The 112,608-nt window shown below is 36.5% G+C and overlaps 1 long non-coding RNA gene across 2 annotated transcripts; it reads right to left on the bottom strand.

The window, feature by feature from the left end:
- Nucleotides 1-27,848: 27,848 nt before the first annotated feature.
- LOC149783982 (uncharacterized) lies at nucleotides 27,849-105,042 on the bottom strand. 2 transcript variants are annotated; one of them, XR_016414091.1, is made up of 5 exons: nucleotides 104,854-105,042; nucleotides 37,975-38,043; nucleotides 30,431-30,574; nucleotides 28,869-28,979; nucleotides 27,849-28,183 (listed from the first exon to the last, which is right to left on the bottom strand). It is a non-coding gene; the product is annotated as an uncharacterized LOC149783982 (long non-coding RNA). The 2 variants fall into 2 exon arrangements; XR_016414090.1 differs by having other exon boundaries at nucleotides 27,849-28,979; nucleotides 104,854-105,040.
- Between the last annotated feature and the right edge of the window lie 7,566 nt (nucleotides 105,043-112,608).

Below are 112,608 nucleotides of genomic sequence, written 5' to 3'. Positions count from 1 at the left end.
ACCACCACCAAAAATGGAATTAAGTGTTTAAATTACAATTTCCTTTACATTAATAAAAGTAATTCATTAATTTATTAGTTAAATAACAATAGTGTACGCAAGAGCTGTGAAGTTATTAAATAGATGCGTGTGTCATTGTTTCATCCTCCAAATAAACTGGGTTCAAAGGTTCGATGCCTACATCATTATAACTTCCAGTAGTACATCAAAGTTCGGATCGCTTTTGAATCCACGATCGTACTCCTGCTCTCACATTTCTACCACTAGGTATTATTGTGTTTCGATCATCAGGAACTTTTGTACATTTACTCGTACAATTTTTCCATAGTGAATTCTGAGAAAATGCTTGTAAGGTTGTGTTAAGGGAAACACATGGGTCATCGTGAAATAAATATATATGGATTTCATAGACGTGCTGAGCGTTTTCTATATCCAAAACCACACCAAATAACATCCAAATTTCTTTCTTCCCTGCTTCTAGCACGTTGTAACCATTTCTATGCAAGTTATGCAATCAGTGCAAAACTATGGGGAGAATCGACAACTGATCAGAGGTTAATGTTAGGGAGTATGATGGCAAATTTGTTCATGGTCATGATTTTTTGGTGTACACTAATCCGCACGCTTTAGCGATGGTAAACACTTCCTTTACAGGATCTATATCTCCATGATCCAATAATAATTTTCAATATGTTCCACACCAGTGACGTAAACTATCCCAGTGGAATGGGTACATTAACATGTTTTACTGAAATTAGAACTGGTTGCAAGCCCGTGAATCGTACTAAGCGTAGATTGCATCTCGTTGCTCTGTGGGTATGTCATCATGGTTATAATATTAAGCATCATCAAATGCAGATGCACCATGTTTTGCTTCCCTTTGGTATTGAAAAGTGTGGAAAATAACCTTTGTCCGTATATGTAATTCCAAACATTGTAGGCTTTCATCTCAAAGGCATGTCCAGATAAATCGTTTAATCTTTAAACTTTACTTGTCCCACATTCGTGTAGATACATTTGGCTCCGTTCATGGAGACAGTGTGGGATTTGGCTGCCTGTTCTCATTAATATTTCAGAACAATTTACCTGCTGTATCACAAGAAACTGAACCATCCCGCATATCGACTACAGTCCCCGTAATGTTGGATGTCTACTTCGTTCCAATTGCCGTAGATAAGGTCTGCAATCAAGTTTTCATAATTGGCAAGAGTGGCAGGGTCCTCGTAAGATCTGTTCCGGTTCTCATGTGATCTTCATACAATTGGGACAATGGAAAAAGATAGGTTCGTGCATACAAATCTCGCAAGCACGATGAGCTATGCAGAAATTATGGATTATGCCAGGCTTTTTGCTGCGTTTAAAGTAAAAGAAAGATACAATAAACTTCTTTCTATTTCATGGTCTGCAAGTCTTTCACAAACTCTTTGTCGTATTTCTCGTTTTTCCATTCATGTTCAAAGACTGTGATCTTGTCACAGAAATGACAAGTTTTGTTTTCTCCTGGACAAACGTGTGCCTTGGAGTTATAAGTTCGAATGTCATATACACACATAGAGCGCAATCTCAATAATTAACAAGCAATTTTCTGCTCTTCGACCTGTTTCATGCTATTTTGCTTGTAACATGTTGAACCAACACAGTTTCGTTTGCAGGTAGAGTAATGGCTTCGACGTTTCCTTCATGCCTGATAGTTTGGACGTTAAACAAACCCAGAATCGCTCATCACGATGTATGTTTTGGTCTCGACTGCAAACTCATTTGTCACATTTTTTACAATAACAAGTATATCCGAGAAATCCAAATATACTAGTGATGGTCTTGAAATGGTCCTGGTGATGAGACATGTTAATGTTTTTGTATCTGGGAAAGCGGGGCCTCGAGACACTAGATCTCTCTGAGCCACCTGAGGATACACTTACAACATACAACGAGTAGCTAAGATGTCTTGCGATTTTGGCATTTCATGAATGCCACACGCAGTCTCTTTAGTATGACTGTTTGTGTTAATACAATATATGTTTCTTTTTGTTTTTGGCTCTGTATGATTGTCGAAGACTGGCATGCTCTTTTATATTCTGGGGTTTCGTTCTTGTCGGCATACATTCGCCCATAACGATTGTCCTGGTTACGCAGATTTCGTCTTGAGAGTTTCAGATATGGACGATACTACGTTTGGTACTGCTAATGTTCGTCACCAATAACACTTTTCTGTGCCCATAAGGTTAGGTGGTGAATGTGGAGTTAGCATTTACATCGATCATAGCAAACGCGTGACTGGATTGATGGACATGTAGAATTTTGTCGATGACCTTAGATAGTGTTAATTTCTTCTCATGCGCTAATCTCGATCCAGACTGGAGAGTTCAAAACTTTCGTGATGACTGGAAGGCATTGTTGTTTCAGTGTCAAAAATAATGTATCCCATAAATCGGTGACGAAACCTTGTACTTTATGGGGTGACATTTCATACTTGAACTATGTCAGTTTTACAGTATAGGTGTAACATGTGGTTCTAAATGCTTTTGAAGTGCGTTTTTGCGGCTCTCGAATCCGGTAATAACGTTATGGAGGTACCGAACGACTTTGTTTATTAGGTGAATCTTGACTCTTTTGTCTTGTACATACTTATTCTTTTGAGCTGAGACTACTACAGAACATAATTTTTAAAACTAAAATCGGCAGTGAGTACTAAACACGATAGTTACCATATTTACACTATTTCAATTTCGTATACATCATATTGATAACTGCAGCATGGATGAGATATGGATATGTTTGCGTGAATTTGAGAGAGCATGCTCCATGAAAAACAAATAACCTTTAAATGGTTTATAAGGACATGTGATGAATTTCCACCTTTAAAGTGCAATTTCAAAATATTGTATATTTTAACTGATTGGATGTTTCGTTTTCACTGAGCAAATGATTTTGGCCTCAAATTTGCTTAAGAGAAAATCGTAAACAAATGAGTAGAATAGCCAAGACCAAACATTTATTATGTTTAAACCATAATCGTTTGTCTCTCTATTTACCAGTTTCATGCACATATAATAATCGGCTGAAACTTTTTCTTCCGTTTTATACAAATGTAAGATTCATTTTCCGACAGTCTCCTAATAAAATAAAATGGCACATGCTAGAGCAAATTCATTAGTGAGATAGGATCATATCAAAACTAAGCAAAAGCTAAGACACTTCATTAAATATAGGCCATATATATATAGTTCCGGTCCTCATCTGGTCATCGATTGTGGTTGTAGTGATTGGCATTTGTCACTAATGACTTTGCTCTAACATGATGCAAGCAGCTCTACTATTAGGACATCTTTTTAACATTCTCATTTTCATTAATCAACTTCATCTGAAAAAGAGGATAACCATTTCATACTCACAAATATGAAGCAAGTCAGTTAAGGGGTACAACATATTCAACAGCCCAGATGAAATGGCTAAATTATGATATTAATGACGAATAGGTGTGTTATCCAAATAGCCAAATTGAGTTAATTTCCCGTATAATGAATTATTAAATTTCGTTGGTACTATTTTAAAAAGATAGTGAGTTAATATACATTTGCTTCATGTTTGTTGACGAGAGAACCGTATGTTTCTAGATTGAAAAACAGACATGAATATTGGAAAAAGACGAGAGCAAATGAGTTTTCTGTTTTATATATATATATATATATATATATATATATATATAGGAAAAGTAGACTTCTTGAAAATTGATTTTTTTATAGCTAAATAGGTTCAGTAAAGTTCGGTTGATGTTATGCTACACCTTTTGTGAGACATGTACAGTGTTTAAGTATTCTGCGGTAGCCAAAGCCAAGTGTGTAACTGTCCAAGTATTAAATGTTCTTCTAACTGTAAATTTTGTTGCTAATTATGCACATTTTGTCTTTGTCATAAAGTATCATTTTACAGCGTTGTCAAGGTCATGATGAATTATTTTGAGAAAGCGGGAAAGATAAACCAGTCTCACCGGTCCGATTTTAGCAATCGTCAGGGCTTTGTTCTAGATGTATTCAAAGTTTATATTTTCTTTTGTCATACAAATTCACTCACCTTACTAATTAATGATTTCTTAGCGTATGCAACCTGTTATTTTTCCTTTGTGTATTTAGTTGCTTTTTTCCCCTTGAGTTTATCTTCTATAATGTTGCTGTGTCTTTTGTGTTTCAAATTATGAGACTTAATTTTGTGTGTAATCTGGTGTTTTATGTGAAATGTGTAATCATTGTGCTGAAACAATTTTGTATGATTTCATTGATGGAAGGAACTGTTGAATAGAAACCCTCAATAACCTTATACTGGTTATAATTTTTTATGTGGCCTTGAAAAGATCTTATCGATATCTACTTTTCAGTAGATCGTATTATCAGTCAAAATTTAATACTGAAATGCAGTGATGTTTAACTTACTATCCCTGCCATGCATTGTGAAATTATAAGTCCACCTAGAATTTGCCATTCCATTGAAATCTCGATCAAAACACCAAACATGTTTCAGTTTGATCTGTCATTTGACATGTTTTCAAGTCCAAAGAGTTACGAACGCTTTAGGCCACTCGGGGCCCAAAATGAAATGAAATACCATGACTAAACAGGTCCAAACGCCATATGCAGTAAAATTTGACTTGTTCATAGCGACCTTAGGTAGGTTTCATTTTGAAAGTTTGAAACTTTTCAAGTTTTGTGTTTGATGGGCTTTGTTTGCAAAGCGATATAGTGCACTATGACTCAATATTTCAGCACTGAGAAATATAATGACTGACGGCGATTCCCAAAGTTTGAATGTGTAGTCTAACCTCTGGCATTGGTACTGAAATAAATGATGTGCTAACAAATATAACATTATAGCACCATCCCCTCCCCACCTCCGGCTGCATTATATTCCTCTATGTTTTTTCTCGGAGAAAGCATCCAGGGACGCGACGATTATTGTAATTTGTTCTTGTACCATTTACCGGTACCACAATCAGCTGTGCTATCCGTGTCATTACATTGCCATGATACGGTGGTGGACTCTATAAGAAGTAATAAAATAACAACGAAACGAAGAACACCGAAAGCAAAGTCAGACATAAACATGTATAATAATAAATTATATTACTTCCATACCCATGCCATTGTATGATAAATGAACCAGATGTTAATGATAATAATACTTATATTATTATCATTATTATCATTATTATTGTTATTAGTAGTAGTATTATTAGCTAACTGATAGCATAAGCACCATAAAAAGAACCAGAAAAAAATAATAAAAACAACAAATGTGATATGAATATTGGTATGGTTTTATGGTGTTTAACACCATTTTTCAGCACATGATAACTATACATGGCGGGGAATATTTGGTGGAGAAAGAACCCTGGAAGGCACATATAAAAACCAGGTTAGGACTTTAAACCACTCCTTCATCGGAGTCCTTATGAATGAAACATCATGCCATGATGACGACATCATAATATAATAGATTGTGTTTCCTACCATTACGTTAATCAATAGTCTGATAGTGCCGAGTTTCACAAGCGCAAATATCAGGAAATATCAGCTTTGAAAGTGTCTCTAACTAGATAACATACACTTTCCTCGACGAAAATTTCGAAAATGTGCATGCTATAACTTTAATGGAGTTCTGAGCTCTTACAGCAGCAGAGAGGGTGAACAGCCTCTAATTGACTTACTCTAAAATCGTAAAAATAAGCCTTCCTGAAAATCGCAAAAAAAATCGCAGTAAAGGATCGCGGCGGTGAAAGGTGGTGCCGAGAAAACACCCTCGTTGCTGATATCAATTAGTATAAAATTATAACAAATAATGCCACCAGCACATGGATACTACACTGCTAGATTAGATCGAGAACGACTAGAAGCAATTAAGAAATATCTTCCGTTGAGAGATGCTGTTAAAAAAAAATCTATAAGCGCGACAAGAAGCACAAGTTGAATTCGCAGAAAGTACAGAACAGTTGTTTAAACCTGTCACAATGGTTAATGAAAGAGTTGCAACGGCTACTGAATGTCTTCATCCATCAGTGAAACAAACTGCTGCTCAAGCTGAACAAATAGCAGCGAGAACTAAGAAAACAAAAAGGATTTTTACGAGAAATTCCATCAGTCAACGAAGAAATCGACAAATTTCTTGCTGAAATAAGTGATATCAAAGATAGCATACCAGAAACAGAAACAGAACAAGCAAGGACCAAAGTTGAAATAAAAAAGATAAATTTACGGACGAAAGTATTAACATCATAAAAAATTAAAAGCACAGATGCGTTAGCTGAGTTTGCTGTGCGAAGTTATGACAGTCGAGAAAAAGGTTTAAACTCCAAATATACCGATGATGTTGTAAGTCGTGACAACTTGTACAAATGGATATTTCTTATACACCGTGGAGTGCATCAGGCTAGAAACAGGGATACTAGAGATATTGCGTTTGTTGACGCAATATACAGATATATTTCACGGATGCAGCAACCACAATTACAACTTTGTTTACTACAACCACAACCTTCTCCACCGCAACAACAGAAAAAAAAAACAACCACCTTTTCGATCACAATCTAAAGAACAATTTTACGATGTACCTACTGGTAGCGGTTTTACTACAGTAAGTGGTGTTATTGCCTGTTCTAACAACATCCTCGATAAAGTGCAATGACTAGAAGTTCTCATAGGAGGGAAACGAGCCGGTAATAATTCTCCAGAAATAATCAGAAATAATCAATGAAGCAGCTGATATCTGTTGACGATTATTTCAAGGTGGTATCATAAACATCGATATTTAAAGGGAACTTCTTGATGAAATCGCGGACGGCTACTACAGCGATCAAACGAATAAATAACAAATAAGATGATCATACACAACTCTCACCGCAGGCCCGCGGTGGTCAGAATAATAAACTCACGATTACCTGTTTAAAGCAAGTATTACGGAGATGGACTCGGTAATGTTATCCAGGGATTTTTTGCAAGGATGGCTCCCAAAACAGCACCAATCGCGAAACAATTATCAATGAAAGCCATCGACGTTATTTATGAAAAAGCTGCTGGTGCGATCAGCAACGTTGCTGGTAAGGCGTTTTCGGCAATCAAAGACAGACTAGCACGATTAATACGTAAACGTCAAGGAGGTTCCCCGCAAGTGGTTTATCAACAACAAGTGAGATTACCAAGCAGCGAAGTCAGTAAAATAATAAATCAGGCTGCAAATCAAAAACTCACAGTTGGCTGGCGTACCCTCCGCTAAAGAAAGATAAAAAAATATAACTGCAAGTCTGATAGCAGGAAGTGTTCTTCGTGTTAGACGACAACAACTATAACAAAAATGTTCAAGCGCATATCCTACACAGCGTTTGAAGTAGATGCACAAATCCCCAAAGATGAGTCTGTGCGTGATTATCACTATTATTCTTATGATGCGCGTACACCAGACGCACATGGAAGAATTGAATTACAAGTTCAGGATACAAGTAGATATTTCCTACCCTCTGAGGCATTTATCGAGGCTGAAGGTAGACTCACAAAACCAGATGATACAGCATACGGAATTGGTGATCGAGTTAGTTTTGTTAACAATGATGTAATGACGCTATTTAACAGAGCTACATACTCGATTGATGGAAACGATATTGAATCGTGCCTTGAAAATGTCGATGTTGCCACGACGATACTTGGTCTTGCACGATACTCCAACGACTATAGGAAATCGGCTGGTCCAATAATGATGTTTGCAAAAGACACAACTGACTTCCCTAATGGTAATCAATATAATATAAGACGACAAGAAAGCACACTAACCCCACCGATGATGCAGATGTAGAGCCTGTGGTCATAAATGTTAGTCAAAAATTCAACTTTTGCTATACGTCAAGCAATGTTAAACGTCAGCGAGGAATTTTCATGCGCAATTGCACTCTCATATTTTTGGATTTTGCAGAGATTTTAGGTTATATTCGGCGCTAAGCACAGTGTAGTACTTGTCAGAAAACCCACTGGGAATGATGAAATATGGCATACTGCTGAAGTTGATGATGGTAAAGTAACACTAACAAAACTGTCATGTTGGACGTCAGTAATGACTCCATCGCTTGCTGAAGAACAGTGATTACTTTCTTTCATTAACACAGGTGGTAAATCGATGTTATCATGGTTTACAATGACCACAGATAGTGCCCATGTTAACGGCGCTGGTTTGTTCACGTTTCAAATAGCATCACAGCAGGAGCTGTTAGCACCACGACATACATTTGTTGCTCTTCAGGCAAACCACAAAGTAGGCATACAACAAGGAAATCCAATGGTATTTGACTCATTTGGAGGTTCTGAAATTGCATTGAGGATAAACGGACATCAAGAACCTTCTGAAGAAATATTGGTGGATTTGGAACACAATCATGTTGCACGTGCATACTATCGATTAATGTTGTATAAGGAACGTTTTCAAAACGTAGACACTGGTTTGCAAATATCTCAGCGCGATTTCACAACACTGTATCCGATCTAACGCTTTTCGTTGGAATATTTGGATTTATTCAGACAATCTGTCGTTGATGTACACTTCCGAGCTCGTGTAGCTCGAATACAAGCAACAGCAGCTGGTCCACCGGCTCTTCCTGGTGGTGCTAGATCAATCGCGGTCATACTCAGTGACAAAGCAATGTTGCTTGAAGGTGTTGGTGGTCGAATGAGAGTCATTGATGCACCAGTACAAAACATGTAACCGTGGAGCGATTTAAAAACACAACAATGATCATAAAATGTCATCATGCCATCATGACTCCTGGTCAGATTAAAAAGCTACAAACCGCATCAGAAACAAAACAGCAACCACAATAATGCCAAAGCACAACCAAATTACAGGCGGTGAAAACAAACAAATCCAAACATGGAATACGACTTGAACTTTTCCTCTGTGGCATCAAAGATATTGCTAAGACAGGCGGTATATTTACACTTCTCGCGGAAATATCAGCACTGATATCCACTGTAGCCCCAGCCATTGCAAAGCGGCCGCTTTGAGTTCTGTTGGAACCGGTGCTGGATTGGCATTAAAAAAAAGCAACGGGAAAGGGCTTAAGACTTCCGGTAACTCATCGAGGACAAGGTCTGAGACTTCCAGGAACACTTCATTGATTTCACCGTTGTCGAATTTAGATTTACTTGATGCTGCTTTTTATGAGCGACCAGTTACCAAAACAACCAAACAACACCGAAACTGGTATTATTAAGCTCAATAATTCCACCGGGGTTGGGATTCATTGGGTAGCATAGACAATTGATCCGGTGGAATTGTTTATTTTGATTCGTATGGGTTTGTTCCACTGCAGGAATTTGTGCACTATGTCTCTGCGTACAAAGTCGGGCACAGAGTGCCAATCTGGTACTCAACGGTACCATCACCAACATTAACCGATTCACCAATATGTGGCCGTGAAGCAATTGCTGTACTTGACGCTGTATTAAAGATGCCATCGTTGCCACCTTACAAGGTTGTATATAATTATACAAATCAACAGTTTGAGAAATCAATGATTTAGATCAAGGGATAAGAACATAATGGTAGTTATTTACGGAAGGTCCCGCGGCGATACTACTAAGAGCGAAAAAAAATTCGACAAAATATATATGTCAAATTACGCGACTAAAGACAAATTCGCTGATATTATGAACCTCTCTGGAGTTGACCAAGATGAAGTTGTTGTTTTTCAGGATAAAAACGGCGTTTCAAAAACGAGTAAAATCAAATAGAATGATATAATTCGTGGAGTTCTCGTTGCTACCAGGGATAACATTCCATTATTTGCTGACGGCGGTCGAATCAGAGACTCAAGTATATTCATATCGCAAATTAAAAATGAAATTGCAAGAAGTGTTGCTAATCGTTTGAAGAATAATTGTGACACAATGACAAGTGAACTCAGCATGAACGGAAATAAAATACTTAGATAACGTAGATGGTAAATTATCCATGTTGCGGGCCGAATATGATGTTCACGTAAATATGTTCATGAACACCCATATAAATTTTCAAAAACTCATTAAAATCGCAGACGATTTATTTGATACTCCGTTGAACGCTGACGTGAAACTCTCTGATATCAAGACGAATATTGAAATGATTAAAAAACACTAAAAGGTATCATAAGTGGAATTCCTGATATCGTGAACAAAACTAATCTGATTAAAATTCCTCACAAACAGATAACCAATATAGTATACACAGTGTCATCAGGATTCTCAACATGGTCACATCTAAATAATGCTATCAAACATACCGCGAAAGTTACTGGTGTGTACTGACTACTGTCTGTGTTCACCATTGCAAAATTTAGTATATACACCACATACCCTTGGCGTCATTCAACTGATAAGTTTTTCGGAGTTGTGTCTATTGTGTTTAATAGCGGAGACGAAAAAACATTGATACTGGAAGCAGCTGATAAGAAATTAACCGCAGCATCTCACATCTCACTGGTGGTGTTTGGAATTTGTTGCTGAAACACATCAAATGAAACTGTAAAATATAATGGGCATTTCAATCGACGTTCAAAAATTTAGATATGACCAAGTACGTGAATGACAAACAACGCTAAAAACCATAATTGACAAGTATACAACGAAAGTATAAACAAATACTGAAGACGCGCTGTTCACATTGATGTTATTGTGTACTCATTATATGCACTCACTGCTAGTACCGGTGTTGTATTATCAACGCTAACATCAGTGACAGCAGCTGCAGCTGTGACAATATGTGTTTCATCATCGGCAACCATCGCTGGGGTTTTTAATATTATCGCGAAAAATATATCCACGTGCATGAGCACAAAATTGCATGATTATGTTGTTAAATTACACACGGTAACAACAGCGTATGCTAAACTGTCGTGTCTGAAATCAAGCTTTAACGATATGATATATATCCGATTTTGAATTTGTTGTGATGCTTAAGATATACAATGAAGTCATCGATTTGGAAAATTGAAATTTAAATAAAGACAGAACTACATCATCATATAACGACAAAAACAACCCCAATGAAAACCACGATGATAACAGTAAACTCCATTAACCCTGAGTTCAATATTAATTTTTCCAACCGCGATTCCAGTAGCGGAGATAGCTCTGGCTCAGTTGCGATTATACTACAGTTGGCCCAATATTAAATTAGGCAATAGCTTATGATTCCTATGCATCTATACGTTTGATCTTCATTCTCTAGTTTTGTTGAACAAATGCCAGATGAATGCGGATGTAATAATTATTTGGCACAAGAGTCAAAGTGATAGAAGTAATATTTTCATTTTTATTAAACTATGCAAATTATATTGTGTTTAACTGAAATAGCCATAGCAAACACTTCTGATACATTGCACACATCTAGAAACTTACCATAGCCTGGACACTGAAGTGCAGTAGTGATGCATCTCTTAAATACATTTCTTAAGCAACGGTGTTTAAATTGAATGTATATTTGAAAACGTTGATTCATATGAGTTTCAATTAAGCACTCAAAGAAGTAAATGCAAGGCCATAAGAGCGTGCTTGCATTCCCTTTCATTAATATCATATATAATCATTCACATGGCAGAATAGTTTTATTTGCATCCTCCCACGCTTATGATACCCGATGTTATGACCTGTCATCACAGCTGTTTATTGGCTTGCAAATGTAATGGTTACCATCCTTGCAATGTTTTATACATACATCTGTAAACTTTTATCACAGCAATTTATTGTAGTTTCTCGATATGATGAATTGGAAAATAACCATGATATCTATTGTCTACGACTTTGGATTTAAACTTGCTGTCCTCGAGTAATCGTATCTCCTATACACCATCTTTGCTTCGTGTTTAGTAATGAGTAAAGAAAACAAATAAGACTAAACAAGATGTGTAGAGCAGTTAATGTATTTGTTGGATTTATTCCTTACACACATGGGTCTTTACAAGATGTCCACGTGTTTTCTAACTCTCGTTAGATCCATTATAAAACAGAAATTACTAAATATTTTCTTTTCTACAAGCAAAAAAAATGTATGCATCTTAGGTAATTTTAAAAGATTAATCCACTTACAAACAAAGAATAGTCTAATATCAACAGATCAATAGTTTGGTAAATAGCTAAATGTCAAATCCTTCTTTCCCTGTATAATTTTTCTATACATTTTACACTAAGACCAAATAGAGAAAAGCATACATGCACGCAATGTCAATACACTTTTGGTTTTCATAAAATGAATAATATCGCACGTGAAATATAAACTTGCATAAACTAGTAAACATACATTGCCTTAGTTTCCTAAATATCTAATATCAATAATCAATATTAAATGCAATTCATGTTCATGAAGATGTTGTTTCTTTTCATTGTCGTTCAGGTAGCCTTCACACATAAAAGATTAATAATATATGTGATCAAACATAATACATTTTTTATTTGCGTAATATTGAAATCAAAACACATGGAGCTTGTACATTAAACAAGTAAATTATATCATGGAATAGGCTTATGTCATTAACACTTATGCTAACTTTGAAAATAATGTTCAGTCAGCTTCATATTATGTCATTTTAACTGAGACTTAATAATGGTTATAAATGATCCTTCCTTTCCATATACGTTTACAAACGAGGATTGAAGCTAAATTACTTCCAGATATATTAAACATGACTTTAACAAATATATCTTCCTTACAAGAGCTGTTTCTAGTAGAATGTGCTAAATCATAATATTATATTTTTATCGGAATGTCTCTCTACATTAGTTATGGTGCCGGACAGAAGAACAGAATGGAGCTAGTTTGAACGCCATTGGAAAATAATCCCGAACTGGTGACCAATGTGTCCCTGGATAAGGCACGTATTCAAAGTACCGTTCTCAATGAATGACAATCATGTTTGCAACGATGTACAGACAACCAAATCAAACCATAATCAAAATGTATTCTTCCAAACATAAACACATTAATTATAATGAACCTGGGTTAAATATTAAGTAAATAAATAAATCACATGCAATCTACTTCTCACAAATTAAGTAACTCAGTGTTTTCAAATCAAGCAAATTCAGACACGTCAACATGTATATAGGCTAAACAGTATCAATAATTGATATGGTCTTTATATATGATGTGATGCTTCCTAACCTCAATTATAATAGGTCTAATATGAACAAACTCCTTCAATCAACACTAATTCAATCTTTATCATATAAAGAGCTTCAAGTCGTGTTAGCGTGAGTTAATGCTAGGAAAGATGGGTCAAGATTAATGATTTTGTTTACAGTTTTGATTTGATTGGCGAAACAAATGGCCAACATAATACGTGTGTTTTAAGTGTATATACACTATGTACCTATGACTGTGTAGATCTGTGTTTTGCACCATCTGAGAAATATCAATGTAATAAGAAAAGAATGAAATCTCAAACCTTTAGATATTATTAATGTCTCGCACGCACTAGTCTATTATAGTATGAATGCACATTTAGGCTGTGTGTCCTTGGATTTTAATGTTGGAGGGAATCAGATGTACTGCTGTTAATTTCACAGCCAGTATTGTAAGACAGTTTCCCTCTAACTTAAAACGATTTAGCATCACCCTTTCTGACGTATCGTACGAAATGAATGAAATTACAAAACCACACTACCGCCGACAAACATGCCTTTTAACAATTCAAGCGCACTGAATGCCCTAGTCATTACCGCCAAGGGGATATTATAGGTTCATTGAGAAGGTTTTATTAAATTCGTTTTGCGTATGTCTTGTTATCAAAAATGATTTTGATTTTGTTATCAAAAATGGACATATTTACATGTCTTTATTTTACGGCTCTTACTATTCAGGCTATTTTCATTAACTGAAAAAGAAGTGGCACATATATAATGCCACAAAATAAGCAAATTAATTAGAACAATGGAAACGTGTCATATTTTCTAATTAAGTTGCTCAATGGTGTTAAGTCCTGAGTTATACAAGCAAAATGTTGTATTTAGAGCTACTAGTTAATTTAGCTAATATTGATTAACGAATGATAGTGTTCTGAAGCTGACTGACTATTCCTTTGAGGGGTACGTCAAATCATGTATACGAAAAATATGACATTCTCACCAACCCCTGACAGTACCCATATATCGTTCAGGGTTTACAGCATACTGCTTTATATCTTGATATTGAACCTGATGAAATCATTTCTTAAGATTTTTTTATTGTGGTTGTTTAATTTTTTGTGCATTTACTTGAACTTGTTTTGTGAAAATCTAAAGGGATTTATTACAATAGAGTGTAGCATGCAGATTGGAAGTGATCCAACTTAAATTTGTTTCGTCATTGAATTTCTTACTTATATTCAGAATCCAAACTGACCAACACATTTTAACGTCGTACTTATCCCGTTCCTGACTGATATTAAACTTTTGTAAATGGTGTGGGTATATTTGTATTAACATAGTCTGTTTCTCACTAGTATGCATCTTCTTGTAGGATTTTATATGTTCTCATATTTAAAGAAATTACAATAGATGCAGTTTGTATATGCTGTTTAATTTGTAATAATTGTTTTTTATTTATTGAAATATTTGTTTTTGACATTTAAGGTTTAATAAATACTCCTTTACTTGGATATTAAATAGTCATTCAATGACGCCAACACATTGCCATAACAGACTCGAGTCAGTTAGCCATGCAAAACGTATAATGATCATACTTTTGAACAATATACAAATTACAATTATTTTTTTTCGTGTGCTATTTTCTTATTTGTTATTCATTGTATATATTTGATCAAATAATATTGTACAAATATCGAAACACAGAGATGGTACTGACTTAATAATTACAATAGGCTACACTAATTGAATTACCCTTTTCTTTCGAAAGACAGTGCATTTCAATTACTTCGGCTTGTACCATTCACACTGAGATGTTTGCGAATCTTCTAATGAATTATAGGGCTCGCTCAAAATTTTGACCACCTTGAATTAACTTATGCTGAAACACTTAGTTATCACTAGGCTCTATATTTTCTTTCATGAATCTTGCCACCATTGAAGTGAGTTCTCATGTTATAGCTTTTGTTTTCCGGGGGTGAGATATAACTGTGGACCAACTGTTAAGGATGTCATAGCATGAGAGTCAGGCGATAGGTGCCGCTAAATGAGTCATGGGCTCAATTCAATTTTATTGAACGTCAGTGGTAATAAAGTAAACACAATAATATATCAGCGGTTTGATTTGATAGTTATATATAAGGCATTCTTCTTCTACATACGTGACTAGAGTTTCCGTCATTGACTTGATATATCCTGTGTCCAGACCAGTCCCGCATATTCTTCCGCAGACAAAGAAATGTGAATATACATTTACTATTTAATGCATATTTATACAAATAAGAAATGTATGTTTATATTAAAACATTTAAATATAATTGTAATCGCAATGCTTGTACGTATCGGGCTTGGTTAAAACTAATGGAACCTATAATATGTCACGATTAGAAAAACGGATCAGTTTGCAAATAGTACGAAAGTTATATACATCGGTCAAGCCAAGGATCAACATTGGCTGCTACTATCTATACATGAGCTTGGTTATCATCAATATAAGGGAGTAAATATTATATGACTCTGCTCGCACAGTATTATCAAAGTAGGTGAAATAGTTCAAGTTTTGATAATTTAGAGGTAGGACTCCTTAGAAGAAGCCAATCTCAAATCTCGTTAAAGCGAGGCTTTCAAGATTTTATTAGAGACATATTATTTTAGTCACAAATACCAAGTGTTAGTCAGTATTGATACTGAGGATAACTATACTGTAGCTGCAACATATAGTGAGGGACGCTGAATTCATAAACAGCGAGCCCGTGACTCGGGCCTGTTTTCAATATGATGTTCATCTTTCCTAATCGCTAATTCTGAGCACACAATGTTTAGTCTTCTATTGTATTCGTTCTTTATCGTTTTCCTTAAAAAGATACAATATATATCCTAAATTTTGAAAAGATACAATGCGTCAGTTATAACAAATAAACTATGATTATTTGATGAAGGCTGATACCCTCGCGAATAAGAAAGAACAGAAATATTTGGTCTTGAAATTTCGGTCGTGTAGAGCATGCCTCTATACCTTAGAAATGCATTTAGAATCTCCCCATGAGAAGAGCTTCTAAAGTTTTGTATTTTGATCTAAGTTTCCTTCTATTATTTTCACGATTTTGCTCCGTGATCGTCTCGAAGTGTGCAATATACACAAATCATTACTTAATGCATACTAGGAAACGTGCAATATCTGCTCAAATATAGGGACGGAAAGCCTTGCCATTCTTTTAGGAGCTATAACAACCTCTTCCTTCCCAAATTAAAATGAAAAAATCACTTGCATTTGCTGGCAATCATAAGCATGGTGGCTTTGGACTTAGAAATTTGATGCATTAGGAGTCTACGTATTGAAAATAAAATTTAGCAAGTATCTAAATTGCTATCAGAAATAAGTTCCATCCAAGTTAATCTATTTGGAAAATCCTTAAGTATAATGTTCGTGTCATATATGAATCCTTTGTCTTAATATGTAGATTAGGATGCATACTCTAATGCAGACTCAGATTAGAGATATTACAATTACAGACTTCAGAGAGAGTTACAATTATATGTAACAGTTTTGTGGAATGTGGCTGGGCTACTCTTCAAACTGAAGAATATCCCTTTACTAAAATTGTTTATAATGAGTGTCACCTAGTTGTCTAAATGAGCTGCGTCTGTCAGGAATGGGAGAAACAATATATAATTTATCTACAAAACGTCAGAAGACTAAAATCCATATTTAAAATAATGAACAGAGAGACAAAGTTCTAAATATTGTATTTTGGTATCAAATACTTTCCTTGAAAATATCAGAAGGAAAAGCGATTGTTTGGTAGCACAGTTGTTTACTTACCTTTCATTTTTTCCATGTTTCGGAGCTTATTATTGCTTGTCACTTCATATTTATTTTCTCTGTTTCTCTCGCATAATTTAGCAAGTGTATTAAACACACGCCAACCTAGTATTGGTGGACAAACATAGTATATCTCAACCTCGGGCGAATAGGTAACAAAAGGAATGAAAATCATGTCAAATGATCACTTCTAGTTAGACATAACGTAAAAGCAGTGGTTTTAGGTCTGCACATCACTATAGAGATACACATCTTCCTCAGTGCAATCGGTTTTGCTGACTTAGTAAACTTTTTTATAGTTTTGATACTTTCAGACAATGTTGGATTAATTCATCTATCTTCACGAACACAATCTATTTTCTTTACTCCGTTTTCAACAGGATCTATGTTGGTCTTTACATATCTCATTATCAGACTGCTAATTAGTTTACAAGGAATCAGTGCACATACGAGGACGTAACATAGACCAATACATAAGTTTACTTCTTCACAGTATTAATTTCACGACAAACATTTATGCATTATAATTTCCAACAAAATATATAAAAATATATTTATCTTAATGTCCTCATGTTCTTTGATATGCCGCATAACCCACGAATTACTATCACATAAATAGTTTAGAATATATACCTGACGATAACACTGTTTCAATATTCAGGTGAAACTCTGAAATGTATATTATCGAAAGACTGTTTCAAATATAATTAAATATTACGTCATATATGCACCATGTAGAAACCTAAACGCGATAACATTATGTTTTATAGTAAGCTGGTTGTCACGTATCGGAGTTTGCGCCACAAAATCCTAATCCCGACGTGGAACCTTCCAATTGAGATCTCTTAACGCCGTAGTGGTCTTTAGCTAAGACAGTGTTTTATTATCATACACACGTTACAAGAGTCTAATGTTTCATTTGTGTGTGAATATTAGTGCCCAGATTACCGTAGGAAAATGTAAAATAGTACTTATTATCTCAAACTCCAGAAAACCATCGCCTTTTTCTTTTTGTATAAAGAAACCCACAAAGGCAGTGACGTTAGAGACATGGATTTTTGAAAGTCCTTATGTTGGTTAACGCCTGGAACAGTAGCGTGTGCGATAAGAAAAAGGAGCAAAATGTATATGAGTTTTGCATAATGTGGCATCAATTAGAACGACAAATACGGGACATATTCATGCAAAATATTGTGAATGGATGACCAAGTGTATCGTATAAGTCATTATTTATCAGGTGATACATGCAGTTAGGTTGTACGACTTAAACTCTATACACAGCACCTATCCGACAGTATATTAATCTCGGACTTGAAGTAACACCGTGACATACCTTTCAAGATGTTGTAAGTGGTCTTCAAGTTGCTTAAAGAAGGAAACATTTCGCCTTTTCCTTTGCAGCATGGCGAATCTGATGCAATTTCGCCGCCTTTGAGCTTATTTAATTCTCTCTTTGGCTTTTGTGAGATTAAATTATGGTATTTTGTCGCTTTAAATATGGCTAAACGTTTGAGAAGCCTAACTTTTATAGATATTTACTACGTGCACATGCAATATATATATATATATATATATATATATATATATATATATATATATATATATATATATATATATATAGTGTTTCATGTGCCCTAGAAATACGTATTTCTTAAATTGAATTTTTGTATTGATTTATAAGGTCACAAACAAGTATTATTTTATGATGCCATATTTGTTGTGTAGGTTTTAAATGAATAGGCTTTTCTGGCGCAAAATTGATGGCCTTTATACTGTTCCAAGCGGTCAAGATTTAATATGCCTTCACAGTATTTCCTTATGGCATTTAGGGCATAAATGCACCTCGACATGTGTGTCAAATTAACATATTGGGTATCTTAAAAATGAACAATCCCCCACCAAAAAAATAAAAAGACACTGGGACTTTACCCAATCAAAGAAAGTGCTAATTGTGCGCCTTAAGAGATGCATATCAGTTATATGTATAGCACATTCATAATGTGTACACGTTTTGAAAAGATTTGAAGTGATTGTTAGCAAATTTCATCTCATATTTGTTGTGTAGGTTTTAAATGAATAGGCTTTTCTGGCGCAAAATTGATGGCCTTTATACTGTTCCAAGCGGTCAAGATTTAATATGCTTTCACAGTATTTCCTTATGGTATTTAGGGCATTTCGGGGATCGGTGATAAATACGCATTAGGACGTGCAATTATGGTAACTATAGGGTTTTTTGTGTGTCTAAAGTGAATATTTATTAGATCATGTGTATGCAGAGATTTAGAACGTCACATATGAATATGTTTCTGTGACCGCCACATTTGGTATTTAAAAATCAAACCTATATACCGGACCTATATTCAATATTCTTTTTGGACAAACATTTGTCAACATTTTCTCTCGACATACATCGGTTCTACACAAGAGATTAATTGATGTGGATATCAGGTAATCCGCTATCCCAGCAGATTACATGATGCCCACATCAATTATGCTCAATATTATTTATTTTATATAACAATCATTATTAATACCAATTAATTTTTATATTGTTATTGGTCCATGTGAAGCCAGGCACAGGTAGGCGCTGCATAATGACCATTCCATAATTAATAGTACAATAATGTGGATTATGCACTTTTTTGGTTCATTTTGTAAGATTTGCAAAACTTTTATGATAACAAAAATATACCACTCGAATTCATTCTTGACCAATGAAAGCATACCAAAATCAGTTAAAAGCGTCGGTGTGACGCCTGTCATGTTTAACAAAATATCATATGATATGCGTGATATTCTGGCATGCAGGCCAGAATCTAAGCCATACGGTTAAATTGATAATAGTCTAGAATAGTCAGAAAGCATACTGATCGCAAAATATATATCATATTAGCTGCCCACATCTTTTAAAACTAAATTTCTTGTCATCATCTTCAGATGTTATACCTGATTTAACTAAAGCAAAGTTAAATGTTTCTTTCATTGTAAATTCATCCTCGCCACAATAACAACTACTAAATGATCATATATACTTCTTTCATAGGGGGTGCGTGGCCTGGGCTTGACGTCCCGCTTGCCAAAGGAAAGTGAAGCGTCTCTCATAGCCTCTCCTTCCCAGGTGTAGTGATCGCCGCAGGACCACTGTCTCGCTCTGCGGGGCGGGAGGTTACTTGCATATGGCCTTTCCTACACTATTGTGTCCACAGCAGCACCTTCACGTGGTGCCTCCTGTTTTAACAGAGCCTGCTGTGTGGAGCGACCGAGTACCCGGCAGTATAACTGGGTGGGCAGACTGGGCTCATTAGCCTTGGCAGGCAACCAGTCTAAGAGAAGGGAAACTCTGACTCCAAACCCGGGCAGATGAAGCTCGTTAGCCTTGTCAGGTAGTTCATCTAGGAGAAGGAAACTCTGATTCAAAACCAACCAAGTCCCATCCATTGGATTATGGCTCCACTGCCTTGTGGATACCTTCAGGAGAAGGAAAGGCTACGGGAGTAAACCCAGACAGAAAATCAGGAGTGGAGCCCCTAAGGCGGCTGGGGGTCGGCTACGACCTCCTTCCGGCAGCTCCTGCATCCAAACTGGTGCCAAATGTCATGCTCAGCATTCCTTTGGACCCCACCTGCAAGGACGAGAGGGGGATCCTGACGTCTGGGCAGCCCAGGATCTCCATACTCCACGCCCAGGCTTGCGCCCTGGAGAGGACACTCCAGTCTCGCTACTGAGTGAGGAAACAACACGGAAGCTGACAGTTTACGGGTTATAAGTCCCACCCGACTGGCGTAGGGAAGGGGCGCTAGGGGTCAGCTTTGACGGTGGGAGGGATCATCGTGTCCCACTGGCCAACTATCGCCCGCCTCAAGCCGGGCAGCCCCCGGTCAATAAGGTGTTGACCAGCCATCGTCTGCCTGCTCCAGTGGGTATCTGGAGCTCAGTGTGTTATTCAGCATGACAAGCAGACGGTAATTCCACACCAGACAAAATAAACAAGAAACCAAAAAAGAAGACTCCAGCTCTTCGATTTGCAAGCTGGAATGTGCGCACGATGTGTACAGGCATCTCCGACGACCTCAGAGAAGTGGACGACACCAGAAAGACGGCCATCATCGATAGAGAACTCACCAGACTAAATATCAGCATAGCTGCCCTCCAGGAAACCAGGCTCTCCTCTAGTGGCTCCCTCAGAGAGGAAAACTACACCTTCTTCTGGAAGGGTCGAGAACCTGAGGAGCCCGTCAGCACGGAGTGGGCTTTGCCATCAAAATCAATCTCCTGGCCTCGGTTGAACCTCCCACAGGGGGCACTGAGCGTCTCTTGTTCATCCGCCTCACCACTGCTTCAGGTCCTGTTAACATCATCAGTGTCTACGCCCCAACCCTCACGTCATCAGAAGACGTGAAGGATCAGTTCTATGGGCAGCTGGACGAACAGATCAAAGGATACCCCAAAAACGAACCACTATTCCTCCTGAGCGACTTTAATGCCAGAGTAGGTGCGGACCACGAGTCATGGCATACCTGCCTCGGATATCATGACACTGGAAAGACCAACCAAAACGGCCAGAGACTGCTGGAGCTATGCACCTACCATGGCCTGTGCATCACAAACACCTTCTTCAAGTGCAAGCCACAGCACAAAGTGTCATGGAAACACCCCAGATCTGATCACTGGTACCAACTCGACTTGGTCATCACCAGGCGCTCTGCCCTTAACAGCGTCCTCTCCACTAGAACCTACCACAGTGCAGACAGTGACTCCGACCATGCCCTTGTGAGCAGCAGAGTGCGACTACAGCCACACACGTTACACCGCTCAAAACCAAAAGGACGTCCTCGCATAAACACTGCGCAGATGTCAGTCCCTGCCAAGGTGGAGGAGTATGTGTCTGCCCTGAACAAGGCTCTCCAGGACCTGCCTGAGTATGACGCTACAGCCAAGTGGAACGCCATGAAGGGTGCCATCTACAGTACAGCTATGTCAACGTTTGGCAAGAAGAAACGACCCAGCCAGGACCGGTTCAATGCACACATGTCAAGGATGGAACCACAAATCGAGGAGAAACGAAAATCCTTCATAGCTTACAAAAAATGCCCTAATGAACAGACGCTTGCTGCTCTCAGAAGTGCCCGAAGTAAAACCCAACGCATTGCTAGACAGTGTGCGAACGAGTACTGGCAACAACTGTGTGAAGGGATCCAGCGCAGTGCCGAGTCCGGACACATCCAAGGTATGTACAGTGGCATCAAGAAGGCTCTAGGTCCTACAGTGAAAGGGGTCGCTCCCCTGAAATCCCTGACGGGAGAGAAGATCACAGACGGTGGGCAACAGATGGCCAGATGGGTGGAGCACTACTCAGAACTATATAACCGAGAAACGTCAGTCACTGATGCAGCCCTTAGCAGCATAAAGAATCTGCCCACCATGGAAGAACTTGACAAAGTGCTAACCTTAGAGGAGCTCAGCAAAGCAATCGACTGCCTTCCAAACGACAAAGCACCAGGTAGTGACAGTATCCCGCCCGAAGCTATCAAACGTGGAAAACCAGCATTGATTAAACCACTGCACGAGCTACTTTGCCGTTGCTGGGAGGAAGGAGTAGTCCCCCAAGACATGCGTGATGCCACAATTGTGACCCTTTACAAAAACAAGGGCGACCGCAGGGACTGTAATAATTACAGAGGGAACTCGCTCTTGAGTATTGTTGGTAAAGTGTACGCCCGCATCATACTCAACAGGCTGCAGTTGCTGGCAGACCGTGTGTACCTGGAATCACAGTGCGGCTTCAGAGCAGGCAGGTCGACGACAGACATGATCTTCTCCCTACGACAACTCCAAGAGAAGAGCAGAGAGCAAGGTCAACCACTCTACATGATGTTCATCGACCTCACCAAGGCCTTTGACTTGATCAGCAGGAAGGGCCTTTTTGAACTTCTGAGTAAGATCGGTTGCCCCCCCCCCCCCCAAAAAAAAAAAACTCCTCAGCATGATAATCTCTTTCCATGCAGATATGAAGGGAACAGTCCTGTATGATGGATCCTCCTCAACTTCCTTCCCAATTAACAGTGGTGTGAAGCAGGGCTGCGTGCTGGCACCAACACTTTTTGGGATCTTCTTCTCCCTGCTCCTGTCCTACGCCTTCGACACGTCCACGGATGGCATATATCTACACACCAGGTCCGACGGGAGGCTGTTCAACCTGGCACGACTGCGCTCAAAGACCAAAGTGAGAGCTGTGCTCATCAGGGAGATGCTTTTTGCAGACGACGCAGCTCTTGTGGCCCACACCGAGGAAGCCCTCCAGAGACTGGGAGACCGTTTTCCTGTTGCCTGCACGCAGTTTGGTCTCACCATCAGCTTGGAAAAAAACAAATGTTAGCGTGCAAGATACCACCATTGCCCCTTCAATCAAAATCAACGGTGTCACCCTGGAAGCAGTCAACAACTTTACCTACCTAGGGTCAACCATCAGCAACACTCGATTGATATGGAGCTGGACAGAAGGCTTGGAAAGGCAAACACCATCATGGCTCGATTAACAAAGAGTGTTTGGGAAAACAACGCGCTGACAGAGCACACCAAGGTTCGAGTCTACCAGGCCTGCGTTCTCAGCACCCTTCTATATGGAAGTGAGACCTGGAGTACCTACATGAGGCAAGAACGCCGGCTCAACTCCTTCCATATACGGTGCCTAAAACGCATCCTGAAAATCAGCTGGCAAGACCGTGTTCCACACAGCGAGATCCTGCAGCGTGCAAGTACTCCCAGCATGTACTCCCTGCTAATTAAACGCCGCCTTCGATGGCTGGGTCACGTCCGGCGCATGGAGGATGGAAGGCTGCCAAAGGACGTCTTATATGGACAGCTGGCCACTGGCATGAGAAGAGTCGGACGCCCCTCACTCCGTTTCAAAGATGTGTGCAAGAGGGACATGAAGGCATGCAACATTTCACCCGATGGCTGGGAAGAGCTGGCTGAGGACCGAGGCACCTGGAGACTGATGGTAAACAATGGCATATCAGTCGCTGATGCGAGGAGAGGCCAGTTGGCGGCAGAGAAACGTAAGAGAAAGAAGAACGCAACAGCAACCACAGTAACGCAGACTTCCCAGTATGCCTGCACCAACTGCTGTAGGGACTGTCACTCACGTATAGGCCTGCACAGCCACAGCAGACGATGGCAGCAGAGACAGACAACACCCCAAGGGCGCTATTCGCATGGTCTTTCGAGACCGAGTCGCCAATGATGATGATGATGATGATGATGACTTCTTTCATAGCTAACATATCAAACATTAGAATCGCAGTCAATTATTTTAATATTACGAAATTACATTATATTGTCTCAGATTTTGAACTGCCTTTTACAAGTTGTTAAAAGACATGTTTTCTCTCCGTCTTCGATAGCATGCAAGTTATATGTCGTATTATATTTTCCAGACAAATACATTATTAAATGGCCATCAGTTCCCCTGAGGATGTTTTAAAAGGTACAGGAACTATAGTTTTCTTAGAACCAATTTTGCTTGTAAATTACAATATGAATGAACCGAGACACGGCTAATACGGGTAATATGGGAGTTCTCCCGTATATTATCGCCATCTAGATTGTTGATGTACACCTGGCAGAAAGGTATACTTTATCAAAATCAATGTATCATTTTCAGTAATTTGTCTTGGCTCTGGCCTTTTTGTTAGTTTTCCTTACATTTCATTTCATCGAAGTAACAAAGAATTTTTCAAATAGAAATGCATTCCCGCAGGACAATAAAACATTTGCAACAATTCCATCACGTCGAGCACATTATATGAGTACCCAAATGGAGGTTGGCTGGTTACGTTATTGTTTAACAGAGTTAGGGAATAAAATGCCAGGGGTAGAATACTATATTCGTAACCATTCTAACGCATCGCACTACAATATATGCGTATCCGCAATGAAGTTGTTTGGTCACATACTATATTGTATGACCATTACTGGTTTGAACTTTTAAAGTCAATGTTTCAAAATCAAATCAGATACTATATTGTACTTTCATTTGATTATGGGGAGTTTTATATTGCATGATATTATATCCCTTCTTTGGTAACACAATATAAATGGGACCTTTATTATATACTTTACAATGAATAACTTTATTTTATAAAACAAATTTTTTTCTAACATCTCGAAGGCTTATATTAAATAAATACTTTTCCTCATATTTAATGTTTATTTATGCATGCAGTTAAATGTTACCGAACCTTAAAAAATATGTTCTCAACTTCTTATATTAACAGTAGATGAATAATCATTTTGCATTATTTAATTATTAATTTGTATAGGAAATCAGTGATGCCATCCATAAGTAGAGATGTATAATTTGTTTCTATTTTTTCCATAAACAAAGTTGCTGACCAATAATAGATGCTAAGTCCCTTGCACAGACTCCCAACACCAGAATCACCACTTGGCTAATAAAGATGTATAGAGAACAGGCAATACTAAAATATCAAGTATGTCTCGTATCAATTCACTCAATATAACGTGAAAACAGTGAGATAAGTAACTTTGTCAAACAGTTTTATTTAAGAAACACCAGTCAAGAATTCCACTTGTTCTCGTTCAGTCACATTCTCGCGTGGTTGCGAGGGAGTGTTGTCAAACGAGAGTGGATTTTAATATCTGATTTATATATCTGACAGATAGGAGCTTTGACGTTTAATGAATTATATTTTATTTAATACGTATCATATATTGTTTGAATCATCTTTCAACCACTGTGTGCATATTTGACCTACACATTATGCATTCCAATTAAAATACTGAATCATATGGACCCCAATTTATTTAGAAAATAATAGTTCGCTGAAAGAAAGGTGTTAATGATCTCATTTTCGCAGTAGACCCTAGTGATCAGCAGTGCAATCGCTTTGCTGTTCTAACGTGTCAATCAACGATATTTCCTTCCGCTTCACATGCATTTTATAAACGTTGACGACGTTATCGTGTCTCTCTTTGTTGTATCATGCGTGTACGTTAATGATTGCATTGATTATTTGCATATTTCAAAATGTTTTAGCAAGGAAAAGATATAAGTGCAAAACTGCGTTTATTGTTTAACTTTTTCAGACACGTCTAACCATTCTACACGACTAGTTCAATAAAATATATATTGTTGATTCATGAATATATATTATCACAAGCTGTTATGTGCAACACAAAGCAGCCAAAACTTTCTTGATGTCAGTTATTGATATTTTCTTTTCATGTTATCCGGACATTTGATGTACAGACAATGCTTATGTGATAATTATTGATTTTAAGTTGACACTTGTCTGCTAGCCTCCTTGAGTGTTGTTATCTGCACATACAATACTATTTCTACACGGCTTGAGCATGTTTTCAGTATTTAGGGGGTTTCACAACATTTGGTCAAGACAATACATTAGCACAATCGTACAGGTGTAAACTAAACTAAAATCACCCCATACCCGTTACTACAGTTGTTTAGGACATAACATTTTCACTAAATAATGATACATTCTACCCTGGAAGCATCTTATCGAAGAAAGTACCATGTATTAAGTGCATCCATATATATATATATATATATATATATATATATATATATATATATATATATATATATATATATATATATATATATATATATATATATATATATATATCCTGCTATTTATTTACTTTAAGGGGTAATACTTGTTTAAATTCATTATCATTACAATTACAAGAAGGTATCATACATTACCAACATATTACCTTTCTTGTTTTTGGTATTATTATGCACAGTGAATATCTAGTGTGCCGTGCTCTGGCAAGCTACTATAACCATTGCAATGTAGACACAGTACACACAGACGATACGAAATCTTAATCTCGCGACTCAGTTATTACGAACCGGATCTTTTACTGAGCGAGAAATGAATAACTCCACACATCATTGTAAAGTTGCACAAATGTTATTCTTGTATTAAGTAGGTGAGAAATCGTACTAACTTTTCCTGAGGAACAACGTTGGAAGTGGCCGCGTTAAGAAATACCGACATTTGCAAAAGTCATATATCGTGCACTTTGGCTATATAAGGGGTGATTTACTTCACTATAAGGACCTTCAAAAAACACTGTTTCTGTTCTATGACGGCCAGGGTCATGAACCTAATTTCTGTATATAGCTACATTTCGTACTATTCTAGCAAATGTATTCCCACAGCACACCGTAGATCGACTTATAAATGGTTTCCAAATAACCAAATTAAGATAAACCTTTGCATGGTCGATCAGAAAGACAGAAACACGAGAAAGCAGGTAACAAGTCATATAATCTATAAGCGACCCCTTTCGTTAATTGTCGCACCTATGTAAATTGTAACGAAACGCTGTTTAATTAAACAACATTGCACCCTGTGCAATATCGAAAGAGACATTGGTAAATGCTAGATTAAGAACAAAACAAGAAAAGGATATCAATCCAACAAAATATTTTACTTTTTCTCGGGTAGATTTGTGCATGACAATTAGGTAACCAAATCAGTTAAGACTGTTCAAAATGTATATCACAATTCCTTACATGTTTTACTATTCAGACATAATAGCATCAACTAAAAAAAATGTGCATATAATTTAATCAGTTACAAATTTAGAAATCAGGCTTATATATTCTATCAAACTTAAGGTGAAAATTAATCTAAATTAATATAAAGATAGCGCTTTTAAACCAATAGGACAAATATCCTCCTTAGCATTCTTACTTATACATATATATATATATATATATATATATATATATATATATATATATAGATAGATAGATAGATAGATATAGATATATATGCATATATATATATATATATATATATATATATATATATATATATATATATATATATATATATGCATTCGTGTATACATGTGTGTGTCGTTCACTGAATGCAATTTTAGTATGTCTCTGTAGGGCAATTTTGTTCTTATGGTTGAAAGTGACCTATATCTTTGACCTTGCACGTTCACATTGTAAACCTTTAATGTTACATGTTGCAAAGAAATCAAGCCATCTCATGAAGACTGTCAAACATAGTCTTATTAGTTACATATTTTGTTGGTGAGAATAATGATGCAAAGTAAGACGAAACTTATGGGGAAAGGCCCTTGCTTCAGGCTCGTATACGTCTTCTACTGACTAGGTATCACATCAAAGCTTGACTCTCTCCATCATCAAGCAGACCGACACCAATTCATACTAGAAAATATTTTAAAATATCAATAGGATTCGTTTGCATATTTTATATAGAATTTCTAGATTTCGAGTGACATTTATTATATTACAATTTGACTTGTATTGACTAACGTGGAAGTCAGATAAGTAACTAAGTCTGCAACAAAAACATTACAAGGAGGACCTAAGCTAATTCAATATAATGTATTGTCATTTTGATGTAGAAGCATTATTCAAGTAATGTTAAGAGACTTCAGAAGAGGACCTGATATTTTGTTTGATATCACCAAATAATACATTTATTAATGTTTTAATTTACATTGCATTATGGCGAATATAGTTAATTATTACAGTAGGTATGACGTATCCATGTTGATATGTCATTCATGTCACACCCACGTTATCATCATGGTTAACCATTTCAAAGGTTTATGTGAAAGTGTATGCTGGTAAGATATATGGTTAATGCTGATAAGCATTCTGTCGCATGAGAGACGGTAGGTTTCATGAAACATTTGTTGTCCTTCATATACAATTCTTGGGTTTCATTGTAGGTGTTAATTTAAATACATGTGCACTTATTTTATATTATCTCCTACCCTATGAAAGTTACTGCTGTTTTACAAACATGGCTCACTGGGTCTAAGCAATGGTGATTCTACAGCTGTAGATAGGTTTCAAGACTTGACCATTAACAAATGATTTTCACCTGCGTTTCATATAAATTTAATTAAACATCTGAGCAGCAGGGAAACCTCGCAGCACAATACAAACGCGTCCATATCCTGCACCCTTCATCGCAGTCTAGATTGTTGTCTTCCTGTACAAATACATTAATTAAAGGACAAATAAAAAGTAATTAAAAAACGCACTTAATTAATCATTTATTTCATTATTTGTAATTTAGTTAATGAATAATTATTTTCTTATTTTTAAAGGTTGATTAATGTTTTAGACGAATCTTCAAAAAAGAAATTACAAGAGAGCCAGTTTTCATGATGCATGTGAAATTATATTCAGAGAAACAAACGCATAAATTAAGTATATAATAAGCAAAGTGAAAATAGATAACACTAGGCCTCTACCTGTATATGTGCAAAGACGCAAAGAAACATGAATGATATGCGCTTTGCGTTGGGTAAAGCAAAAGTCCAAACCAAATACCATCTTTTCTTTTCTAAAATAATTATATTCATTTAGAATATAATTTCCCATATCTAAAATTCACCATTTGTTCGCGTTAGGTTATATGTGTGTGTGTGTGTGTGTGTGTGTGTGTGTGTGTGTGTGTGTGTGTATGAGTGTGTGAGCGTGTGTGTGTGTGCGATATCTCGGGTTCGAATCCCGGCCGAGTCATACCAAAGACTTATACAAATAGCACTTGCAGCTGCCTCGCTTGGGGCTCAGCATTAATATGCTAGTGTTATGACTGGCTGGCCTGGTGTCAGGATAATCAGACTATGTGAGACATCATGCTACAGTCCTAGATATCATTATAAACTGCCACATTGCAGACAAATAGCGATATGGCTAAACAAAGTTATATATATATATATATATATATATATATATATATATATATATATATATAAGTTTAAGCATGGTGAGATTATTATATCCCTTCTTGGGCTTGCATCATTTTTTTCGTGATTTTGTGTGTTTAGTCATTCACAATTTGGTTAGCGATATTAGGAGTAATTGTTGTAATTGTGTCGTATTAGCGGTGGTAATATTATAGTAGTAATGTTAGTAGCAATAGTAAGAGCACTAATAATATTGTAATAGTAATAGTAGAGTTATTAGTAGTAGAAATTGTATGATTAGCAGTTGTGGTATTAGTATTACTAGTATCAATATTAGCATTAAAAATTGTAGTGTTGCAGCAGCAATAGTGGTAGTATTTATTATTTAGTGAATGTAAAGATAGCAGTAGCGGTACCAGTTGTATGAGTAGCATTCTATTTTGCTATAGGAGTAGCAATTGGTCTAGCAGTTATTGCTATTTTTTATTATAGTATTTGTTCTTCTCATCGGGATCGATGCTTACAAAGACAGTTGCTAAGCAATTATGTTAGCAGAACGTATCTAATCTTTGATTGCAATGTATGTATCAAAATTATATATTCACGAAAGTCCCACCAGCTGATTTTTGTTTCATCTGCTTTCAAAATGACCTGGACTCAATTGACATAAGCAAGTTTATTGATTGATAAATATAACAGTACACGTTGCCGTTTCAATATTTCCGACCAAGAATATAAGTATACTTACACTAAAACTGCAGACACAGCATAACATGACCATGGTCGTCAATGGAAAACACAGGCAACACACCACCCACAATAAATAATGATACCATTTACATCCATCGTTCCTTGGTCGCGGTTGAATAACCACATTTCCATTGATTGGCTGCTGTTTCAAAGAAAATAATAAAATATGTTAGACATTTAGTTATAAATCATAATATTGCAAAGAGCTGTGTTCATATACTGTAATATGAATATATAATGTAATTCTTCTGTGTACCAATCATTTTAACCCGACTTCTGCAGCTAGCAAAAGTAAATTGACATAATATAAATCTAAACTTAATTATTGCCCATATCATTAATCAAGCCAAAGTGAAGTTTTCTGTTCTCAACAGTATCTAGATCAGAGGAAATGTTGTATATGTAGTAGCTGAACTTTGACAATGGACGAACAAAAGGGTTCTTTTTCCCTACCGTAACATCCCCAAATGGACAGCACAAATGATTAACTCCCATTAGCCATAATTTTGGAAACTGGGTTGGCGGATTGTAAAGGATAAGTTTTCACCATGTGACTTAGTGGTTTTCAGCTTCAGATATATTTTATTTGCATATGAAAATATATAGTATCAAGAAATATAACATCTGCCTTGATATGTATGGGTAGCAGTTGACTTTGTAGAGAGACCTTTATAAACGGTTCCTGTAAAGTTCACTCGTAGAAACGTCGCAGTGGTGAAAGCACGAACGTTTGTACGGCTGAGGAGTATAGGTAAAGTCATGGCACGCTTTCATTGTGTATTCGAAAGATAAAAGCAAGCGAAAATATACGGATCAAAGCTTAGAAGGAACAAGTATGACCTACGAGAGAGACAATCAGACACCGCACACCGAGTATATTTACAAAGACAATGACTTCCAATTGTACACCTTAATTCAGAACGCGAAGTACAAGGGCTCAGCCTGCTTGCAACGGATGTCGGTCAACGCATACTTGTTCATGTATCGCCCAAACTTGTTCTTGGAAAAACCAAAGGTATTTGCTGGGTCATCTTGTTAGCGGTTGAAACATAAACTTGCTGGCTCTGTATGTGTGTCTGCTAGGTGAATCTGTCACATAGTTTGCTTTTAAGTCACCTTGATAGGATCTTATGAAACCTTGCTTAGTTTTGCATTCATCTTAACTAATGTCACACACCTCCAGTATGATGTCTCTTCTATCGTTTTTGAAGTTTTTAAGTGTGTTACTGAGCTAAACCACTCCACATTAGCAAACAAAATAAATAAACTAATAGTCCCGCCGGGACTTTTATGGTTGAGTTTGCGCATGGAGGTGATACGTTTGGAAAGTACTTTTAAGCGCGTACTAAATTGCAACTTCGTCAAATCACATTTTTTTTTTCAGCACAAGCGAAGGTGTGAAAGTCAAAAGGCAATTTCTCCTCGGCATGATCGTCGTCTGGGCTTTTGACAGTCACCAAGTAGTACTCTTGCGTGTCTTAAAATATCTAAGCGGAGAGAGCCGTGAAGATAACTGCCTTTGTTGCATAATTATTGGTTCATCTGAAGTATACGACATGAAGGAAGCCAGTCCCTGCAAGGTGGTGCAGTAATGTTTCTATGCTATTGGAGCATGGTGGTGTGCATAGCTTTCGTATGTTGTTGTCTCATAAATGGTACTTAATTAATTCTTGTATAAGCGCTTGCACAGTCTTAAAGACGGCGCAGTCGCCAGTTACTGTTACGTAACAGAGAACATGATGTAGCATTCCCTAAATCTCTTCCAAATCGTTTCCAGTCTTTTCTAACAGGCACTGGAGTCACGCTGTAATATCTCAGTAACTGGATTCACATCCCACTCCTTCTTCTTTGCCAACTTACCACTCATGGGATGGTTTCATTTCTTCTAGCGGTTTACGCGGTGGTGAACCGACGTCAAAGCTGCCTGGTTTTCTTTAATTCATGGGATAACATTTACCCGAAGTCACCCAAGGAGAACATTTCGCCTAAATAACCTGTGTAGGTTCCTGAGGCCGTTTTTGTATTTATTAATGTCGCGTGTCCATAATATCTTGTCCATATTTATAATACTACCTCGTTCGTTCTTTTTAAATTAGTTTGCATGTGGTGAGACCGCTTACACATCACATGCACATCTAAAAATGTCATGGCCACTAAACCCAGAAGCTTACAGGTATCACTCACACATCAAGTGTGGATTGTAATGCTCCATGTCTGAAATATTGGCGCGTGCAGATACTCCGCATTTATTTTTGAATTAGCTGATCAGTTATAAGATCATTTTAGTCCATTTAGCTCAAGCTCAGTCACATTCAGCGCCGTTGTCATTCTTGCCCCAAGTCTAGTATAAGGCATGGTCTCGGCCACTTCCGAAATTCTCCTATGAGGCTGCCACGGGTGAGATGGCGCCAAACCTGTTAAATGTGGCTGGAAAGGTATGCTAATTAAAATGACATAATACCCTGGATTGCATTGTCAGCCATAAGTGGAAATTGAACACACGTGGCCTGGAACAAGTCACATGTGGTGGATTGGTCTCATATATATAAATAGATTGATATATATATATATATATATATATATATATATATATATATATATATATATATATATATATCAATCTATTTATCTATCTCTTGCTCTCTCTCTCTCTCTCTCTCTCTATATATATATATATATATATATATATATATATAAAGCTCATGATCCCTAGGTGACAGCTATTAGTGTTGTTCTTTATCGTTAATTTTCCGGATAGACCTGGTGACGAAATTGTTTTCAAATTTGTCAAGATAGATAAAATGGCATATGAACATTTAGCATTAGAGTTCCACATACGTGGATGGGACAGTCATTTCCCGACTGGATTGCAACCGCGGTATTGCCGATGCCAGTGCATAGAGCGGCATTATTCTTGTTATTCATTAGTCGGCTCTGTGTTTCATCTCCTTACCCGTCTTTCGGATATCTCATAAGCTCTACAGACATCGACATCCCAAATGCTCGACGTGTTTTGTTGACATTGATCTCTTTGATGTTGGTTTGGTCGAGGTTTTTGATACTGTACGGATGGAGTCAGCATGAACTCCGGTGTCTGAGCACATAATCAGTACAAATGTGCAGATAGCGATGCCGAAACCAAGGTTGTTACTAATTATTTGGAAAACTAACGTTAACGTCCAGAACATTTTCTTTATGTTACTGGGCTTAATACTTACGGTCGTGGCGATGTGCATTCACTTCATGTCAAGCACTAGGCAGATCGAGCAGACTAAGCTGTGTTTGTTTTATGGAGGCTGAGACATACTTCAGTTATTTCGTTGGATGAGTGGCACTGCTGTTCTCAATAAGTCAGCATAGCCACACACTTCTATTCCGTCTATCCCACAAGAACAAAACAGGGCTAAAGATGGATTTAGCATAGAAGCGATTATATTAGCCCCAGTGAGACCTAACGACCCCACGATGCTGTTTTATTTGTTTAGCGATGTTAGAATTTTTCGACTACTGCGCTTCCTGCATAACACGTGTAGTGCTTTTTTGAGCAGCACTTTGCCGTAGTCACATGTATGTCAAAGCCCACATTGCATACTTCCTATGTTGCCTTTTCTGTTTGGCATTTGTTCAAAACTCTGCACGGCCAACATTGTAATTATATTAAATTTAACATTGGTTCCAATCATGTTGTTACATCAAACAAGAGGATAATTTTACTGTAGTGGTCATAGGTGTCGACATTCTACCAAATATAGCTAGGTAAAGGCTTCCATAGATAACATATTCATGCAAGACTTTGAAAACGTTACAGTTGTTAATAACAGCAATGACACTAGCTCTTCTCTCCCTGTTGCAGAATTTGACGTTGTTAACCTCTATGGAAGTGACATTTTAAGGCTACTGTCTCAACATCAATGCCGAGCGAGTGCGATTTGCCACCGTTGTGGTACAATTTAGCCTGTTCTTCGTCACAAATATGTCAACTATTAGCATTAACGACACCACAGACTTTCCAGTCCACGATGGACAAAAATTTGATGTGCATGACAACATGAGAGCTCACCACCACTACAGAACCTTTAAAAGTTTATATCACGTTCCTCATAGAGGGGTTTTAAAAATGTAGCTGCAAAAAACTAGCTGTTCTATTTGCCAGTCATGACAATCTCCTTAAAATAATTTGCGACCTCGAAGACAAACTACGTGCCGAAATCGATGACAGGCGACGAACAGAGTGTTCTTGAAAGCATAGGTCTCAATCATACTTCCGTTACTTTTTCCTTATGTGTTGCGTTGTTGCTCTCCAAATCGTCACTGCAACGTTTAGAGCGCGCTCTTCCTTGCAAACTGATATCCAAGCGTCTGAAAATAAGGATACATATAACGAAATTAGAACACCAAGACATCATGACACTGACACTGAAAATACAGAATACATTTCAAATGAATAGTGTCAGCGGGAAACAATATAGACAGCTGAAACGAAGTGTACTGCTCTCATGCTCCGTTAATAAACATAGCAACTAACGCCAGCGTGCACCATTATATGTTGTATTGTGACTATCTTAACATGTTGCTAGGCAGAGCAAAATGTAATATACATAATAGCAAGTCCACTCTGTTGTGTGTCTAGCATATACCACTGATCTTGAAGAGGAGCTAGGGCATAATTTCACGCCGTAAAATCTGTGGAGTGCACATAAAGAAATCCAGACCTCTTCGGCAGTGAATGTCAAAGAACACTTTCGAGAATTTGAAGAAAATACAAATCAAACACATTATGTGTAGACTTTCAATGCCATTCACGTACAATTTGATGTCAAAACAAGACACCCATAATGTTAATGACTTCCGTTGGATCTTTAAGAAACCTATATAAATATATCTTTGTATAGCCAGCCAAGTTTGCTAAGTTGCTGACCAAACGACCAGCCGTGACTATGAAGTAGGTACGGGCCAAGTGTATATTTAGGAAGATAACTAAGTTTGAATAACTAAGTTTAAACTATCTGTTATAAGGAAATTATTTCCCTTGCTGAATAAGTAAATTCATTGCTCAAAATATACATGAATTCGAACCAGGCGGTATATTTAACTGAAATAGTATGTGTACCTACACAGGCACAAATACACACACTCCACGGTAACAATAAAAAGCCTAAATTGAAAGCGATCATGAAAAGAACGAGATAGAGTAAAACACTTCGATGCTTAACAGAACAAAAATATTGAAGAAAAAGAAACTAAAGTATAAAAAGGCCCTGGTGGAATGTGCTGTATGTCATTTCAACAGACCCTGAGAAATATACTTTTGATATAGCACAGTCACCAATAAGAATAATTCTCGGTTGTCCCGAAAACATTCCAAAGAACAAATGATCTTTTCGCATGAATATCTAAATGATCATGACATTGTCAGAATTACAACAACCATTCAAAATAGTTTAACCGGTAATGTCTACAGTGGTAGTTATAAAGGTGGAGATTTCCTTAAACGTAGCTGTTCAAGGCTCAATGTTGCTGTGTTTCCGTCATCTGTGGAACCAGGTAACGATTATTCCGGCGTTACCTGTTCATATTCCTTGTCGTAATAGTAAGTTGGCATTTATTCTTATCACCATTGTGGATCAAGAAAGACATATTTCTTTGCGGAGTACATTGACAATGCAACTGTACATTAAAATCGATGTAATATTTAAATAAAATGACAGCCGTGTGTGGATGTGTGATGCCACGCATGATAAAACCTCCAAAAATCCAATTTACATGACATGTTACTGAACTGGATATGTTTGTGACTTTTTTAAAGGTGCATAAAAGTATTCCCGGTCACCTCTTCGCACGCTAAATAGATTGATAAGACATTGCAATGCAAAGCGTTAAAAGTGTACAAAACAAAATGTACCAGCGATATAGGTTATATTAGTGCCGAATGTTATGCTATCATCCTGTACGACAACATTTTGTTGGAGGACGCGTCTGGTCGAATGAGGATCCTTGACCGCCATTGGAAACTATGAAAGTTGTTTCCAAATTAATATATTAATTTAGCCTGCCCATGTATGTACAGTAAGAATGTCTTGTCAGGAAGGTATGGTTGGTATTTCCGAAAACCAGCTGACGAAAATAAAACGCAACGATGCTTGCTCAGAGAGAGTTAACAGCAATTGTCCCTATGTGCATAACACCAATACCTTAATCGGCTTAATGCGGACAAAATAACACATCGTTAACATTAACATTATTTCAGCCAGAAATGATGCAAATAAGAAAGACCTGTGGAGACTTTACATTCATCGCACGAATGTCAACGTTGTTAGCGGCTGCTGCTCCAGAGATTACAATCATGGCTGTATTAGGGGCTGTCGAAACATCATTTGAAATGACCTTTTAAAATGTGGTCTGTGAACGAATCAAAATGGGAAAAGTTCTCGATTACTAGGAACAGCTCGCAGAATATCCTCAAACAAATGTTTTCGACTATCCAGCACATTTCACAGAAGATTAACGCTGTCACGCACAAACAAAACCCGTATCATAACCACGAATTGGGTAAAAAAAAATGAGAACTCGATGGATGAAACAAACATATTGTTGCTCAACTATGCCGTTATAAACGAGGCTTGACCATCTTGTTGCTGAATCATTGCATCAACTTGCGGAAAGCAAAACTTCCTCATGCACAGTACAGCAAACGAATATTTGTTTGTCATTAAAGTACGTTTAACAAATCAGATATGCTTGATATTTGTAAAGATCAAACTATTAAACGTAAAATGACTAACATGAACATTCAATATATTCTTGCAAGGCTACGAGGGGCTATCGCTGTAAACCTGACAGTAATTATTGAGTCGGATCATCGTTACTTATATCAAATCCAACGTCGATGAAAATACGGTATCGAAGTTAGAAAAGTCTGGAAAGAATAAATCAAAGATGATGATGATGACGATGATGCCTCAAATGAATTTGTGTTAAAATGTCGTGGCTCAAATTCAATTTATAGAAAAATAAATTAGTGATAACAAGATAACCAGACAAGTTACGAACAAATAACGGTGCACAACTACTTTCTAACTAGCCTATGCGTTTTCGAATATAAATGAGTCTTTGGTAAAAGCATATGCAAATCACAGACAAGCCAAACATAAAACACAAAAGCCACGAGGTAACAAAATTATACAAAACTATTTCTACAGGAATTAAAGCTTGAATATTTTGACTAATTGGCTTCATCTTCATCCTGATGCTCAAACATGTTTTAAATTGACCTTGATATCCATGAGCCATATTGTCATCCATTTTTGGGATGTATATTTGCAAAGCAGCAAATTATATTTCGGATATTTCATTCATTCATTAGTAGTTGCAGGCTATACCTATATTCCTTCCTTCTCTCTCTCTCTCTCTGTCTCTCTCTCTCTATCTCTCTCTCTCTCTCTGTCTGTCTCTCTGTCTCTCTCTCTCACTCTCTCTCTCTATATATATATATATAGATAGAGAGAGAGAGAGAGAGAGAGAGAGAGCAAACGCAGTATGTACCGTCGAAACTGGTAACTGGATCACAGTGAGGACCACGTTGGACATAGTGCAGTATGGTTGAGCCTAGATCTGAAATGATATGACTTAAAATTAGGAATAAAAAACAAGTGTCCTCATAGTCGGATCTACTCCGACATAGAGGAAGGTACAGGTCTCACTGATTAATTGTCACCAAACGATGTCTTGTTTATATTTTATATAACCAATATAACACAAGTTAAGTAACACTACATTCGCTTAAGCAACATATTAAACTAAACTTATAAAACACCATAAAAGAGATATAAAATATTATTTCATAAGTACTCACAGGAAATCCATTTGAAGGTACTCACTCGACTGATTCAACTGAATAATATATATATATATATATTCACATATCCGACCTTTAGGCGACAGCGTCTATATTGCAACCTTTCGGCGACATCGTTGTATACTGAATATGTGAGGGTCATGATTGTGCCTATATAGTGAATAATGTATAGAATACTGAAAGGAATATGAAAATACACGAGAAAGTGGTAAAATAAAATAAGTGACAAACATACATTTTTTTGTCACCCATTTACTGTCGCCGAAAGGTAAAACTATGTACGCTCATGCATAAAACCAACCTTTGGGCGACCGGTCGCCGAATGGTTCATGTTTCGCCCAAAGGTTTAGTATATATCTCGCTCAGGTATAATTTATATGTGTCACCTAACAGTATTATATACAGTGTATGCGTTAGACGGTCTGAATATCAGAGTTATGCTGTCGGCATCCATACAGTATTGCCTTATGTGATCACTTCTTGTAATCGGGCTACTGTTTTAGTATACTTATTAAACGGGACTGGAATAACTGGCCTTAATCCGGAATAGCATAATGGTTTTATTTCGGACTGTATAAAGTTTTAATCTTAAAGATAGGCATGGTTATTTAGATATGGATTCGATTTTGCAAATATTTTGTAGGAGAGATTGTTGTTTAATTTTTTAATTTTTTTACTGTATGTAGCAATCATTATGTACTTGAATTTCAGATGATTATACGTATTTTTATTATATGCTAGTCTGCGAATCAGTGGATTTTCCATTTAAAATATTTTTTCATAATTCACTGGAGTCAATTATGAATGGGGTCACGGGTGGCCGAGTGGTCTAATGCGCTCACCTTTATTATATCACTGTCACTACCCTCCGTCCGCATGGGTTCGAGTCTCGACTTTACATACAAGGGCATGCGAGAAAGCTTGCCAGTAGCTTCATGTGAGTCAGTGGTTCTTCCCGGGTTCTTCTTCCACAACAAATACTGGCCGCCATGTAGAGCCACATAAATTGGTGTTATACACATGCACATACCAACCAACCAACCAATCAAATTAAACTGGTTTTTTGTCCTAATGTAATCGATATACGCTGATAACAGTATGACCAAGAACAACGAAGAGTAAACATATCCACATATCACGGAGGTGTACCAGGATGGAATCCAGCAACTTACTTTTCATTTTTCATTTTTGATTATGTGTATTCAACGTTTGAGTTATGAAAGAGAACTATGTCATTAGTAAGCAGTGGCCTTAGCAAACGCGGGGCTGGATTTGGATTATTTTGGCGGGACCCCTGGATTTACGCGAGGGGCCTCCTGTGAGCACAGCCTTTGGAAATAACTTTTTAAACAAGTTTTATACAATATCGAACCTAACATTTCTTCCAGCGATTTAAAGTTACTCTCTCTCTATAGATATATTTTTAAAATTGACTAACGCACGGGGAACCTTGAATGTGGGGCCCAATTGGGCCACATCGGTCCAATCGCCCAAAAAGCAGGCTCTGTTACTACTACTATTTTCTGTACAATTATCAAGAAAAACACAGCAAAAAATAAATGATGATCAGCTGACATTATCCAGTAAGAGAGCTTCTTCTTCAATTTATTACATATTTTGCTAGCCAATACGTTCGAGCGGAACATAAAGTAAAACCGGCTTGAATTGAATGAATAACGGATATATTCCAGCCACAAAAAAATGAAAAAAATGAAATATATTCATTATTCACTCGAAAGAAGCAAATACCCTCTATCGATTAAAAGCATACCTTTATTTTATATCTATGATGGTAAATGGAGAAGCTCTCTGAACTATTTCCGAAATTGTGTGGCAAAAGTACAACCCAAAGGATATATACTATCTTTAAACAATTTACTGATAAAAAAATGATCTTTTTTAAAAGTTTGATGAAAGTTTTAGACTTGGCTGACTTCCATAGTTTTAAACATAGTCGTCACCGTCCAATTCATATATAGTTTTGCTATCAGTTACGAAAATACACCATAATAGTAAGCGAAAGATTGAATTTTATTTTTATCAGTACGTGTACTGATCGCAGCCGTTTCAGGCATACTGAAATACAGATTTGTATAATGCAGTCAAAACTGCAAAGAAATACAAGAAAACTGAATTATTCGACCGTTAATTTAGCTACGATTTACCTGTTACCAAGTAAAGCTGGGCAAGATTGGGTCAGAACCTGTTATCAATTAAACAACTCAGTTGTAGAAGACGAAGAATACAAAGCCATACTTAAAGTACTGTTAGAAACCTTTTTAAATAGGGAATATTGCAACCAAATGGAAGAGTTGGGGAGGAGAATTTAGAAGAAAATTAAACCAATAACCAAAACATTTTGTCAAGTCAAACAAATCCTAAGACGTGGAAGGCAAAGAGAATGCAATACAGTAATGAATATTTAAATGCAAAATGAAGAGGATACAATAAAAGTGATGAAAATACGAAGCTTTAAACGATTACAAATTAATTGACACAAAATAAGGGCAGGATAATTCTCCAATGTATATAATAAAGCAAGAAGGATGCAAATCATGGAAGAAATAAAAAAAGGAAATAACAGGCATATGGAAAATATAAAAAAGATAACGTTAACATAACTAAACCAACACACATAATGGAAGAAATATACAGCTTTTAAAAAGAACTAAACAGTACACAAATATATTACGGGGGTGGGGGGGGGTGATAGAAGAATACGCTGGGAATATAGAATTGTCGTAGATCCCACAGGACTCTAGGTCTCAATGCGAAAAACTGATAATATCAAATGAAATAATTGCAGCATTCAAGCAACTCCATAAAGGAGAATCAATTGGTTCGGGTGGCTTAACGACATATTTACATAAAATATCTCTTAATTCCAATATTAAAGATATGATATGTTAATATTCAATTAAATAATGAAATGACGTTCACGATGAAAGAAGGGGTAGAAACACTTATGCATTAGGGGAATGGAGATGTAAAAGACTTAACGAGTTGGATATCGATATCGTTTTTAAATACAGGCTATAAAATATGTAGTAAGATCCTTTCTAACAGAATTATAACATGTGTCGGAAACATAATTAACATTATATTCATAACAAAATTCTAACATTAAAAACAGAGATTGATTTTTTTGGAAACTAAAGGAGAGGAGGGGGCCTTGATCTTATATATCAAGAAAAGGCTTTTGACCAAATATAGTATAGTTACATAGATATAGTTTCTTATATATGCACGATGAAATTTAATATAGAACGTTCCGCAAGACAGGAATGTTCCTTATCGATGATATTATATGCAATAGCAATAGAAGCCCTCCGATTAAAAATACATAACAATAAAAATATAAAGAGAATTTAACTCCCAAATCTCAAAAAGGAATTAAAATGCTACAGCATGTTCGTGACTAATACAAATTTTGCATCCGATGCCTTCACCTTCAAACATTTAGAAAGGAATTTATGGACTTCGGGAAAACAATATAATCTAAAATTAATCATGCAACAAAACTGAAATTCTGTTAATAAGCAAGTGGCGGGGGAACAACCCTGGACTCGAACCAGAACTTGTAACGACACGTGTAATGGGTTTAGGAGTGACACGTGTGTGTGTGCAGGGGAAGGGGAATCTAAGAGTATACAAATTCAACACAATTGAGAAAAACTACGAACTTACAAATGTAGGCACATGCAAATTTGAATATAATTGACCGGATGCAGTCGCTCAGACATATGAATATTAACATATTGTATACGTTAATTAGGTAGATTTAAAGGACAGCATGATATTTACCTTGACAAAGAAATAATCCTGTCCATATAGGGAGGGAAGTTACATTACCTCCGCAGCGAAACCCATAAAGTAAAGATGGAGGGATGACTAAATAATCCAACATCTTGTACATTATAAATTAGAAAATATTTCACAAAACATTAAAAAAACAAATTAGATGAAAGGGAGTCTGTGTAAAAAAATATATATTTATTTGTGTATACGTTAAAACAAATGCATGGGATATACAGAAACAATAATATAACCAAATTAATAGAACCACCAACAAAAAATGAGATATATAAAAACTATAGTTCTTAAATATATAGTCAGATAAAAAAATATGGATTGAGGAAAAATATTTGTTTGGCTAACTGGAGATGTAGCATTTAGAAGATATTTTAAAAAATTACCAGGATATCACTTTTTGTAAAACAAAGTTTATACGCAAAAAAAGTAATTCGATGTTGAACTGAAAAACAAATAAAGAGAGATAGAAATTAACTGCAAAAAATAAAAACTCAGCATCGTACCTTTCAGATAGAAAGCCTACTATACACAACGGATAAAAATAGCAAACAGCTATACAAAGAAATACTAAACTGCATTACAGATGTCCTGATCAGATGTGGTAGAACATATTTTCCGATTTGAAAGAAGAAAACAAAAACAACACAACATAAAAACATATTTGTCTTTCTATATGTTCCGGCAGCCAATCAAGTAATTACTTTATTTATATTTATCTTCAAACTTCTTTTAAACTCTCTCCCCAAGTGTATTTATTTTTTTGATATTTTTTTTAATTCCCGTCCTAGGACGGGCAATCAACCTAGTCATATAAAAACACCCACATTTGCCTTTCTGTGAAATCCAGGCTGCCAAACAAGAGGTCGCGAGTTCGAAACGAGCGGCGGCATCACAATTATTTTAAAACTTTATTTGTATTTGTATATTTAAACTTTCTTTTAAAGTCGCTGATCCCAAAATATTTTTCTTTTTTTTATTCCCGTCCAAGGACGGGCAATTGACCTAGTAAATTAAAACCGAGTGGTCCTGTTCGCCGAAACACAGAAAGGGGGGGGGGGGAATGATGATAGGGGTTGGTGCATTACCAGAAAAGGCAGTCAGACATACCTCTTGCAGTAGAAGAGAGGGGTTATAAGATAGGAACTGCACGGCTTCCCCGCCAGTAATGGAAGGAAAGAAACATTCTGAATAACAATTTAACAACAAGAAAAGGAAAATCATGGGCTCAGGTACCGGAGTTGTCTAAGATGTTCGCCTTAAGATCACAAAATATTCTCATCTCGCTCGCTTCGGGTGACTCGAATTTCGGAGTCGAATTTAATAAAACATATCCGTCGTTAAGTTTACCAACGCGTCGAATCAGATAAACAATACTAACAACAACAACAACACAAACAAAGAAACAGAGTGCTTTAACATGCGTTAATGCTCGGGGTTCCTTTCTAATTGACTCTTGCATTATGTAAGAGAGAAACTTTTGTTACGTCAAAATACCATACCACTCAGACGTGATCTCCGATTTGTAACTTTGAAGAAATATAGAAATGGTATGAAGGGTTATCAGCAGAGTTTAGACATCATTGGAGGTAACCTCATTGTGTGTACATTTCATAATAATCAACCATTCTGAAGTTACGAATGATGTTGATTAGCACACTTGGCCAACGTGTTTCTTATGTTAAACACTACACCAATGTTAAGTCTATGACCAAAATATAATGGGGAGGTCGAAGTGGAGAGGGGGTGGGTGGGTGGGTGGTGGATTATATGTTCTATGCAAACTTTACTATAAAACAATTCAGTGGGTAAACTGGATGGACTTCCGTCAAAAGAGATTCAACTCAAACTCGGATAGAAGGTGATGGGGTTGGAAGGATTTTTGTTGTGTGTGTGTGTGTGGGGGGGGGGGGGAAACGTGATTATAAAAACCGATTATACCTAAACTCAATCCCTACTCGTACCTAATCACATTTCACTACACCCCAGCCAAGCCGGAGCAGACAAAAATGGCCATTTCACCAGTATCAAATATATCAGGATAAAACGTAATGAAATTATATGCAATGTTTGTCTAGATGTGCAGGTACTTCTATATAGAAATAATAACCATTGGATATGGTCACTAGGGAAGATATTTTGGAAATTATATTGTCTCTACCATCCGAAGATAATAGTCGTATCGACATGTTTCTTTCTAACACTGCTGACATTAACAACACTCATATATAGACTATTTCTTCGCTCATTAATCTTTTATTTCCTCCATTAAGAGATTTTGCATAAGGCATCGAGTTAGGTACATGACAAAAAAAGTTTAATAGTTACATAAAAGAATAGTTTCATGCATAAAAAATATACACAGCACCTCCACGCACAAAAAAAAAAAACAAAAACAATAAAAAAAAAAAAAAAAACAGACACAAGGCGTTTCCCATATAAATGTAGAAATGGGAGTGCACTTTTCAAACATACACAGGGGCCCCGAGTGGTCTAAAGCGCTAACCATTATGGATCACTGCAATACCACCTCTGTCTGAGTGGGTTCGAGTCTCGGGTTCCGCCAGTGTGGGTATGTAAGAAAGCTTACCAGCAGCATCTCGTGGGTCGGTGATTCTTTCCAGGGTTCTCCCGGGTTCTTCCTTTACCATTAATACTGTCCGCCATGTATAGCCTCTCTTGTGCTGAAAAATGGCGCTAAACCCTACAATAACAATAACAACAACAAACATATCCTGATGGTTTCCTTCATTTCGGCAATCGCTATGATGTAATACGACTATCTGCGAGTGACCCTGTATGCATTACCCCAAGGATCCGAAAAGTGAATCAATTCACTTATTAAAAAAGAACATTCAGCTGAAATTATTAGTATCATTTAAGATTGAATATATTATATATTTATAACAACAACATATTGTTGTTCTTGTTATTGCTACTCAGGTCAAAATTAAGAGTCATATTTTCAAACTTATCTGGCTTGTTAGGACTCATTGGTCTTAACATAAGTAACAGAAAGAAGCAAAACCAACACAAGAACAACGCGCTGAATGAAATACTACCTCTTCATTGGCCAACTGAAAATCAGTTATAAATAAATACAGGACATCAATTTATGTTAACCAATGAGAGGACAGTATTCCATTCAGCGTGATGTCACATATTAAGCGGGCGCGATCACGGCCATGTCGAGCAGTAGCGTGGGAAAATGATTTGACATTCCTTAATGGTATGATATTAAGTCAAACGTTTGATAGTGATACACGGTCGACTGCCTGAGCTAAATATCGGTACCACATTTATTAAGCTACGCAAATTGTAGCTTGAAATATCAACGTTTATTCTTAAATAGGTTGCACGAGCAAGGAGACAAGTGTCCTCCCTTGTAGTTATTATATAGTACATGTACGACAGGTCAATTGTAAGCAACGATATGAGCCCCTGTGGTGAAAACGAAATGTCCGGTTGCAACGATACTTTTGTCATCTTCATGCGCATGAACTGATTTATGCATACTGTACCCAACGAATCAGGTGTTACCACTTAAGTCTATACAAATACAAAATTTACATCAAAAGAACATTGCCATTTTCTTTCGCAAAAACGTTACATTTGAGTATTAATTATGGGCCATTAAAACTAATATACTCAATGCTATGGTCACCCATTTCTAGATTGGTCCACAGTTGTGCATATAATTAGTACCGCGAATCCAATATAGATGATACCGGCTAATCGACATAATATCAATTGGTATAAATTGAAGTTAAGTTTTATAGTGACTGTAAAGTATAGATCCAGTTTGGATCTAATTAGGTTTTACATGAACAAGAAAACGTCTTAGCAATTGTCTAAAAGCAGCTTTATGACTTTACTTTTAATTTTATGTAAACAATACTTTCATGTCTCTTGTAGTGAAAAGTTCGCAGATTAGGATGTGTGTGTGTGTGTGTGTGTGTGTGTGTGTGTGTGTGTGTGTGTGTGATTTGGATTTATAACGTAGCTTTAACAATTATTCAGTCATATCGGAACGATGTGTGGTGGTTTACAGTGATGTCTAGCACTGAGGAGTCATAAGGCAGACATGTAGCATGATGTCCCACCCAGTCACATTATCCTGACACTAGGCCGACCAGTCCTAACACTAACCTCGTAATGCTGAGCGTATAGCGAGGCAGCCGTTTGTACCATTTTTGTCTTTGATGTGACTCGGCCGGGGTTCGAACCCGCGACCTCCCGCATCCGAGGAGGACGCTCTAACCACTAGGCCACCGGAGCGGCCGCAGAGTAGGATGTACCAAACTGAGTCTTATAAGCTCGTTCTTCGTGAATCATGATATATTCGGTGCTACATCATAATGTCGGGTTTGCTTCATTACAAACAGAACTGGGGGCCCCGAGTGGCGGAGTGGTCTAAAGCGTTCTCCGTTACGGATCACTGCCATCTTACCTCTGTCTGCGTAGATTCGAGTCTCGGATTCAGCCAATGTGGGTATGTGAGAAAACTTGCCAGTAGCTTCTCGTGGGTCGGTGGTTCTTTCCGGGGTTTTCCCGGGTTCTGCCTCCACCATTAATACTGGCCGCCATGAATAGGCTATCGTGTGCTGAAAAATGGCGTTAAACACTACAACAACAACAACAACAACAAAAAGAACTTACTTAAAAAAAAAAAAAAAAAAAAACCAACGTGTCCCCACTAGCTTTCTTAATTGGGTTTTCTGAGGATTCAGCAGTTGTGTTTAATATTGGGTGGGGGTGGGATGAGGGGTGGATAAAGCTGAATTTGTAATCAGTTCGTGCGCATGATATCATATATGTATATTGTCTTGATTTATTCTCTGGTTCTTTTCGGCTTCATTAAATTATGGAAGGGTATATTTGCTTTGCTTTTAGACCTTTGTAGAAAAATACTAATCTATTTTTCAATCTACGTATTTATATTGGTTTCCAAGACAACTTATCCAATATAGAGGTCATGCTTCCTGGCATATGGTCATACTTGGATGTAACAAACCTGGCTGCTCGTTTTCCGTATTCTTTTCAATTTCATCTTCTAAACCCTGGGAATTGGGGTCCCGTACTGTACAAGCATATTCTAAAATAGGTCTTACTAAACCTTTGTTAGCGAGTTCTTTCGCATTTTATGGGCAAGATGACAAGATACGATACGTCTTTATTGACTTAAAGTTCGAGTTAAATTTGAAGGTTCCATAACAGATCACAAGTACTTGTGGGCTTTAAAGATTTTGTTTGATTGAAGTTTTCTAACATAATATTTTTGAGTAAATACGACATACTGGTTTTATGTCATTTCTTTCTTGTCAGTAAGCATATGTTGCATTGTTAAGTTGGAATCGCATGCCACATTTTCGAACCCATCGTCCAAGCTTTTTTAATGTCATTTGCAATATCTTAGTATCAGGCTCGGTTTTGATTAATCAGTAGCATATACAGTCATCTGCGAATAATCGAAGTTCTTAGTCAATTTCAATTAGGATGTCACTGCTGTTGCTAGGAGAAGAGTGCTGGTCAAAGTATTGTTCTTTGCGGTACTCTAAAACCTACGCTGTACTAGTATTATGCATATTTACTTTATATTGTTTGTTAGTTTTTAATTTTTATATTTCATTATATGCTATCGTAAAGTAACATTGCATATTGAACATAACCTTGTCCAAAATCAAGTTTATTTTCTACTTGACCTTAATTGTTTTATGTTTTTATTTTATTCGGTCAACAACTAATACGTAGTACAATATTCTCTATATGCATGGGTTATTATCAGGATTATTATTAATGGAAGCAAATATGTTTTTTTGGGTATGGGTCTATGTTATTCGCATTCCCCTACAATTTACCTGATATTGTCCAGGTTATATATTATAATTTTAGTACAGACTTTCTAATAATAAACAACATTTTCTTTTGTAATCATTCAGAACTTTATAGAAGGTTATTTTGCGTTAGGTCACGTTTGGTTTCTTCTTTATTTTCCCGTTTAATTGTGAACTGAGGTCAAGTAGGGGATTAGAAAATCTCGTCACTGGAAAAATTATTCGTTCGTGCCAAATAATTAAGTTTTATTATTGTTGTGTCCATTATAAATTTGGAATTTATTTCTTCAAATTATTTAAATCAATGATTATTTTCTCTGGAAATGCAGAGTGCTCACAAAAATAATATTCTTGGATAGAGGCATTCATTAGAATTTGCAGTGATTTAAAACCTGGAATTTTATTAGTGTTTCAATAAAAAGCTGCTGGCACATCAGCATGATACAGGCCATCCCATACAAATCAACTCCTTCAGCATTGAAGTTAACTTGGATTTCTACTAAGTTTATTCACAATTTTAAATTATTAGGACTTGTGTCTATAATTAAATGATTATTTTGGATTTAATTTGTAGTACCGTAAGTTCTTTTTTAATTTTCACTTTGTTCTCAAGGCATAGAAATTATTTGTTGAATTTTACAAAGCTTGTTGATTTTCACATTTTTTTGTTACTTGTTTTAAGTAGGTCCTAACCGGAAATCGCCTTGGACATTCGCCTTGGCCGAATATCCCGTTTTTCGGTACTATTCGGAAGTATTCGCCTCGGCAAATAGTACGCGCACAAATGGTTACACGTAAAATAATTCAATAAACATAGAACTTTTAAAAAAAAGTTTTTTAATACATAATAATTTAGTTAAAAATAAATTATAATTACACAAACAGTTAACATTCCATTGGACTTCATGAATCATGATTGATGATAATTTATTTAACTCAGTTTCCTTTAGTAATTTCACTAGCATTCCCCAGGTGGCGTAACTTTTCTGCTTCCGGTAAATATTTGAGTGTAGAGATTCCATTTGTAAAAATCTTAGCAAAATTTAATTATTATGTATTCAAAATAAAATTAATAAATAATAAATATACATATATTAAAATACTCATCGAAAAACGTCTACTCCGAAATTAAGTAGCAAGATTTGGAAATTTTTCACTATAAATGCTGTGGACGAATCGAAGGCAAATTGTGATGTCTGCAATGAAAGGCTAACACGAGCGGCAAAAATGCTCGTTTGTATGGAACTTCAGCTCTAATAAATCACCTTCGATCCTTCCATCACTCTTGACAATGACGAATACACCAGATCCACAGAAAGCCACAACAGAAAGAGAGATGATGAAGAAGATTTAAACAGGAAACACTCAAAGCAAGGTAACCTCGATTACTTTATAGAGAAAATGACACCATTGGGACAAAATGATCCATGCAAGCATGCAATAACTAAATCAATAGGAGAAATGATAGCAGTTGATATGCAACCGTTTTTTTGGGTTGAACATATTGGCTTCACTCGACACATGAAGGTGCTGGAACCACGATATAAGTTCCCTTCGGCCATGCACTTTTCTCGTACTATAATACCCGACATTTACTTGTCAGTGAAAGCCATCATTCAAGAAAGGGTTGACAACTACTACTTGGTTCGTGCCTGGATCTGGCAAATAGTACATCCAAATACTTGGATTCGGTACTCGGTGAAAATTATCTACTCGGTTAGGCCCTAGTTTTAAGAGCATAGACTTTCATCATCCGCTCCTGAAGTGTTTGAATGGTTTAAACCATATAGCAACCTTTTAAGTTCTAAACATGTCACTACTGTATCACTCGTTTTGCTACCTTTTGGAATATACAAGGCGAAGCCATATCACTATAGCCGTTAAAGCAATGAAGAATTGTGTGTTCATTGTATCGGTTTCTACTAGTCTGGTGTGTGACTTTGGTGAATGAATGTCATGTGCGTCTTGTTTTTCTCCATGTATTTCCTGCATATTTTAAAATCTAATGTTAGGCTTCCACTCATGTTTTTGATGTAGTTTTGTGAAATTTAAATTTTAAACACACACACACACACGCACACACACACACTCATTCAGCTCTTACCCGTTTCCATTTTGTTCTAAATTTTTCATTGCCGGCGAGTTCATATATGGGTCACCCTAGAGTCAGATGAGAAGTTTGTTTTAAAAATTATGCCATACTGTAGGTTCACATAAGAAGCACTCTAGAGCCAAACAGGAATTTAACATTGTGTGTTCCTGTAGCCAAACGGGAATTTTGGGAATGATAGTGTTTTTTTATTTTTTTTAAAAATTAAAATCTAATACGCCACATTTACAATCTAGCTACCCGTTTTGTTTGTACACGCGTCCCGTAATCCTGCAATCGCTTTTTGATCACTATCCAAAGACAAAGACTACAATCCAGCAATCTCAATAACACCAGATCTCCGCTGTCAAATGTGAAGATATAACGACGACCGTTTAAAGGTCATGTTCTGGTGACCTTTGAATTTGCCAATAGAAACGCAGCTTTAAAAAAATCTGACAGTGAAGCAATACGTTCCGTACACATTGTTATTCTTCATCCACACTGCTCAGTCTCCAAAAGCAACGATATAGGACTTCATCTAACTGGCTGATAAAATTAGCCATTATGGTAATAATATGTTACCAGAACACGATCCCTAAGTTGTCGCTGTCAGATCTTCACGTACAACAGTGGAGAGCTGATTTTAATCAATCCCGCAACTGCTTTTGGATCACTGTTCAAGCATACAATCCTACTATCCTGCGAAAAGTGTCTGAATGTTTATGCATACGTGCTATACTTACATACACACACAGTAGAGTAATAATAGAGGTTTTTGACTGATGTAGATCTATATTATTTTTTAATTTATTTTTATTCATGACTGAAAATGGCAGTGATTATCTTTAGTTGAAAATTCGCAAGTTCATAGGTTCTATATTACGATATTATAAATAGATGCTGACGCGCTTGTTTGCTGTTACTAATAATAAACTTAGTAAATCTATTGACATGTTTTGGGTTGTTTCCCACTGGACAGGTCGGTTAGATGGATTCATAGAAGAAATGTTATTTCCTATTTTATAGATTAGATCACGTGAACTTTTATTTTGAAATGTAAGATTAAGTAGTTAGATCTGCACCATGGGGTTTATTGAGACAAACAGTCGTATTAAGACTCTTGAAGGTTCATATAAGAGAACTGAGCAATCAAATTCATTCCTATTTTGGATTATAATTTCATACGTTAAAATGAGTTTGCAAACGAATTTTATGTTGTATTTAGCTATTATTTACGAAGAGAAACAGTTGTTTTGATTATTCAGTGGAATAGAACGGGTACATTATGTATTATTGCTAAAGAATAAAGACAGCTATTGAGAAAGTTTATTTCTTTGAGGTCAAGGTCATAGTCAGGTATCGAAAAAATAAATTTGCTGAGTCAAATAAATCCGGTCAGATTATATGGAGAATTATAAACTATTGATGTCAAAAGGTTATATATCACTTATTGGTGCTTGGGTCAATCCCATCCCAATAAAAAATATTAAGGGAAGCAGGAGCTTCTAGCAATATTTTATTATCAGGTACTCTGACTTTGTCTGGGAAGTCTTCTTATGATGTAGTGTTCTTGCGTAGGGAGTAGAGTGCGTTTTTCTTCGAATTCCACTCCATAACGTTAATTTTTCTTCACACCTAGGTTCAGAACCAACGATTATCAGCACTGTGAGTTCCTTGCCCATTGAGGATGTTCATTTATTGACAGGCAACGACTTAGCTGGAGATAAGGTTGTGGTTAATCCACTTGTAACTGTCAATCCTAGTTTGGGTAAAATACCTGATCATATTGACAACGAAATCCCTTATTTATACCCTGTTTTGTGCAGTTACTAAAGCTACGGCAAAAAAAAACGCTCTTGGGAAAGATGTTTTTCAGGAAATTATTCCTCTGCCTGACACATGCGTTGGTCAGACTTTTGATGAGGACACCTTTGCTTCTGTTACTGATCAATATAAAAGGTATTGATCATTGTGATCATATTTTAACTACTCATTCTCTTGTTTCTAATCAGGCTGGCAAATGACATTCACTTGTCGTCGAAAAAGAAACAGATAGTTATATCTTTTGTTTGTTTCAGAGGGTTATTAGTGAAGCTGATTCTGCAGATGTAACAACTTGATAGTTATGGAAAATGAAGTCGTTAATATAAAATCGAGACCGCCTGAGGCACCCGCTGGTGAAGAGTGGTCATTGAGCTATCAAACTGTTGCTCTTATGTTATATAGAGAGGAAATTCATAGTTTAGCTCATGTAACTATCTCGGCTGGTCATTTAGGAGTCAATCAAACCTATCAGAAGTTCTTGCATCATCTTTTTATCATCATACATCATGTTTCCAAATATTGTAGATCTTGTTTAATTTGTCAATGGCTGGTTTCAGTTCTTTTGAACTAGTTTTTGGACTTACATTATCCATGGACTTGTTAAAAGAAAATGCTCTTTTTTTACAGAGGAATCTGATACTCATATTTGTAAATTATATATCCGATTGTGAAGTAGCAAGATATAATCTTCTGTCTACTCACTCAAAATTACAATTAAGGCAGGTTAAAAGTAGTAGTTAAGACTTCTTCAACCTGGTGATAAAGTTCTGTCTCTCTTGCCAATACTTCAGAATCCTATTTAGGTTAGATATTAACTGTCTTTGCAAAGTTAACAAGAAACTGATTTTGGAAATGTTTGGATTATTCAGTGGAAATTGAAAAGTGCTCATTGGACTATACCTTGATTTTGGAACTAGTGTGAATTATTCAAACAAGTTCTGGAAGACACCATTTTGACACAGCAGGATTGTTGGCAAACAGGTATATTCTTCGATCTGAAAATTGTTCGGAACATTTCATTCTTCTGGACCTTAATATGATTATTTTGGATTCAGTTCATAATTATATGTTACTCTTAGATTTTCTTTTTAAAACATTGATAATTAAATTCTTTGTTAAGTTTGCAAAACTTGTACGTTTTTATTCTTTCTATGACTTAGTTTATGACTATAGACTTGTAACAGTTACTGATACAGGTGACAACCCTCTATCCGACATGACTTAGTCCTCATATCTTATGAAATCACACATGTATGCATGTGAGCTGTGGATTATAATCCATGAAAGTTACCAACAGGCATCAGTGAAAGAGGATAGTCATGTAGCGTAAAAGATTGCAAATTAAATTGGAAATCAACAAAATACCGCTCATACCACTCTACTTGAAAACCACATCTTCATGATTGTGACATGATAAATACAATGAACTGTGCTTCTTTTTGGTATTTATAAACTTTTTATTTTAAAAGCAAATTACTCGACTTGTAGTCTCTGTAAATCCACAAACCACTGGTTTTGTACATGTGCACCGAGTTGCCAGTGGTTTTCCATGCTCAAGTGCATGCAATTCTTTAACAACAACATGACCATATATAGTCCCATCTGACAATGATGTCTGTTAGTCTGGGCTATCGCCATGGGCTAAATAATTAACAATTTTAGGCGGTGGTACAAGCCAATACAAGTCAAAATATAAAAAATGTTTGGGTCTTTGTATGTATGTTACCCAATAAATTCTAGTCCCGTTGTCAAATCTAGGTTAACGAGCCATTTTGTATTATTTGTGGAATCCTCGACCCATCTTCGCCCGCATAAAGACACCTAAAATCTGTTTGATTTTACCACTGTTAACAGCACTGAAATCTCTGCGACGAATGGAAATATCCCACTGAACTTTTGAATTTACTGGAACTGGTACATAACGGAAAATCTTTCTCTAATTACAAATTCCATCACTAAATTTCTTTTAGTTTGTTTACTCTATCAGGATCATAAACTGCAATTTCTTTAACCCTGGATGTTACATCATTAACTTGTGTGTTTCCTCACCAGTGTTAACTTTACAGGGTGTTTTTATTGACATATATCTTAGCGAATCATTGTCTGAGTGCACAATAATATTCACGAACAGATCCACAAGGTCGGCAAAACTAGTTATGTGATTTAACTCGGATGCCACATTTAAGACACCTACACCAACATGTCGTGCGAGCAAATGTAATTTACAGTAAACAAAATTGCAAGTTCTGCTTAATAGTTAACATTTTCCAAAGCCAACACCTCTAGAGTCTTTACATGCCAATGCCACTGAACTGTATATATTTATAAATTGCATTCTATAAATTGTATTCTGTGTTTTCATAAAAATCATAATTTATTTTTCTAATTGTTGCGAGCATTTTGAAGACCATATGTATATGCTGGCAAGCTTTCTCACATACCCACATTGGCCTAGCCTGTGAATTGAATCCATGCAAATGTAACATGGCAGTGACCCCTTTAGACCAGTTAGGCACCTCCAGAGCCCCTAATTTTTATTTGGTTGGAATGATGGTGTACGTATTATCAGGTGTATTTGCTCCTCAGCATATACATATGGTCTTCAAAATACTCGCAGTGGACAGTATTTGATTGTATGGCCATTTGCTGTAAAATGCACCACTGCGAAAGTAATTTGCAAACCTGTGGTAGTGCATTTTACAAACACTTTTACACCAGTCTTCATCAACCAAGGATAAATGTCAACTATAATTGTGTGTCTTAACATAATTTTCTTTAATTCAGTATCTGATCAAATCACGGAGTGCTGATTAATATGATCACAATGTATTATACAAAAACATAAATGACCAAAGCTTGTACAATTACATCTGATGTTCTTAAAACACTGCGTGCATATTGACACTATAGGTTTTCTCTTTGCATGTGAATGTCTTTCCACAAAACTTATAACACTGCATCATTTGCTTACATTCTTCATCGTCGAAAAAAGTCTCATATTATTCATGTAAACGTGTTGTTCGTAATTCAATATATTAATGCTAAAGATATCTTTCTCTAATTATTTCATTCCTGATGATCATAACTCTTAGGTTACTATATTTACTTAATGTTTTCAATGTCACCACTATCATCATCATTGTAGCTATTCTTTTACTGTGACTTGAACCCATGCAAATGTGACATGGCAATCATCAGTAAAGGTGGCCCCTTTGGACCAGTTAGTCACCCCCAGGGCGCCTAATTTTTTTTTTTTGAATGATGGTGTACGGTTTATCAGGCGTATATGCTCCTCAGCATACACATTTGGTTTTCAAAATACTCGCAGTGGACAGTATTTGATTGCATGGCCATTTGCTGTAAAATACAACGCTGTGAAAGTAATATGCAAACCTGTGGCAGTGCATTTCACAAACATTTTTACACCAGTCTGCATCAACCAAAGATAAATGTCAAATATAATTGTGTGTCTTAACATAATTTTATTTAATTCAGTATCTGATGAAATCAGTGAGTGTTGATTAATATGAGCACAAAGTACTATGCCAAAACACAAATGACCACCGCTTGTACAATTACATCTGATGTTCTTAAAGCACTGCTTGCATATTGACACTATAGCTTTTTTGTTTGTACGTGAACCACTTTCCACAAAGCTTATAACACTGCATCAATATCTTAGAGTCTTCATCGTTGAAAAACATTTCATATTATTCATGTAAATGTGTTGTTCGTAATTCAATATATTAATGCTAAAGACATCTTTCTCTAATTATTTCATTCTTCATGATCATCACCCTTAGGCTACTATATTCCCTTAATGTTTTCAATGTCACCACTATCATCATCATTGCAGTATTTATTCATTTTTGGGTTCTCTAAATGTTAACTAATTCAGTTCTTTCCTGTACAATATCAAAGGACTTTCCAGGATTTTTTTTTCTTCTCCCAAGTCATGTTTACAGGTACATCATTGCTAATCCAAGACAATTTCTAAGGTTAATAAATTATCAATATGTCCAGGCTATGTCTTTAACAAGTCTCTGACTAATCTTTATGATACATTTATGTGAAACAGTAATTTAATCTTTACCTGTAACATTGTGCATAATTCACTGATCTGGTAAAACGAAACCACAATTTGATATGTCAATACACTCTTTCAAAATACTATATTATCAATCTGTGACTTTTTTGCCATTTATATATATATATATATATATATATATATATATATATATATATATATATATATATATATATATATATATATATATATATATATATAGTGCGGTAATTGTATAATAGAAAAATATCCTCTGCTACAGTTTGTATAAAATAATTTCAAACTATCTCTGCCACAGAAAATAAAAGCATTGTAGTGGTGATCAATATTCCTATTTCTGCAGTTACACAAAAATTTGTAGTATAGCAACAATCAATAATATAGGCCTGATTGAAAACCTCAGCTCTGTGTGTAATGCAGAAGGGTCATTTTCTTTACCACACATGCACTAATACAGATCAGGGTCATAATGAAAAATTGCTATTACAAGTCATGAAAGTCATTTTGTCCTAATTCTTCGGAATAAGACCTTGTCAGAACTTTTGCATGTGTACCTGGGCTCAACTGATCTACTTTTTTTGTTTGGTTCATGAGTCAATGACTGGTGGTAAGACTAATTAAACCACCAATTTACATGGGAAAGCACATATGTAAAGGAATACAACCGTCCGATTGGACCGATGAGAAAGAAAACATAACCAAGAAAGAAAGAAAGAAATTTGAAAGAGCATGTCAATTTGTTTTCAATGAATAAAAAAGTATTTTCTTTTTTCAAAAATCACCATATTTAATAATACAAATAAGCTTCTCTAACTCAAAATCATAAAAGAAACATGTAATGTTTTAAACCTGAACAAGTGTACAAGGATGACAAGTCTGGTTGAAAATAGTGTGTCAAGATTAATATATCAGTTGCCAAGGGACACAAAATGATGCACGATGGACGAAAGACAATACCAAAGCACAAATAAAGGTGTTAATAGCAAAAGCTCACTTGGCTTTACAGCCAAGGTATGTAAAACACGAGCTCCTTCAAACAATGATACTCCGCTGGCCGAAATGAATTTCCAGGAACCAAAGACTGTTTCTTTATGTTAACTGATGGTTTGGAAACCATCTATGACATTCTGGAGGATAAAGACAATTTTCAAAATAGCCACCATGAGAACCATATTGGATGCAAGATTCGGGCCATTTTTTATGTGTAGTTTTCTGTTGAAAACCCTATGTGTATATGACCATTTATTTAGGAAGAGTAGAGATACATTGTTTCTCAAGATAGTCATTGTAACAGTCATACTGTCGGTACAGATTGGCATCATTAAAGACCAACATTAAGTCACAGGGCTTGAACTTAGGTAAAAAGACCAGGTAAAACCTAACAAGCATTCAAATCTTCTAAAATATAAATTTACTTAAATAAAATATAAATCAAACAATGTGAGAGAATTAAAAATAACTTAAAATTTATGATGGCTGCCATAGTGGCCATTGTGGATGTCACCTCCACAATGTTTTCATTTATGACCATTAAAAGTCTTTTGGTGAAAACAAAATGTCTATATAACTATCCATTCAGAAGAATGAAAAAAAAATCAAGATGGCTACAATGATAGCCATGCTGATTGGAAGATTGGAACCAATGTCATTTACTTTCATATATGCTTGATAATAAATCATCTGGTGCAGAACCACATGTCAATATGATTTTCCATTCATCTGACGACAGTAACAATATTTTTATGATAGCTGCCATAACAGTCACATCTGATGTCAGATCAGCACCACAAACAAAATAAACAAATCGTTTGGTTGATTTGACCAACTCTTGCTAAATGTGACCTATTTTTACCAGTGATGAATGAAAATGTATATATATGTGATGATTAGCGTCATGATTTTTTTAAATAATTGGTTTAGTTAATAAATAAAAAAATAAAAAAGTTTCATATTTCAACAGGCAACAGTATCCAAGAGCTCAGAAAGTCAGCTTAATTAAACAAAGAACATAATTAACCAAACTTGAAATGTAGGTCACGGCACTACATGTTTTGCAAATGGGTAAAACAAACTCTTAAATAATCAAATGTCATGACGGTATACCAAAAATTGTAAGGAAATATTAACTAAAGGAATAGCGATATATGTAGTCATAGGAGGATGAGACCAGGTCTTTGTGACTAACTTTGTAAGTTGATTACTGTACGACAAGAGGAAAATTGTTTCTGTGTGTCCCCACTGCCGATCAATAGGTTGTGAGTTTCATCTAAAGAAATTATTATTTTTTTTTATATTTTTATCTTCAAACTATCTTTTAAGCATCCCTATTTGTTAACTTGCTTATGTACCTTTTCTTAAACTCCCATGCAAAGACAGGCAATTAGCCAAGGTTTGAAAAGTGGCCCTACTGACCAATAGATGCCAGTAAATGCCTATATTGTTTCCTCAAACAATGCAGTTTAAAGACATTACAACGTTCCAAACATTAAGAATAGGAGCAATGCAAATATATTAATACTAAATTCCATCTCCACCTTAAGCATAATCTTCATTTTAGCTAATAATACAAAAAAAAATCAGTGTACAGTTGCTTAGCTATAATTTCTATAAAACTTGTTTTAATGAACACGACACTATATGATAAAACAGTTAAACATTTTAAAGAATTATATATAAAGCCTCATTTCATGTAAGACTTATAAAATGGTTACCAGGTACAATGAATCTACTCAACTGTTTTCAAATATTTTGTATGAAGCAATGAAAATATAATGTTCTTGGTCACATTATCAGTGTATCCCCTAGGGGTGTAAAATTGAGGGTACAAAAAAACCCTAGGTGTCAAAACTGGGGGTCAAATAAAAAATGTGGGGGCAAAAATGTACTGACAAATTTTCATAAGACTCGTACTTTTTCAGCTTGAAATAGGATATTGCAACTTGCACAACATCTCTCTCTCTTTCTCTACACATATAAATACACCAACATGCACAGTTAACAAACAAATGCATTGTCCATTCAAAGATTAATTTTATTAGTTCATTTTTCTTTTAAAGTCTCCTCAACAATATTATAGCCCAACACATTACATATTAGCAAATACAAAAAGCCGAATAAATCTTTTTAACCAAATGGGAGTTAATTTACTGCCTTTCATCAAATGTGTACTATCATAGGTTTCATCGTACTTCGTCCGAGAACACATTTATCCAAATATCAAGGAGGATACTGATTCATCTTCATTTTGTTAAGTTACACTTGGACTTTAAGATCTTTCTTTTATTGCAGTAAAAGTTAAAAACCAACAAAATCTGCAATGACCCGCTGACTTTGTAATCCAAATGACGCATTTGTCTCTGCAAGTTTACTGATTTCTTTGTTGTGAAATAATGTCTTATGTTATAATGTGTTCTCCAGATATCTTATGGCGAACAAGGGCCTCTTTTTAAAAATTTTAAAATCCTGTCAAGAAAGGATTATTCACTTTTGCAGTATTTGCAATCACGCGATCAGAAGTCACACCGGCAATCATAATGAATATTCCAGTCAAGGGAATAATTTTCTCCATTTTGTATTAAAGTTAGATCCACAATTACTCTTTTGTGTTTTGCTTCTTTCACTTTCTTCGCTAATGCTTTTTAGTGCATGACGTTTTAATCTGGAGATCACTTTCTAGTGCAACGAGCCTTGATGTTAAATATCTAGAACAGCTTGCTGAGCTCGATGGAAATCGCGAGAAGCTCGCGAGATTAGGGGAAGCTTCTCCGTCATAACATTGCATTTGCTAGTCTGGTTCATTGTTGTATATGTTCCGGGCGTTGCACTTTTCTATACGAATAGAGGAGCGCATGGCAGGGAACAAACAAAGCGGGGAACCAGTCAATGCCTGTATATACGTAAGTATATACGATGCTATCCATCGTCCAATGCATTGAGCATTAAACAAATCATGATCATATTATGAAAATCCTTTGCGTCAAAAAAACACACGGTAACAAAATGTGTGCGTCGATTTTCTCTAGCGAGCGTCCCTGACGCACAAATGTGCGTAAAGGGAAACACTGCATTATAAAACAGCAATGTTTTATCCTGCACACAAGAATTATGATATGGATGAACATGATTCAATGAGGGATCATAGCCAGCTGTCTTTCCAAAAGATGGAGCCACAGAAAAACCTGGTCCGATATTTGGTCATCCTTGGACTTTATCATTCCTCAGAACAATGTATTATTGATCAGTCTAGATATATTCTTTTAATTAACTCATGATAAGACAATAAGAAAGCAAAACAACTTTGAGAACAGTTTCATATTTAAACCTTGATAAAAAGTTTTAAAACATTGCATTTATTTTGGTGAACAAATGTGAAATACGTGGTCAAGGAGAGGTAAATAAGAATTGGTATACATTTACAATAAATACGCTTTTTGACAGAGGCAGCCAAAAATATCACCGATGTCTAGTTTGCTTAACCTATAAATTAACTCATTTTTTTTCACATAGATAACTTAGCTCTTCATTTAAACTCCTCTCTCACTGCCGATAATGTCAATGATCCATATGATTGAGACATTTTGCAAAGCAAAATGAAGATGCTATAGGAAGTATACCGTATATAATTTTGGACTGCTATGTTCCATGCTGCCACCTATCAGTTTAAATTGAAGATAACTGTCTATGATCCCTCATTATTTGATGCATCCATCTGGATTGAGATGATTTTCAACCACAAACTTTCCCCACATCCCTTGGTATATCTTGTTACTGTAAAAAAATACATTAATTTCTCTTACTGATTATATTCAGACTTTGCAGTTAGATTCTAACAAGCATGCACATACTGTGTCTCACTATTAAATGTAGTAAAGCACATGCCACAATTTCATACATATCTGAGTATAATTTAGCTCAAACAGTTTAACAGCCAATTCTTCCCTCCCCCCAACTGGACTAATTGGTGATAACCTTAATGTCCATATGCGAAATATCATACATGTAATGGGTCACTTAACAAATGGGGGGAGGGCATAATCAGATAGCTGATTCTTTCCCTCCACCCCCAACCAGATAGTTTCTTATCATTAATGGGTTCTTTCGTAATAAACTTAAGGCCTACAAGTGAAATACCATACATAAAAGTTGTCACTTAACAAATCGTCGGGGGGGGGGGGCATAATTAGATAACCGACTTTTCCCTACTACAACTAATTGTTTTTTTTTACTAATGGACTCTTTCTTAATCTGCTGAAAGGTCCACATGTGAAATATAATACATGTAATAAGTTCATGTAACAAACTCATATAAGATTTATTTCAAATGACCATTACATTAAATTTAATACAGATTACAATTTCAGACTAATAACCTTTCAAAAATCACCTGTATGGAATAAAATACAGCTTTTAATTATTTTTCATCCTTCTTCTTAGTAACCTAAAGCAGTCATTTGCAAGGTTTTGTTAATAAATTCCAGACTGAGTGAAAGGTTTGTGAACTCTTTTCCCTGATCGATCGGATTAAGGTGACATATGATATTAAGTAGAATTTTTTTTTTTACTTCATCAGAACTTTTGTTGGGGAGACCTTCAGCCTCAGGCCATTTGAAAAAAAATTATTTGTGGCTGCAATAATATATTTGTTCCCACTGTCTGTTATTGGAAGTGGACAGATAATATTGATTCCAACTAAACTCAACACTTTTGATGGCACTGGTAACGAATTCAGAGGAGGTTCTGCTTGTATTAGCCTAGATTCACTCTATTGTATCTATTGCAGTCACTGACATATTTTATTATATGTTGTTTCATCCCCATCCAGTAATACCCTTCCTGGCATTTCTCATATATTTTGTCATGTCAACAATGTGTATTCACCTGTTAAAATAAAAATATAACAATTCAATTATATTTCAAAAGTACAAGGAAAGAATGTTTACAATTTATAATTATGTACTTTATGTACCACAGAGAGAAAGAGGAGAGTAAGAGCAAGAGCTCGAGAGAAAGAAGAGAGAAAGGTATTGAGATAGAACAATAAAGGAAGAGAGAGACAGAGGGAGATAGAATGACAGGAAGAGGATTATATGATAGTTCTAGAGGCAGATGGTGAAAGGACAGAGAAAGAGAGAGAAAACGTGAAAGAGGAAGACAGAAAGAAAGAGATAGGAGAAGAAAGAGAGAGCGAGAGGAATAAACTTAGAAGAAAAGTGAGAGAGAGGTAGAGGAAATAGAAGACAGAGGAATAAAGAGAGTACAGGAAGAGAAAGAAAGAGGAAGACAGACACATAGGAAGTGACAGAGAGAGGACAACAGGACAAGATGGAGGAAGAAAGGGAAAGGGATTAAGGGGACAAGAGAGAAGACAAAGAGGACGACTTCAGGATGAGAGAGAGATAGGAAAAAAGAAGACATAATGGAAAAGAGAGACAAGAGAACAGTCGACAGTGGGAGAGAAAGGAAGATAGAGAGAGGAAGAAGGAGATGAATGATAAAACAAGGAATATGGAAATTGGAAGCAAGGATGAAAAAGAGGAAGAATGAGAAAGACAGAGGGGAGACAAGAGAGAGAGAGAGAGAGAGAGAGAGAGAGAGAGAGAGAGAGAGAGAGAGAGAGAAAGAGAGAGAGAGAGAGACAGTTATTAAGATAGAGAAAAACAGAGAAAGACAGAGAGCAGAGACAAACAGATTCCACTCCTGGAATAATGATGGATAATTGATCTTGATAGAGTATGGATATATCAATATATAAAGTAGCTTAGCACGTATTGTTATTTTGGCTTTTTTGTGTGGACTAAGGCCAATAGAGCTAGGCTCTGTACATCTTATCTGAGTATCTTAGAATTTTGCATTAATATTATATTAAGATTAATATTTTTTTTAAAGTACTACTTACCAAAATGAAAACTTGCTAGGACTGCTGATACTTCATTTCTTCTAAGAAGTCATCTTTATGAAGTGTACCACTGCTTGCAGTAAAGCCTTTAACCTCAGTTCACTCTTTCTCTTACTGAGAGCTTTGATAGCTGCCAGATTTGCTGGGTAGGTGCCATCATTAGCATCCGTTACTATATAACTTGTCATCCATGATTGTAAGTCTAGAAGCAATATTAAGGATATTCACTTTTATTTATGCCAAGATTTTGTGCCACCAGATACTCTTATAAATGGGATTATAGACCAATTGCCTGCAGGGAACACCTGGAATTACCTGTGATAATTAGTATGTATAGAACATATGGCATTTATGGTGTTTTTATTCAACAGACAAGTTTTGTGGTTTTATTTGTTTTCAAAATCTGACCACCCTTCCCTGATCCACTGAACCCCAAAATATCAGTTAAAACAATAACATTCACCTGTAATCATCACACCTGTGACACTTTCATTAAATATACATAAAGTAATTGACACCTAGAATACTTACAACACTGGTTGCAAACTTCCTATTGTTTTCTTTTTAATTTGCAATTTCAATAAAATACAAAATTATTTTATACATGCTAATAAAAACTGACAAATTGGGACAATCATATTTCTACCAAGTGAGACCTTAAAAAAGTTATATTTCCTCATCTTATATTCTAATTATATATACAATCCAAACAAAACAATAAGACATATAACCCCATCAGTGAAGAATGGACTCATACATTTTTGTACCTATGGAAGGTTGTAACAGAGGTAGTTATTTTAATATGACTGGTTTTAAAAACTAATATATTCATGGGGGTTTAGAAATTTGTTCTCATAAAAAAATTTAAATAAGTTAGTATCTGATTTTATAAATTTAGTCTTGCTATTTAAATGTTCTAATAGTGTAATTGGCAGGAGGATAATCACCTAGCCAATTCATTGGGGGGAGGGGGCACACTTTCAGCTGGAGTGGGAAAAGAATTTGCTAGCCTGGAAAATCTTTCAGAGCTGGATACATTTTACTACTATACCAGTCCTGTACTTTGAAGTTTGTGTGCAAATGCATAATTTCGACAAAGGATAAAGGTTTCTTTGAGGCAAATTATACAGAACCTTTTGTGAACAGATGAGACAGGTAGCTTACAAGAGGGGCACAATCTTGATTTAGAGGGAGCCTAGTCATTGTGCTATCAGGTTTCTTTTTTTCTTTAAGCTATACATGAATCATAAATAGATCTTGTGTGAAAAGTAAAATCTGAGAAACTTGCAATGCAGTGTTATATCACGGTACCTGAAGTTCTTTGATTAATGGCTACAAACACAGTTTACACTGCAATATATATTTATATAACTACATGCCACAGTGTTGTCTAGTGAGTTCAAGCTGTTATAAACATATAGATAACAACAAAACCTGTATAAATGTACTGTTAATCTGCACTGACATGCTTAAACTTTGGGCACAAACTATTGCCATGTACAAAATCAGGCAAAACAACTCAGAATTAATTTCATGGCGACAAACTGTTATGATCACAACTTTGCAAGGGATCTGATCCTCCTCCCCTGGCAACAATATGTTAAACCTGTTTAAGAGAAACTCAGTATCCTTTCATTTATTTCCAATTTAATTAAAGAACCAATATGACAGTTTGCAACTAGTGCAGTCTAGCTGCATTTTTTAAATATAAATTCATAATTATAAAAAGTATACAAGTACTAGGTTATATGCAAAAAATAACAGCACTACATTATACCAGTACTGTACATCTCTTTTACACCCCAAACCCCCAAACACAGCACTGACTGGTGTTATGACTCTATGGTCTTAAACTAAGTATCAGAATATAGTGAAAACCAACAAGTTTTTCATAAAATTCGACAGATAATTTATTTCCCTAGAACACAAAGTCAAAGTTTAACAGGAACCAAAACTACTGTGAATTACATCCCAAATAGTCCCAAAAAATTCTAACTTAAGTCCAATGGTCCAATCAAGTATTTCAAATGAATTCCAGTAGTATTCCAAAAGAAATTCGTTATTGGATGCACTGATGTGCCAGAAGTCTGGAATAGTGTTGATGTGCTGACAGTCTCGATGTAACACAATATAATCCAAAATAAATTCACAATAATTCCAAGATAGTAATTTTGTCCTAAACTCAAAGAACACTTTGTAATTACGATCAACAATTGAAATAAATAAATTAAATCTTCACAAAATATAATTGAACACAACTGACTCCACTAGACTGACGTTAAGATATGGAATGAATCATTCTGAAGTAAACAACCTATCTATCTATCTATCTATCTATCTGTCTATCTATCTATCTATCTATCTATCTATCTATCTATCTATCTATCTATCTATCTATCTATCTATCTATATATCTATCAATCAATATATATATCTATCTATCTATCTATCTATCTATCTATCTATCTATCTATCTATCTATCTATCTATCTATATATATATATATATATATATATATATATATATATATATATATATATATATATATATATATATATATATATATATATATATATATATATATATATATATATATATATATATATATAATATGTAAGAAAAGCCAAGACACAATAACATAACCTGCATGAGGGTAAGAAGTTAATTTTCCCATTAAATTCACAATAATAATAGTAATAATAATGAGGACTTTCTATAGTGCCTAATCATTAAAAGCTCTAAGCGCTTTACAACATTAGACAACACCTATATAGTAAGTCAAAAAACATATATAATGATATGATTACAAACACAAGCATCATGAAAGTAGAAAACATAAAAAATCATGCTGAGAATATTTAAGGCGGGAAACATTATAAGGTCTTTAAGTTTGTTCTTGCAGGCGAAATAAGTGAGTTTTGAGAGCACTCTTGAATGTGATAACTGTGTCTTTGTGTTTAAGTGCAGTGGGCAATTCATTACACGTTTCTGGGCCCTGGTATGCAAAGGAACGCTGTCCATGTGACTTTTCGTTCATAGTGGGAATAATGAGCATGCGATTGTCAGAAGAGGAGCATAAGTATCTTGCTGGTGTGTACACATGGGTGAGGTCGGATAGGTATGTTCGACTAGAGTCAGACAGTGAAACGTAGCACAGAGAACAAATTTTGTGTTTGATTCTGAATCGAATGGATAGCCAGTGTAGGGTACAGAGCAGCGAGTAGGTGTGCTCTGATCTTGGTACTCTAAGCATGATCCGAGCAGCTGTGTTTTGAACTTTTTGAAGTTTCTGGAGTAGATATTGAGATGAACCAGACATAATTGAGTTACAATAGTCCAGTCTTCAAAGTACTAATGAATACACAAGTGTTTTAGTAGCATCATCTGAAAGATATTTGCGAATGGAGCTGATGCATCTCAGTTCAAGATATGCATCCTTTCATATGTTCATGACATGTTGGTGCAATGTGAGAGTAATGTCCATAGTAACACCTAGGTTTCGTGCTGATCATGTGAATTTAATGTTGGTGTTTCTGATATTTATTGTTTGATGTAAAGGATGTGAATGAGACAATATTTGTGTTGTGATCAGAATGGACTCAGTTTTATCATCATTCATCTGCAGCTTGTTACATGTCATCTATGATTTCACATCAGAAATGCACCTCTCTACACCCTGGATGGTAGCATCAACTTCAGTTGGGTAGCTAGATTTGTATATTTGGGTGTCATCAGCGTACAATTGGTGAGACACTTGATGATGAACAATGACACTTGAGAACAGCCGAGTGTATAGAATGAAAATAACAGGTCCAAGAACAGACCCATGTGGAACACCACAACATAGATCAAGTGGGATGGAGTTTATTCCATTTGCAGACACAATTTGTGTTATGTTGACCAAGTAGGACCTGAACCACAGTAAGGCTGTATCATGAATGCCAAATACATGTTGGAGACGGTGAAGTAATATATCATGGTCAATGTGTCAAATGCTGCAGACAAATCAAGGAGGGTGTTGACTGTCATCTTTCCGCTATCCAAAGCAGAGAGAACGTCATCAACTACTTTTAGAACAGTAGTTTCAGTACTGTGGCAAGGGCGAGATGCAGATTGTACATTGCTATAAAGACTGTTGGAATTCAGATGAGATACATCTGGGATCGAACAACCTTTTCTAAGATTTTTGATATGAATGGGAGATTAGAAACTGGGCGGTAGTTCTTTAAATCGTTCTTGTCTAGTGTTGGTTTCTTCAACATAGGTTTTACAATGGCAGTTTTTAAAAATGATGGAAATTCCTCTGATGAGAGAGATGTATTAATAACATCAGTTAGTGAAGGCAATACTGGATCTAAGCACTCAAGCAGATGTGATGTTGGAATTAGATCACGTTCACATGACTTTGGTACATTCTTCATAATGATTGTATGTACGAAATCCATGGAGACAGGTTCAAATGCTGCTAATGATTGCCGCTCAAATTCTGCATCCCAACTGTATGTTGACGACGAGTCAATTGAAACTGTGGTGTCAAGCTTGTCGCTAATGGTTTGTACTTTGTCACAGAAGAAATTTGCAACCATGTCCGGAAGGTCGATTGGAGAAAAGGTAGTTGGAAGTGGTGTAGATTTGTGCCTTGATATTAGCTTGTTAATAATCTCGAAGAGCTCTTAGCAGCTGGAACTTTCCATGATCTTAGTAATGTAGTGGGCTGATTTCGCTGCATGGACTATATTTGTGACATTCTTCTTTGCGGCTTCATAGATCTGCTTACGAATAATGAGTCTGGTGGAAAGCCAAAGCCTTTCAGCTTTACGGTGGTCTCTTTTAGCAGTGCAAAGCTGGTCCCTATCACTGCTATACCATGGAAAACACTTTTGAATTAATACTCTGCACTTGGTAGCTGGGGCATGTTTGTCGAGCAATGAACGTAGGCAGTTATCGAGTTGTTCTGCTGTAAGGATGTAAGCAAGTTGTTAGGTGTGCTTGTATGCCATGCATTGGTTTGCAAGGTTGCTTCCAGAACATTCTTCATTAAAAAGGAAACAGACCCTTAACTCAACATCTGTTAACATTTATCACGTAGTGATAGATGTCTTAATATATAAACTAAAATCGCAAACAAGACTTAGTAATGTAATATGTTGTTTACAACAGGAAAAACAACAAACATTTCTGGCCACATTTGAAAATTGTCAGTAGTTACTGCATCACTCAAAGTCTGCCAAGCCATTTTATTTGCAGCAAGATGCCTCATTTTCCTGCACCAGACATCACGTAAGGCCTTTATTCCAACATCCTGAGTAGGCAAGATATTTTGAATGCCTTGGTTTCAATTGGGGGGTGTGCGAGGCCTGGGCCTGACGTTCCGCTTGCCAAAGGAAAGTGAAGCGTCTCTCATAGCCTCTCCTTCCCAGGTGTAGTGATCGCCGCAGGACCCCTGTCTCGCTCTGCGGGGCAGGAGGTTACTTGCATATGGCCTCTCCTACAATATTGTGTCCACAGCAGCACCTTCACGCGGGGCACCCTGTTTTAAACAGAGCCTGCCGTGTGGCGCGACCGAGTGCCCGGCGGTATAACTGGGTGGGCAGACTGGACTCGTTAGCCTTGGCAGGCAACCAGTCTAAGAGAAGGGAAACTCTGACTCCAAACCCGGGCAGATGAAGCTCGTTAGCCTTGTCAGGCAGTTCATCTAGGAGAAGGAAACTCTGATTCAAAATCCACCAAGTCCCGTCCATTGGGTTATGGCTCCACTGCCTTGTGGATATCTTCGGGAGAAGGAAAGGCTACGGGAGAACACCCATACAGAAAATCCGTAGTGGATCCCCTAAGGTGTCTGGGGGTCGACTACGACCTCCTTCCAGCAGCTCCTGCATCCAAACTGGTGCCAAATGTCATGATCACCATTCCTGTGGACCCCACCAGCAAGGACGAGAGGGGGACCCTGACGTCTGGGCAGCCCAGGATCTCCATACTCCACGCCCAGGCTTGAGCCCTGGAGAGGACACTCCAGTCTCGCTACTGAGTGAGGAAACAACACGGAAGCTGACAGTTTACGGGTTATAAGTCCCACCCGACTGGCGTAGGGAAGGGGCTCCACGGGTGAGCTTTGACTGTGGGAGGGATCATCGTGTCCCACTGGAAAACTATCGCCCGCCTCAGGCCGGGCAGGACCCGGTCAATAAGGTGTTGACCCGCCATCGTCTGCCTGCTCCAGTAGGTGTCTGGAGCTCAGTGTGTTGTTCAGCATGACAAGCAGACGGTAATTCCACACCAGACAAAACAAACAAGAAACTAATAAAGAAGACTTCAGCTCTTCGATTTGCAAGCTGGAATGTGCGCACCATGTGTACAGGCATCTCCGACGACCTCAGAGAAGTGGACGACACCAATAAGGCGGCCATCATCAATAGAAAACTCACCAGACTAAATATCAGCATAGCTGCCCTCCAGGAAACCAGGCTCCCCTCTAGTGGCTCCCTCAGAGAGGAAAACTACACCTTCTTCTGGAAGGGTCGAGAACCTGAGGAGCCCCGCCAGCACGGAGTGGGCTTCGCCATCAAAAACAATCTCCTGGTCTCGGTTGAACCTCCCACAGGGGGCACTGAGCGTCTCTTGTCCATCTGCCTTACCACTGCTTCAGGTCCTGTCAACATCATCAGTGTCTACGCCCTAACCCTCATGTCGCCAGAAGATGCGAAGGATCAGTTCTATGGGCAGCTGGACGAACAGATCAAAGGATACCCCAAAAACGAACCACTATTCCTCCTGAGCGACTTTAATGCCAGAGTAGGTGCGGACCACGAGTCATGGCCTACTTGCGTCGGATATCATGGCACTGGAAAGACCAACGAAAACGGTCAGAGACTGCTGAAGCTATGCACCTACCATGGTCTGTGCGTCACAAACACTTTCTTCAAGTGTAAACCACAACACAAAGTGTCATGGAAACACCCCAGATCTGATCACTGGTACCAATTCGACTTGGTCATCACCAGGCGCTCTGCCCTTAACAGCATCCTCTCCACCAGAACCTACCACAGTGCAGACTGAGACTCCGACCATGCCATCGTGAGCAGCAGAGTGCGACTACCGCCACACACGCTACACCGCTCAAAACCAAAAGGACGTCCTTGCATAAACACTGCGCAGATGTCAGTCCCTGCCAAGGTGGAGGAGCATGTGTCCGCCCTGGACGAGGCTCTACAGGACCTGCCGGAGTACGACTCTACAGCCAAGTGGAACGCCATGAAAGGTGCCATCTACAGTACAGCTATGTCAACGTTTGACAAGAAGGAACGACCCATCCAGGACTGGTTCAACGCACACCTATCAAGGATGGAACCACAAATCGAGGAGAAACGAAAATCCTTCATAGCTTACGAAAATGCCCTAATGAACGGACGCTTGCTGCTCTCAGAAGTGCCCGAAGTAACACCCAACTCATTGCTAGAGAGTGTGCGAACGAGTACTGGCAGCAACTGTGTGAAGGGATCCAGCTCAGTCCCGAGTCAGGAAAGATCCAAGGTATGTACATTGGCATCAAGAAGGCTCTAGGCCCTACAGTGAAAGGGGTCGCTCCCCCGAAATCACTGACGGGAGAGAAGATCACATACCGTGGGCAACAGATGGCCAGATGGGTAGAGCACTACTCAGAGCTATACTCCCGAGAAACGTCAGTCACCGATGCAGGCCTCACCAGCATAAATAATCCGCCCACCATGGATGAGCTCGACAAAGTGCCAACCTTAGAGGAGCTCAGCAAAGCAATCGACTCCCTTCCAAACGACAAAGCACCAGGTAGTGACAGCATCCCGCCCGAAGCCATCAAAGGTGGAAAACCAACATTGATTAAACCACTGAACGAGCTACTTTGCCTCTGCTGAGAGGAAGGAGTAGTCCCCCAAGACATGCGCGATGCCACCATTGTGACTCTTTACAAAAACAAGGGCGACCGCAGTGAGTGTAATACTTACAGAGGGATCTCGCTCTTGAATATCGTTGGTAAAGCGTACGCCCGCCTCATGCTCAACAGGCTGCAGTTGCTGGCGGACCGTGTGTACCCGGAATCACAGTGCGGCTTCAGAGCAGGCAGGTCGACGACAGATATGATCTTCTCCCTACGACAACTCCAAGAGAAGAGCAGAGAGCAAGGTCAACCACTCTACATGATGTTCATCGACCTCACCAAGACCTTTGACTTGGTCAGCAGGAAGGGTCTTTTTGAACTTCTGAGTAAGATCGGTTGCCCCCCAAAACTCCTCAGCATGATAATCTCTTTCCATGCCGATATGAAGTGAACAATCCTGTATGATGGATTTTTTTAACCTCCTTCCCAATTAACAGCGGCCTGAAGCGGGGCTGCGTGCTGGCACCGACACTTTTTGGGATCTTCTTCTCCCTGGTCTTGTCCTACGCCTTCGACACGTCCACCAGTGGCATATATCTACACACCAGGTCCGACGGGAGGCTGTTCAACCGGGCACGACTGCCTCAAAGACCAAAGTGAGAGCTGTGCTCATCAGGGAGATGCTTTTTGCAGATGACACAGCTCTTGTGACCCACACCGAGGAAGCCTTCCAGAGACTGGGAGACCGTTTTGCTGATGCCTGCATGCACTTTGGTCTCACCATCAGCTTGGAAAAAACAAATGTTAGCGTGCAAGATACCACCATTGCCCCTTCCATCAAAATCAACGGTGTCACCCTGGAAGCAGTCAACAACTTTACCTACCTAGGGTCAACCATCAGCAACACTCTCTCGATTGATATGGAGATGGACAGAAGACTTGGAAAAGCAAACACCATCATGGCCATTCTTAACTCCTTAAAAGGCAAAAGTTTGCTTCTGACGAACAATAATGCATGGTGGGTAGGAATATACATGCTTTAAGTTTTGTTTTGCTATCACCAAATGAGTACCATAAACGGTACACCAAACATCCATTCCCAAAATTATGAGCAGCATTCAGTGCATTCCCCAAGAAACAATAGCAGCCCTCGTACCTCCATTATTGTGGGTGACACCTCAAAAGTTGTTAGCTACTATACTATCAAATACCTCATCTTTCTGAACTCAAAAGCAATCAAATAATAATTTTGGTCATGGAAATAAATGAAGTTTTCCTTTTTTTTACAGTCAACCCAATTTACTTCATGGAGTAACTGTGCCAGTTTGACTCCAATATCAAAACAGTTTTTTGTTTAGCATGAAATGCAAGCCAACAAAAAATTCTGACCAGAGCATGAGATGCAGATCTCAGGTTCAAATGTGTGAAGGCGGGTAAAAATATATTCTTAAGTCACTGTGACCTTGGAGTTTGAGCTCAAAGTCACAAAATCAATAGACGTATTCCTTCGCTAAAATATGAGTCTTCCACAAAATTTGGTCAAATTAGGTTATAGCGTACTTAAAGTAAATTGCTAAATCTGTATTTCGGGATCTCTGCCACTAACTCAATAGGTGTCTTTAGTCTCAAATGCATGACTTCCACAATCTCTGGTTTACTGTAGCTAACAAAGAACAGAAGTTATTGTCAGTAAACTACATTTCTCTAAATGGTGAGTGACTCTGACTATAAAATCAATATAACAGTTTGAATTTTGGAAGATGATTATTGTACCATAACTATATGGAATCTTGTTGCAGTCATGGTGACATGTAACAATTAACTTCAGCGTATAGGCATGGCCTGCAATAAACAACTACCTCTGATAAATGGGATGCTCTGCCGCATGGGATAGGGCATGATTGATTTTTAATTAGGACCTGCTGAAATAATGGTTAGAGATATAGAAGAGGCGACATTAACGTGGGGTTAAGTGTTGCGAAACGCAACGTAGATACAAACCAGAGACAATTATGTGCCATTTGGATCGTGCGATTTGTAATTTGAATGTAGCTTTCACAATTTTTACAGTCATATCGTTACAATTCTGCTGTATGGAAATATATAGTGATGTCTATATGAACCACTTTTGAGATGTCAAAACTTATTAATCTTTGAATTTCAATAAATGTCGAAACTGATTATTGCTTGAATTTAAATGTTGAAACTATCCAAGTTATATTTATTCCAAATGTCTGACATAATGTAGTTTCAAGTTCAGCTATGGCAATTATAAAATTAAAATTGCAAAAACAGCTCACTGTTTGAGGTTTTTGTGCTCACATTTGTGATTCTAACAAATGAAAGGATGATGCCAATTAACGCAGCAATATACTGATTAAAAACTACCTACACTTAATTATCAGGTACAAAATTCCAATTGATACTAGTTTATCACTGGAAAAAACATTTCAAAATAAATTAAGGAACAATCCCTCACTTTTTATTTGTGTTTTCAAAACAGGTGAATTGCAAGATCAAAATTGCACCTTTTCCTTCTTGGATATACAACAGAAGAAATCATAGTGCAGCACGCATTTCAGTTATGTTTCTTGATCTAAGTATTTTTTTTTTCTCTTGCTTGGAGTATGCTATGCAAAAATAAGAGCAACTCCATAGTAACATCTAATTTTCATTCACAAAATTCATTGTTATATTCCAGAAAATAAAAAAACAACAATCTCCCAAGTATAACTACAAATACTACTTTTACTACAATAAAAATGACAAGAGTCCATAGAGTGGATTGATGTTTTAAAGAGTGAGAAGAATTTCCAGGAACTTAATACAATACAATTTTTTTCGGTAAAGACTAAGTATACTGTTATTTATACTATATTAATTCTTTTAATGCGTATACACTGTTATGGGTCATTTTGTTGTTGTTGTCGTTGTTGTTGGGTTTAACGACATTTTTTAGCACACAATATGCTATACATGGCGGCCAGTATTAATGGTGGAGGAAGAACCCGGGAAATCCACGCAAAGAACCACCGGCCCACGAGCAGCTACTGGCAAGCTTTGTCACATTCCCACTTTGGCTGAATCCGAGACTCGGACTGGCGCAGAGAGAGGTGAGATGGCAGTGATCTGTAACTGAGAGCACTTTAGACAACCTGGTCACTCGGGGCCCCGGGTCATTTTGTAAAGAACATATTAAATAGTAATTTTGTCGGTTATTGTGGGCTTTTACTTTACGATAATGTCATTTTGTTTGTAAACATGTTAACTTGGACGTGAATTCATGACATTGGTATTCCCCTCAGACAAACACGATCTACCCGCAGCTTTCTTAACAGCTTGCTAATATTTATGTAAACAGACAAGACCTTTTTTATGGACAAATTTGATGGAAATTATACTAAGATGTCAGACTATTTCCCAAAAATGGTTTATTGCAACATCGGTCAAGAAAGAAGGTATATACATCATACATGTAATGTTGTTTAAATCAGAATTACTATTCCTATTTTAAGGTTTGTAGTGGAATTGGTCTTTTAGAAGTGTTCAATTATTATTTGAGGAGATTTATTTATTTTAATTACCAGTATTCATTGGAATTACAAAGTTTTTGTTGACTTTAGGATAAAATCACTCTTTAAGAAATATTGTGAATTTATTCAAGGACATATTCTAGGTTACATCAATTTGAAACAGCAAGACCATTTGCAAATTCAAGACCATTCACATTTCAGAACATGCAAGATTGGAATTTATTTGGAACACCACTGTAATTCATTTAGAACATTACACTTTTGGAAATGTGATAGAATTTATAGGACTATTTGGGATTTAATTCACAATACTGTTAAGTTCCTTTTGTTAAAAGGAAATTGTTGTTGTTGGGGTTTAACGCCATTTTCTTGCACACGATAGGCTATACGTGGCGGCCAGTATTAATGGCGGAGGAAGAACCCAGGTAAACCCTGGAAAGAACCACCGACCCACGAGAAGCTACTGGCCAGCTTTTTCACACACCACAAAGGCCATTGTTACATCAATATTGGGTCTACCAATGGCAACATTTGCACTTAAAAACAGCTAGGTATCATAAGAAGTCTGCTGGTGAAAACCCTATGTTGATGTAGGCATACATTTAGGAGCAGCAGATATTTGACACTTTTAACAAGGCCAGCATGGTGGTCATACTGTGAGTCAGTTTGCATTATTTTCATTCGTGACTAACTAGACATCAGTAGAACTCTTCTGACGAATACCCATCTCAAAATGACTTTCCATTGAAGAGTAGAGCAATAATTTCCATATGACCATTTGGGTCATCAGTTTAGCATCATTGTAATTTATGACTAACTAGACATTACAACAAGTTTTTCAGATAAAACATCATGCTGATATGACCATTAAATTGGTCACTGTGGTGGCCTGAGTGGCACCATTTTCATTAGACACCTTGAGTTTTTAGTAAAATCCACATGTTAATAAGAAATATATTTAGCACAGGAAGTAATGACAAAGTTCTCAAAATGGACCCTGTGATAGCCATATTGAAATTGTGAACAACATCACTGTCACAAAACTATTTGCTATAGAGGAGTAATGATGAAAAGGTTTTAAGATGAATCAAGGCTGATACAGCTATAATGGAACTCAGATCAGCACCCTTTTCATTTAAGACCAACTAGAAATCATGTGAAGTCTTTTAGTTAAAACATTATATCACCATCCATTGAGAAGTAATGACAAGATTTTTAACTAGACGATAACTGTATGTTAAGACTTCTGGTGAAAACTGGATGACTGAGCAGCAGCGTCTTCGTTTAGGACCAACTATACCATGAGAAGAATGCTTTGTATAATAAAATGTTCACTGCCATCCTCAATGTAGTTTAGGAGATTTGATAACAAATTAGCAGTAACAGACAAAGGGATGGATAACAAATGAAGTATGATATGCAATCATATAACCTCTTCTGTTCTATGACAAGTAAAGCTAATAACAAGTTTTAATAGTGCCTAAAGTAGAGTAAACCATGCCAAACCACCCCCTCTCACCCATATGTAACTAAGCAGATCTGAACAAAAGTTTCGCAGTATAGAAAATTTACCACGTGATCCACTGAATTTCAATGAAGTAAATTAAATCTCCCATTCAGTACTGAAAACTGTTTTTTATTTCTTATGATCGTTCTTCAGGTAATTTCCACTATCTGATTTGGAATCACCAATGTTTGATAATCAATGACAGATCTAGATGTGTCTAGCTGGGTAATGTCATGCTTTTTCTGTAGGTGGCCAAGTGAGCCAGTAATTATCCTGGATTATATTAATAATCACACATATAAGAAAAGTTGTTGTTGTAGGGTTTAATGCCATTTACAGCACACGATAGACTATACATGACGGCCAGTATTAATTGTGGAGGAAAACCCCGGAAAATACCCGGAAAGAACCATCGACCCTCGAGAAGCTACTGTCAAGCTTTCTCACATACCCACACTGGCCGAATCCGAGACTCGAACCTACGCAGATAGAGGTGAGATGGCAGTGATCCATAACGGAGAGCGCTTTAGACCACAAAGCCACTCGTGGTCCTTATAAGAAACGAAAAGAACAGGCGTTATTTGAATGATGGGGTTTTAATATTTGGTGATAGGGTGTCTAATTAACTGAGTACTTTTTAATGGATGTCAGGAAAAATAAAGCATAACAGTGGGTTCTAAAGTGTCACATGGTTAAAATGATAGCACAGTAGGAAAGCTACCATAATTTTGGGCCCAATGAGAATACACAATACTTTAAACTGTTAAATATATCAAGCAAATAAATTAACTGTACTTTTCCAATGATAAGCCCTGCTGTAATGGATATTTTGATCATCAGATTAGCACAGCTTTCATTTAAGACCAACTGGACATCATACATAGGCATATGGTGAAAACCCAAATTCATTTTTACTTTCTGTTTAAGTAGAGCTGCTATAACAAAAGTTTTAGGATGGCTGCCATGGTAGCCACATTGCATGTCAGATCAGAACTATTTTTATTTAAGATCAGCTAGACATCTTAATTAGTCTTTTGGTGAATACCCCATGTTGACACAACCATCCATAAAGGATGATTAGAAATAATATTTTAAAAATGGCCACTGTAGTGGCCATACTGAACTTATTATCCGTACCACTGGCATTTAAGCCCAAGATGTTTTTTAGTTAAAGCTCCATGATGATATGACTATCCATTCAAAAGAAGCAATGACAAGGCTTTCAATATGTCTAATGTAGTGGCAATATTGGACATCAGATCAGCACCATTTTAGTTAGGACCAGGTAGAAATTATACAAGGTCTCTTAGTGAAAACCCAATGTTGATATAGACATACAATCAGAAGAAGTGATAATAACAAGATTTCCATAATGGCTTTCGTTTGGGACATACCGGAAGTCAGCATAATTCTTTTAGTGAAACCAAATGTTGATATGACCATTCATTCAGGAGAAGTAACAGAAACAAGAATTTTAAGATAGTCATTGGCAGCCATACTGGTGGTACCATTTTCATTATGGACCATCTAGGCGTCATGTGAAAACATAATGGTGATAAGACCATCCATTTAGCTATAGTGATAACAATATTTTTAAGATGGCCAATGTGGTCGCCATATTGGATGTCAGATCAGCGCCATTTTTAGACCCGGAGATGAATGTGATTGTAAAGTTTTTCATGTCAATCTTAAAAGTAGCTTAGGAGAAGCAGCAACAACAAACTTGTGTTAACACTAACAGACAATAGACTACTGAAGACAGTCAACAGACCATCCAAAGTCACTTCTGGTATATGACCAACAAGGCTAAATAAACAGCAATATAATACAAGTATATATTATTTTAAAAACAAATTTGAAAGAAAACAAAATATCCTATTGAAAGCACCCTCTCCCCACTACTGGCTGGTTCCTAGCTGGACTTCAAAGATGGTCACAACTATTCATCAGCCAAACCATACCATCTTTTATTTAACGAACTGAAATTGTGGATCAACATTTTTATAAATAATGCGATCATCACTTTGAAAAGTAAAGGTTCGATTAAAAACAGTATTAATCAAAGGTTAAAAGCCTGAAGATATGCATGTAAACAACATATAAAAAGGTGGGGGTCAGTCAGTATGTGCATATAGTGGGCATTTTTGTATATAAAAAATCATATTCTAACTTCAGGTAATTGTAATTCCTCCTGAACATCCATCATAAGTGCTATCATCAATTCTGCATTTAAACTGAAATGCCTACTATCATGCAAGCTTAGTTGTGAAATGGGTATCTCAGATAGATACGATTGTATTTTTGTTATTGACAGAATAAACAAGCAACGGTCACAATGAGTCAAACTGCATGATCAGCCAACCTCTTCCGTACTTTGGAATATTCTCCTTACTGGCTACACTGCTATATCCCTGTTACGTCTACACATCCATGCGTTACATTTGCAATAATTACAACGTGCTTTCGGTAAAGCAATTGCAAACCAGTGATTATTTTTGAAAATATAGAGACGGTTTTTCCAGAAGCTGATTAGGCCAATGTATAAGCATGTGCATCACGCTCAAAGCTATAACTTCGGAGATTAAACCTAGAAGTGGGGAAAATATTTAGTTAATATTTGGGGCTATGATATTTAATTATATATGCTAACGGTGCGATATGTAAAAAGATGATGATCAAAAATAAACGTAAAATATATTTTAGTGATTTAAACATACACGCTACCAACAAAGGTACACGTAATATACACGATGTCGCCGAAAGGTTGCACAGCAAATATGTATAAAAAATTAAAATTATAACATTTAGGCATCCTTTTAAATAAAGTTGACTTAAAAATAAGTCTTAACCTTATTACTATCTCATTTATATATATATATATATATATATATATATATATATATATATATATATATATATATATATATATATATATATATATATATATATATATATATATATATATATAGTGACTAATACAGTTTTATTTAGATAGATCCTTTAGGCTACTGCGGTCGCCTAAAGGTTGCTCGTATGTCTACCAAAGGTCGCATTTTGGCTAATATATACGGATTTTAACCAGGTCCGCGAACAAAACTACCCATCGCCTTGTATACACGTGCCTGTCCATATCTCATGACGACTAAGCACACATCACCCAAAAATGATACGAGTTCCTTGGTATATGCACTGGTGTGTAGGACCTTGTAATTAATTATCATCTATCTACACAGTCAGTCCTGATTCCTATGCAAGAAATCAAAATATGTATACTTAATCATAGATAATTATAAATATACACCAAACCGAACGAAAAGTATTATCACTGGATATTATAGAAGAATGCTTGATAATTATAGGCAGACGTCATATTTTAAGTAAATAATACTATCATACAGATTAGTGAATTTTTAATTCGTACTCTACGGAGAGTTGTATCCAGCTCATGTCAGTTTTATCTCTAAATTTGACAGCGTAAGTGTATGCTGTAGTTCTAATTTGATGTTTCGAGAAGAATAATTGTGAATATTAATCAATGGCTACCGATGACTTTCATTTGTTGTCTATATTATTTCTGACGTTAGAGGAAACAAAAATGGAACAGTCATTTTTTTCTTTAAAATTGCGAGATTGAACCACTGCTATAACATCACTGATAAAATGTCGAGATTTAGAACGTCATCATCGCTTTGTTCAAGACTTGTCCATGGAGAGGTGTCATCATTTCTTGACGGCGGATTGTCCAAGTTTGGTTTGAATACTAAAATATATACAGTTCAACTATGTATGTTTGAAATATAGTTTTGCATAAACAAATGATTACATAATTATTGTTTCAAAATGTAACAGGACAAAGTGTTAAATCAATTTGCATGTTTTGTTTGTTAAAAAGTAGCTATAATAAAATAATAGTCCATTCTGATAGGATGACGTGCGACACAGCAACACGAGCATCCATTAATGCAACCCTTACATTCGTGACACATCGATAATCTAATAGATGAATATGTCGTTCTGTTACGACTACGGGCCTCTACAAATGTAACAAAGAGATGTGAAACCTACAATTCATGTAACATTCAAGATACAATTTTCCATAATGCAAGTGGAAATTTTAAAAAGGCGCTGACATTATTCTGCATTAAATGGCAAATAATCGTGAATGTCCTATCACAATAGTAAAAAAAACCCCAAATGTACCGAACCAAATTAGTTTGTGTCGAATGTCGTGTTGCACAACAAACATATACTCAAGAACATTCTCAATTTAGTTCTCAAGAATCCAAGATAATCCAAAACATAATTCATCTTAGTATATCTCTGAACAAAAGCATACATTATTCCAGAGACTGTCCATATAACAGGAACGAATATTTGTTTAGGAAATATCCTTATATACTAACTTCACTTTGCCTGAGGTATAAATGTTACCCTAAACTCTGCTAAATTTATATAGAATTTCCCATTATATTTTAAGCAAGTTTGGTTCCATGTTCTATCTTATAAACATGAATAGTCATGCAGGCATACAATTCATTTCTTCAACTTACAAATATAACAAAATCAGGTGCACAATCTAAACTAAACATGCGTCTGAGTTTGGTTCTATCCTACTACACCTCCACGTTATTTACTAAAAGTTTGGAGTGAAAATATAGAGCCTTACCTTTCTGGAGGGATACCATACTTTTACACCTCGTTTTATTAAGGCCAAACTACAATTTATGTTCCCTACAAAAACGTTACCAGCATAGCGAAAATTATCAATCGTTTAGAAGAAAACTTAATCAATGAAAACTATAGTTAGAATACGTTCCTTGAGGAGTTTTTTTGTTTAGTCTTCCCCTTTATAGATCTTTTATATTGACTGTAATTTGAAACATATGAAAATGATTTTATGAAAACATCTTCGTCGTTGGTACGTCTTTGGCATCAAAGTCATTATAACCATGATAAAGAAGAAAACTATAATAACAAATGAAAGTAAAATAATTTTTAAGATAGGTAAATTATATAAAGCCGGGACGAAATATGCCATTGAATGGTGTATAAACTATAGTTACTAAGGAATTCGAAAACGAGGAGTCCTAAGAGTATGAACATGTTAAATTGATGGACTTAAGTTTCATTGTAGACCTTACAAGTACATTATGTAGAACGAAAACATAAACGTAAACACTATATATGTGATTATTCTATTTCAATTGTTTAAAAAGGGATACAATTTCGATGAGCACACTTTCCAATGCATAGTATAATGAATAGTAGCAGCAGAGAGGGTGAACAGACCACTTAAGGGAGTGGTCACCCTTGTGTTTTACCAAAAAAAAATAGTGACCACTCATAGAGGTCAATTACCACGTCTACGATTATTGTTTGTCCCAAACAGAATTGTAGACGAGCCCTCTCTGCTGCTATCAGTCTTGGGAATCATCATCTGAATCATGGGAATCTTCATCTGAATCATGGGAATTTGTTCTATGTTTCAAGTAATATTCAAGTTCTGATGGTGGTTTTTCTATTTTTGGATTTATGTTCTTTCTGTTTCTGTAATAGTTCATCAAACTTCTGTATCAATCTCCACCGCAATTTTTACAAATCTGATATAATCCTCTAACGCCGTTGTTACATCCAACACAACTTCGTGGACCAGCATGAAGGTTTTTCTTTATAAGATAATTATGTTTCTTGCAATATTCTCCACGGCATTTTTTATTACATTTATCTGTTGTTCCTTGACGCAGCCACGCACAGTTGTTCATTATATTAATGATATCTATTTAATTCAATTTAATTTTATCATCACCCCTGTTACCCAAATATTTTATCAAGACCCACACGATATCTTGTTCTTGGATCATGTAGATTTATTGTTATAAATCCATGTGGAGCAGCTTGCGCTCGTGAGAAGAAATTTTTGAATTTAATTATATCCATGTCACCACCACACCAAGTTTGATGAATATTTCGCAACGTGTGTGTGTCTACACCATTAAACACAACTAAAATGTTGCAGTTGTCTCTGATCACCTTCGGAATTTGTGTATATCGTTGAGTAACATAGATCACGTCTGTATTTTTATGTCTACCTCGGGAAAATATTCTGGCTGGATTTGATTGTTTATCTAGCATCACATCGTCGTATACAACTAAATTATTAATAAATCCGTCTATGGAATCCACGGATGGTGCTTCATTAATATCGGTTATAAACTCTATAACATCATTATCCTCATCCAGTAATCGTGCGTTTTCATTGAAATCTTTAAGTACATCATAACATCGTTGATCATCAACGGATGGTGCTACTAAATATAATTTATCCCATTTCAACCATCTCATTATCAGATTAAGTAATAATTGCGTCTTACCCGATCCAGATGGTCCTATGATGATCATTCTGATGGAGTTCGGTAGCGCAGGATGGTGTTTAACTGGCTCTCGCTGCCGAGTTGCTGAGAAATCAATTATATCCATATATATTATAACATGAATTTATAGTGTTTACGCTGTAAAGTTAAAACTCCAACTACTGATTTAGCTACGGTTATAACAAAAAACAAAAAAATAGCGTACGGTGGAAAATGTTCTATATGCGGTAGAAAGAAATTTTCATTTTTACCTAATAGGCGCGGTGGTGATATTGCTAATTTGATGTCAAAGTTTCCAGGTGCTCCATGGGCTAAATACAGCGGAGAAAAACATCTACCGGGATATAATTATTGCGGTCCTGGTACTCGACTCGATATCAGGCTCGATAATCAGGATCAACCAAAACCAGGCGAGGAACCAATAAACGCTATTGATCGAGCTTGTCATGCTCATGATGTAGCTTATAAAAGTCAAAATCTACAACATAGGCATATTGCAGATGTGAAATTAATTCATGCATTAAATTCTATAAAAAATAAAAATATTAGAGAATCATTAGCTAATTGGTTAGTAAGATCCTCGATGAAAGGTAAATTAGCGCTAGGGGCTGGTAATTAATAATGGAATTAATTTATTATTCACCAGTTGGATACTGGAGAGGCAAAGCAGCAATTGGTAAACTCGCTGATGCAGCAGCGGTTAAACATTCTACTGCTAAAGCGTGGTTATCCAAACAAGCAATATGGCAAATTTATCTACCACGTCCTAAACAAATTCAGTACGCGTATTTCGATGTCAGTGTTCTTAATGAAGTTCATCAAGCTGATATTCTGTTTTTACCGCATGATACTGTGCGTGGAAAAACGTACAAGTACGCGTTAACCGTAGTTGATGTTGCAAGTAGATATAAAGAAGCAGAGCCGCTATCAGCGAAAACATCATCTGAAGTAGCCGATGCGTTTGAACGAATTTATCAACGAGGACTCGGACCACAAGGTGGTCTGCGATGGCCACAGCTACTACAGGTTGATCCTGGTAAGGAATTTCTTGGTCCAGTATCATCGCTGATGAAACGACATAATACCAAAATACGACGAGGTCATACTGCAATTCATCGTGATCAAGCAATTGTTGAGCGATTTAATCGAACACTTGCTGAGCGGTTATTTGGATATCAATACGCGAGGGAATTTATTCAGGATAAAAGATCTCGCGAATGGGTTGCAAGATTACCAAGCGTGATAGCTGCATTAAATAATGAGATCACACGAACAACCAACATGAAACCCATTAGCGCGGTCACAAAAATAAATATACCAACACAACGAAAAGACGTTGGAAAACAAAAAATATTAGGTGATGTTACAGTCAGATATTTATATGAGCCTGGTGAACTTGAAGGTGGTAAACGAAGAGCAACTGATCCTATTTGGAGTGTTACCACACACAAAATATCTACCGTGACAAGATCCACTGGGAGAAACGCAGACCTGCAATCTACAGATTGGATACACAACTACCACCAAAATCACTTCAGTGATTTCGATCACTTAACTAGCACCCAAGGCGCTAGCGCTAAGGGTGCCAGCGCCTCTACGTCGATTACACTCAAGACAGGTCAACATGGTATTTTCTCGTATATGACCGCGACTATTATCTTTTCTATCTACGGTGAATTGTCTTGAATCATCACTCGAATATTGCCATAACATTATACAATTACAACTTGCGCAATGATTGTTCTGCTGCTGTTTTAACTCAATAATGAATTCAACATCAAGATCAAAGTCGTGTTTATTTTTTTTATCAGATTGTTTGTATCCGATTAAATTTTTTCTTATTATATCATCATCGATGATGTTAAATTTATCAACGATTTCAGGAATTATAATTCTACGTAATTGAGATATATTTCTGACCCTCGATACCGCTAAATAAACTAAATTTGACCACTCGATGCGATCGTCTACAATCCAGACTCGTGTATCAGAAATAGTTAATCCCTGAGACGAGTGGATTGTCATAGCGTATCCCAACACCCATGGAGATTTGTCAGCGTGTATTGCATCTTCGACCACACCGATATCAACGGCGACAATGTCATTTAATACGAGATTCTGTTTCCTTGACTTTGTCAAGGGTCCTGGAATATCAACATTAATATATACGAGATTCTGTTTCCTTGACTTTGTCAAGGGTCCTGGAATATCAACATTAATATTCTGTTTTCGTGTATCTGATGGTCTATAACACAACGGTACGGGTAATTCTGAGTATTTTTCTTTATGCAGCTGAAATAACTGTTGTTGTAAAGCGTCTCTGATCATTTTTCTACTTGCTACGATCAAATCGGTGGGTCTCCATAATTTCAAAAAATCACTCATTGATGTCTCTGAGATCACTCCACGTATTATTTCACACTGAATTTTGTTTGATTGTAATCTGATTAATTTTTTAAACTCCCTCAAATTTGCATCAAGAGCTCTATGATCGTCATCTATTTCTTCGTAATAATCAACGAAATTTTTTAACCAATCATGTGGAGATGGTCCAACAAAAGGCGGCGGTTGACCATGATCGCCACACATTATTATAGCGGTATTTTTCGTCAACAACCAATCAAGAAACGTTTTTAATGTATCCAATGAGACCGTGCATATCTCATCCCAAATAATTATTTTAGGTATATATTTTTCTCCCATCCGTTCAGGAGTCCATGTATCTCCGCGCCACCGAAAGAAACTATGATACGTACACGATTGTACTTGCCGCTGTTTCATCTCACGTGCAAGTCTATGTGTGGGTGTCAGCACGATTATATCTGAATTTCTGAAAACATTAATCGTTCGAGTTGTTTTGCCGCATCCACCAGGTCCATTGAGATATACTGTCTTATATCTGGTTATTGGATCACTCAACGATGGTGCTTTCGACATTTCTGATATTTTATTACCCTTACGATAAAAATCTCTCATTGGAACATCTGCTGATTCTGTGTAATTGTGTAATAGTTCCTTTTTTTATTCTCCACGAACCCCATCGTTCATCATTACTTGTAAATTTCATAACAGATTCTAAATATTTACTCGAAATATAAAACGAGTATGTTGCGACTCTGACTGCGGTCTCAGGAAATCTATTAATCATCGATAATAAATTTATAGAAACATAAGCCAACATGGAAGATCTTAGATGAGTATATTGCGGGGATACGTCATTTATGTAACTAACGATCGTACCTAATTTTGTTCCGTCGGATAAATAAACACTTTCTCGATTTACAAATATATTTTTCGCCGTTGTATCAGCGATTATAAAATTGTACTCGGCATCATCTAAAATTAATCGTGCGTGATGTCTTTTATAATCATATGCACCACCTTGAGTAAATTTACCTATAATTTTTCTACCGAGATCTTTTGCGGTTTTGAGTTTATTAGGAATATCATCTTCGGAAACATCAGGATATTTTTCCTTAACTTCAGAATCTGACATGGACAACCAAACTTTGGTCTGTGCATGATATGATATAATTGCCTCACTGACCACCAACGATGTCAGTATCGCACAATCTAGCATACATCGTAACAAAACTATAGGTGCCCAACGTTTTTCACAAAAATGTCTGCCAAACCAAACATAACAAATCTTGTGAAGATCTTCGTTAAACTCGAATGATTCAATACAAGCAAATCCAGTCAGATAAAAATCAGGTAATGGTCCATTAATTGCCACTCGCGTCATCTCGTTTGTAGGGTGACCAAATCTTTTAAAGTATATGGAACAATCTCCGTATCCTAGAAAACTTCCTGGATAACATGCAACCATATCAACCGAAATAACATCGTTGTAATTATATTTGGTATTCCACAATCCGCCATGTCCATATTCGACGCAACTTGCGCGTATGTCCTCGAGTAAATCAAATCGTGTTGGTTTCCATGAATTTCTTTCTCTGGCGAAATGAGCCGCAACAGATGGAACGGTAAAACACATAGTTAGTAATTTGTCAGTATTTTCCGCGTGCTTGCACTGTAAAAACGTCGCGAGATTTTTCATCTCGTCATGGAGGGATTCTGTTCGATATATTTCACCGTTTGGTTTGACAAACTGATCAAATTAACCTCTTCATTACTTTTAAATAACCATACCGATACAGGATCGGTTTTACTTATTTCGTTGATAAAATCAAACATGCCTCCATCAGAATTATCTGTGGGGTAAAATCTAACAGTTCGATCACGTGGAAATATTGTTACTGCGTTAGTCCATGCGTGCGCGTTATGATCGATAATATTTATTGGAGCTCCCTTCGATTTATATTTCGATTGGTACAGTACTTCTCCCGTTATTGTCGCTACGGTTATTGGAAATTTTAATATTTTTCCTAACTCAGCAACATATTTTATTGTAGCACCGATATCCTTAACTGAATCAGCCCACGAGTTTATTTTTTCACGCCTTAAATCAGTTAATCCATTTCCACGCATCGCGTTTGTAAAGTGTTCTATTACTCGTTCGGCTACACAATTTACCCTTGAAAATTTCATCGGCGCTAGTTTATCAACGTTGGGTTTTTTATTTATCGTATAAATTCCATAAATAACCGCTGTTACAGGATACGCTCGCTCATGATACGGTTTGTCAATACCCGTCAGTAGACCCGGTCTGGAATTTTTACTTAATATGACAGTTTTATTATTGCCAAGGACGGGATCATATTTGTCACGGATAATCCAACTACTTGTTTCTGTTAATACAATAAATTTTACTTTGAAGAAATATTTTTGATTGCCCTCGTATTCAGCGATGTAGTTAATGATAGTTGCCGCTCGCTTGTCGTTCATTGTGGCGTCCGTGACTTTGTCGACACTGACTTTGTCAGCTTTCTTGACTCCGTCAAGGCGTATGATCTTGAACGTTGACTATGTATGAGATGCACCATCCGTGTAAAATTCTTTCTTGGCGTCGTGAATTTTCGAGATCAAACTTTTATTTTTCGGATCAACCAAATCTCGTACTGGCAAGTCAGAAGATAATCTGTCGAGGTTGAATTTATATTTAACAGGCCTAGTTTGGGATAATCTCTCAAACTCGTTCATATAATTAAAACAAATATTTAAAATAAAAAATATTATATATATATATATATATATATATATATATATATATATATATATATATATATATATATATATATATATATATATATATACAATGTCTCAATGCAGATGGTTGATGATCGGCTCAGTAAATCGATGCAACAAATCCTGCAGAAAGGAATTTTGTTGGATGCACTCACAAAATATACGACGAGGAAGTCTAGGACCAATACCATGTCTGCGGTGTGGTATTGGAGTGCGAGGAAAAACAGAATTATGTGGAAAGTGCGGCGGAAAACGGTTCAGAGAACTTAAAAGATATTATGACAAAAAAAAATAATAGCGGTGAAAACGCTATAAAATCCGTGGGGGATTATATATCAAGATTGCAGACAAACAATGATTTAAACAAATAATATTATTATAATGGAGCAAAATATATTTGTCCCACATCCTGTCATAACAAACTATTGAATCAAATATTAATGGTATCATCAGACACTACAGGTTAAAAAACCAGTTGGTTGTATTAATAATCATGGTTATCTAAGTTTCGCATACGAGGGGGGAAAGAAACATTATTTCTGTCATAGATTTGTGTATGAGTGTCATAATGGGATGATCAATGACGGTCTAGTGGTCGATCATATTGACGGGGATCCTCAGAACAACTCCCTGCACAACCTTCGAGTTGTCACACGAAGCGTGAACTCTGCATGTGGTAATACAGGAAGATGTAAAACAATCGGAAAGAGGGCGGTAATTTCCACAAGCACAGAAACGGGCGAAAAAGTTATATTTCGTTCAATGTGTTCAGCTGCTAAATATTTTGATATTAATCCGTCTTCAGTGCAAAAAGTGGCAAAAAATATATATAAAACCGCTTTCTCGAAAAAATATAAACAGAAAATTACCTTTCAGTATCAATAATTATCATCACCACATTATTAACTATCATCACCACATTGAATTAATTTTTTTAATTTATGTCACAGTATGTCCTCCATACACTACTGAATTTTTGATTATATTAAAGGGAGATTACTTTGTAATATATAGTTTTCTTCGTAGATTTTTGATTTTTTATGATCGTAATTAGTCAGTTTAACTAATTACATCGTAATTAATTACTCGTAGAAGTATTATTTATGGTTTTTAAATATTTCCCGTCATACAACATTACGAGAAATCATGATAATGTTATTGATCCGCAAGGAAGCTGTGTAGGTACATAACAGAAACCGTTGTCATGGTAATCGATCTGCAGGTGTGTTCATGCCACTGTTATTATTGATTGGCAGTCTGCTTAGGAAAACCGCTGTTTTATATTCAGAAACTGTTGTTATTCAGAAACCGCTGTTTTATATTCAGAAACTGTTATTATTCAGAAACCGCTGTTTTATATTCAGAAACTGTTATTATTCAGAAACCGCTGTTTTAGTGTAAATATTGGTTCCTTAGCTATATAGCTTAACTATATATTAACTTCCGAAATATATGTTCGTAACAAGGTTTGATAGCTCAATCAGTATGGTATTGGACTGTGACGCTCGCGGTCCAGGATCGAACCCCCATGGCTGACAATTTGTCGGTGGTGTGCGCATAATTGCGATTTTTATAATAATGGGGGAACCGCAAAACCCCCCCCCCCCCGCTCAGCAAAATTCAACCACAATATTGACTTGTGGTTGATACATATTTTCGTATCACCCACTGGATTAATTATTGTGGGTGGGATTTTTGCTGAGCGTGTATGTTTGTACTGTCCTTAGTTAAGTTATATGTTTGTGCCGTCCAATGCATAATCTGAGCTCGCTAATACACTCGATAGGGGCTCTTCATTCATAATCTGAGCTCGCTAATACACTCGATAGGAGCTCTTCATTCATTGTATATAACCATTTCATTGTATATATCCATTTCATTGTATATATCCATTTCCTTAGTTAAGTTATATGTTTGTGCCGTCCAATGCATAATCTGAGCTCGCTAATACACTCGATAGGGGCTCTTCATTCATTGTATATAACCATTTCATTGTATATATCCATTTCCTTAGTTAATGTGCCGTCCAATGCATAATCTGAGCTCGCTAATACACTCGATAGGGGCTCTTCATTCATTGTATATATCCATTTCATTGTATATATCCATTTCCTTAGTTAAGTTATATGTTTGTGCCGTCCAATGCATAATCTGAGCTCGCTAATACACTCGATAGGGGCTCTTCATTCATAATCTGAGCTCGCTAATACACTCGATAGGGGCTCTTCATTCATTGTATATGTTGTACTGTCCCTGAAACATCCCGACGAACTCGCTAAACACTCGATAGGGGTTCTAGGGATATTTTTTTTTATTTTAAAGATTTATATATTATATAATGAACCATGAAAATATCAATGATGTAATTGTTGCTATTAAAAAATTGAAAAAAGATGGAATTAATATATCTGATGAACTTAATCCTGAAAAAATAGTTTCTGACTTTGAGATTTCACAAGAACGTAAAACCCAAGGGACACACACACTATCATCTGAATACAAGCTCATGAAACGGATTCAGGCGGCAATGTTTCAGTCGCTAGCTACCGTAGAAGATGATCATGTGAAGGAGTTCGTTCCTCTCTCTGCCGCCGTAGAAAGAATTAAATCGTTATTATCCCACGAGTACGAGGAAAAGAAAACGATTAGTACCCGTATAAGACAATTAAGAAAAATTATGTCAGAAAGTAACTTCGTTACTGGTGAAACGATCCAGAGTAACTTCGTTACTGGTGAAACGATCCAGAGTAACTTCGTTACTGGTGAAACGATCCAAAGTAACTTCGTTACTGGTGATAATGAAAGTTTTGGTAACTGGGGTCCCTGTCAACGCTGACCAGGTGTAGTGTAAAATGATCAAATTTTCAGAAAAAAAAATATTTTTTTTTGCAAGGCCGATTAATTTGTACCAAACACAAATTTGTGCGGCAAAAAAACAAATAAAAAATCAGGGAAAAATCATATTTTTTCACAAATACGCGATTTTGACTACCAACTACCCCGTCAGAAATAAGAAAAAATTGACATTTATTTTACAAAATAAAAGAAAAATACACGAATTACTTGATCCTGACGGGGTAGTTGGTAGTCAAAATCAAGAAAATTCTAACTTTGTCAAATTGTTCCTAATAAATTTTATTTATTATAAATTAATTTTATTTATTAATAATATCATTTTTACTGAAGATTTTTTTTTTTTTTTTACTAAAATCAAGAAAAATGCACGAATTACTTGATTCTGACGGGGTAGTTGGTAGTCAAAAATCAAAGAAAAATGCACGAATTACTTGATTTCTGACGGGGTAGTTGGTAGTCAAAATCAGGAAAATTGAGCAATTTCGTTGTATTTTAGTAAAAGAAAATAAATCTTCAGTAAAAATAATATTATTAATAAATAAAATTTATTAGGAACAATTTGACAAAGTTAGAATTTCTTATTTCTGACGGGGTAGTTGGTAATCAAAATCAAGTAATTCGTACATTTTTATGTTTCTGACGGGGTAGTTGGTGGTCAAAATCAAGTAATTCGTACATTTTTATGTTTCTGACGGGGTAGTTGGTAGTCAAAATCAAGTAATTCGTACAATTTCAGTAAAAAAATAATAAAAATCAGGAAAATTAATAAATCTTATTTTTTTTTGTGATAGAAATTTTAATTTTTACTTTCATCGACCAGCTTTTTTAGCCGCCTAGGCCGATAATTTGTACCAAACACAAATTTGTGCTAGTAATAATAAAATATTTTTTTATTTATTTTTTTTAAGTTGATCGAATTTGAGTCTGATCTCTGTTACAAATGTTCTTCTAACTGTTAAGAAATTCTCGTGTGTAAAAAACCCTCCATTACATAAAGATCTACGATAAAAGTCTTACGACTTTACATACAGATTTATTACAAGTTCTTCTTCACGTATGTCAATTAAGCGATTAAGGTGGTCTGTGAGCTTAAAATTGATTCGTGTTAACATATTATTGTGACACCGCAAATACACAGGATTAGTTGGTTCTTGCACGATTAAACTTCCAGGGGGAACTTGTGGTGTGAACGTGTACAGGATGTATCCTTGTTGAGCTTGATTTGATCTTCCGAGATCTATTTGATAGCTGCCATCGATTACGTCACAAACCAGATTGACCGCGACCGTCGGTGTTATATTAACGATTCCCGGAGATACGTGTCTTCCGCCGCCATGTGGATCATTATCATATCTGAGAACGGTTGGATATGGTGCTAGTTTTCTCCATGCATCATGTATTTTAGGAAAAAACTCATCAATGACATCATTGACAGATTTTCTTAACTCGGTTACACTACACCCGGGAAATTTAAAATTTGGTACATCTGCTTCTGTTAATTTATATTTTTCTAACCATTTATATGCATCAAAATATATAAATGATTTTAAACTAACCATCGCTTGAACTATTCGGTTATTAAAATATTCCATATCTGATATAAGCTGATTTAATATTTCCACACGCGTGATGATTTTTTCACGTGATGACGCTGATATGTCAAAAATATGTTCGTTAAAATATTGATTTAGTTGATCTAGTTGTTTTTTACATTCTTGATTGATTTCCTGAAAATATTCAATAATATCACCTCGATGAAGACCAAAAACATGTCCTGTTTCCCCCTGATTTATAAAAATCCATGCCTCAATATCATCGTGAAAGATAAAATGGCTAAACATTGATTTACTTGTTAAAATATGTAGTTTTTCCCCGTATGATGGATTAATTTCTTGATATGATTGCCTATCCGTGACATAATCAGACTTTTTCGGTTCTGGTGGTCCTTCATACACCTGGGGAATTTCAGGCCAACCTAGTACGGATCTTATCGTGGATTGATAAATATCAACGGCATAATCAGGCGAGTTTATTTCAATCGTCGAGGACAGGGTGGGTTCATGAACATTAATTGATATTTTTGCTTCTTTTCCCGTTATTGATTTTATTCTACGTTGAAATTCCTCACTGATCTCTTCAATCTCGTAACTGCCAGTTGGTATTCCAACAACAACCCAGTCAGGTGTTCCATCGGGTTTGTTCTTGTTAGCAAATACAAGCGAATTATTTGCTGGTGTACCATTAAATGATTTTGATCTGATATTTGGCCAGCTGTAATATACTCGTAATTGCGCTAGTGCTATTTCTTTTACTGGAATTGCAGTGGGAAAATTAACACTAAATTCAGGATTAATTGAACTTACCGAGATCATCGTTATCTTTGGCGGAGTTGTGTTGGTCACGATCGGCTGGAGTAATTCTGTCATTATTGATACTTGTATCTTTAATACCGATACCTTCGTCGTATATTTTGGTTATCATTGAAAATTCGAAATCAGATATAATTCCATCACTGAGACTTGCTGATAACAACGAGGATAATTTCGAGTATGCTACCGTCGCTGTATGTAATTTTATTGTGTAATCGGATAATTTTTCGTTCGTGCAAGTACATATTTTTTTTGTGATGATATTAAGCACACCTGCAATAGTTGTTGCTGCTGAAATACAAATAGTTACAGCTACTGGTGCCATCGTTGTCAACACTGATAATATGACACCGGTTCCAGCAACAACAGCGGATACTGAATAAACAATCACATCAACGATAACCAATCGTCGTCGATATTTTTTTACTTTTACTGTATATTGATCAACTTGATCTTTTAGCGCCGCCTGCCATTCACGCGCTTGATTGTATCTGTATTGTGCACCGTCCATATATATTTTTATGCAGTAACCAATTGAGGTGTTTCAGCTACAAATTCCAAACACCACCAGAAGGATGTTGCGGTTAATTTCTTATCAGCTGCTTCCAGAATAAATATTTCTTCGTTTGCGCTATTTAATACAACATATACAACCCCGGAAAACCTGTCGGTGGAATGACGCCATGGAAACGTTGTATATATTTCAAATTTTGCAGCACTAAACACAGACAGCCTGTACACGCCAGTGACTGTTGCGGTATATTTGATAGTATTATTTTGTTTTGACCATGTTGCAAATCCCGATGATACCGTGCATACGATGTTTGTGATATGCCCGGGAGTTATTCCAGCTGGAATTTTAATCAAATTGGTTTTATTGATAATCTCAGAAATTCCCGCTATGATGTCTAGCTGTGTTCGTTTGATCGTGTCTAGGTCAGTTTTGATATCAGAAAGTTTTATATCGATGACTGGAGGAGTTCCAAAGAACTTATTTATGGCATCATCGGTTTTCTGAAAATTTCTTCGAAGTCTTGTAAACGCGCCCGTGTGAACATCATATTCGGCCCGCAGCGTGGATAGTTTTCCATCCACGTCGTCGACGTATAGTTTGTTTGCGACGTCGTTGTCAGATTTTGGAGCTGTTACAGCTACTATTTTGTTCCCGTTCATGCTAAGTTCACCTGTCATTGTGTCACCGGTGTTTCTCACGCGATTAGCAACACTTCTTGCAATTTCATCTCTGATGGTTTTAAGTGACATACTTGAATCTCTGATTCTACCACCGTCAGTAAACACGGGAATATTATCCGTAACTGCACCGAGTACTCGCCGGACTATATCATTCCATTTGATATTGCTGGTTTTTAGTTTACCATATCGATCTTGAAAAATAACAACTTCATCTGGGTCAACTCCAGCCAGGTTCATGATATCAGCAAGGTCATCCTTAGTCGCATACTTCGACAGATCAACGTCGGATTTTATTTTCTTACTAGTAGAAGATCTTCCGTAGATGTCAACCATTATAATAAGACCCGTTGTTTAAAATGCTTTACGCGCAACATATCGGTTGCTTGTATAATCGTGCACGACTTTATGTGGCGGCCTGGATGATTTTGATATAGCGTCGAGTACATTAATTACTTCACGGCCGCATATTGGCGGATCTGTCATTGTTTGTGTGGGTAGCGTTGAATACCAAACTTTGGAACCTCTGGTTGTTGCTTGAAGTGGTGCGACATACTTGATAAATTCAACAGGTGGAGCTAACCCGTATGAATCAAAATAAACGATTCCACGTGGATCAACCGCGTATGATACCCAATGAGTACCGGGTCCGGAACGTTCGTCAAGATTAATAATACCTGTTTCGAGTTTGTTTGGTTGTTTCGGTAACTGATCTCGCATAAAAACACCTCTAAAGGCAGATATTTTTAATTTTTTAGCAGCATTAATTAAATCAAAATTTGATGCTGGAACGTCTAACGAAGTGATCCTGGAAGCCTTAGGCCTCTCCCCCAACGAGATCCTGGCAATCTTAAGCCGCGTCCCTTTTTTTGTATCCTCGCCCTGTTGCTTTCTTTAGTGCCATTCCAGCAGCTGTTCCAACAGCACCTAACGCGGCTGCTTTTGCTACGGCTGGAGCAGTTGCAGCTATTAATGCCGGAATGGCCGCGAGAAGTGGAAATATACCACCCGTTTTAACCATGTATTTGATGGCGCTCGGGGAGAGATGGAATTGAACTCCAGTTTTTGATTCTAGGGCTTTATTGAAATGTTTAATCTGATTATTTGTCAGCGATAATTTGTTTGGACCACCACTAATATGATCTCGTTTTAGTGATATTTTAGTTCCGCATTTGGTGGCGGTTTTTGATTGAAGCTTTTTTACCTGACCGGAGGTCAGAGTAACATTAACATGACTATACGACATTTTTTATATAAATAATATTTTTTCTGAATAATTAAAGATTTTCCACTGGTGCTTCAACGACCCTCATTCGACCACTACCACCTTCAAGTAACATGGCTTTGTCGCTAAGTACGACCGCGATCGCTCTGTAATCAACACCACCGGTATTTAATGTTGCTTTGAGATGTATATCAACTACAGATTGTTTTGATAGATCAAGATGTTCTAATGAAAAATAATAAATCGGGTACAAGTTTTTAAAGTCTAGTTGTGATATTTGCAACCCAGTGTCAACATTTTGATCACGTCCCATAAATGACATCAAACGATGATATGCACGTCCTATATGATTTTGTGCATAATTTAGTTGTATATTCTCCGTTGGTTCCTGTTGTCCGTTTATCTGTAAGGAAATATTTGTGAGACCTAGTTGGTCAAATATCATATGAGAGTGAGTTTGTGAGTTTAAACGATTAGTTCTCTGAAAAGCAATAAAAATATGTCGTGGTGCAGAAACACCCTGTTGTGATGCTATATGCCATGTAAACTGACCGTTAACGTTAGTTTGCATGCTATCCGTGCTTGTTGTTAACCATGACAACAAGGATTTACCACCTGCATCCATGAAAAAAATCAGTTTTTGTTCTTCTGCGATCGTTGGAGTCATTACCGGCATCCACAGTGAAAGTTTCGATAATATTACTTTACCAGCATCACCAGCGGGTCTCCACAGAGCATCATTATCATCGTTCTTTCTTACAAGAACAACCGTGTGTCTAGCTCCAAAAATAACCTTTTTAACATTCCTGCAAAATCCAAAAATATGCGATAGTGGAATTGTACATGAAAAACCTCTATTGCCTCCTAGCAACATATTTCTACGTGCTGCAAATCCCGAGTTGAAATTTTCATTAGAACCATGAACTACTGGCCACACAGGAGCATCAGCGGTATCGGCATCATTTCTTGGTCGTCTTATATTGTGCGGATCACTTTCAGGGTTATCGGAGTTATCTTTCACAAACATAATTGTGGGACCTGCTGATCTTGTATAATCATCAGAATATCTTGCTAATCCTATTATTGTTGTAGCAACGTCGACATCATTCTGAATTGATTCAATATTTTTTCCATCAATCATATATGTGGCGCCACTAAATAATGCCATGATCCCGTTGTTGACAAAACCAATTTTTACTGGATCTAAGTAATTAGCATCGTTTGTTCTTATAATTGTACCTTCTACCTCAAGAAAGGCATCAGCGGGTAAAAAGTATCTACTTGTGTCATGAACTTGTAGTTCAATTCTTCCACGTTGATCTGGTTGTTTTGCGTCATAGGAATAAAATTGATAATCACGTACCGATTCATCCTTAAGGACGGGTGCTTCCATGTCAAATGCTGTGTCGGATACACGCTTGAACATTTTATTATAATTATTTTTCGTCTAACACGTTGATTACCGCGTTCGGGAAATTCCACCTCGGAAAGTTCCACTTCGGGAAGTTCCACTTCCGGATATCAAACTTGAGATATTATTTCCAGATTCACCGAGTCATTGATCTGCTAACGCTGCTAGTTTTTGATTTGCAGCTTGATTTATTATTTTACTGACATCTGCAGGCATCACCTCAGTACTTGCCAGTTTCACCGGTGGTTGTTGTTTTCGTCGCAATAATCGTGCTAGACTTTCTTTGATCGCCGAGAACGCCTTACCAGCAACATTGACAATTGCTCCAGGAGCTTTATCACGAACAATATCAATAGCCTTCATCGATAATTGTTTTGCTACAGGTGCTACTTTTGGAGCTATCCTTGTAAATAATCCCTGAATAACATCACCAAGTCCATCTCCGTAAATAACACTATAGATTGGTAATCGTGAGTTTACCGCTCTGACCTGTGCGGGTTTACGATGATTATCATGCACAATCATCTTATTTTATTTACCATTTATCTAATCGCGGTGACTAATCATCAACGAGCTCATCAATAAGTTCTCGGTAAACGCCGATATCCATGATACCACCTTGAAATAGTCGCCGACAAATATCAGCTGCTTCATTAATTATTTCTGGTGAATTATTTCCGGCACGTTTTCCTCCTATGAGAACTTCTAACCGTGACACGTCATTGATGATATTATCAGGACATAAACCAGATCCTGTTTTAGGTTCATCTTGAGGTGTTTTAAATACTGGTGGTTGCATTACCGAAGTAAGTACTTCAGTGGTGACCGGGGGTGAGTCACTTCCTCGAAATCCAGGTGGTGTATCTATCGGTGTAAATGTCATTTCCGGTGCAGAAATTTTACGTAAGGGTGAAAGAATTTTCTTCAAGGAGGGTGATTTAAGTGACTCTTTAGCCCTTTTAATTTCCGACTTCAACCTTTGCTGCGGCGAAGAAGATTGCTGTTGTTCTATTTGTTGCAGAGGTGGAGGAAGCTGATACTGGGAGAGCCCTCCCTGTTCTGGTTGTTCCGGTCTCCCTCTGTAAAGTCTTTTTACTTCTTCATTAAGTCTTTTGAACTCTGGACCTCTAGCTTTTTTTTTTATTGTAATATACGCGATATATCCATTTAATGAAATCATCATCACTTGTTTTTCCATAAAAAGGTTTTAAAAAATTAGATTTATCAGATATATTATCTAATATCATCTCAGGTAATTCCTCTCTTTCAGTATTTCTAATAATATCAACAACTCCTTCGTTAAATCTTGCAATTAATTTTAAGCTTTCTCCTGCTGATTTGGATTTAGATGCAAGTTTTTTTGTCACATCGGCGACTTCAGTACGAAGTTCTCCGATATTTTCAAGTATTTCCTCACCAACAGGTGGAGGTTGAGCTGCAGCTATGTCAGTTGGAAGGTCTCGTAAAATCTTCTTTGCCTGTTTAGTTCTTCTCGCTATTTTTTCTGATACCGGAAGAAGATCTTCTTTGATGACAGTTGTAACTTTCTCAGTAGCTGCAGTGACGGGTTTAAATAGATTTTTAGTTTCTTCTTCATACTCAACTTGTGCTTCTTGCTGCGCTTGCAGATTTTTTCTGAATGAGTCTCTGACAGGAAGAAATTTTTTAATTGCTTCTAATCGTTCTCGAGCTGTTCTTGCAGTATGAGATTCTGGATGTATCATTTTATTATAACATAATAATTTAATTAATATCAGCAGAAGAGGAGCAGCAGAGGGGGGGGGGGCGTCTACAATTCTGTTTGGGACAAACAATAATCGTAGACGTGGTAATTGACCTCTATGAGTGGTCACTATTTTTTTTTGGTAAAACACAAGGGTGACCACTCCCTTAAGTGGTCTGTTCACCCTCTCTGCTGCTATAGTATATTTCGACCGCCCAGGTGTCCCAGAGTTATTTAGAAATGCTTTCGCGTGTGAAAGCAGTTCAGATATGATTAAAGTTCAATATCCGTACCAATATCTTAATTATAATGTATGCGTTTAATATATCTGTATTGCAGTCTTTTTTAATAACTGTAGGATGTAATGCTTTACAGGTGTTAGTAATATTCCATTGGTATAATTGCGTATTCCGACATAGGTCAGTTTGGAAAGTATTGATCAAATATGAATTATTGCGAAATATATTTGTAATAATGCAGTGGATATGTTTATGAGGAGACAAATTACTAATTATTCATATTCCTGTTTTTATTCTTTCTGTTTTCAGATTGCATACTTATGTATTTTTGTTTTTAGATTTAATCCTAGCTCGTTTTATTTTTAAGTCGTTTATAGAAATTAAATATTGCTTATATCAACTTTCTACCTTATCCTATACAACATTACACATTATTTTGGGATAATTCTGTATTTACTCTAAGGCGTCAACGACAATTACATCGTGATTTGCAAATAATGTTGCCACGTCAGCACATTAAAGGGCAATTTAACTTCAGCACATTCATGACCGGAAATTCATCCAGGAATGATAATTCTTTAGGACTTTTGCAGGATTATTTTCGACTCAACGCACAACATTATAACATCCTCTTCAATTTTCATTTCATAACAGTTTTCACAAGATTACAATGACAAACACTTTGAAAACACAAAACAAAAACTTGCTGACAATAATTAAGGAAACAAAAATTATGAAGTCTTTAAGTCCGTTCTTGCGGTCGAATTATGCGAGTTTTAAAAGAACTGTTAAATGAGATTGCAGTGTTCTTCTGTCAACGATCTATCGGCAATTCGTTCCACGTAGCTGGGCTTTGGTGAGCAAAATAATGTTGCCTGTATAACGTCGTTTTAACAGTTCTAAGAGATTGCTGGTTTCAGAAGATAAGATCAAATTTTGTCATCAGGATTACACTTGTGTGGGATAAGCGAGGTATTTTGGACTAGAGCCCGTCAAAGGAATGTAGTATAGAAACATAGTTTGTGCTTGAATATGGGTTAAATGGGTAGCCAATGAAGGATACAGAGCAGTGGAAGGTGTGCTCAGTTCTTCCTACTCTATGGATGATCTGAGCAGCACTGTTTTGATTTTTGTTTCAGTTTTATTAATAGACACGGAGGTAAATCAGCTGTAAATGAATTATTAGTGTCCAGGTTTGTACTACCATGAACACAGCAGTGTTTTATCAGTACAAACCGAATGAAAATTGTGAAAGGAGCTGGTGCGTTTCCCTTCGAGTTATTTCTGATGATGACTCACATTCTATAGTAATATTTAGGTTTCGTGCTGACTTTGTAAATTGAATTGCTGATACTTATTACTGGGAATATAACCTCAACTTCAGCTGCGTTGTTATATATATGTATCTTTGAGTGTCTTCAGCTTAAAGTTGGTGAGGCACCAGATGTCGATCTTTGGCAATTACGTGCTTGAGATGTGATGCACGATATCAAGCACATATCTCGAATTTATTAAAACGAGGCTTACATATTAGTTTCATTTCTAAGTTACATACAAAAATAATAATAACGAAACGTGTCAAACGACATTTATTTGACACATATTTATGTATGCCGGTGTTGATATCAAAACATTTATTCATATAGATAATTTTGTTCTCCAACTGACACAAGTGTCACTTCTATCACGAATATCAACTTTCTACCTTATCCTACCCCGTATGCAAAATGACTAAATTTATTTTTCCTGTGTTACATTTGCAGACTAAAACTTTATATAGTAACAATTATTAGTAGCTATCGTAAATATCTAACATAATTATTGCTTGCGTACAGTCTGACGCAATATTCATTTCAGTTACCTTGCACCGCTATTTGACATAATAGCGGTGACATAATGTAAATTTTGGAATCTGCACTCTTTGAAGGAAATAAATCTTCCCATTTTTTTAATTTTTATGTTCTCTGATTTCTTTCCAAAAATTATCTAATCAAATCACATAATTGACAAGATCACAGAAAAACAAGAAAAAACTTGGAAAAATGATAGATCTTATAGTTAACCTATTGCAGATTATACATTCATAATTTAACACAAGTTTGAATGTATATAGACAAAGAGAGGGAGAAAGAAAGACAAAGAGACAGAAAAAATTGATTCATGTTTCAATAAAACTATTGTAAAATGGCAGGTACCGTTTCTGATTGAACCACTCACAAGTGTTCGGAGGCACCAACTCGATCCTTGTTGCTGAGTTAGGTACATATGATGGCTCACTCTAAAAAATTAATCGGGCAGGACCGTGGCGACCATTCCATTGCAGACCAAGACATTATGTTAAACCCGGCCCAGATCTAGGCAAATTTCTCAATGACAGCCTAGTATTATGATGTGTGTGTGTGTGTGTGTGTGTGTGTGTGTGTGTGTGTGTGTGTGTGTGTTTGGTAGTAAATAAAAAAAATAGATTTTTAAATTCTTCCAAAATATGACCCATTGTGTATTATTCCTAACACTTCCTGTTGCTTTTTCTTACTATGAAATAGTAAATGTTTGTCTCTTTAGATGTATAAGTGAATGGTAAGGTTCGAATCTCGTATGATGCAAATATACTGCGTAATCTTACCAATATGTATCAAATGTGTTGCACATGCCTGCATGGTCCATAGAGCTGAAGTTTGAAATATTCGCTGCTTAAGACTTGAATGCTTCACATTCTTCAGTGCAAGGGATAACTCTTATTAAGATAATGAGTTCAAATTTAACAGAGAATTTGACAAGCGTTTAAAAAAAGAGGGTTGCATATTGTATGCGCATCCAAAGGGTTGTCAGAGGATGTGACAAGTCTACAAACACGGGTTGCATATTGTATGTGCATACAAGCAGGTGGTGCTAACTACGTATGCAACGATACAACCCGTGTTACCACTGGGCAGTATACGGTACATATCTGTATCATCAGTAGTATGTGCAAAGTACAGGACGAAACGTGTATTTACAAAAACCTCTCGATATACTATTCCAGCAATGAATCAAATATGCCGAGTCAAAATTCGAACACATTGTTTCAAAACTAAATAAAATTTATACCATAGACAAAACAACATGTAGAACTATCAGTTGCAGCAGAAAGGAAAAGGAGAGAAGACATTAACGACTCTTGAACAATGACTTTCTGTGCAGCGGACGCATATGTAAGAGTATAAAATATACTAAATCTAAATCTGATGCTCAGCGATTTCGAAAAGAAAAAGCAACACTTTTAAATTGGCACATATAATTGACATATTTATTTACTCAAAATAAACGCAAATCATTACTAGCTACAAATTAATGTAATATGCTTAATTGTTAAAGGCGGAAACATTTTGCTGGAAAGGAAAATATACCGAACCCTTTCTTGAGAATGGGTGTAGATAGAGAATCTAGTTCACAACATTATGATGGTGAGAAAGGTATAAATGAAATATTTCGCTTACGTAGTATGAAGATTAATACACGCTTTCGACTGAGCATTTTAGATATTGGAAGAGGCGCGCGGAAGGCTCTAGTCAATAACATTGACAAAGCTTACCTGTTCCATAAAATACTTAGTGATACAGGTATCTCGAATGAAGATTGACACCTAATTGAATAACTAAGATCGACAAAGATTACCTACTGCATGGGCTACATAGTGCACGAGGTATTTCTAATATAATGTCGTTTTTCATCTCAGATGGAAACAGGAATTAACTCTCGTTGATAACGTCGATACATATTTATGCAAATGATTAATACCCAAGATTAGCGAGCATAAATATAGGCTTCCAAAATGTGTATCAACGTACTTTCAACCTGGAAAAAGCATTGACTTTAATTGAAATACAAAGCAAAATAAAAGATTTGCAGCGCATCCTCTATACGCTAATGATTAAGTGGTTCTAATTCTCAACACCTTATACGAAGGTTGCGAGTTTCAATGACAGGAGGATCACAATGTACCATATTTTCAAATGCGTTTATAGCAACAAGTAATCAGATGAAGAGGAGAAGTAAGTTAAGAGTGTTTAATTTTCGAAATAAACCAAGAAACGACACTATGCTATCGAATTAAGAGACAAAAATTTCTTAAAAGAGGAAATTATACAAAATCGAGGACAATACGAGCGAGTAGAAAGTGAATAAACGGTTGTCGTTACTAACGTAATCTAAAACATATGGTGTGTTTAAAAAACATCAGTTAAGAAAAGCATTATGATGCTGGAAATGAACTTCAAAGTTATATGTTAGTCAAGTCGAATGAAAAAGAGATCCTGGTTTTGTTGAGAAATTTATCGGACATTGCAAGTGATGTCAATAAAACTATGACTAAATTCCCTATTCGTGCCAACTAGATTCTTCATTTATCGATTATTTAGTCAGAGTCTACAGTTAACTACATTTATTGTAAGAAATGAATGCTTATTTTTCGAAAAGCATTATATATCTCTATTTGATCTACTGGATATAATTTAATTGTATTTTCCTTGCTTGAAAATATATATATATATATATATATATATATATATATATATATATATATATATATGTATATATATCACGGACATGATACCGACCCCAGGGGAGCACCAGTTTATTCCGTCTGTGTATCTAGAAAAGGCATTTGACTCCAATTTCCGAGACAAGACAAATCAATAATTGCGTCTACAGTGCCGTTAAACCAACAAAACAACCAAATATATTTTGAATATTATAATTGAATTAGTTTGTCAAAAGTGTTAAATATATTTAATAATTTAGGTAAAAGAGTTCTTGGGAAGAAAGCGATATTGTTTCTGATTGCTAAAATATGTAAAGAAAATAATGATTCTGATATCGAAAACATTCTGCATACATTCTGCATACATGCTCATCATCTAACATCGACATACCACTGCTTTACACTGACAATAATTTTTTGAAAGTTACAGCAAAGAAATTAAAAGATCTGTTTACACATATGCACGCATATGTCATATCATCAAACATAATCTGTCGCTTTTTATTTTCTTATACTGAATATGTTGTCATAGAGATTAGATAGAGATACACTGAAAACATAAAATAACTTTTCTTATCCAGTTCAATTATTCTATGCACATTAATGATACACAACATGTATGATGAAAAGACATTTATGAGAATAAGCACACGATCCTCATTATTCATCCGAATACCTTTCCAACAAAAATATTTCAATTTTGGAGAAAAAGATATAATTAAAAATTATAAACTAAGGTGTCCTGCCCAGTTTTAAACTCGAAACAGGTTATTAAAACATCACATATTTGCTCATGAGATACAAATATTTAGATGAGAACTATAAAATAAACTATAAAATTATCTTTTTTCTCTGTTTCTCGGAAATATGTAATGCAGCAAGTTCATAAGACGTTCATTTGAGGAAAATCATGTAAGTTGTCATACCATGCCTATTAATTATACTGGCGAATGTGTCACTATATTTGGAAAGAGTTTTAGGCCCGATCCTTTCTTGAGTAGTAGGGAAGGTATAATTAAATCATTAAAACTGAATCGAATATACATTGATTTCATCCCGAAAATATTTAATCAACTGAGTCAATCTGCAAACACCCAGATGTTCCAAACTAACATGTGAAGATGATATGTCTTATATATTATCTATTGTGGACTTTATTTCAGAGAGAGAGAGAGAGAGAGAGAGAGAGAGAGAGAGAGAGAGAGATAACGGAGGGTATGGTTTCTTCTCAAGATTGTTTCTTAATTTTCTACATTAAGATTCTGTTTTACAACCTATCCGGGTTGTGAGAACGGGCATTATCATTTCTGAATGGAACAGTCGAAAGGGGGTTGAGGGACCCACTCGATCCTTATTGCTGATGTCGTGTGTCCTGTCCATCCATTATCATGGGATGCGCATGGGGATTTACGGCATTTCATATTAGTAATATATGATCATAGCTCAAATGACAAAATTAAAAGAAAATGAAGTAAATAATGAAGCATACCAGAGTGTAAAATTATAATATGAACAAAAACAATTGATTCATAATTAATTTTTGTATATGTACATTTTAATTATAAAAAAGACATACAATTCTATGGGTTAGATTTCATTAAAAATCTATGTTGGTATTGTGTGTTTCGTTTCTTCATTAGACTGATTAAGTAAACAAGTGTCCGTTCTGTAGATAACCCTCAACATAAATGAGTATCCATCAATCTCCACTTGAATATAATATTTCAGACAAACTTTTTATGTTATTAGATATCGTTTAGGAGACGTGGTTATCAATACAGTCGTCATGCATCTAAACTGTCATTTTCTAGTTTCAGATAAGAAAATATTTCATTTATATTTTGACGATTGCGTCTAAAAATAAAGTTGCATGAACCAGCTATCTTTAGTTGAACATTGATACTTGTAACATCGATCGGTGGAAGATACTGTTACATTATAATTTACTTTTGAATTACATGAAGCAATAGTGAGCTTGTCTTCGTTTTACAAACAAGAACACTCGAATCGACCTAACTTTGAAACAGTTACCCGGATAATGAATATAATGGACAATTGACTAGAATGGCTGAGCCATGAAAAAACATTAATATTCACTTACCGCAAAAATATGAATTCAATATATCTGTAGTCACTGTGAAGATGTCGGGAAGACTGTATTTGATGACAGCCGCTAACTAGGTTGTTTTACACTCGCTTCCTTCTTTGACAGAGATAATATCACGGAGAAACGTCGTGTTCGTTCATGCCAAATGTTCAATGATATTTATCTTCCGGCTTAAACTCATATACAACATGCTATCAGTGCCAAACATACTTTATTACACGACAGTAATCCCTAGCTACCTAGAATGCATATGCATAGGCAATTTGTAGATATCAGTCAGGTGTGGGAAGATAAGTCGGGGATTGAGTGGGGCGGGGTCAGTAGGTAATGACATACGATTGACGTTTTTCTTTCGAATACGTTCCACAATCACACTACATTAAGAATATTAGTCTGCTGCCTCGGGAATCAATCCGTATCAAAAGACGAAAAATCGTCTTTCCCTGTCGATATCAATATACAAAGGGCAATAACTATTGCTAATTAGATCCACATGGCACCGTCAGGTGTCGCTATTTTGTAGTTTCTCTGTTGTAGAGACCACACGTCGTACAATTCATCTTCCAATAATCCAGCCGTGTTTGTGTTCATATAGACCCATTCAACGTTCATTTTGGATTAATTTAGCGGATTTATCAATCTTATGCACGTTGAACGAATTATTTACAATCGCAGCTAATTTACTAATTATTTTATTACCTTTCTGGACCTAGTCTTTTAAAACGACCAACTCGACACGCTATTGTTGACCTTGTACAAAGTCATTATGAGTTACCGTGTCTTTGACTTTGTTCGCGTACTCCGTCCATTACAGAGCTCATATTACAGATATTATGAAATGCTGCTTGATGTGTATGCTTAGTTTATTAATATTTCACGCTGGTTTGATAGACTTGTGGTCTAGCTTATAAATATGCATAGTGCGAAAGTTAATAACATGATTATACGCTTCCGATACAACACATTCACTGCTCTCTTTAGCTACGATAGTGTTTAAGCGACTTAGTAATTTAAGTACATATCGATTCTCTGTCTTAATTGGTTTTTGTTTCGTTTCATGAGACTATCCATATAAATCAGTTGTATGGAGTTTAAGAGCATGGAAGTCTATGATAACTCTTGTTTTGTTTATTCGATACACCAATTATGATATAATGCGAACGCAGATGGAGGCTAAGCGTCCGGCTAGCTAATTAAACATGTACTGACTTTTCTATCGATGTTAGTAACTAGATAATTACTTGCAAATTTGATAGTCTGTGCTTTGCTTTCTCTACTTGTTTTGTTTCACGGTTTCGGTTAATATATGCATGAAATGCACTTTCAAAGCATACAATGCAGTTTTAAAACAGTCATGCTTTTGGCTTTAAAGTGAAGAAAATACGGAGTAAAAACAAGGAAGACAACCTACGGTTCATTGTTGGCGATACCGATTCATTGGGTAGTATTACCCAGGTTTAGGTAGAACACGAAACGTAAGTCCCTTGCGTGTCCGAATATGTCATTTGGGTCTGTAAGTCCGGGATAAATGGATTCATACTTAATCCGTGATATCCAACACTTAATACCTCCGTGACGTTACAGGTCGTACAGCGATCACCGGACAACCTGACATCGTAAAATATGCAGCCGACACGGGCAGTCCAGGCATGCCATCAAGGGGAGATATCTGTTGAAGTATTAGTGCTAAATAGTTCATACGGCGATCTTAGTTATGTATCATTCAAAATAGCCACACCGTCGGTATCTTATAATTACTGTAATGAAGATTTTCTTGGGAAATCTTTCCGTTCCGACAAGCCGTTGGAACGGTCGGCAAATGAGGCTGAATGACTGTCATATGCACCGCCAGAACCTGGGAAGACCTCCGCCACTCACACCGCATTTAACAGATATAATGGATGTTAATACCGCACTGTCGAAAGTCATGCAGCAGCTCTAATGTGGGAACTTAATCACTAAATCGGTCAAGCCATCTATGTCCTCTACCGTTACTGCTCCTTTAAAGCGCCTTGAGAAATAATCCGCTGACACTTGACAATAATCTAGTAGTTGTTCATATGTACGCTCGTCTGTTAAATCCGCCCATGCCCGTCAGAGTTAGTTCGGCATTATACAACCTTGGGAGGCAACGGCTATGATTGCTATGGTCAACGGATAGTGCAGCTGAACATATCATGGCCTGTACTCTGACATTTTTGGCCAGTATATGATTGATATGAGGTGGAAATGTGCGACCAAGGTCTTTCCAATCTTAGCATACACACCATGTTCGGATGACCCTGTTCGTGGCACCAATGCTTTGAAAAAAGAATAGAGGAGGTTAGACGTCAGGCAACACCAAATTTGACCCCACGCAGGCATTTGGAACTACTCAATATGACAAGATGTTAAATGGCATCAGTACAGAGAATGTTTTCGTTCACATGTGCGCCAACTTTGATCCCAAGGTATCAGTGGTAGAGACGCGTTAAGATACCGATTTTCGAGGTCACTGGATATCATTATTCGCTCATAACAGGGGAATCAATGCCATTCAAAAGGGTCTGTACTTTATTTATCGATTACCTCCTCACCCTCTTTATATACTCTCTTCACGAATACAACATCGGATCTGGAGATTGTTGCCTTTCTACAACAGCAGATAGGGTCAGTCAAAAAATGCGATGTGGTTGGCATAAAAGACACAATCCCTAGGGCTTTATTGAAGGCAGATTTTCTGAGGCCCACCATTGACTGAAGTAGTTTCAACCAATGCAAGATGGAGAGGTGAGTTCAATATGCCTCTACATTCAATGATTTGACTATGCTACCTTTCTCAGTCTGACGAACTTGTGATTTTACATCCATATCCACCACGAGACATGAACATTTCCACCGATTTTGCATAGCATGATATGCTTTATCAGTCCAATAGTTTTCCCCTTTTGCCTTCGTATCAGCCTCTGGGTTTTTATTCAAACTATGAACTCCCTGTTTATGTCGACGTCATTGACAACAGTGGCAGCATACCTGGACATCCTACAAAAACACATGCTAAGTTATATCTTAGTCCGAGACAGGAAAGATTTTCTTTCTCTTTTAGATCATCTAGGCAGTTTTGTATACTGGAGGAGTCAGAATTCCTTCCATCTCATAACTGAGTCTATTTGGGTATGGCATTCTTAACCAACCGTAATATGATTCGGCTTCCTAGGAAATGCGTTACCAGATTCGTCGAACTCGTTGGCTCCATTCAAGCAAATCCTGATTTTCAGCGAGAGAGTTCGTGCAACTCCATGCTTTATTTTTTAAGGGATCGTCCTGTTCCGCTGACCTGCAAACACAATGTCGCCCCTTTCCAAGTTTCCTTGATCAAACTGTCATGATCACGACCGAAATACGATCATATCAACGTCAGTGTGGCAAATCAGTTTGGCTGAAAATGAGAATTGTGCTGGGGAAGCACCAAGTGGAAATAACGATAGTGTTCCAACGCCTGTATATTTTGATTTGGCAGTTCTAGTTTGGTGCAACAATCTCCATATCAACATACAAATCAGACACATTATCGGCACATACGGGGTGTCTTGTTCGAGGCTCAATCCAGATCTGGTCAAATCCTTCATACATAATAGTCTCTCCATCATTATTTTGTCTTCGGTTGGATTTGCGCACGCTTGGGGCGTCCGATGATCGACCCTCTTGGCGATGTAGTAAAATCACAGGTTACTCACCTTCGTCTCTCCAGTCCCAGATTCAATCTATTGTGCAAAGGATGCAAGTGCAATTATTTTGCGAGGGCTTGTTGGCATTTTCCTTCACTACTCTTGTGCTGAGTGACATGATGATTATAATAACACCTCTCAGATCGAGGAAGTCTTGCATCACCGATCTACTCGTTCTAGCGACAGACATGCCCATGAACATTCCGAATAATCCGAAAATTCTTCAGCATCCGCAACTACCGTTTTCTTCTACACGCTTGGCTCTTAACAGGCCAGCCTTGCAAGACAAACAATTCAAAGAAATATGTCAAAGTAAAAGGAGCCTCCACTCTGTAGGCTTATACAGGAAAATGGCTCGTTTATAGGGACTAGTCTCAAACCAATTAAATCGTCGCTCTGCTTTCTCTCTGACACTTTAAAGATAAACAGATGGTTCCAATCTCTACCACAGGCTACCGCCCCATGTTATTTTACGTATTATGGCATTATGGCACACATGCTTGTGGGCAGGATATATATCCATCAGAACGTTTACGCAATTTCGGTCTCAGTGAACTAATCCTTCATTTTCTCTCCAGCAGAACCAATCCTTTGTGTTAGCACGGCTCGCTTGATATTCATTAAGATCTCTAGCCTACACGTCGCTAAAGCCATTGCCATGCAAGTCATATTTCCCGATAGTCATATTTCCTCAGATTCTGCATGCATCGTAAGAGAGCAGCGTACACTTTATGTCGATCCGAACTGTCTACAGCTTTGATCGGATGGTTCGGTGGTTATCTTGAAAATAATAGATTTCCGGATAATCAAATAGACGTCATTCGCTCGCTGCTTTCCATAGACGGGTCGAAACCAGCAGTCATGCAAAATCATGTTCTTTCTCACAAGAACTAACATGAAGCGCACAGGGACAATTCGTGCAGATTCAAATTCCTCCGTATTCCAGCGTGAGCCGAAACACAGGATATATCACGCTGTAGGACCTTCTCTAGTGGCTGAAGTGGATTTTAAGATTGATACGCTCTTAACTCTCACTAGACCAAAGTCGCTTCATACTAATTATTGCTCAGAAGGCTAGATTAATCTTTCCGAGCGTCGCGTTCAAACGGAATATTCTGACCTAAGATATAACAGAAGCGGCTGGCTGTCATGCAAAGTCAATACTCTCGAGTTTCCATCCCTGAGATTTTGCGTCGAAGAGGCAACCTTGAATCTGAAGATTAAGTGGAGGCACTGCAGACAGGAAGGTAACCAAGCTTGATCAATCAACGCAGCCTGTTAGATTTGTTGAATTCGCTACTTAAATATTGTAGGTAAGAATTATCGTTGGCATGGGCGAATTCTGCTAATCTTTCCTAGAAGACAACCCGAGGGAGAGGTCGGATGCCCACAACCTCCTTTTACATATTATGTTAATGTAATGCGAATGAGTATCTCATTCGAATGAAAAAGCAATTTTATTAACTAAATTATGTTTCTACAGGGACACTTACCCAATGATGTTACCTTAGCGTCCTCCTAACCGTCCCACCATACGAGAGTCCTCATGAATATCTCTCTCAGCTAAAATCCAGCGGCACGGGACAGTGTCAATGGGAGGTAATGGGCAACGGTTATTGACATTTGTATATTGATATAGACAGAGAAAGACGATTTTTCGTCTTTTAGTAGAGCTGGATTTGTGATGTTGCAGGATAATTTTCCTAACGTAATATGATTGGGAAAGTGTTCTGGGCTAAATACAATTTACCTGAACATTTGATTTATTTATACCGATCATTCCCAATTCGATTACATCCTTGTGTATGTCTTCTCATCAAATTGAATTTTATATTGACATTATAATGAGGTTGATGGCAAAATGCGTTTGGTACAACTAAATAAAAGTTATACAATTCGTCCTCCATGATAAAAAAGTTGCATGACTAATGTTAATTTAATTTATTTAGTCAAAAGGAGATGCCTATCGCCCCCAAATGTTTTGCAACTCGTTTTCATTTAACTACCTTTTGTCCCTAGTTCCTGGTTCGACTACACATTGCACAAAGCTGAAGTATATTAATGGCTCAGTACCAGAATCAACCACTGTCCACAGGGGCACACGGGGAGCAGGATACAATTTCTCCAGAATTGGGAATTATCATAAGGTAAGCTTTGAAAAGGCCCTTTGCAAGGACAATATTATCCAATTCAAGGCATTGCTTCATTGTTTGGTTTAGGCATAAGGTATAGACTGATTGAAATTGCGATGTTAATGAAAAATCGTTGGATTACTAGGGCCTAAATATTAAAATTAAATATTTCCATAAGCATTGTGGTCATTGGACAAAAGTTAAATCTTTGGCAATTTATTAATTTCCTATTGAAGTTTTATGAGCCCATATTAATTGAAACTTACTATAATCCTACCTCAGTGTGCATGGTCCACAACATAATATATATATATATATATATATATATATATATATATATATATATATATATATATATATATATATATATATATATATATGCATACATTTGTAACATGAACAGAACGGCACTGCTGAAAATGACACAATAAAACAGCGCTTCACCACTTTAAAATCAATATGGCTAATTCTGAAAACATCTCAATATTGTTATCAGTCCGAATTAATGAGATAATCCACTAGCCTACTGCCAAAAAGTCTAAATTCATTTTTCAAACAAGAAAATATAAATAACGCTCAAATTTAGTATACGATTTTAAAGTCAGACCAATGCCAACTTCAAATTGTTGCATGAGTGTGGATGAAAGAGTTGCTGTTTTTATTTCCTCAGTAAAGTTTATTTTTTATGTTGTCTTAAATTTTCCCACGCTGGACAATGTCGCTCTCCCAAACGTTTTCAAGTTCCAGAGGTGTCAACGTTTTACAGTTATGCCATTTTACGTTCTTACAAGGTAACCATTTTGTCGAAATAACCTTATAGCAAATCAAGATATGTGACCAGGTTGCATAAATAGACACCTGTCAACGAATCTAACATTACAAGACAAAAAATATTCACATTGTAGAAGGCCAAAATAAGTAACCCGTCTTCGGAAAGGACCCGATTACAGACGACTCAAATCATAACCCAACACAAATAATCAGTTTATATAGGACTCTAATATGAAAAGGGTTTACAACATTACAATAATTAAAAAGAGGCATCATTTTTTCTATTTCACCGTTTTTATTCCACAAATGGAAATATGTTGACATTATTTTAAGTGAATTAGAAACAAATTGAAGGACACTCGTGTATTTTATTGAAAGTGGAAGTAATGCAATTGTAAACAAAGCAAAAATAGTAACAACTATTCATTTAAGATTTAATGAAATTTCAAAACAATCTCAAAAAATTTTGCAATCATGTGAAAGATGACTTTCTGTTCAACAGGCACATCTATCAAAAGTGAAATACATCATCCAAGTAAAACTCTCATCACCTTCGAAAATGAAGAAATGATAACTGTAGCAATACTTCCTTTAACAGTGAACCAACGGACTGATGGATTTAGTTCAGTTAAATGCATATCATTATTATATATGAATATGTGTAACGTACTTAAGTATTAAAGGCAAGAACGTTTGCTGATCAGAGATATATATTTTACTATTTATCGGGGAGGGGTGCAGGTGGTATTGTGATTTGGATTTTTAACGAATGTATGTATGTATGTATGTATGTATGTATGTATGTATGTATGTATGTATGTATACATGTATGTATGTATGTGTGCATGCATTTATGTATGTTTGTATGTAAGTATGTATGTATGTATGAATGTATGTATGTATATATGTGTGTATGTATATATGTATGTGTGCGTGAAAGACAGATTTGGATTTTAACATAATTTTAACAATTTTTTTTTAGTCATATCGCTACGTTGTCTGCAATATTTCATGATTTCCCACCCATTCTCTTTATTCAGACACCAGGCCGACCAGTCCTAGCACGAACTTCTTAATGCTGAGCGCCATGCGAGGCAGCTGTTAGTACCATTTTTGTAAGTCTTTGGTATGACATGGTA

This window comes from Sinohyriopsis cumingii, chromosome 14 (assembly GCF_028554795.1).
Source record: "Sinohyriopsis cumingii isolate HCF-2022 chromosome 14, ASM2855479v2, whole genome shotgun sequence".
Lineage (NCBI taxonomy): Eukaryota > Metazoa > Mollusca > Bivalvia > Unionida > Unionidae > Sinohyriopsis > Sinohyriopsis cumingii.
Note: the sequence above shows the minus strand (reverse complement) of the source record. Positions and strands in the feature narration are given on the sequence as shown.